The sequence below is a fragment of the Schistosoma haematobium genome, chromosome 5, assembly GCF_000699445.3.
Source record: "Schistosoma haematobium chromosome 5, whole genome shotgun sequence".
NCBI lineage: Eukaryota > Metazoa > Platyhelminthes > Trematoda > Strigeidida > Schistosomatidae > Schistosoma > Schistosoma haematobium.
This window is the reverse complement of record NC_067200.1, coordinates 21644666-21788844: the sequence shown is the minus strand read 5'-3', so window position 1 is coordinate 21788844 and position 144179 is coordinate 21644666. Positions and strand designations below refer to the sequence as shown.

The following is a 144179-nucleotide window of genomic DNA, read 5'->3' as shown; positions in this document are numbered from 1 at the left end:
GCCAAATGTGTGTTTGTGATTTGAGGTGGTGGTGTATGGAGGAGGTGGAGTTTGAGGAAGAGAGGAGTTTATGAGTGAGTAGTTGATTTTGAAGGAATCATGATGAAGCTTGATTGGTGCATCAGTTGGGTGATCTGTCGTAGTGGGTAGACGAACGTGTGTTTATGCTGTGATACGAGTCGGCCACACTGGTGTGTCGTGGCGTTTCGGACAGTCGATGTTGAGGTGTGGAGACAATGATAAACGAGTTGTTTGTCTGTCCGGACTACGTGGGAGCAGAGTGTGTTGTCTTGAGTGTGGTCGGGTGTGTGTTGTGTGTGCGTTTGTATGGCGGAACTCACTCTGTGATGTCTGTATGTGAATGATGGGGTTGTTGTTGGTGATTTCAGAATCGCCTGCGACCGCCGGGAGTCGAACCCGGATCGACTGCTTGGAAGGCAGCCATGATAGCCACTACACCACGGTCGCGACTATTCCTACACCTCACACTGAATCCGCAACTACAACTACAACTAACACCCACTCGCAAACAAATCATGCATGCATTCACGCACACACACTATATCATTCACTCCGAAAACGATCACCAACCCTACCTCCAACTCTGTCCGATCATCTCCGACTGTCTCGAACTAACTGTCCAACAGCACCGACAGACACCACCACCTACAACGTGCCAACATCAGCAATATCGTCAACACTATGCACTATGTGTCCAGCTGAAATACACCACATCACAACTTTGCCTGACCAAACTGCACAAAGCACAATTTTTCATGTGCACTCTCTCCATCGACACCAACACGTGAATTATCCAGTCAGACGCATTCTATTGGACGAGCAATCGAGGTGAAAATATCTACAGATGAATGTCACAATAATCGGCAAGACATGTGAGTTGGTGATCGGACGGAAACTCGCTGTTCATCTACCGCATCGTCAACAAAGCACAGTATCGAATTGAGAAGCACACTGACTATGGTTGTGAGCAATCACACAATCAGTCGGTTCTATCCTCACCTGTGTTACACACTGGTTCTAGTGTACCGCTTCACATGTGTCCCGGTGTGGCTTTGTGTGTAGTGCACATGTAGTCCCCCAATCCACACACAATCGCCTCATCATTGTGTGTGTGCATACATGCTTGCAAACATGATTGTGCACATGATCGACCCATTCACTGAACGTCATTCAGAATCCTGTCTGTTCACTCGAGTCAGTGGCGATCCACACTTCAGTCTGTTCGTCTCTTGAAATATCGTTTCAATTGTCGTCAACTTGTCAATCCGAGAGAAGATATCTGAGTCGCAAGCACTTTCAACGTGCTTGTGTGATTGGATGGGAGAGGATGAGAGAATGCACATGCGAGTGCGAGGTGGAGAGAATGAATGAAGCGATTTGTGTTTGTTTCCATCTGAGATTGTGATGTGACATGTGGTAGTTTCTGAGTGAGTACACGGTGTTCGGCCAAATGTGTGTTTGTGATTTGAGGTGGTGGTGTATGGAGGAGGTGGAGTTTGAGGAAGAGAGGAGTTTATGAGTGAGTAGTTGATTTTGAAGGAATCATGATGAAGCTTGATTGGTGCATCAGTTGGGTGATCTGTCGTAGTGGGTAGACGAACGTGTGTTTATGCTGTGATACGAGTCGGCCACACTGGTGTGTCGTGGCGTTTCGGACAGTCGATGTTGAGGTGTGGAGACAATGATAAACGAGTTGTTTGTCTGTCCGGACTACGTGGGAGCAGAGTGTGTTGTCTTGAGTGTGGTCGGGTGTGTGTTGTGTGTGCGTTTGTATGGCGGAACTCACTCTGTGATGTCTGTATGTGAATGATGGGGTTGTTGTTGGTGATTTCAGAGATCGCCTGCGACCGCCGGGAGTCGAACCCGGATCGACTGCTTGGAAGGCAGCCATGATAGCCACTACACCACGGTCGCGACTATTCCTACACCTCACACTGAATCCGCAACTACAACTACAACTAACACCCACTCGCAAACAAATCATGCATGCATTCACGCACACACACTATATCATTCACTCCGAAAACGATCACCAACCCTACCTCCAACTCTGTCCGATCATCTCCGACTGTCTCGAACTAACTGTCCAACAGCACCGACAGACACCACCACCTACAACGTGCCAACATCAGCAATATCGTCAACACTATGCACTATGTGTCCAGCTGAAATACACCACATCACAACTTTGCCTGACCAAACTGCACAAAGCACAATTTTTCATGTGCACTCTCTCCATCGACACCAACACGTGAATTATCCAGTCAGACGCATTCTATTGGACGAGCAATCGAGGTGAAAATATCTACAGATGAATGTCACAATAATCGGCAAGACATGTGAGTTGGTGATCGGACGGAAACTCGCTGTTCATCTACCGCATCGTCAACAAAGCACAGTATCGAATTGAGAAGCACACTGACTATGGTTGTGAGCAATCACACAATCAGTCGGTTCTATCCTCACCTGTGTTACACACTGGTTCTAGTGTACCGCTTCACATGTGTCCCGGTGTGGCTTTGTGTGTAGTGCACATGTAGTCCCCCAATCCACACACAATCGCCTCATCATTGTGTGTGTGCATACATGCTTGCAAACATGATTGTGCACATGATCGACCCATTCACTGAACGTCATTCAGAATCCTGTCTGTTCACTCGAGTCAGTGGCGATCCACACTTCAGTCTGTTCGTCTCTTGAAATATCGTTTCAATTGTCGTCAACTTGTCAATCCGAGAGAAGATATCTGAGTCGCAAGCACTTTCAACGTGCTTGTGTGATTGGATGGGAGAGGATGAGAGAATGCACATGCGAGTGCGAGGTGGAGAGAATGAATGAAGCGATTTGTGTTTGTTTCCATCTGAGATTGTGATGTGACATGTGGTAGTTTCTGAGTGAGTACACGGTGTTCGGCCAAATGTGTGTTTGTGATTTGAGGTGGTGGTGTATGGAGGAGGTGGAGTTTGAGGAAGAGAGGAGTTTATGAGTGAGTAGTTGATTTTGAAGGAATCATGATGAAGCTTGATTGGTGCATCAGTTGGGTGATCTGTCGTAGTGGGTAGACGAACGTGTGTTTATGCTGTGATACGAGTCGGCCACACTGGTGTGTCGTGGCGTTTCGGACAGTCGATGTTGAGGTGTGGAGACAATGATAAACGAGTTGTTTGTCTGTCCGGACTACGTGGGAGCAGAGTGTGTTGTCTTGAGTGTGGTCGGGTGTGTGTTGTGTGTGCGTTTGTATGGCGGAACTCACTCTGTGATGTCTGTATGTGAATGATGGGGTTGTTGTTGGTGATTTCAGAATCGCCTGCGACCGCCGGGAGTCGAACCCGGATCGACTGCTTGGAAGGCAGCCATGATAGCCACTACACCACGGTCGCGACTATTCCTACACCTCACACTGAATCCGCAACTACAACTACAACTAACACCCACTCGCAAACAAATCATGCATGCATTCACGCACACACACTATATCATTCACTCCGAAAACGATCACCAACCCTACCTCTCCAACTCTGTCCGATCATCTCCGACTGTCTCGAACTAACTGTCCAACAGCACCGACAGACACCACCACCTACAACGTGCCAACATCAGCAATATCGTCAACACTATGCACTATGTGTCCAGCTGAAATACACCACATCACAACTTTGCCTGACCAAACTGCACAAAGCACAATTTTTCATGTGCACTCTCTCCATCGACACCAACACGTGAATTATCCAGTCAGACGCATTCTATTGGACGAGCAATCGAGGTGAAAATATCTACAGATGAATGTCACAATAATCGGCAAGACATGTGAGTTGGTGATCGGACGGAAACTCGCTGTTCATCTACCGCATCGTCAACAAAGCACAGTATCGAATTGAGAAGCACACTGACTATGGTTGTGAGCAATCACACAATCAGTCGGTTCTATCCTCACCTGTGTTACACACTGGTTCTAGTGTACCGCTTCACATGTGTCCCGGTGTGGCTTTGTGTGTAGTGCACATGTAGTCCCCCAATCCACACACAATCGCCTCATCATTGTGTGTGTGCATACATGCTTGCAAACATGATTGTGCACATGATCGACCCATTCACTGAACGTCATTCAGAATCCTGTCTGTTCACTCGAGTCAGTGGCGATCCACACTTCAGTCTGTTCGTCTCTTGAAATATCGTTTCAATTGTCGTCAACTTGTCAATCCGAGAGAAGATATCTGAGTCGCAAGCACTTTCAACGTGCTTGTGTGATTGGATGGGAGAGGATGAGAGAATGCACATGCGAGTGCGAGGTGGAGAGAATGAATGAAGCGATTTGTGTTTGTTTCCATCTGAGATTGTGATGTGACATGTGGTAGTTTCTGAGTGAGTACACGGTGTTCGGCCAAATGTGTGTTTGTGATTTGAGGTGGTGGTGTATGGAGGAGGTGGAGTTTGAGGAAGAGAGGAGTTTATGAGTGAGTAGTTGATTTTGAAGGAATCATGATGAAGCTTGATTGGTGCATCAGTTGGGTGATCTGTCGTAGTGGGTAGACGAACGTGTGTTTATGCTGTGATACGAGTCGGCCACACTGGTGTGTCGTGGCGTTTCGGACAGTCGATGTTGAGGTGTGGAGACAATGATAAACGAGTTGTTTGTCTGTCCGGACTACGTGGGAGCAGAGTGTGTTGTCTTGAGTGTGGTCGGGTGTGTGTTGTGTGTGCGTTTGTATGGCGGAACTCACTCTGTGATGTCTGTATGTGAATGATGGGGTTGTTGTTGGTGATTTCAGAATCGCCTGCGACCGCCGGGAGTCGAACCCGGATCGACTGCTTGGAAGGCAGCCATGATAGCCACTACACCACGGTCGCGACTATTCCTACACCTCACACTGAATCCGCAACTACAACTACAACTAACACCCACTCGCAAACAAATCATGCATGCATTCACGCACACACACTATATCATTCACTCCGAAAACGATCACCAACCCTACCTCTCCAACTCTGTCCGATCATCTCCGACTGTCTCGAACTAACTGTCCAACAGCACCGACAGACACCACCACCTACAACGTGCCAACATCAGCAATATCGTCAACACTATGCACTATGTGTCCAGCTGAAATACACCACATCACAACTTTGCCTGACCAAACTGCACAAAGCACAATTTTTCATGTGCACTCTCTCCATCGACACCAACACGTGAATTATCCAGTCAGACGCATTCTATTGGACGAGCAATCGAGGTGAAAATATCTACAGATGAATGTCACAATAATCGGCAAGACATGTGAGTTGGTGATCGGACGGAAACTCGCTGTTCATCTACCGCATCGTCAACAAAGCACAGTATCGAATTGAGAAGCACACTGACTATGGTTGTGAGCAATCACACAATCAGTCGGTTCTATCCTCACCTGTGTTACACACTGGTTCTAGTGTACCGCTTCACATGTGTCCCGGTGTGGCTTTGTGTGTAGTGCACATGTAGTCCCCAATCCACACACAATCGCCTCATCATTGTGTGTGTGCATACATGCTTGCAAACATGATTGTGCACATGATCGACCCATTCACTGAACGTCATTCAGAATCCTGTCTGTTCACTCGAGTCAGTGGCGATCCACACTTCAGTCTGTTCGTCTCTTGAAATATCGTTTCAATTGTCGTCAACTTGTCAATCCGAGAGAAGATATCTGAGTCGCAAGCACTTTCAACGTGCTTGTGTGATTGGATGGGAGAGGATGAGAGAATGCACATGCGAGTGCGAGGTGGAGAGAATGAATGAAGCGATTTGTGTTTGTTTCCATCTGAGATTGTGATGTGACATGTGGTAGTTTCTGAGTGAGTACACGGTGTTCGGCCAAATGTGTGTTTGTGATTTGAGGTGGTGGTGTATGGAGGAGGTGGAGTTTGAGGAAGAGAGGAGTTTATGAGTGAGTAGTTGATTTTGAAGGAATCATGATGAAGCTTGATTGGTGCATCAGTTGGGTGATCTGTCGTAGTGGGTAGACGAACGTGTGTTTATGCTGTGATACGAGTCGGCCACACTGGTGTGTCGTGGCGTTTCGGACAGTCGATGTTGAGGTGTGGAGACAATGATAAACGAGTTGTTTGTCTGTCCGGACTACGTGGGAGCAGAGTGTGTTGTCTTGAGTGTGGTCGGGTGTGTGTTGTGTGTGCGTTTGTATGGCGGAACTCACTCTGTGATGTCTGTATGTGAATGATGGGGTTGTTGTTGGTGATTTCAAGATCGCCTGCGACCGCCGGGAGTCGAACCCGGATCGACTGCTTGGAAGGCAGCCATGATAGCCACTACACCACGGTCGCGACTATTCCTACACCTCACACTGAATCCGCAACTACAACTACAACTAACACCCACTCGCAAACAAATCATGCATGCATTCACGCACACACACTATATCATTCACTCCGAAAACGATCACCAACCCTACCTCTCCAACTCTGTCCGATCATCTCCGACTGTCTCGAACTAACTGTCCAACAGCACCGACAGACACCACCACCTACAACGTGCCAACATCAGCAATATCGTCAACACTATGCACTATGTGTCCAGCTGAAATACACCACATCACAACTTTGCCTGACCAAACTGCACAAAGCACAATTTTTCATGTGCACTCTCTCCATCGACACCAACACGTGAATTATCCAGTCAGACGCATTCTATTGGACGAGCAATCGAGGTGAAAATATCTACAGATGAATGTCACAATAATCGGCAAGACATGTGAGTTGGTGATCGGACGGAAACTCGCTGTTCATCTACCGCATCGTCAACAAAGCACAGTATCGAATTGAGAAGCACACTGACTATGGTTGTGAGCAATCACACAATCAGTCGGTTCTATCCTCACCTGTGTTACACACTGGTTCTAGTGTACCGCTTCACATGTGTCCCGGTGTGGCTTTGTGTGTAGTGCACATGTAGTCCCCCAATCCACACACAATCGCCTCATCATTGTGTGTGTGCATACATGCTTGCAAACATGATTGTGCACATGATCGACCCATTCACTGAACGTCATTCAGAATCCTGTCTGTTCACTCGAGTCAGTGGCGATCCACACTTCAGTCTGTTCGTCTCTTGAAATATCGTTTCAATTGTCGTCAACTTGTCAATCCGAGAGAAGATATCTGAGTCGCAAGCACTTTCAACGTGCTTGTGTGATTGGATGGGAGAGGATGAGAGAATGCACATGCGAGTGCGAGGTGGAGAGAATGAATGAAGCGATTTGTGTTTGTTTCCATCTGAGATTGTGATGTGACATGTGGTAGTTTCTGAGTGAGTACACGGTGTTCGGCCAAATGTGTGTTTGTGATTTGAGGTGGTGGTGTATGGAGGAGGTGGAGTTTGAGGAAGAGAGGAGTTTATGAGTGAGTAGTTGATTTTGAAGGAATCATGATGAAGCTTGATTGGTGCATCAGTTGGGTGATCTGTCGTAGTGGGTAGACGAACGTGTGTTTATGCTGTGATACGAGTCGGCCACACTGGTGTGTCGTGGCGTTTCGGACAGTCGATGTTGAGGTGTGGAGACAATGATAAACGAGTTGTTTGTCTGTCCGGACTACGTGGGAGCAGAGTGTGTTGTCTTGAGTGTGGTCGGGTGTGTGTTGTGTGTGCGTTTGTATGGCGGAACTCACTCTGTGATGTCTGTATGTGAATGATGGGGTTGTTGTTGGTGATTTCAAAATCGCCTGCGACCGCCGGGAGTCGAACCCGGATCGACTGCTTGGAAGGCAGCCATGATAGCCACTACACCACGGTCGCGACTATTCCTACACCTCACACTGAATCCGCAACTACAACTACAACTAACACCCACTCGCAAACAAATCATGCATGCATTCACGCACACACACTATATCATTCACTCCGAAAACGATCACCAACCCTACCTCTCCAACTCTGTCCGATCATCTCCGACTGTCTCGAACTAACTGTCCAACAGCACCGACAGACACCACCACCTACAACGTGCCAACATCAGCAATATCGTCAACACTATGCACTATGTGTCCAGCTGAAATACACCACATCACAACTTTGCCTGACCAAACTGCACAAAGCACAATTTTTCATGTGCACTCTCTCCATCGACACCAACACGTGAATTATCCAGTCAGACGCATTCTATTGGACGAGCAATCGAGGTGAAAATATCTACAGATGAATGTCACAATAATCGGCAAGACATGTGAGTTGGTGATCGGACGGAAACTCGCTGTTCATCTACCGCATCGTCAACAAAGCACAGTATCGAATTGAGAAGCACACTGACTATGGTTGTGAGCAATCACACAATCAGTCGGTTCTATCCTCACCTGTGTTACACACTGGTTCTAGTGTACCGCTTCACATGTGTCCCGGTGTGGCTTTGTGTGTAGTGCACATGTAGTCCCCCAATCCACACACAATCGCCTCATCATTGTGTGTGTGCATACATGCTTGCAAACATGATTGTGCACATGATCGACCCATTCACTGAACGTCATTCAGAATCCTGTCTGTTCACTCGAGTCAGTGGCGATCCACACTTCAGTCTGTTCGTCTCTTGAAATATCGTTTCAATTGTCGTCAACTTGTCAATCCGAGAGAAGATATCTGAGTCGCAAGCACTTTCAACGTGCTTGTGTGATTGGATGGGAGAGGATGAGAGAATGCACATGCGAGTGCGAGGTGGAGAGAATGAATGAAGCGATTTGTGTTTGTTTCCATCTGAGATTGTGATGTGACATGTGGTAGTTTCTGAGTGAGTACACGGTGTTCGGCCAAATGTGTGTTTGTGATTTGAGGTGGTGGTGTATGGAGGAGGTGGAGTTTGAGGAAGAGAGGAGTTTATGAGTGAGTAGTTGATTTTGAAGGAATCATGATGAAGCTTGATTGGTGCATCAGTTGGGTGATCTGTCGTAGTGGGTAGACGAACGTGTGTTTATGCTGTGATACGAGTCGGCCACACTGGTGTGTCGTGGCGTTTCGGACAGTCGATGTTGAGGTGTGGAGACAATGATAAACGAGTTGTTTGTCTGTCCGGACTACGTGGGAGCAGAGTGTGTTGTCTTGAGTGTGGTCGGGTGTGTGTTGTGTGTGCGTTTGTATGGCGGAACTCACTCTGTGATGTCTGTATGTGAATGATGGGGTTGTTGTTGGTGATTTCAAGATCGCCTGCGACCGCCGGGAGTCGAACCCGGATCGACTGCTTGGAAGGCAGCCATGATAGCCACTACACCACGGTCGCGACTATTCCTACACCTCACACTGAATCCGCAACTACAACTACAACTAACACCCACTCGCAAACAAATCATGCATGCATTCACGCACACACACTATATCATTCACTCCGAAAACAATCACCAACCCTACCTCTCCAACTCTGTCCGATCATCTCCGACTGTCTCGAACTAACTGTCCAACAGCACCGACAGACACCACCACCTACAACGTGCCAACATCAGCAATATCGTCAACACTATGCACTATGTGTCCAGCTGAAATACACCACATCACAACTTTGCCTGACCAAACTGCACAAAGCACAATTTTTCATGTGCACTCTCTCCATCGACACCAACACGTGAATTATCCAGTCAGACGCATTCTATTGGACGAGCAATCGAGGTGAAAATATCTACAGATGAATGTCACAATAATCGGCAAGACATGTGAGTTGGTGATCGGACGGAAACTCGCTGTTCATCTACCGCATCGTCAACAAAGCACAGTATCGAATTGAGAAGCACACTGACTATGGTTGTGAGCAATCACACAATCAGTCGGTTCTATCCTCACCTGTGTTACACACTGGTTCTAGTGTACCGCTTCACATGTGTCCCGGTGTGGCTTTGTGTGTAGTGCACATGTAGTCCCCCAATCCACACACAATCGCCTCATCATTGTGTGTGTGCATACATGCTTGCAAACATGATTGTGCACATGATCGACCCATTCACTGAACGTCATTCAGAATCCTGTCTGTTCACTCGAGTCAGTGGCGATCCACACTTCAGTCTGTTCGTCTCTTGAAATATCGTTTCAATTGTCGTCAACTTGTCAATCCGAGAGAAGATATCTGAGTCGCAAGCACTTTCAACGTGCTTGTGTGATTGGATGGGAGAGGATGAGAGAATGCACATGCGAGTGCGAGGTGGAGAGAATGAATGAAGCGATTTGTGTTTGTTTCCATCTGAGATTGTGATGTGACATGTGGTAGTTTCTGAGTGAGTACACGGTGTTCGGCCAAATGTGTGTTTGTGATTTGAGGTGGTGGTGTATGGAGGAGGTGGAGTTTGAGGAAGAGAGGAGTTTATGAGTGAGTAGTTGATTTTGAAGGAATCATGATGAAGCTTGATTGGTGCATCAGTTGGGTGATCTGTCGTAGTGGGTAGACGAACGTGTGTTTATGCTGTGATACGAGTCGGCCACACTGGTGTGTCGTGGCGTTTCGGACAGTCGATGTTGAGGTGTGGAGACAATGATAAACGAGTTGTTTGTCTGTCCGGACTACGTGGGAGCAGAGTGTGTTGTCTTGAGTGTGGTCGGGTGTGTGTTGTGTGTGCGTTTGTATGGCGGAACTCACTCTGTGATGTCTGTATGTGAATGATGGGGTTGTTGTTGGTGATTTCAAGATCGCCTGCGACCGCCGGGAGTCGAACCCGGATCGACTGCTTGGAAGGCAGCCATGATAGCCACTACACCACGGTCGCGACTATTCCTACACCTCACACTGAATCCGCAACTACAACTACAACTAACACCCACTCGCAAACAAATCATGCATGCATTCACGCACACACACTATATCATTCACTCCGAAAACAATCACCAACCCTACCTCTCCAACTCTGTCCGATCATCTCCGACTGTCTCGAACTAACTGTCCAACAGCACCGACAGACACCACCACCTACAACGTGCCAACATCAGCAATATCGTCAACACTATGCACTATGTGTCCAGCTGAAATACACCACATCACAACTTTGCCTGACCAAACTGCACAAAGCACAATTTTTCATGTGCACTCTCTCCATCGACACCAACACGTGAATTATCCAGTCAGACGCATTCTATTGGACGAGCAATCGAGGTGAAAATATCTACAGATGAATGTCACAATAATCGGCAAGACATGTGAGTTGGTGATCGGACGGAAACTCGCTGTTCATCTACCGCATCGTCAACAAAGCACAGTATCGAATTGAGAAGCACACTGACTATGGTTGTGAGCAATCACACAATCAGTCGGTTCTATCCTCACCTGTGTTACACACTGGTTCTAGTGTACCGCTTCACATGTGTCCCGGTGTGGCTTTGTGTGTAGTGCACATGTAGTCCCCAATCCACACACAATCGCCTCATCATTGTGTGTGTGCATACATGCTTGCAAACATGATTGTGCACATGATCGACCCATTCACTGAACGTCATTCAGAATCCTGTCTGTTCACTCGAGTCAGTGGCGATCCACACTTCAGTCTGTTCGTCTCTTGAAATATCGTTTCAATTGTCGTCAACTTGTCAATCCGAGAGAAGATATCTGAGTCGCAAGCACTTTCAACGTGCTTGTGTGATTGGATGGGAGAGGATGAGAGAATGCACATGCGAGTGCGAGGTGGAGAGAATGAATGAAGCGATTTGTGTTTGTTTCCATCTGAGATTGTGATGTGACATGTGGTAGTTTCTGAGTGAGTACACGGTGTTCGGCCAAATGTGTGTTTGTGATTTGAGGTGGTGGTGTATGGAGGAGGTGGAGTTTGAGGAAGAGAGGAGTTTATGAGTGAGTAGTTGATTTTGAAGGAATCATGATGAAGCTTGATTGGTGCATCAGTTGGGTGATCTGTCGTAGTGGGTAGACGAACGTGTGTTTATGCTGTGATACGAGTCGGCCACACTGGTGTGTCGTGGCGTTTCGGACAGTCGATGTTGAGGTGTGGAGACAATGATAAACGAGTTGTTTGTCTGTCCGGACTACGTGGGAGCAGAGTGTGTTGTCTTGAGTGTGGTCGGGTGTGTGTTGTGTGTGCGTTTGTATGGCGGAACTCACTCTGTGATGTCTGTATGTGAATGATGGGGTTGTTGTTGGTGATTTCAAGATCGCCTGCGACCGCCGGGAGTCGAACCCGGATCGACTGCTTGGAAGGCAGCCATGATAGCCACTACACCACGGTCGCGACTATTCCTACACCTCACACTGAATCCGCAACTACAACTACAACTAACACCCACTCGCAAACAAATCATGCATGCATTCACGCACACACACTATATCATTCACTCCGAAAACAATCACCAACCCTACCTCTCCAACTCTGTCCGATCATCTCCGACTGTCTCGAACTAACTGTCCAACAGCACCGACAGACACCACCACCTACAACGTGCCAACATCAGCAATATCGTCAACACTATGCACTATGTGTCCAGCTGAAATACACCACATCACAACTTTGCCTGACCAAACTGCACAAAGCACAATTTTTCATGTGCACTCTCTCCATCGACACCAACACGTGAATTATCCAGTCAGACGCATTCTATTGGACGAGCAATCGAGGTGAAAATATCTACAGATGAATGTCACAATAATCGGCAAGACATGTGAGTTGGTGATCGGACGGAAACTCGCTGTTCATCTACCGCATCGTCAACAAAGCACAGTATCGAATTGAGAAGCACACTGACTATGGTTGTGAGCAATCACACAATCAGTCGGTTCTATCCTCACCTGTGTTACACACTGGTTCTAGTGTACCGCTTCACATGTGTCCCGGTGTGGCTTTGTGTGTAGTGCACATGTAGTCCCCCAATCCACACACAATCGCCTCATCATTGTGTGTGTGCATACATGCTTGCAAACATGATTGTGCACATGATCGACCCATTCACTGAACGTCATTCAGAATCCTGTCTGTTCACTCGAGTCAGTGGCGATCCACACTTCAGTCTGTTCGTCTCTTGAAATATCGTTTCAATTGTCGTCAACTTGTCAATCCGAGAGAAGATATCTGAGTCGCAAGCACTTTCAACGTGCTTGTGTGATTGGATGGGAGAGGATGAGAGAATGCACATGCGAGTGCGAGGTGGAGAGAATGAATGAAGCGATTTGTGTTTGTTTCCATCTGAGATTGTGATGTGACATGTGGTAGTTTCTGAGTGAGTACACGGTGTTCGGCCAAATGTGTGTTTGTGATTTGAGGTGGTGGTGTATGGAGGAGGTGGAGTTTGAGGAAGAGAGGAGTTTATGAGTGAGTAGTTGATTTTGAAGGAATCATGATGAAGCTTGATTGGTGCATCAGTTGGGTGATCTGTCGTAGTGGGTAGACGAACGTGTGTTTATGCTGTGATACGAGTCGGCCACACTGGTGTGTCGTGGCGTTTCGGACAGTCGATGTTGAGGTGTGGAGACAATGATAAACGAGTTGTTTGTCTGTCCGGACTACGTGGGAGCAGAGTGTGTTGTCTTGAGTGTGGTCGGGTGTGTGTTGTGTGTGCGTTTGTATGGCGGAACTCACTCTGTGATGTCTGTATGTGAATGATGGGGTTGTTGTTGGTGATTTCAAGATCGCCTGCGACCGCCGGGAGTCGAACCCGGATCGACTGCTTGGAAGGCAGCCATGATAGCCACTACACCACGGTCGCGACTATTCCTACACCTCACACTGAATCCGCAACTACAACTACAACTAACACCCACTCGCAAACAAATCATGCATGCATTCACGCACACACACTATATCATTCACTCCGAAAACAATCACCAACCCTACCTCTCCAACTCTGTCCGATCATCTCCGACTGTCTCGAACTAACTGTCCCACAGCACCGACAGACACCACCACCTACAACGTGCCAACATCAGCAATATTGTCAACACTATGCACTATGTGTCCAGCTGAAATACACCACATCACAACTTTGCCTGACCAAACTGCACAAAGCACAATTTTTCATGTGCACTCTCTCCATCGACACCAACACGTGAATTATCCAGTCAGACGCATTCTATTGGACGAGCAATCGAGGTGAAAATATCTACAGATGAATGTCACAATAATCGGCAAGACATGTGAGTTGGTGATCGGACGGAAACTCGCTGTTCATCTACCGCATCGTCAACAAAGCACAGTATCGAATTGAGAAGCACACTGACTATGGTTGTGAGCAATCACACAATCAGTCGGTTCTATCCTCACCTGTGTTACACACTGGTTCTAGTGTACCGCTTCACATGTGTCCCGGTGTGGCTTTGTGTGTAGTGCACATGTAGTCCCCAATCCACACACAATCGCCTCATCATTGTGTGTGTGCATACATGCTTGCAAACATGATTGTGCACATGATCGACCCATTCACTGAACGTCATTCAGAATCCTGTCTGTTCACTCGAGTCAGTGGCGATCCACACTTCAGTCTGTTCGTCTCTTGAAATATCGTTTCAATTGTCGTCAACTTGTCAATCCGAGAGAAGATATCTGAGTCGCAAGCACTTTCAACGTGCTTGTGTGATTGGATGGGAGAGGATGAGAGAATGCACATGCGAGTGCGAGGTGGAGAGAATGAATGAAGCGATTTGTGTTTGTTTCCATCTGAGATTGTGATGTGACATGTGGTAGTTTCTGAGTGAGTACACGGTGTTCGGCCAAATGTGTGTTTGTGATTTGAGGTGGTGGTGTATGGAGGAGGTGGAGTTTGAGGAAGAGAGGAGTTTATGAGTGAGTAGTTGATTTTGAAGGAATCATGATGAAGCTTGATTGGTGCATCAGTTGGGTGATCTGTCGTAGTGGGTAGACGAACGTGTGTTTATGCTGTGATACGAGTCGGCCACACTGGTGTGTCGTGGCGTTTCGGACAGTCGATGTTGAGGTGTGGAGACAATGATAAACGAGTTGTTTGTCTGTCCGGACTACGTGGGAGCAGAGTGTGTTGTCTTGAGTGTGGTCGGGTGTGTGTTGTGTGTGCGTTTGTATGGCGGAACTCACTCTGTGATGTCTGTATGTGAATGATGGGGTTGTTGTTGGTGATTTCAAGATCGCCTGCGACCGCCGGGAGTCGAACCCGGATCGACTGCTTGGAAGGCAGCCATGATAGCCACTACACCACGGTCGCGACTATTCCTACACCTCACACTGAATCCGCAACTACAACTACAACTAACACCCACTCGCAAACAAATCATGCATGCATTCACGCACACACACTATATCATTCACTCCGAAAACAATCACCAACCCTACCTCTCCAACTCTGTCCGATCATCTCCGACTGTCTCGAACTAACTGTCCAACAGCACCGACAGACACCACCACCTACAACGTGCCAACATCAGCAATATTGTCAACACTATGCACTATGTGTCCAGCTGAAATACACCACATCACAACTTTGCCTGACCAAACTGCACAAAGCACAATTTTTCATGTGCACTCTCTCCATCGACACCAACACGTGAATTATCCAGTCAGACGCATTCTATTGGACGAGCAATCGAGGTGAAAATATCTACAGATGAATGTCACAATAATCGGCAAGACATGTGAGTTGGTGATCGGACGGAAACTCGCTGTTCATCTACCGCATCGTCAACAAAGCACAGTATCGAATTGAGAAGCACACTGACTATGGTTGTGAGCAATCACACAATCAGTCGGTTCTATCCTCACCTGTGTTACACACTGGTTCTAGTGTACCGCTTCACATGTGTCCCGGTGTGGCTTTGTGTGTAGTGCACATGTAGTCCCCCAATCCACACACAATCGCCTCATCATTGTGTGTGTGCATACATGCTTGCAAACATGATTGTGCACATGATCGACCCATTCACTGAACGTCATTCAGAATCCTGTCTGTTCACTCGAGTCAGTGGCGATCCACACTTCAGTCTGTTCGTCTCTTGAAATATCGTTTCAATTGTCGTCAACTTGTCAATCCGAGAGAAGATATCTGAGTCGCAAGCACTTTCAACGTGCTTGTGTGATTGGATGGGAGAGGATGAGAGAATGCACATGCGAGTGCGAGGTGGAGAGAATGAATGAAGCGATTTGTGTTTGTTTCCATCTGAGATTGTGATGTGACATGTGGTAGTTTCTGAGTGAGTACACGGTGTTCGGCCAAATGTGTGTTTGTGATTTGAGGTGGTGGTGTATGGAGGAGGTGGAGTTTGAGGAAGAGAGGAGTTTATGAGTGAGTAGTTGATTTTGAAGGAATCATGATGAAGCTTGATTGGTGCATCAGTTGGGTGATCTGTCGTAGTGGGTAGACGAACGTGTGTTTATGCTGTGATACGAGTCGGCCACACTGGTGTGTCGTGGCGTTTCGGACAGTCGATGTTGAGGTGTGGAGACAATGATAAACGAGTTGTTTGTCTGTCCGGACTACGTGGGAGCAGAGTGTGTTGTCTTGAGTGTGGTCGGGTGTGTGTTGTGTGTGCGTTTGTATGGCGGAACTCACTCTGTGATGTCTGTATGTGAATGATGGGGTTGTTGTTGGTGATTTCAAGATCGCCTGCGACCGCCGGGAGTCGAACCCGGATCGACTGCTTGGAAGGCAGCCATGATAGCCACTACACCACGGTCGCGACTATTCCTACACCTCACACTGAATCCGCAACTACAACTACAACAACAAATACAACAACAAACACCCACTCGCAAACAAATCATGCATGCATTCACACTCACACACATACACACACACTATATCATTGACTCCGATAACAATCACCAACACTACCTCTCCAACTCTGTCCGATCATCTCCGACTGTCTCGAACTAACTGTCCCACAGCACCAACAGACACCACCACCTACAACGTGCCAACATCAGCAATATCGTCAACACTATGCACTATGTGTCCAGCTGAAATACACCACAACACAACTTTGCCTGACCAAACTACACAAAGCACAATTTTTCACGTGCACTCTCTCCATCGACACCAACACGTGAATTATCCGGTCAGACGCATTCTATTGGACGAGCAATCGAGGTGAAAATATCTACAGATGAATGTCACAATAATCGGCAAGACATGTGAGTTGGTGATCGGACGGAAACTCGCTGTTCATCTACCGCATCGTCAACAAAGCACAGTATCGAATTGAGAAGCACACTGACTATGGTTGTGAGCAATCACACAATCAGTCGGTTCTATCCTCACCTGTGTTACACACTGGTTCTAGTGTACCGCTTCACATGTGTCCCGGTGTGGCTTTGTGTGTAGTGCACATGTAGTGCCCCAATCCACACACAATCGCCTCATCATTGTGTGTGTGCATACATGCTTGCAAACATGATTGTGCACATGATCGACCCATTGTGTGTGCGTTTGTATGGCGGAACTCACTCTGTGATGTCTGTATGTGAATGATGGGTTTGTTGTTGGTGATTTCCAAACCGCCCGCGACCGCCGGGAGTCGAACCCGGGTCGACTGCCTCGCAAGGCAGCCATGATAGCCGTTACACCACGGTCGTGACTCATTCTACACCTCACACTGAATCCGCAACTACAACAACAACTACAACTACAACTACAACAACAAATACAACAACAAACACCCACTCGCAAACAAATCATGCATGCATTCACACTCACACACACACACACACACTATATCATACACTCCGAAAACAATCACCAACACTACCTCTCCAACTCTGTCCGATCATCTCCGACTGTCTCGAACTAACTCTCCCACAGCACCGACAGACACCACCACCTACAACGTGCCAACATCAGCAATATCGTCAACACTATGCACTATGTGTCCAGCTGAAATACACCACAACACAACTTTGCCTGACCAAACTACACAAAGCACAATTTTTCACGTGCACTCTCTCCATCGACACCAACACGTGAATTATCCGGTCAGACGCATTCTATTGGACGAGCAATCGAGGTGAAAATATCTACAGATGAATGTCACAATAATCGGCAAGACATGTGAGTTGGTGATCGGACGGAAACTCGCTGTTCATCTACCGCATCGTCAACAAAGCACAGTATCGAATTGAGAAGCACACTGACTATGGTTGTGAGCAATCACACAATCAGTCGGTTCTATCCTCACCTGTGTTACACACTGGTTCTAGTGTACCGCTTCACATGTGTCCCGGTGTGGCTTTGTGTGTAGTGCACATGTAGTGCCCCAATCCACACACAATCGCCTCATCATTGTGTGTGTGCATACATGCTTGCAAACATGATTGTGCACATGATCGACCCATTGTGTGTGCGTTTGTATGGCGGAACTCACTCTGTGATGTCTGTATGTGAATGATGGGTTTGTTGTTGGTGATTTCAAACCGCCCGCGACCGCCGGGAGTCGAACCCGGGTCGACTGCCTCGCAAGGCAGCCATGATAGCCGTTACACCACGGTCGTGACTCATTCTACACCTCACACTGAATCCGCAACTACAACTACAACTACAACTACAACTACAACAACAAATACAACAACAAACACCCACTCGCAAACAAATCATGCATGCATTCACACTCACACACACACACACACACACACTATATCATACACTCCGAAAACAATCACCAACACTACCTCTCCAACTCTGTCCGATCATCTCCGACTGTCTCGAACTAACTCTCCCACAGCACCAACAGACACCACCACCTACAACGTGCCAACATCAGCAATATCGTCAACACTATGCACTATGTGTCCAGCTGAAATACACCACATCACAACTTTGCCTGACCAAACTACACAAAGCACAATTTTTCACGTGCACTCTCTCCATCGACACCAACACGTGAATTATCCGGTCAGACGCATTCTATTGGACGAGCAATCGAGGTGAAAATATCTACAGATGAATGTCACAATAATCGGCAAGACATGTGAGTTGGTGATCGGACGGAAACTCGCTGTTCATCTACCGCATCGTCAACAAAGCACAGTATCGAATTGAGAAGCACACTGACTATGGTTGTGAGCAATCACACAATCAGTCGGTTCTATCCTCACCTGTGTTACACACTGGTTCTAGTGTACCGCTTCACATGTGTCCCGGTGTGGCTTTGTGTGTAGTGCACATGTAGTGCCCCAATCCACACACAATCGCCTCATCATTGTGTGTGTGCATACATGCTTGCAAACATGATTGTGCACATGATCGACCCATTGTGTGTGCGTTTGTATGGCGGAACTCACTCTGTGATGTCTGTATGTGAATGATGGGTTTGTTGTTGGTGATTTCAAACCGCCCGCGACCGCCGGGAGTCGAACCCGGTCGACTGCCTCGCAAGGCAGCCATGATAGCCGTTAAACCACGGTCGTGACTCATTCTACACCTCACACTGAATCCGCAAATACTCCTACTAGAATTACAACTACAACTACAACTACAACTACAACAACAAATACAACAACAAACACCCACTCGCAAACAAATCATGCATGCATTCACACTCACACACACACACACACACTATATCATTCACTCCGAAAACAATCACCAACACTACCTCTCCAACTCTGTCCGATCATCTCCGACTGTCTCGAACTAACTGTCCCACAGCACCAACAGACACCACCACCTACAACGTGCCAACATCAGCAATATCGTCAACACTATGCACTATGTGTCCATCTGTATTACACCACATCACAACTTTGCCTGACCAAACTACACAAAGCACAATTTTTCACGTGCACTCTCTCCATCGACACCAACACGTGAATTATCCGGTCAGACGCATTCTATTGGACGAGCAATCGAGGTGAAAATATCTACAGATGAATGTCACAATAATCGGCAAGACATGTGAGTTGGTGATCGGACGGAAACTCGCTGTTCATCTACCGCATCGTCAACAAAGCACAGTATCGAATTGAGAAGCACACTGACTATGGTTGTGAGCAATCACACAATCAGTCGGTTCTATCCTCACCTGTGTTACACACTGGTTCTAGTGTACCGCTTCACATGTGTCCCGGTGTGGCTTTGTGTGTAGTGCACATGTAGTGCCCCAATCCACACACAATCGCCTCATCATTGTGTGTGTGCATACATGCTTGCAAACATGATTGTGCACATGATCGACCCATTGTGTGTGCGTTTGTATGGCGGAACTCACTCTGTGATGTCTGTATGTGAATGATGGGTTTGTTGTTGGTGATTTCAAACCGCCCGCGACCGCCGGGAGTCGAACCCGGGTCGACTGCCTCGCAAGGCAGCCATGATAGCCGTTACACCACGGTCGTGACTCATTCTACACCTCACACTGAATCCGCAACTACAACTACAACTACAACTACAACAACAAATACAACAACAAACACCCACTCGCAAACAAATCATGCAGGCATTCACACTCACACACACACACACACACACACACTATATCATACACTCCGAAAACAATCACCAACACTACCTCTCCAACTCTGTCCGATCATCTCCGACTGTCTCGAACTAACTCTCCCACAGCACCAACAGACACCACCACCTACAACGTGCCAACATCAGCAATATCGTCAACACTATGCACTATGTGTCCAGCTGAAATACACCACATCACAACTTTGCCTGACCAAACTACACAAAGCACAATTTTTCACGTGCACTCTCTCCATCGACACCAACACGTGAATTATCCGGTCAGACGCATTCTATTGGACGAGCAATCGAGGTGAAAATATCTACAGATGAATGTCACAATAATCGGCAAGACATGTGAGTTGGTGATCGGACGGAAACTCGCTGTTCATCTACCGCATCGTCAACAAAGCACAGTATCGAATTGAGAAGCACACTGACTATGGTTGTGAGCAATCACACAATCAGTCGGTTCTATCCTCACCTGTGTTACACACTGGTTCTAGTGTACCGCTTCACATGTGTCCCGGTGTGGCTTTGTGTGTAGTGCACATGTAGTGCCCCAATCCACACACAATCGCCTCATCATTGTGTGTGTGCATACATGCTTGCAAACATGATTGTGCACATGATCGACCCATTGTGTGTGCGTTTGTATGGCGGAACTCACTCTGTGATGTCTGTATGTGAATGATGGGTTTGTTGTTGGTGATTTCCAAACCGCCCGCGACCGCCGGGAGTCGAACCCGGGTCGACTGCCTCGCAAGGCAGCCATGATAGCCGTTAAACCACGGTCGTGACTCATTCTACACCTCACACTGAATCCGCAAATACAACTCCTACTAGAATTACAACTACAACTACAACTACAACTACAACAACAAATACAACAACAAACACCCACTCGCAAACAAATCATGCATGCATTCACACTCACACACACACACACACACTATATCATTGACTCCGAAAACAATCACCAACACTACCTCTCCAACTCTGTCCGATCATCTCCGACTGTCTCGAACTAACTGTCCCACAGCACCGACAGACACCACCACCTACAACGTGCCAACATCAGCAATATCGTCAACACTATGCACTATGTGTCCAGCTGAAATACACCACATCACAACTTTGCCTGACCAAACTACACAAAGCACAATTTTTCACGTGCACTCTCTCCATCGACACCAACACGTGAATTATCCGGTCAGACGCATTCTATTGGACGAGCAATCGAGGTGAAAATATCTACAGATGAATGTCACAATAATCGGCAAGACATGTGAGTTGGTGATCGGACGGAAACTCGCTGTTCATCTACCGCATCGTCAACAAAGCACAGTATCGAATTGAGAAGCACACTGACTATGGTTGTGAGCAATCACACAATCAGTCGGTTCTATCCTCACCTGTGTTACACACTGGTTCTAGTGTACCGCTTCACATGTGTCCCGGTGTGGCTTTGTGTGTAGTGCACATGTAGTGCCCCAATCCACACACAATCGCCTCATCATTGTGTGTGTGTGCATACATGCTTGCAAACATGATTGTGCACATGATCGACACATTGTGTGTGCGTTTGTATGGCGGAACTCACTCTGTGATGTCTGTATGTGAATGATGGGTTTGTTGTTGGTGATTTCAAACCGCCCGCGACCGCCGGGAGTCGAACCCGGTCGACTGCCTCGCAAGGCAGCCATGATAGCCGTTACACCACGGTCGTGACTCATTCTACACCTCACACTGAATCCGCAACTACAACTACAACTACAACTACAACTACAACAACAAATACAACAACAAACACCCACTCGCAAACAAATCATGCATGCATTCACACTCACACACACACACACACACTATATCATTCACTCCGAAAACAATCACCAACACTACCTCTCCAACTCTGTCCGATCATCTCCGACTGTCTCGAACTAACTGTCCCACAGCACCGACAGACACCACCACCTACAACGTGCCAACATCAGCAATATCGTCAACACTATGCACTATGTGTCCAGCTGAAATACACCACATCACAACTTTGCCTGACCAAACTACACAAAGCACAATTTTTCACGTGCACTCTCTCCATCGACACCAACACGTGAATTATCCGGTCAGACGCATTCTATTGGACGAGCAATCGAGGTGAAAATATCTACAGATGAATGTCACAATAATCGGCAAGACATGTGAGTTGGTGATCGGACGGAAACTCGCTGTTCATCTACCGCATCGTCAACAAAGCACAGTATCGAATTGAGAAGCACACTGACTATGGTTGTGAGCAATCACACAATCAGTCGGTTCTATCCTCACCTGTGTTACACACTGGTTCTAGTGTACCGCTTCACATGTGTCCCGGTGTGGCTTTGTGTGTAGTGCACATGTAGTGCCCCAATCCACACACAATCGCCTCATCATTGTGTGTGTGCATACATGCTTGCAAACATGATTGTGCACATGATCGACCCATTGTGTGTGCGTTTGTATGGCGGAACTCACTCTGTGATGTCTGTATGTGAATGATGGGTTTGTTGTTGGTGATTTCAAAACCGCACGCGACCGCCGGGAGTCGAACCCGGGTCGACTGCCTCGCAAGGCAGCCATGATAGCCGTTACACCACGGTCGTGACTCATTCTACACCTCACACTGAATCCGCAACTACAACTACAACTACAACTACAACTACAACAAATACAACAACAAACACCCACTCGCAAACAAATCATGCATGCATTCACACTCACACACACACACACACTATATCATTCACTCCGAAAACAATCACCAACACTACCTCTCCAACTCTGTCCGATCATCTCCGACTGTCTCGAACTAACTGTCCCACAGCACCGACAGACACCACCACCTACAACGTGCCAACATCAGCAATATCGTCAACACTATGCACTATGTGTCCAGCTGAAATACACCACATCACAACTTTGTCTGGCCAAACTACACAAAGCACAATTTTTCACGTGCACTCTCTCCATCGACACCAACACGTGAATTATCCGGTCACACGCATTCTATTGGACGAGCAATCGAGGTGAAAATATCTACAGATGAATGTCACAATAATCGGCAAGACATGTGAGTTGGTGATCGGACGGAAACTCGCTGTTCATCTACCGCATCGTCAACAAAGCACAGTATCGAATTGAGAAGCACACTGACTATGGTTGTGAGCAATCACACAATCAGTCGGTTCTATCCTCACCTGTGTTACACACTGGTTCTAGTGTACCGCTTCACATGTGTCCCGGTGTGGCTTTGTGTGTAGTGCACATGTAGTGCCCCAATCCACACACAATCGCCTCATCATTGTGTGTGTGCATACATGCTTGCAAACATGATTGTGCACATGATCGACCCATTGTGTGTGCGTTTGTATGGCGGAACTCACTCTGTGATGTCTGTATGTGAATGATGGGTTTGTTGTTGGTGATTTCCAAACCGCCCGCGACCGCCGGGAGTCGAACCCGGGTCGACTGCCTCGCAAGGCAGCCATGATAGCCGTTACACCACGGTCGTGACTCATTCTACACCTCACACTGAATCCGCAACTACAACTACAACTACAACTACAACAACAAATACAACAACAAACACCCACTCGCAAACAAATCATGCAGGCATTCACACTCACACACACACACACACACTATATCATTGACTCTGAAAACAATCACCAACACTACCTCTCCAACTCTGTCCGATCATCTCCGACTGTCTCGAACTAACTGTCCCACAGCACCGACAGACACCATCACCTACAACGTGCCAACATCAGCAATATCGTCAACACTATGCACTATGTGTCCAGCTGAAATACACCACATCACAACTTTGCCTGACCAAACTACACAAAGCACAATTTTTCACGTGCACTCTCTCCATCGACACCAACACGTGAATTATCCGGTCAGACGCATTCTATTGGACGAGCAATCGAGGTGAAAATATCTACAGATGAATGTCACAATAATCGGCAAGACATGTGAGTTGGTGATCGGACGGAAACTCGCTGTTCATCTACCGCATCGTCAACAAAGCACAGTATCGAATTGAGAAGCACACTGACTATGGTTGTGAGCAATCACACAATCAGTCGGTTCTATCCTCACCTGTGTTACACACTGGTTCTAGTGTACCGCTTCACATGTGTCCCGGTGTGGCTTTGTGTGTAGTGCACATGTAGTGCCCCAATCCACACACAATCGCCTCATCATTGTGTGTGTGCATACATGCTTGCAAACATGATTGTGCACATGATCGACCCATTGTGTGTGCGTTTGTATGGCGGAACTCACTCTGTGATGTCTGTATGTGAATGATGGGTTTGTTGTTGGTGATTTCAAAACCGCCCGCGACCGCCGGGAGTCGAACCCTGGTCGACTGCCTCGCAAGGCAGCCATGATAGCCGTTACACCACGGTCGTGACTCATTCTACACCTCACACTGAATCCGCAACTACAACTACAACTACAACTACAACTACAACAACAAATACAACAACAAACACCCACTCGCAAACAAATCATGCATGCATTCACACTCACACACACACACACTATATCATTCACTCTGAAAACAATCACCAACACTACCTCTCCAACTCTGTCCGATCATCTCCGACTGTCTCGAACTAACTGTCCCACAGCACCGACAGACACCATCACCTACAACGTGCCAACATCAGCAATATCGTCAACACTATGCACTATGTGTCCAGCTGAAATACACCACATCACAACTTTGCCTGACCAAACTACACAAAGCACAATTTTTCACATGCACTCTCTCCATCGACACCAACACGTGAATTATCCGGTCAGACGCATTCTATTGGACGAGCAATCGAGGTGAAAATATCTACAGATGAATGTCACAATAATCGGCAAGACATGTGAGTTGGTGATCGGACGGAAACTCGCTGTTCATCTACCGCATCGTCAACAAAGCACAGTATCGAATTGAGAAGCACACTGACTATGGTTGTGAGCAATCACACAATCAGTCGGTTCTATCCTCACCTGTGTTACACACTGGTTCTAGTGTACCGCTTCACATGTGTCCCGGTGTGGCTTTGTGTGTAGTGCACATGTAGTGCCCCAATCCACACACAATCGCCTCATCATTGTGTGTGTGCATACATGCTTGCAAACATGATTGTGCACATGATCGACACATTGTGTGTGCGTTTGTATGGCGGAACTCACTCTGTGATGTCTGTATGTGAATGATGGGTTTGTTGTTGGTGATTTCAAACCGCCCGCGACCGCCGGGAGTCCAACCCTGGTCGACTGCCTCGCAAGGCAGCCATGATAGCCGTTACACCACGGTCGTGACTCATTCTACACCTCACACTGAATCCGCAACTACAACTACAACTACAACTACAACTACAACAACAAATACAACAACAAACACCCACTCGCAAACAAATCATGCATGCATTCACACTCACACACATACACACACACACTATATCATTCACTCCGAAAACAATCGCCAACACTACCTCTCCAACTCTGTCCGATCATCTCCGACTGTCTCGAACTAACTGTCCCACAGCACCGACAGACACCACCACCTACAACGTGCCAACATCAGCAATATCGTCAACACTATGCACTATGTGTCCAGCTGAAATACACCACATCACAACTTTGCCTGACCAAACTACACAAAGCACAATTTTTCACGTGCACTCTCTCCATCGACACCAACACGTGAATTATCCGGTCAGACGCATTCTATTGGACGAGCAATCGAGGTGAAAATATCTACAGATGAATGTCACAATAATCGGCAAGACATGTGAGTTGGTGATCGGACGGAAACTCGCTGTTCATCTACCGCATCGTCAACAAAGCACAGTATCGAATTGAGAAGCACACTGACTATGGTTGTGAGCAATCACACAATCAGTCGGTTCTATCCTCACCTGTGTTACACACTGGTTCTAGTGTACCGCTTCACATGTGTCCCGGTGTGGCTTTGTGTGTAGTGCACATGTAGTGCCCCAATCCACACACAATCGCCTCATCATTGTGTGTGTGCATACATGCTTGCAAACATGATTGTGCACATGATCGACCCATTGTGTGTGCGTTTGTATGGCGGAACTCACTCTGTGATGTCTGTATGTGAATGATGGGTTTGTTGTTGGTGATTTCCAAACCGCCCGCGACCGCCGGGAGTCCAACCCTGGTCGACTGCCTCGCAAGGCAGCCATGATAGCCGTTACACCACGGTCGTGACTCATTCTACACCTCACACTGAATCCGCAACTACAACTACAACTACAACTACAACTACAACAACAAATACAACAACAAACACCCACTCGCAAACAAATCATGCATGCATTCACACTCACACACGCACACACACACACACCATATCATTCTCTCCGAAAACAATCACCAACACTACCTCTCCAACTCTGTCCGATCATCTCCGACTGTCTCGAACTAACTGTCCCACAGCACCGACAGACACCATCACCTACAACGTGCCAACATCAGCAATATCGTCAACACTATGCACTATGTGTCCAGCTGAAATACACCACATCACAACTTTGCCTGACCAAACTACACAAAGCACAATTTTTCACGTGCACTCTCTCCATCGACACCAACACGTGAATTATCCGGTCAGACGCATCCTATTGGACGAGCAATCGAGGTGAAAATATCTACAGATGAATGTCACAATAATCAGCAAGACATGTGAGTTGGTGATCGGACGGAAACTCGCTGTTCATCTACCGCATCGTCAACAAAGCACAGTATCGAATTGAGAAGCACACTGACTATGGTTGTGAGCAATCACACAATCAGTCGGTTCTATCCTCACCTGTGTTACACACTGGTTCTAGTGTACCGCTTCACATGTGTCCCGGTGTGGCTTTGTGTGTAGTGCACATGTAGTGCCCCAATCCACACACAATCGCCTCATCATTGTGTGTGTGCATACATGCTTGCAAACATGATTGTGCACATGATCGACCCATTGTGTGTGCGTTTGTATGGCGGAACTCACTCTGTGATGTCTGTATGTGAATGATGGGTTTGTTGTTGGTGATTTCAAACCGCCCGCGACCGCCGGGAGTCGAACCCTGGTCGACTGCCTCGCAAGGCAGCCATGATAGCCGTTACACCACGGTCGTGACTCATTCTACACCTCACACTGAATCCGCAACTACAACTACAACTACAACTACAACTACAACAACAAATACAACAACAAACACCCACTCGCAAACAAATCATGCATGCATTCACACTCACACACACACACACACACACTATATCATTCTCTCCGAAAACAATCGCCAACACTACCTCTCCAACTCTGTCCGATCATCTCCGACTGTCTCGAACTAACTGTCCCACAGCACCGACAGACACCACCACCATACAACGTGCCAACATCAGCAATATCGTCAACACTATGCACTATGTGTCCAGCTGAAATACACCACATCACAACTTTGCCTGACCAAACTACACAAAGCACAATTTTTCACGTGCACTCTCTCCATCGACACCAACACGTGAATTATCCGGTCAGACGCATTCTATTGGACGAGCAATCGAGGTGAAAATATCTACAGATGAATGTCACAATAATCGGCAAGACATGTGAGTTGGTGATCGGACGGAAACTCGCTGTTCATCTACCGCATCGTCAACAAAGCACAGTATCGAATTGAGAAGCACACTGACTATGGTTGTGAGCAATCACACAATCAGTCGGTTCTATCCTCACCTGTGTTACACACTGGTTCTAGTGTACCGCTTCACATGTGTCCCGGTGTGGCTTTGTGTGTAGTGCACATGTAGTGCCCCAATCCACACACAATCGCCTCATCATTGTGTGTGTGCATACATGCTTGCAAACATGATTGTGCACATGATCGACCCATTGTGTGTGCGTTTGTATGGCGGAACTCACTCTGTGATGTCTGTATGTGAATGATGGGTTTGTTGTTGGTGATTTCAAACCGCCCGCGACCGCCGGGAGTCGAACCCTGGTCGACTGCCTCGCAAGGCAGCCATGATAGCCGTTACACCACGGTCGTGACTCATTCTACACCTCACACGGAATCCGCAAATACAACTCCTACTAGAATTACAACTACAACTACAACTACAACTACAACAACAAATACAACAACAAACACCCACTCGCAAACAAATCATGCATGCATTCACACTCACACACACACACACACTATATCATTCACTCCGAAAACAATCACCAACACTACCTCTCCAACTCTGTCCGATCATCTCCGACTGTCTCGAACTAACTGTCCCACAGCACCGACAGACACCACCACCACCTACAACGTGCCAACATCAGCAATATCGTCAACACTATGCACTATGTGTCCATCTGTAATACACCACATCACAACTTTGCCTGACCAAACTACACAAAGCACAATTTTTCACGTGCACTCTCTCCATCGACACCAACACGTGAATTATCCGGTCAGACGCATCCTATTGGACGAGCAATCGAGGTGAAAATATCTACAGATGAATGTCACAATAATCGGCAAGACATGTGAGTTGGTGATCGGACGGAAACTCGCTGTTCATCTACCGCATCGTCAACAAAGCACAGTATCGAATTGAGAAGCACACTGACTATGGTTGTGAGCAATCACACAATCAGTCGGTTCTATCCTCACCTGTGTTACACACTGGTTCTAGTGTACCGCTTCACATGTGTCCCGGTGTGGCTTTGTGTGTAGTGCACATGTAGTCCCCCAATCCACACACAATCGCCTCATCATTGTGTGTGTGCATACATGCTTGCAAACATGATTGTGCACATGATCGACCCATTGTGTGTGCGTTTGTATGGCGGAACTCACTCTGTGATGTCTGTATGTGAATGATGGGTTTGTTGTTGGTGATTTCAAACCGCCCGCGACCGCCGGGAGTCCAACCCTGGTCGACTGCCTCGCAAGGCAGCCATGATAGCCGTTACACCACGGTCGTGACTCATTCTACACCTCACACTGAATCCGCAAATACAACTCCTATACAACTACAACTACAACTACAACTACAACAACAAATACAACAACAAACACCCACTCGCAAACAAATCATGCATGCATTCACACTCACACACACACACATACTATATCATTCTCTCCGAAAACAATCACCAACACTACCTCTCCAACTCTGTCCGATCATCTACGTTTGTCTCGAACTAACTCTCCCACAGCACCGACAGACACCACCACCTACAACGTGCCAACATCAGCAATATCGTCAACACTATGCACTATGTGTCCAGCTGAAATACACCACATCACAACTTTGCCTGACCAAACTGCACAAAGCACAATTTTTCATGTGCACTCTCTCCATCGACACCAACACGTGAATTATCCAGTCAGACGCATTCTATTGGACGAGCAATCGAGGTGAAAATATCTACAGATGAATGTCACAATAATCGGCAAGACATGTGAGTTGGTGATCGGACGGAAACTCGCTGTTCATCTACCGCATCGTCAACAAAGCACAGTATCGAATTGAGAAGCACACTGACTATGGTTGTGAGCAATCACACAATCAGTCGGTTCTATCCTCACCTGTGTTACACACTGGTTCTAGTGTACCGCTTCACATGTGTCCCGGTGTGGCTTTGTGTGTAGTGCACATGTAGTGCCCCAATCCACACACAATCGCCTCATCATTGTGTGTGTGCATACATGCTTGCAAACATGATTGTGCACATGATCGACCCATTGTGTGTGCGTTTGTATGGCGGAACTCACTCTGTGATGTCTGTATGTGAATGATGGGTTTGTTGTTGGTGATTTCAAAACCGCCCGCGACCGCCGGGAGTCCAACCCTGGTCGACTGCCTCGCAAGGCAGCCATGATAGCCGTTACACCACGGTCGTGACTCATTCTACACCTCACACTGAATCCGCAACTACAACTACAACTACAACTACAACTACAACATCAATTACAACAACATACACCCAATCGCAAACAAATCATGCATGCATTCACACTCACACACACACACACCATATCATTCACTCTGAAAACAATCACCAACACTACCTCTCCAACTCTGTCCGATCATCTCCGACTGTCTCGAACTAACTGTCCCACAGCACCGACAGACACCACCACCACCTACAACGTGCCAACATCAGCAATATCGTCAACACTATGCACTATGTGTCCAGCTGAAATACACCACATCACAACTTTGCCTGACCAAACTACACAAAGCACAATTTTTCACGTGCACTCTCTCCATCGACACCAACACGTGAATTATCCGGTCAGACGCATTCTATTGGACGAGCAATCGAGGTGAAAATATCTACAGATGAATGTCACAATAATCGGCAAGACATGTGAGTTGGTGATCGGACGGAAACTCGCTGTTCATCTACCGCATCGTCAACAAAGCACAGTATCGAATTGAGAAGCACACTGACTATGGTTGTGAGCAATCACACAATCAGTCGGTTCTATCCTCACCTGTGTTACACACTGGTTCTAGTGTACCGCTTCACATGTGTCCCGGTGTGGCTTTGTGTGTAGTGCACATGTAGTCCCCCAATCCACACACAATCGCCTCATCATTGTGTGTGTGCATACATGCTTGCAAACATGATTGTGCACATGATCGACCCATTGTGTGTGCGTTTGTATGGCGGAACTCACTCTGTGATGTCTGTATGTGAATGATGGGTTTGTTGTTGGTGATTTCAAAACCGCCCGCGACCGCCGGGAGTCGAACCCTGGTCGACTGCCTCGCAAGGCAGCCATGATAGCCGTTACACCACGGTCGTGACTCATTCTACACCTCACACTGAATCCGCAACTACAACTACAACTACAACATCAATTACAACAACATACACCCAATCGCAAACAAATCATGCATGCATTCACACTCACACACACACACACACACTATATCATTCACTCCGAAAACAATCACCAACACTACCTCTCCAACTCTGTCCGATCATCTCCGACTGTCTCGAACTAACTCTCCCACAGCACCGACAGACACCATCACCTACAACGTGCCAACATCAGCAATATCGTCAACACTATGCACTATGTGTCCAGCTGAAATACACCACATCACAACTTTGCCTGACCAAACTACACAAAGCACAATTTTTCACGTGCACTCTCTCCATCGACACCAACACGTGAATTATCCGGTCAGACGCATTCTATTGGACGAGCAATCGAGGTGAAAATATCTACAGATGAATGTCACAATAATCGGCAAGACATGTGAGTTGGTGATCGGACGGAAACTCGCTGTTCATCTACCGCATCGTCAACAAAGCACAGTATCGAATTGAGAAGCACACTGACTATGGTTGTGAGCAATCACACAATCAGTCGGTTCTATCCTCACCTGTGTTACACACTGGTTCTAGTGTACCGCTTCACATGTGTCCCGGTGTGGCTTTGTGTGTAGTGCACATGTAGTGCCCCAATCCACACACAATCGCCTCATCATTGTGTGTGTGCATACATGCTTGCAAACATGATTGTGCACATGATCGACCCATTGTGTGTGCGTTTGTATGGCGGAACTCACTCTGTGATGTCTGTATGTGAATGATGGGTTTGTTGTTGGTGATTTCAAACCGCCCGCGACCGCCGGGAGTCGAACCCTGGTCGACTGCCTCGCAAGGCAGCCATGATAGCCGTTACACCACGGTCGTGACTCATTCTACACCTCACACTGAATCCGCAACTACAACTACAACTACAACTACAACTACAACATCAATTACAACAACATACACCCAATCGCAAACAAATCATGCATGCATTCACACTCACACACACACACACACTATATCATTCACTCTGAAAACAATCACCAACACTACCTCTCCAACTCTGTCCGATCATCTCCGACTGTCTCGAACTAACTCTCCCACAGCACCGACAGACACCATCACCTACAACGTGCCAACATCAGCAATATCGTCAACACTATGCACTATGTGTCCAGCTGAAATACACCACATCACAACTTTGCCTGACCAAACTACACAAAGCACAATTTTTCACGTGCACTCTCTCCATCGACACCAACACGTGAATTATCCGGTCAGACGCATTCTATTGGACGAGCAATCGAGGTGAAAATATCTACAGATGAATGTCACAATAATCGGCAAGACATGTGAGTTGGTGATCGGACGGAAACTCGCTGTTCATCTACCGCATCGTCAACAAAGCACAGTATCGAATTGAGAAGCACACTGACTATGGTTGTGAGCAATCACACAATCAGTCGGTTCTATCCTCACCTGTGTTACACACTGGTTCTAGTGTACCGCTTCACATGTGTCCCGGTGTGGCTTTGTGTGTAGTGCACATGTAGTGCCCCAATCCACACACAATCGCCTCATCATTGTGTGTGTGCATACATGCTTGCAAACATGATTGTGCACATGATCGACCCATTGTGTGTGCGTTTGTATGGCGGAACTCACTCTGTGATGTCTGTATGTGAATGATGGGTTTGTTGTTGGTGATTTCAAACCGCCCGCGACCGCCGGGAGTCGAACCCTGGTCGACTGCCTCGCAAGGCAGCCATGATAGCCGTTACACCACGGTCGTGACTCATTCTACACCTCACACTGAATCCGCAACTACAACTACAACTACAACTACAACTACAACATCAATTACAACAACATACACCCAATCGCAAACAAATCATGCATGCATTCACACTCACACACACACACACTATATCATTCACTCTGAAAACAATCACCAACACTACCTCTCCAACTCTGTCCGATCATCTCCGACTGTCTCGAACTAACTCTCCCACAGCACCGACAGACACCATCACCTACAACGTGCCAACATCAGCAATATCGTCAACACTATGCACTATGTGTCCAGCTGAAATACACCACATCACAACTTTGCCTGACCAAACTACACAAAGCACAATTTTTCACGTGCACTCTCTCCATCGACACCAACACGTGAATTATCCGGTCAGACGCATTCTATTGGACGAGCAATCGAGGTGAAAATATCTACAGATGAATGTCACAATAATCGGCAAGACATGTGAGTTGGTGATCGGACGGAAACTCGCTGTTCATCTACCGCATCGTCAACAAAGCACAGTATCGAATTGAGAAGCACACTGACTATGGTTGTGAGCAATCACACAATCAGTCGGTTCTATCCTCACCTGTGTTACACACTGGTTCTAGTGTACCGCTTCACATGTGTCCCGGTGTGGCTTTGTGTGTAGTGCACATGTAGTGCCCCAATCCACACACAATCGCCTCATCATTGTGTGTGTGCATACATGCTTGCAAACATGATTGTGCACATGATCGACCCATTGTGTGTGCGTTTGTATGGCGGAACTCACTCTGTGATGTCTGTATGTGAATGATGGGTTTGTTGTTGGTGATTTCAAACCGCCCGCGACCGCCGGGAGTCGAACCCTGGTCGACTGCCTCGCAAGGCAGCCATGATAGCCGTTACACCACGGTCGTGACTCATTCTACACCTCACACTGAATCCGCAACTACAACTACAACTACAACTACAACTACAACATCAATACAACAACATACACCCAATCGCAAACAAATCATGCATGCATTCACACTCACACACACACACACTATATCATTCACTCTGAAAACAATCACCAACACTACCTCTCCAACTCTGTCCGATCATCTCCGACTGTCTCGAACTAACTCTCCCACAGCACCGACAGACACCATCACCTACAACGTGCCAACATCAGCAATATCGTCAACACTATGCACTATGTGTCCAGCTGAAATACACCACATCACAACTTTGCCTGACCAAACTACACAAAGCACAATTTTTCACGTGCACTCTCTCCATCGACACCAACACGTGAATTATCCGGTCAGACGCATTCTATTGGACGAGCAATCGAGGTGAAAATATCTACAGATGAATGTCACAATAATCGGCAAGACATGTGAGTTGGTGATCGGACGGAAACTCGCTGTTCATCTACCGCATCGTCAACAAAGCACAGTATCGAATTGAGAAGCACACTGACTATGGTTGTGAGCAATCACACAATCAGTCGGTTCTATCCTCACCTGTGTTACACACTGGTTCTAGTGTACCGCTTCACATGTGTCCCGGTGTGGCTTTGTGTGTAGTGCACATGTAGTGCCCCAATCCACACACAATCGCCTCATCATTGTGTGTGTGCATACATGCTTGCAAACATGATTGTGCACATGATCGACCCATTGTGTGTGCGTTTGTATGGCGGAACTCACTCTGTGATGTCTGTATGTGAATGATGGGTTTGTTGTTGGTGATTTCAAAACCGCCCGCGACCGCCGGGAGTCGAACCCTGGTCGACTGCCTCGCAAGGCAGCCATGATAGCCGTTACACCACGGTCGTGACTCATTCTACACCTCACACTGAATCCGCAACTACAACTACAACTACAACTACAACTACAACATCAATTACAACAACATACACCCAATCGCAAACAAATCATGCATGCATTCACACTCACACACACACACACTATATCATTCACTCTGAAAACAATCACCAACACTACCTCTCCAACTCTGTCCGATCATCTCCGACTGTCTCGAACTAACTCTCCCACAGCACCGACAGACACCATCACCTACAACGTGCCAACATCAGCAATATCGTCAACACTATGCACTATGTGTCCAGCTGAAATACACCACATCACAACTTTGCCTGACCAAACTACACAAAGCACAATTTTTCACGTGCACTCTCTCCATCGACACCAACACGTGAATTATCCGGTCAGACGCATTCTATTGGACGAGCAATCGAGGTGAAAATATCTACAGATGAATGTCACAATAATCGGCAAGACATGTGAGTTGGTGATCGGACGGAAACTCGCTGTTCATCTACCGCATCGTCAACAAAGCACAGTATCGAATTGAGAAGCACACTGACTATGGTTGTGAGCAATCACACAATCAGTCGGTTCTATCCTCACCTGTGTTACACACTGGTTCTAGTGTACCGCTTCACATGTGTCCCGGTGTGGCTTTGTGTGTAGTGCACATGTAGTGCCCCAATCCACACACAATCGCCTCATCATTGTGTGTGTGCATACATGCTTGCAAACATGATTGTGCACATGATCGACCCATTGTGTGTGCGTTTGTATGGCGGAACTCACTCTGTGATGTCTGTATGTGAATGATGGGTTTGTTGTTGGTGATTTCAAACCGCCCGCGACCGCCGGGAGTCGAACCCTGGTCGACTGCCTCGCAAGGCAGCCATGATAGCCGTTACACCACGGTCGTGACTCATTCTACACCTCACACTGAATCCGCAACTACAACTACAACTACAACTACAACTACAACATCAATACAACAACATACACCCAATCGCAAACAAATCATGCATGCATTCACACTCACACACACACACACTATATCATTCACTCTGAAAACAATCACCAACACTACCTCTCCAACTCTGTCCGATCATCTCCGACTGTCTCGAACTAACTCTCCCACAGCACCGACAGACACCATCACCTACAACGTGCCAACATCAGCAATATCGTCAACACTATGCACTATGTGTCCAGCTGAAATACACCACATCACAACTTTGCCTGACCAAACTACACAAAGCACAATTTTTCACGTGCACTCTCTCCATCGACACCAACACGTGAATTATCCGGTCAGACGCATTCTATTGGACGAGCAATCGAGGTGAAAATATCTACAGATGAATGTCACAATAATCGGCAAGACATGTGAGTTGGTGATCGGACGGAAACTCGCTGTTCATCTACCGCATCGTCAACAAAGCACAGTATCGAATTGAGAAGCACACTGACTATGGTTGTGAGCAATCACACAATCAGTCGGTTCTATCCTCACCTGTGTTACACACTGGTTCTAGTGTACCGCTTCACATGTGTCCCGGTGTGGCTTTGTGTGTAGTGCACATGTAGTGCCCCAATCCACACACAATCGCCTCATCATTGTGTGTGTGCATACATGCTTGCAAACATGATTGTGCACATGATCGACCCATTGTGTGTGCGTTTGTATGGCGGAACTCACTCTGTGATGTCTGTATGTGAATGATGGGTTTGTTGTTGGTGATTTCAAAACCGCCCGCGACCGCCGGGAGTCGAACCCTGGTCGACTGCCTCGCAAGGCAGCCATGATAGCCGTTACACCACGGTCGTGACTCATTCTACACCTCACACTGAATCCGCAACTACAACTACAACTACAACTACAACTACAACATCAATTACAACAACATACACCCAATCGCAAACAAATCATGCATGCATTCACACTCACACACACACACACTATATCATTCACTCTGAAAACAATCACCAACACTACCTCTCCAACTCTGTCCGATCATCTCCGACTGTCTCGAACTAACTCTCCCACAGCACCGACAGACACCATCACCTACAACGTGCCAACATCAGCAATATCGTCAACACTATGCACTATGTGTCCAGCTGAAATACACCACATCACAACTTTGCCTGACCAAACTACACAAAGCACAATTTTTCACGTGCACTCTCTCCATCGACACCAACACGTGAATTATCCGGTCAGACGCATTCTATTGGACGAGCAATCGAGGTGAAAATATCTACAGATGAATGTCACAATAATCGGCAAGACATGTGAGTTGGTGATCGGACGGAAACTCGCTGTTCATCTACCGCATCGTCAACAAAGCACAGTATCGAATTGAGAAGCACACTGACTATGGTTGTGAGCAATCACACAATCAGTCGGTTCTATCCTCACCTGTGTTACACACTGGTTCTAGTGTACCGCTTCACATGTGTCCCGGTGTGGCTTTGTGTGTAGTGCACATGTAGTGCCCCAATCCACACACAATCGCCTCATCATTGTGTGTGTGCATACATGCTTGCAAACATGATTGTGCACATGATCGACCCATTGTGTGTGCGTTTGTATGGCGGAACTCACTCTGTGATGTCTGTATGTGAATGATGGGTTTGTTGTTGGTGATTTCAAAACCGCCCGCGACCGCCGGGAGTCGAACCCTGGTCGACTGCCTCGCAAGGCAGCCATGATAGCCGTTACACCACGGTCGTGACTCATTCTACACCTCACACTGAATCCGCAACTACAACTACAACTACAACTACAACTACAACATCAATTACAACAACATACACCCAATCGCAAACAAATCATGCATGCATTCACACTCACACACACACACACTATATCATTCACTCTGAAAACAATCACCAACACTACCTCTCCAACTCTGTCCGATCATCTCCGACTGTCTCGAACTAACTCTCCCACAGCACCGACAGACACCACCACCACCTACAACGTGCCAACATCAGCAATATCGTCAACACTATGCACTATGTGTCCAGCTGAAATACACCACATCACAACTTTGCCTGACCAAACTACACAAAGCACAATTTTTCACGTGCACTCTCTCCATCGACACCAACACGTGAATTATCCGGTCAGACGCATTCTATTGGACGAGCAATCGAGGTGAAAATATCTACAGATGAATGTCACAATAATCGGCAAGACATGTGAGTTGGTGATCGGACGGAAACTCGCTGTTCATCTACCGCATCGTCAACAAAGCACAGTATCGAATTGAGAAGCACACTGACTATGGTTGTGAGCAATCACACAATCAGTCGGTTCTATCCTCACCTGTGTTACACACTGGTTCTAGTGTACCGCTTCACATGTGTCCCGGTGTGGCTTTGTGTGTAGTGCACATGTAGTGCCCCAATCCACACACAATCGCCTCATCATTGTGTGTGTGCATACATGCTTGCAAACATGATTGTGCACATGATCGACCCATTGTGTGTGCGTTTGTATGGCGGAACTCACTCTGTGATGTCTGTATGTGAATGATGGGTTTGTTGTTGGTGATTTCAAACCGCCCGCGACCGCCGGGAGTCGAACCCTGGTCGACTGCCTCGCAAGGCAGCCATGATAGCCGTTACACCACGGTCGTGACTCATTCTACACCTCACACTGAATCCGCAACTACAACTACAACTACAACTACAACAACAACATACAACAACAACACACCCACTCGCAAACAAATCATGCATGCATTCACACTCACACACACACACACTATATCATTCACTCTGAAAACAATCACCAACACTACCTCTCCAACTCTGTCCGATCATCTCCGACTGTCTCGAACTAACTCTCCCACAGCACCGACAGACACCATCACCTACAACGTGCCAACATCAGCAATATCGTCAACACTATGCACTATGTGTCCAGCTGAAATACACCACATCACAACTTTGCCTGACCAAACTACACAAAGCACAATTTTTCACGTGCACTCTCTCCATCGACACCAACACGTGAATTATCCGGTCAGACGCATTCTATTGGACGAGCAATCGAGGTGAAAATATCTACAGATGAATGTCACAATAATCGGCAAGACATGTGAGTTGGTGATCGGACGGAAACTCGCTGTTCATCTACCGCATCGTCAACAAAGCACAGTATCGAATTGAGAAGCACACTGACTATGGTTGTGAGCAATCACACAATCAGTCGGTTCTATCCTCACCTGTGTTACACACTGGTTCTAGTGTACCGCTTCACATGTGTCCCGGTGTGGCTTTGTGTGTAGTGCACATGTAGTGCCCCAATCCACACACAATCGCCTCATCATTGTGTGTGTGCATACATGCTTGCAAACATGATTGTGCACATGATCGACCCATTGTGTGTGCGTTTGTATGGCGGAACTCACTCTGTGATGTCTGTATGTGAATGATGGGTTTGTTGTTGGTGATTTCAAAACCGCCCGCGACCGCCGGGAGTCCAACCCTGGTCGACTGCCTCGCAAGGCAGCCATGATAGCCGTTACACCACGGTCGTGACTCATTCTACACCTCACACTGAATCCGCAACTACAACTACAACTACAACTACAACTACAACACAATTACAACAACATACACCCACTCGCAAACAAATCATGCATGCATTCACACTCACACACACACACACTATATCATTCACTCTGAAAACAATCACCAACACTACCTCTCCAACTCTGTCCGATCATCTCCGACTGTCTCGAACTAACTGTCCCACAGCACCGACAGACACCATCACCTACAACGTGCCAACATCAGCAATATCGTCAACACTATGCACTATGTGTCCAGCTGAAATACACCACATCACAACTTTGCCTGACCAAACTACACAAAGCACAATTTTTCACGTGCACTCTCTCCATCGACACCAACACGTGAATTATCCGGTCAGACGCATTCTATTGGACGAGCAATCGAGGTGAAAATATCTACAGATGAATGTCACAATAATCGGCAAGACATGTGAGTTGGTGATCGGACGGAAACTCGCTGTTCATCTACCGCATCGTCAACAAAGCACAGTATCGAATTGAGAAGCACACTGACTATGGTTGTGAGCAATCACACAATCAGTCGGTTCTATCCTCACCTGTGTTACACACTGGTTCTAGTGTACCGCTTCACATGTGTCCCGGTGTGGCTTTGTGTGTAGTGCACATGTAGTGCCCCAATCCACACACAATCGCCTCATCATTGTGTGTGTGCATACATGCTTGCAAACATGATTGTGCACATGATCGACCCATTGTGTGTGCGTTTGTATGGCGGAACTCACTCTGTGATGTCTGTATGTGAATGATGGGTTTGTTGTTGGTGATTTCAAACCGCCCGCGACCGCCGGGAGTCGAACCCGGGTCGACTGCCTCGCAAGGCAGCCATGATAGCCGTTACACCACGGTCGTGACTCATTCTACACCTCACACTGAATCCGCAACTACAACTACAACTACAACTACAACACAACAAATACAACAACAAACACCCACTCGCAAACAAATCATGCATGCATTCACACTCACACACACACACACTATATCATTCACTCTGAAAACAATCACCAACACTACCTCTCCAACTCTGTCCGATCATCTCCGACTGTCTCGAACTAACTGTCCCACAGCACCGACAGACACCATCACCTACAACGTGCCAACATCAGCAATATCGTCAACACTATGCACTATGTGTCCAGCTGAAATACACCACATCACAACTTTGCCTGACCAAACTACACAAAGCACAATTTTTCACGTGCACTCTCTCCATCGACACCAACACGTGAATTATCCGGTCAGACGCATTCTATTGGACGAGCAATCGAGGTGAAAATATCTACAGATGAATGTCACAATAATCGGCAAGACATGTGAGTTGGTGATCGGACGGAAACTCGCTGTTCATCTACCGCATCGTCAACAAAGCACAGTATCGAATTGAGAAGCACACTGACTATGGTTGTGAGCAATCACACAATCAGTCGGTTCTATCCTCACCTGTGTTACACACTGGTTCTAGTGTACCGCTTCACATGTGTCCCGGTGTGGCTTTGTGTGTAGTGCACATGTAGTGCCCCAATCCACACACAATCGCCTCATCATTGTGTGTGTGCATACATGCTTGCAAACATGATTGTGCACATGATCGACCCATTGTGTGTGCGTTTGTATGGCGGAACTCACTCTGTGATGTCTGTATGTGAATGATGGGTTTGTTGTTGGTGATTTCAAACCGCCCGCGACCGCCGGGAGTCGAACCCTGGTCGACTGCCTCGCAAGGCAGCCATGATAGCCGTTACACCACGGTCGTGACTCATTCTACACCTCACACTGAATCCGCAACTACAACTACAACTACAACTACAACTACAACATCAATTACAACAACAAACACCCACTCGCAAACAAATCATGCATGCATTCACACTCACACACACACACACTATATCATTCACTCTGAAAACAATCACCAACACTACCTCTCCAACTCTGTCCGATCATCTCCGACTGTCTCGAACTAACTGTCCCACAGCACCGACAGACACCATCACCTACAACGTGCCAACATCAGCAATATCGTCAACACTATGCACTATGTGTCCAGCTGAAATACACCACATCACAACTTTGCCTGACCAAACTACACAAAGCACAATTTTTCACGTGCAATCTCTCCATCGACACCAACACGTGAATTATCCGGTCAGACGCATTCTATTGGACGAGCAATCGAGGTGAAAATATCTACAGATGAATGTCACAATAATCGGCAAGACATGTGAGTTGGTGATCGGACGGAAACTCGCTGTTCATCTACCGCATCGTCAACAAAGCACAGTATCGAATTGAGAAGCACACTGACTATGGTTGTGAGCAATCACACAATCAGTCGGTTCTATCCTCACCTGTGTTACACACTGGTTCTAGTGTACCGCTTCACATGTGTCCCGGTGTGGCTTTGTGTGTAGTGCACATGTAGTGCCCCAATCCACACACAATCGCCTCATCATTGTGTGTGTGCATACATGCTTGCAAACATGATTGTGCACATGATCGACCCATTGTGTGTGCGTTTGTATGGCGGAACTCACTCTGTGATGTCTGTATGTGAATGATGGGTTTGTTGTTGGTGATTTCAAACCGCCCGCGACCGCCGGGAGTCGAACCCGGGTCGACTGCCTCGCAAGGCAGCCATGATAGCCGTTACACCACGGTCGTGACTCATTCTACACCTCACACTGAATCCGCAACTACAACTACAACTACAACTACAACAACAAGTACAACAACAAACACCCACTCGCAAACAAATCATGCATGCATTCACACTCACACACACACACACTATATCATTCACTCCGAAAACAATCGCCAACACTACCTCTCCAACTCTGTCCGATCATCTCCGACTGTCTCGAACTAACTCTCCCACAGCACCGACAGACACCATCACCTACAACGTGCCAACATCAGCAATATCGTCAACACTATGCACTATGTGTCCAGCTGAAATACACCACATCACAACTTTGCCTGACCAAACTACACAAAGCACAATTTTTCACGTGCACTCTCTCCATCGACACCAACACGTGAATTATCCGGTCAGACGCATTCTATTGGACGAGCAATCGAGGTGAAAATATCTACAGATGAATGTCACAATAATCGGCAAGACATGTGAGTTGGTGATCGGACGGAAACTCGCTGTTCATCTACCGCATCGTCAACAAAGCACAGTATCGAATTGAGAAGCACACTGACTATGGTTGTGAGCAATCACACAATCAGTCGGTTCTATCCTCACCTGTGTTACACACTGGTTCTAGTGTACCGCTTCACATGTGTCCCGGTGTGGCTTTGTGTGTAGTGCACATGTAGTGCCCCAATCCACACACAATCGCCTCATCATTGTGTGTGTGCATACATGCTTGCAAACATGATTGTGCACATGATCGACCCATTGTGTGTGCGTTTGTATGGCGGAACTCACTCTGTGATGTCTGTATGTGAATGATGGGTTTGTTGTTGGTGATTTCAAACCGCCCGCGACCGCCGGGAGTCGAACCCGGGTCGACTGCCTCGCAAGGCAGCCATGATAGCCGTTACACCACGGTCGTGACTCATTCTACACCTCACACTGAATCCGCAACTACAACTACAACTACAACTACAACTACAACAACAAATACAACAACAAACACCCACTCGCAAACAAATCATGCATGCATTCACACTCACACACACACACACTATATCATTCACTCCGAAAACAATCGCCAACACTACCTCTCCAACTCTGTCCGATCATCTCCGACTGTCTCGAACTAACTCTCCCACAGCACCGACAGACACCATCACCTACAACGTGCCAACATCAGCAATATCGTCAACACTATGCACTATGTGTCCAGCTGAAATACACCACATCACAACTTTGCCTGACCAAACTACACAAAGCACAATTTTTCACGTGCACTCTCTCCATCGACACCAACACGTGAATTATCCGGTCAGACGCATTCTATTGGACGAGCAATCGAGGTGAAAATATCTACAGATGAATGTCACAATAATCGGCAAGACATGTGAGTTGGTGATCGGACGGAAACTCGCTGTTCATCTACCGCATCGTCAACAAAGCACAGTATCGAATTGAGAAGCACACTGACTATGGTTGTGAGCAATCACACAATCAGTCGGTTCTATCCTCACCTGTGTTACACACTGGTTCTAGTGTACCGCTTCACATGTGTCCCGGTGTGGCTTTGTGTGTAGTGCACATGTAGTCCCCCAATCCACACACAATCGCCTCATCATTGTGTGTGTGCATACATGCTTGCAAACATGATTGTGCACATGATCGACCCATTGTGTGTGCGTTTGTATGGCGGAACTCACTCTGTGATGTCTGTATGTGAATGATGGGTTTGTTGTTGGTGATTTCAAACCGCCCGCGACCGCCGGGAGTCGAACCCGGGTCGACTGCCTCGCAAGGCAGCCATGATAGCCGTTACACCACGGTCGTGACTCATTCTACACCTCACACTGAATCCGCAACTACAACTACAACTACAACTACAACAACAAATACAACAACAAACACCCACTCGCAAACAAATCATGCATGCATTCACACTCACACACACACACACTATATCATTCACTCTGAAAACAATCACCAACACTACCTCTCCAACTCTGTCCGATCATCTCCGACTGTCTCGAACTAACTCTCCCACAGCACCGACAGACACCATCACCTACAACGTGCCAACATCAGCAATATCGTCAACACTATGCACTATGTGTCCAGCTGAAATACACCACATCACAACTTTGCCTGACCAAACTACACAAAGCACAATTTTTCACGTGCACTCTCTCCATCGACACCAACACGTGAATTATCCGGTCAGACGCATTCTATTGGACGAGCAATCGAGGTGAAAATATCTACAGATGAATGTCACAATAATCGGCAAGACATGTGAGTTGGTGATCGGACGGAAACTCGCTGTTCATCTACCGCATCGTCAACAAAGCACAGTATCGAATTGAGAAGCACACTGACTATGGTTGTGAGCAATCACACAATCAGTCGGTTCTATCCTCACCTGTGTTACACACTGGTTCTAGTGTACCGCTTCACATGTGTCCCGGTGTGGCTTTGTGTGTAGTGCACATGTAGTGCCCCAATCCACACACAATCGCCTCATCATTGTGTGTGTGCATACATGCTTGCAAACATGATTGTGCACATGATCGACCCATTGTGTGTGCGTTTGTATGGCGGAACTCACTCTGTGATGTCTGTATGTGAATGATGGGTTTGTTGTTGGTGATTTCAAACCGCCCGCGACCGCCGGGAGTCGAACCCGGGTCGACTGCCTCGCAAGGCAGCCATGATAGCCGTTACACCACGGTCGTGACTCATTCTACACCTCACACTGAATCCGCAACTACAACTACAACTACAACTACAACAACAAATACAACAACAAACACCCACTCGCAAACAAATCATGCATGCATTCACACTCACACACACACACACTATATCATTCACTCTGAAAACAATCACCAACACTACCTCTCCATTTCTGTCCGATCATCTCCGACTGTCTCGAACTAACTCTCCCACAGCACCGACAGACACCATCACCTACAACGTGCCAACATCAGCAATATCGTCAACACTATGCACTATGTGTCCAGCTGAAATACACCACATCACAACTTTGCCTGACCAAACTACACAAAGCACAATTTTTCACGTGCACTCTCTCCATCGACACCAACACGTGAATTATCCGGTCAGACGCATTCTATTGGACGAGCAATCGAGGTGAAAATATCTACAGATGAATGTCACAATAATCGGCAAGACATGTGAGTTGGTGATCGGACGGAAACTCGCTGTTCATCTACCGCATCGTCAACAAAGCACAGTATCGAATTGAGAAGCACACTGACTATGGTTGTGAGCAATCACACAATCAGTCGGTTCTATCCTCACCTGTGTTACACACTGGTTCTAGTGTACCGCTTCACATGTGTCCCGGTGTGGCTTTGTGTGTAGTGCACATGTAGTGCCCCAATCCACACACAATCGCCTCATCATTGTGTGTGTGCATACATGCTTGCAAACATGATTGTGCACATGATCGACCCATTGTGTGTGCGTTTGTATGGCGGAACTCACTCTGTGATGTCTGTATGTGAATGATGGGTTTGTTGTTGGTGATTTCAAAGCCGCCTGTGACCGCCGGGAGTCGAACCCGGGTCGACTGCCTCGCAAGGCAGCCATGATAGCCGTTACACCACGGTCGTGACTCATTCTACACCTCACACTGAATCCGCAACTACAACTACAACTACAACTACAACAACAAGTACAACAACAAACACCCACTCGCAAACAAATCATGCAGGCATTCACACTCACACACACACTATATCATTCACTCCGAAAACAATCGCCAACACCACCTCTCCATTTCTGTCCGATCATCTCCGACTGTCTCGAACTAACTCTCCCACAGCACCGACAGACACCATCACCTACAACGTGCCAACATCAGCAATATCGTCAACACTATGCACTATGTGTCCAGCTGAAATACACCACATCACAACTTTGCCTGACCAAACTACACAAAGCACAATTTTTCACGTGCACTCTCTCCATCGACACCAACACGTGAATTATCCGGTCAGACGCATTCTATTGGACGAGCAATCGAGGTGAAAATATCTACAGATGAATGTCACAATAATCGGCAAGACATGTGAGTTGGTGATCGGACGGAAACTCGCTGTTCATCTACCGCATCGTCAACAAAGCACAGTATCGAATTGAGAAGCACACTGACTATGGTTGTGAGCAATCACACAATCAGTCGGTTCTATCCTCACCTGTGTTACACACTGGTTCTAGTGTACCGCTTCACATGTGTCCCGGTGTGGCTTTGTGTGTAGTGCACATGTAGTGCCCCAATCCACACACAATCGCCTCATCATTGTGTGTGTGCATACATGCTTGCAAACATGATTGTGCACATGATCGACCCATTGTGTGTGCGTTTGTATGGCGGAACTCACTCTGTGATGTCTGTATGTGAATGATGGGTTTGTTGTTGGTGATTTCAAAACCGCCCGCGACCGCCGGGAGTCGAACCCGGGTCGACTGCCTCGCAAGGCAGCCATGATAGCCGTTACACCACGGTCGTGACTCATTCTACACCTCACACTGAATCCGCAACTACAACTACAACTACAACTACAACGACAAATACAACAACAAACACCCACTCGCAAATCAATCATGCATGCATTCACACTCACACACACACACACTATATCATTCACTCTGAAAACAATCACCAACACTACCTCTCCAACTCTGTCCGATCATCTCCGACTGTCTCGAACTAACTCTCCCACAGCACCGACAGACACCATCACCTACAACGTGCCAACATCAGCAATATCGTCAACACTATGCACTATGTGTCCAGCTGAAATACACCACATCACAACTTTGCCTGACCAAACTACACAAAGCACAATTTTTCACGTGCACTCTCTCCATCGACACCAACACGTGAATTATCCGGTCAGACGCATTCTATTGGACGAGCAATCGAGGTGAAAATATCTACAGATGAATGTCACAATAATCGGCAAGACATGTGAGTTGGTGATCGGACGGAAACTCGCTGTTCATCTACCGCATCGTCAACAAAGCACAGTATCGAATTGAGAAGCACACTGACTATGGTTGTGAGCAATCACACAATCAGTCGGTTCTATCCTCACCTGTGTTACACACTGGTTCTAGTGTACCGCTTCACATGTGTCCCGGTGTGGCTTTGTGTGTAGTGCACATGTAGTGCCCCAATCCACACACAATCGCCTCATCATTGTGTGTGTGCATACATGCTTGCAAACATGATTGTGCACATGATCGACCCATTGTGTGTGCGTTTGTATGGCGGAACTCACTCTGTGATGTCTGTATGTGAATGATGGGTTTGTTGTTGGTGATTTCAAAACCGCCCGCGACCGCCGGGAGTCGAACCCGGGTCGACTGCCTCGCAAGGCAGCCATGATAGCCGTTACACCACGGTCGTGACTCATTCTACACCTCACACTGAATCCGCAACTACAACTACAACTACAACCACAACTACAACTACAACTACAACAACAAATACAACAACAAACACCCACTCGCAAACAAATCATGCATGCATTCACACTCACACACACACACACACTATATCATTCACTCCGAAAACAATCGCCAACACTACCTCTCCAACTCTGTCCGATCATCTCCGACTGTCTCGAACTAACTGTCCCACAGCACCGACAGACACCACCACCTACAACGTGCCAACATCAGCAATATCGTCAACACTATGCACTATGTGTCCAGCTGAAATACACCACATCACAACTTTGCCTGACCAAACTACACAAAGCACAATTTTTCACGTGCACTCTCTCCATCGACACCAACACGTGAATTATCCGGTCAGACGCATTCTATTGGACGAGCAATCGAGGTGAAAATATCTACAGATGAATGTCACAATAATCGGCAAGACATGTGAGTTGGTGATCGGACGGAAACTCGCTGTTCATCTACCGCATCGTCAACAAAGCACAGTATCGAATTGAGAAGCACACTGACTATGGTTGTGAGCAATCACACAATCAGTCGGTTCTATCCTCACCTGTGTTACACACTGGTTCTAGTGTACCGCTTCACATGTGTCCCGGTGTGGCTTTGTGTGTAGTGCACATGTAGTCCCCCAATCCACACACAATCGCCTCATCATTGTGTGTGTGCATACATGCTTGCAAACATGATTGTGCACATGATCGACCCATTGTGTGTGCGTTTGTATGGCGGAACTCACTCTGTGATGTCTGTATGTGAATGATGGGTTTGTTGTTGGTGATTTCAAAACCGCCCGCGACCGCCGGGAGTCGAACCCGGGTCGACTGCCTCGCAAGGCAGCCATGATAGCCGTTACACCACGGTCGTGACTCATTCTACACCTCACACTGAATCCGCAACTACAACTACAACTACAACCACAACTACAACTACAACTACAACAACAAATACAACAACAAACACCCACTCGCAAACAAATCATGCATGCATTCACACTCACACACACACACACACTATATCATTCACTCCGAAAACAATCGCCAACACTACCTCTCCAACTCTGTCCGATCATCTCCGACTGTCTCGAACTAACTGTCCAACAGCACCGACAGACACCACCACCTACAACGTGCCAACATCAGCAATATCGTCAACACTATGCACTATGTGTCCAGCTGAAATACACCACATCACAACTTTGCCTGACCAAACTACACAAAGCACAATTTTTCACGTGCACTCTCTCCATCGACACCAACACGTGAATTATCCGGTCAGACGCATTCTATTGGACGAGCAATCGAGGTGAAAATATCTACAGATGAATGTCACAATAATCGGCAAGACATGTGAGTTGGTGATCGGACGGAAACTCGCTGTTCATCTACCGCATCGTCAACAAAGCACAGTATCGAATTGAGAAGCACACTGACTATGGTTGTGAGCAATCACACAATCAGTCGGTTCTATCCTCACCTGTGTTACACACTGGTTCTAGTGTACCGCTTCACATGTGTCCCGGTGTGGCTTTGTGTGTAGTGCACATGTGGTGCCCCAATCCACACACAATCGCCTCATCATTGTGTGTGTGCATACATGCTTGCAAACATGATTGTGCACATGATCGACCCATTGTGTGTGCGTTTGTATGGCGGAACTCACTCTGTGATGTCTGTATGTGAATGATGGGTTTGTTGTTGGTGATTTCGAAACCGCCCGCGACCGCCGGGAGTCGAACCCGGGTCGACTGCCTCGCAAGGCAGCCATGATAGCCGTTACACCACGGTCGTGACTCATTCTACACCTCACACTGAATCCGCAACTACAACTACAACTACAACCACAACTACAATTACAAGAACATATACAACAATAAACACCCACTCGCAAACAAATCATGCATGCATTCACACTCACACACACACACACACTATATCATTCACTCCGAAAACAATCGCCAACACTACCTCTCCAACTCTGTCCGATCATCTCCGACTGTCTCGAACTAACTGTCCCACAGCACCGACAGACACCACCACCTACAACGTGCCAACATCAGCAATATCGTCAACACTATGCACTATGTGTCCATCTGTATTACACCACATCACAACTTTGCCTGACCAAACTACACAAAGCACAATTTTTCACATGCACTCTCTCCATCGACACCAACACGTGAATTATCCGGTCAGACGCATTCTATTGGACGAGCAATCGAGGTGAAAATATCTACAGATGAATGTCACAATAATCGGCAAGACATGTGAGTTGGTGATCGGACGGAAACTCGCTGTTCATCTACCGCATCGTCAACAAAGCACAGTATCGAATTGAGAAGCACATTGACTATGGTTGTGAGCAATCACACAATCAGTCGGTTCTATCCTCACCTGTGTTACACACTGGTTCTAGTGTACCGCTTCACATGTGTCCCGGTGTGGCTTTGTGTGTAGTGCACATGTAGTCCCCCAATCCACACACAATCGCCTCATCATTGTGTGTGTGCATACATGCTTGCAAACATGATTGTGCACATGATCGACCCATTGTGTGTGTGTTTGTATGGCGGAACTCACTCTGTGATGTCTGTATGTGAATGATGGGTTTGTTGTTGGTGATTTCCAAACCGCCCGCGACCGCCGGGAGTCGAACCCGGGTCGACTGCCTCGCAAGGCAGCCATGATAGCCGTTACACCACGGTCGTGACTCATTCTACACCTCACACTGAATCCGCAACTACAACTACAACTACAACCACAACTAAAACTAAAACCACAACAACAAATACAACAACAAACACCCACTCGCAAACAAATCATGCATGCATTCACACTAACACACACACACACACTATATCATTCACTCCGAAAACAATCACCAACACTACCTCTCCAACTCTGTCCGATCATCTCCGACTGTCTCGAACTAACTCTCCCACAGCACCGACAGACACCACCACCTACAACGTGCCAACATCAGCAATATCGTCAACACTATGCACTATGTGTCCAGCTGAAATACACCACATCACAACTTTGCCTGACCAAACTACACAAAGCACAATTTTTCACGTGCACTCTCTCCATCGACACCAACACGTGAATTATCCGGTCAGACGCATTCTATTGGACGAGCAATCGAGGTGAAAATATCTACAGATGAATGTCACAATAATCGGCAAGACATGTGAGTTGGTGATCGGACGGAAACTCGCTGTTCATCTACCGCATCGTCAACAAAGCACAGTATCGAATTGAGAAGCACACTGACTATGGTTGTGAGCAATCACACAATCAGTCGGTTCTATCCTCACCTGTGTTACACACTGGTTCTAGTGTACCGCTTCACATGTGTCCCGGTGTGGCTTTGTGTGTAGTGCACATGTAGTCCCCCAATCCACACACAATCGCCTCATCATTGTGTGTGTGCATACATGCTTGCAAACATGATTGTGCACATGATCGACCCATTGTGTGTGCGTTTGTATGGCGGAACTCACTCTGTGATGTCTGTATGTGAATGATGGGTTTGTTGTTGGTGATTTCGAAACCGCCCGCGACCGCCGGGAGTCGAACCCGGGTCGACTGCCTCGCAAGGCAGCCATGATAGCCGTTACACCACGGTCGTGATTCATTCTACACCTCACACTGAATCCGCAACTACAACTACAACTACAACTACAACAACAAATACAACAACAAACACCCACTCGCAAACAAATCATGCATGCATTCCCACTAACACACACACACACACACTATATCATTCACTCCGAAAACAATCGCCAACACTACCTCTCCAACTCTGTCCGATCATCTCCGACTGTCTCGAACTAACTCTCCCACAGCACCGACAGACACCACCACCTACAACGTGCCAACATCAGCAATATCGTCAACACTATGCACTATGTGTCCAGCTGAAATACACCACATCACAACTTTGCCTGACCAAACTACACAAAGCACAATTTTTCACGTGCACTCTCTCCATCGACACCAACACGTGAATTATCCGGTCAGACGCATTCTATTGGACGAGCAATCGAGGTGAAAATATCTACAGATGAATGTCACAATAATCGGCAAGACATGTGAGTTGGTGATCGGACGGAAACTCGCTGTTCATCTACCGCATCGTCAACAAAGCACAGTATCGAATTGAGAAGCACACTGACTATGGTTGTGAGCAATCACACAATCAGTCGGTTCTATCCTCACCTGTGTTACACACTGGTTCTAGTGTACCGCTTCACATGTGTCCCGGTGTGGCTTTGTGTGTAGTGCACATGTAGTCCCCCAATCCACACACAATCGCCTCATCATTGTGTGTGTGCATACATGCTTGCAAACATGATTGTGCACATTATCGACCCATTCACCGAACTTCACTCAGAATCCTGTCTGTTCCCTCCATTCAATGTCGATCCACACGTCGTTCTGTTCGCCTTTTTTAATGTCGCTTTAATTGTCCGAAATTCATTTTGCCGCTTAGGTCTTATGCTACCGTAGAACGCTGTCAGAAAATTGGCCATATAGGGTCTTTTGCAAATCCAACCGATCCAATAACCGTCGAAATGGCCGAACGCAGCGTCGTTTTCACATAAAGCCGATTACCTCATCGAGGAATTTAGCAGCAGTCTTCCATACTCATGCCGCGACTCGACGCAAATTTCTGACCCTCTCAATCGATGGTCAGCCAGTTCGTTTGCAGTTGGACACTGCATCAGATATCACCATTCTGTCGAAAAAGACTTGGCGAACCTTGGGCCAACCTCCCATCAAACCATCCATTCAGGCAGCCGTCAGTGCCTGTTGTGGGTCATCTTCGTCTTCATGGTGAACTCTGTCGCTGCATTTCATTCAGAGGTACAACCTTTAATGGGACGTGCTACATCACCAATTCTCCGCTCAACCTTTTAGGTTTAGATTGGTTCGAAGAACTTTGTCTCGCTGATCTTCCTATTAGCGCTATCTGCAATCAAGTCCAAACTACTGCCTCTACACAAAAGCATGCTGAAGACCTTCGAAAACGATTTATTAAACTATCTCAGCCTGATCTCGGACTTTTTTCCACAACTGAAGCTTTTTTAAGACTACAGCCAAAAGCTAAGCCAGTTTTCCGCCCAAAGCGTCCAGTCCCATACGCATCTTTACCTCTGGTTTACGCTGAACTTCAACGTTTGGAAACTGAGGGTGTCCTAGTACCTGTTTCTTATTCATCATGGGCTGCACCAATTGTGGTTGTAAAAAAGTCTAATGGTTCCATACGCATCTGTGAAGACTTTTCCACAGGACTCAACGTGGCTCTACAACAGCATCACTATCCGCTGCCGATCCCAGATGACTTATTTACTATTTTAAATGGTGGTACCTATTTTGCTAAGCTGGATCTGGCAGATGCTTACCTTCAAATTCCAGTCGCTCTCGAATCGAGAGAGTTGTTAGCAATCAACACTCACCGAGGACTTTTTCTCTATGCCCGGTTACCCTTTGGTATCAAAACTGCTCCAGCGACCTTCTAGCAGATCATGGACACTATTCCTGCAGATGTTCCTGGTGTTGCTACATAAATTGACGATGTCCTCATCGTCGGCTCAACTGCTGATGAATTGCATACCAGAACCCACTTGATTCTGCAACGCCTCCAGGATAATGGTTTTCGCCTTCGCCCAGAAAATGCCAGTTCTTTTTACGTTTCGTTAAATACCTGGGGTTTATCTTTGATGCTTCCGGACGACACCCTGATCCTCAAAACACTTACGCAATTTAACAAATGCCTGCTCTCACTGATGTCTCCTCACTGCGATCATTTTTGGGAATGATTAGTTACTATTCAGCATTTCTTCCATCACTGCATGACGTACGATATCCCCTGAATCGTCTGCTAGAAAAGAATGCTACTTAGATTTGGTCAACGCAATGTGAGTAAGCCTTTTCAAAACTTAAAGCCATGCTAAGTTCCAATCTTCTGCTAACCCACTACAATCCGAAACTACCCATTGTGGTTGCTGCTGACGCTTCAACACATGGACTGGGTGCCGTACTCTCGTATGTCTTTCCCGACGAGTCAGAGAAAGCGGTGATGAACGCTTCGATAACACTAACACCTGCTGAGAAACGCTACGGCCACATAGAGAAGGAAGCGTTAGCCCTAATTTTTGCTGTCGAGCGATTCCACAAATTCATTTATGGGCGCCGTTTCACCCTTCTCACAGACCACGAGCCGTTGTTATCAATCCTTGGATCAAAAAAAGGCATTCCTGCCCATTCTGCTAATCGTCTTCAACGTTGGGCGTTGGCGTTATTGGGGTACGACTTCGACATCCAGTATCGACGTTCCGAAGATCTCGGTCAAGCAGATGCACTGTCCAGACTTATCAGTAGCCATTCTACCACTGATGAGGACACACTCATAGCCATAATATCAACCGAAGAGCGTTCCTGTGCTACACTATTAGCGAATGCCATTCGAGCAATGCCTGTTACCGCTGAAGATGTTCGGGAAGCTACCAGAGAAGACCCGATTATCCAAGAAGCGATCACCTATGTTCAGAGCAGATGGCCAGTTAAGCAGCTGAGTGGCGATATGCAACAACTAGCGAATCGTCAAAGCGCTCTTTGTATTGTTAACGATTGTCTGATGTTCGGTGATCGCGTAGTAATTCCAACAACCCTACGTTCCAAAGTCCTACGCCAATTCCACTCTGGACACCCAGGGATAAACCGTATAAAATCCATCGCTTGCAGCTATGCATATTGGCCGAATATGGACAAGCAGATTGTCGACTTCGTCAAAAGATGTTCACATTGTCAAAAAGCTGCGAAAAATCCTCCTAAGTTGCCTCCAGTACCCTGGCCAATGCCAGAAAAACACTGGTCGCGAGTGCGTATTGACTTCACCGGACCCCTAGATGGTACCACATATCTGATACTGGTTGACTCCTACTCCAAATGGCCGGAGATATTGCCAATTGCGCCACCCTCTACAACTCGGACCATCAAACTCGTTAATCGGATCTTCGCTCAGCATGGTCCTCCAGAAGCAATAGTAACAGACAATGGTTCACGATTCACATCTAGCCAATTCCGAGATTTTTGCCTACAAACTTCGATCAACCATGCCCATTCTCCGTCATATCACCCGCAATCTAATGGACAAGCTGGAAGTTTCGTTGATACATTTAAACGAGCCATGCTTGAAGCACGAGGGGAGGGGACCACAGAAGATATCATAGAGCGATTTCTAGTTGTGTACCGGACGACTCCGCATGACTTATTGTCAAACTCCAAATCCTCTGCTGAGATGATTATAGAGTGAAAGCTACGGACAGCTCATAGCGCGTTGACACCCAACGAAGGGGCCCAGCAAAGCCCACAAATGAGAAATACTCGAATTCCCTACGAAATTGGTACGAAAGTGTATGCGCGAGATTATAGACACGGATGCGATAGATGGGTAGAGGGTGAAGTCACAAAGAAACATGGGGACGTCATGTATGATGTCGAGGTGAGTCAAGAAATCTGGACCAGGCACCACAATCAACTAAGGCCAAGGGAAACTAAGGAGAAAGAAGCAATTACGAAACGCATCCTACTCGACTTGCTGTTGGATACTTTTCAACTTCGGCCAATACCTCTAACAGAGACGACTAAGTCATCTAGTCAAGTAGAACATCCTTCTGGTTCTATGTGGTTGCCTCGGAGGTCGGATCGCAAAAGAAGACACCAAAAGAAACTTCAAGTAAACTCTCGGTCACGTCGCTATTAACTTTTCCAAAGGGGAGGTGCTGGGATACTCAGAAAAATATCCCAAAATCAATTATCCGCTTACGTCTAATGCTACCCTTGAACGCTAAATTATGTGGTTTCCCTATTGGTCGTTTCCCTACTGATCAATATTTATTTGGCGTGTCATTTTCCTATTGGTCAATATTATCCGTGTCATCTTCCTGTTGGTCAATGTTTATAGTAATCCTAACTGTATAAATATGCATTTGTTTGTAAAACATTATTCGGCTCCTGACCCCATAGACAATTTTTCATCTACGGTTCGTGTTCTGATATATTGGAGATTGGGTAACATTATTGGGGTTGGACTGGGATATCTGAAGCTGGTCAATCGGTAGAAATTAGAGTAGCCACCTCGTGATTCACAATAGAATGAATGAAACAATTTGTGTTTGTTTCCATCTGAGATTGTGATGTGACATGTGGTTGTTTCTGAGTGAGTACACGATGTTAGGCTAAGTGTGTAATTTTGTATTTTTTTTGTATTGATTCATTTGGTTGTTTTATTTATGTAATTTCTTTTATCCTGTTTTTGGCAAATTTCTTTCTTTGTGTTTTATTGTTTTTTCGAAACATTTTTTGTTGTTGTTTTTTGACGTGGATCATCTAATTTTTTATTGTATTGATTTTTTAAATAATTTTTTATTATCATTTCTTTTCTGTAACTCAATTCTCTCGTTATTTAATCAATTTTGTTAACCGGTTTATACTACTTACTAATATTTAGTAAACAGTTGTTATCCTCACAAAATGTTCAACGCAAGTTTGTTTGTAGTAAATATATGAATATATTTTTGTGTACTGAAATGATTTACTGTATTTAATAACAATAATTACTTTCTCTTCGCCTCTGTCACAGTTTTTCCCAGTTTGCTGTAACCATTAAATGTTTGTTTAAACACTACGGTTACCATATTTGTTTACTCTTGTTTACTTTTATAGCTTGTTAATTTACTATTGTCCAGTTTAGATAGATCAATCAGCTCTCATTGAAACTATTATAAATTGTGATTATTTTTCATGTTATACATGTCGGAAACCTTTTTTTTTTCTTTCAAATTTACAGGTATGCTTAACACTATAGTTACTTCATGAATTGATGTTAATCACTTATTTATGTTCATTCCTCAATAAATCATCATTCTTTAGACAAAGATTTCTTTGATGAACTTCAATTTCAAGTGTATTACAATGATGTGATTAAACTTTCTATAGATTTAACATATACACATTATGCTGTCAAACAAAATATCGATCATGATACTAGTTCTTTTTGTTGTTGTTTCGTATTGAATGTTCTTTAGAATTGATTGATCACTAGGAAGTGATCATGTCAAGTCGTTGTTAAATGTTCTTTGATAAATCTTAATATTATCAAATTAATAACATTTTGTAAATGAATTATTTACTGTATAGTTATTACAATTGGCTGTTTCAAACTTGATTTCCTTATGTAAAAGTACCATGCATAAACATTCATTATATGATGACTCTTAAAACTTCTAAGTATATTTACGCTATAAATTTGATCTTAATCTAGTGAACAAAAGTGCAAGTAGGAATAACCAAATGTATTTTATCATAAAATTACAGAATATCTTGCTAAAATTTGAAAACCATACAGTAAATACTTCATTTACTAAATGTCAATCAATTGTTTCAAACTTGATTGCTCCTTCATTTCCACACCAATCAGTCTTTGTTCTCGTTCTCTTCTCTTCAGTTTTTCAACCTCGAAGCATTCCATTTTCCATTAGTGATACATACTGTTTATGTCTGTCGACATCAGTAGCACACACCACAAGTGTACTGGTAATCTTGAGAGGACCGATGACTCCTGATGGGTTTCATCTCACGTCATTCAGCTTCATAATCACAGACGTTAACAATGAGCTATCCGAGTCACGATTCACCTGCTGTATTCCCAGAATAATATTTGCTATCACCCGATTGCTTGTCATTTTTAGTCTATTAACTTCATAAGGCACTCCAAGTTAATAACATGGTACCATAGAATAGAGTAAAAATTTTTTCAGTTTTTGACTTCTGTAAGGAATATAAAGTTATCCTGAAAATCTCACCTTCTCTATTACTATGTGTGGATGTTTAACGTTAAAGTCCTGTTGTGTGACAGACATTCAGTCTATCTGAATCCTTATTCATGGCGTCTCAGTAGAAACCTCAATCATTCGTAAATAGAACTTACTCTACACTAACCGGAAACTAAGATACCTCAGTCGTTCTTGTCGAAATTTAGCATAAGATATGTGGTGATTTAGGTTTATGAAGCTCATAAATACTAACCGGTTAACTGAACACAAATGAATGAGTAAAGGATTAGCACAGTTAATTGTCCGAAAATAAGCAATTGTGATTAGATAAATGAGTGAAGGATATAAACTTTGTGTTTAATTTGACGTTTCCTGTCAATGTAGATCAACAGTCTCATGGGGAATGGAACTCAGTATTCTTAATATTTTGTATAAATGGTCATTATAACATAAACATTTATTTTAAGCAGAAACGGATAGTTTCTAGCAGTGGAATTCAGAACACTCGTTTCATATTTGACTGATTGTTCTTTTCTACATCAATCATTCTTTGTTCATGTTCACGTTCGATCTTCATAACCTACTGCCATCAGGCATTCTATATACAATACTACTTATATCTATTGACATCAGTAGCATATAACACATTAATATTTCCTTTTAATATTTTATAATTATTTATCAATATCACCTTCAGTTACTTAAATGATTCTTCACGTTTTTTGAACTTGTCATATATCCTCTTTGATACAAAACTCTACAAGAAAGCTTCATTACGTAATCATTGTTGGTTACCTTTATTACCGTGTAATATCTGTAACAGTATTATATGAATATTCATATTCTTTTCCATTATAAGCTTCCATTTAATCTATTGACTAAGATGACATGATTTACTATTCTTAAGTTATTCTCAACCTATTCGTTTCAATCTCTCACATTCACAATCATCTTTTGGCTTGATCTTGTATAATTGTTATTTTCTATTCTATGATATGATGTAGTCTAAATTGCTTGTATATAAACTCCAGTATGTTTGAAATAAGTGATTCATGCAATGAAAGGTGAGATTGTATTCTAGACTTAATGGGTACAATTAGAAGAGAAGGATTCAGAGTTAACTTTGGACTGGTGGTACTGGTTAACGCATCATTCACTTGGCACAATGCCAAAGTCATATAAGCCGATGCTTATAATTGATGATCTTATCATGTAGTTTATTATCAAGATATAAGAACAAAACAGTAATAATATCAGTTGGAATATGAACGATTTGGTATAGAACGAGGAAGAAATGAGATTTTGAGACTCAAGAATCTAACCTATGCTAAGTCATTGGCTACCATCACAGATTGATTGTAGTAACTTTTATCCTGTTTTACCTCCTGTATTTCTTTAATAGAATAAATTTAATTGTATGGCTACAAAATATTTTTACAATATAGCTGATATAAATTCCTAATTAAAATCGTAATTGTAATTAAGAACAACGTAGTTGAAGTCATGAGTCAATTGAAGTTAGGTTACCATGAAAAATCTGGAAGCATTGGACGGCGGTTTCATCCTATTGTGGGACTCTTCATCAGTGCGCATCTACGATCATCCACGTTTCCCATGATGGTCTAGCTCCAATTGACTCATGAATTCAACTATACAATTACTAAAATCTCCACCAAACCCCCTTTTGACACTAAAAGATTGTTTGGATTCTTTTAAGAGTTCTCATAGATGGACAAATTATATTGTTTTTACAATTTACTGTGGTGTGTGATACTGATGTCAATAGATATAAGTAGTATTTATCATCAATGGAAAGTTAAATGTCTAGCGGCAGAAGGTTAAGAAGATCGAAGAAAGCAGAACAAGAATAATGGATGATTGGTGTGGAAACGAAGGAACAATGAAGTCTGAGACGATTGATTGACATTTTGCAAATGAAGAATTTACTGTAAAACTTACTTACTAACGCATGTAACTCCTCATTGGAGGAGCATAGGCCAACCACAAGCACTCTTCATCCAACCCTGTCCTGGGCAATCCTTTCTAGCTCCTTCCAGTTGTTATTCATCCTCTTCATATCTGCTTCTATTTCCCGACGTAATGTGCTCAATGGCCTTCCTCTTTTCCTCTTCCCTTCGGGATTCCAAGTTAGCACATGTCTCATGATGTAGTTTGGTGATTCCCATAATGTATGTCCTATCCATTTTCATCGTATTTTTCTAATTGTTTCTTCAACTGGAAGCTGGTTTGTTCTCTTCCATAGTAGGTTGTTGCTGATGGTATCCGGCCAATGGATGTTGAATATCTTACGTAGACAGCTATTGATAAATACTTGTACCTTCTTGATGATAGTTGTAGTAGTTTCAGCTCCGCACAGTAGAACTGTCTTGACGTTCGTATTGAAGTTTGTGGCTTTGATACTAGTTGAGAGTTGTTTTGAATTTCATATGTTCTTCAATTGTAGGAATGCGGCCCTCGCTTTGCCAATCCTCGCCTTTACGTCTGCATCTGAACCTCCTTGTTCGTCGATGACGCTTCACAGGTACGTGAAGGATTCCACATCTTCCAGAGAATCGCCATCAAGTGTGATTTGGTTGGTGTTCTCCGTGCTGTGTTTGAGGATCTTAGTTTTCCCCTTGAGTATGTTGAGGCCTAATGATGCAAAGACTGCTGCTATACTGGCTGTCTTTATCTGCATTTGTTCGTGTGTATGCGATAGGAGGGCTCGGTCATCTGCGAAGTCCAAATCCACCAGAAGAAAGATGAAGGGAGAGAGTAGACAGCTTTGTCTGACTTCGGTTCTTACTTGAAATGTATCTGTCAGCTGTTCTCCATGAACGCTAATGCTAACCAGAAGAAATAATTCACTATATGGTTCTCAGATTTTACTAAGGCATTATTTAATTTTGTATTTAATGACATTCCATTAGTCTCCAGTTATATGTTCTCGTTCACTTCATATTGATAAAGTAACCTATAGGAACTATTAATAGTTTTATTAAGTTGAATGAAATCTGTTTATACTTTGTTATTTCTTCTGTCTTATTCTCTATAACTTATTCATTTATTTGTCCTTGGTAACTGTTTACCATTATTATGTCCCGATGAGAATAATGAATGGTAACTTTTGGGATCCATTTATGGACCAATACTAAAGGTATATTTCTATTGTATAATTTTTAAATAACTAAACTATTCATATTCATGTTCCTTTTTTTATGAGGTTCATTTTGACCTATGAACTATTATTGTACGATCTACCATTCTTGAATTATGCTCTGTCTATTAATTACTAGCTCCCTCATTCACAGCCACATTTGGCTAAGTCTTGTACAAATGTTGTTTCCCATTTTACGGTACGTTGTGGTCTGTTTGATTGGTACATAAACCCTGTATGCTTGAGATAAATGATTCATATTGCAGAGACTGAGATTGGTGTTCTGAATTAACTGGCTGGGCTAGGCGGAAAGCAGGACCGATAAGGACTCTAGACTGCTCGTACGGGTTTTATGCATCATTGGTCCGACCGATAATTCACTGCTCTCTAATTGGCGGTATTGTTACATTATACATTAACAGGACACTCAAACCACAAGTTATAACAACCATCATATGTATTCATGGTTTATTTGTATGTACCTATCTATTTACATGTATTTCATACATTGTTGTATTATCTATCACTGCACTACATCTCTTATCACCTGTCTATGTAAATAAATGTCTCAAATGAATCATTTCGACATAGTTTACACCTTATAATCATCATTGTACAATATAGTTCATGATATAGTGAGCCAATCAGAAGTAGCCTAATGAGGTCATTCGATAGTAATCAAAAGTAACTTGATAGATAAATGCATTTCAGTGGATAAGAAATGGATTGATTTCCTAAAAGGGTTGAGTTGTACATATCTGAATAAGTAATTGTATATTTTATTCGGTAATTTAATATACTTTCGTGTCCACTCTTGTATTCTTGCTTATGATGTCAAATGGGGGGGGTAGGGTAGGCACAACAGTTAGCTTAAGTATAATATATGAAATTAATTTAGTAATTACGCTTCATTATTGTTACCATTCAACTGGAATCAATTTAAGGCTACAAAAGGGTTACTTTAGTTATTTTTAAACGATTATTATTATTGATAGTTTTAAATGTACTCAGATTTCATATTTGAAGGGGTTTTGTGTGGATATTATAGTAATTTTAAGAGTTGAGATCATGAGTCAATTGAAGCTAGATCACCATGGAAAACCTAAAAGCACTGGACAGCTGTTTCCTCTTAGTATGGGACTCTTCGGCAGTGCGTATCCACGATCCTGCCTCGTGAGATTCGAACATAGGACCTATCGGTCTCGCGAGTGGACGTTTAACCTCTAGACCACTGAACTGGCCAGCATCCAACGACGTTAGAAACAATTTTTGTTGATCAATAACTGTATTCAATATGAATAAGTGATTAAGAAGATAGAATCAATGAAATCAGGTCTCCTTAAACTACATCAATTATCTATCAACAATCTATCATGAGAATAATAAAAGCTTCGATTACTAGTCAACAGATATCAACTTATTACTTAATTGATACTTCTTTTCTTATCTTATGTATGCTTTAAAAGTTTACAATAATTTGTCAAATGACACCGATTCAATAATGAAATGCACCTTCACATCTATACAGTACATATATAAACATCAAATGTAACAATTTGATCAATTCACCCCCCCTCTTATATCAAGAAAATGAAATGATAATTTTCCCAATTAAAACTGGTGGTAAATCATTTTGTAAATGTATTATTATATTTTTATAGAACAATGATAATCAATGAAAATCAACAAAATCCATGTGTATATTTCTTAGGTGTGAATAATGTCTTAGCAACTAAACACACACACACACGCACACGCAAAAAACGAGATGAGTGAAACAATTGAAAAGCACCGTAATATAAAGATACATAAATGAATAGGAAGTCATATTATTTTTTCTTTCTTTTCTATGTTCTCTCCAGCACTACTGAAATAAGTAGTGCCATAAATATTATAGTAATCATTATCATCATCATAATAATAATAACAAGCATCTAAAAAGATTAAATCAATAAAATAGTTCATGAATGTGAAAATAAAAAGAACCAAATCATGATGCCTATCATTTTGTATACTACACAATCAAATATATTAAATAACCTTTTTGATATTTTCCCGCCCCCCCCACCGCTACCGCCATCATCATCATCATCATCACAACTTGTACTACCGAAATGAATATAAGTAATAGATGAAGAAGTAAAGCAAAGAAAAGAAAAGAAAACAATATGATCTCATTATTAATATAATTCAATGAATCAATGTATAGATTAGATTTGTTTAGGCATAGTTACAATTTCTTAAAAATAACTCTCCTTGAGATAATTCAAGTGAATTATTATAAAGGATATAGTTAGTTGTCATAGGAAATAGGATCATTGATAATGATAAAGAAAATTAGTTTATATATTAATCAATAAAAGATATTATGAACAATAATAATAATAATAACTCGGTAAAATATATACGGGAAGATGTATGCATGTAGTATCCATGTGTATATACTTCTATCTATGTAGTATGTATATTGTATGTATATAAACTGAACCACTGACCAAGAGTTATATGGATGTATATATATATATATATATATATATATATCAGTAAGTGGGAGAGATACAAATAGACAAGATAAGTTTTACGGCATGCCATTCAAACAAACAAACAAACAAATATTCAATAAAATAATCGATCATTGAAAGACATCAGCATTCAAAGGTTTCATTTAATCATCATCATCATCATCATTCAAGCTCATGTAATCATCCATTATATTTGATTAGATTGATGGTTGTGATATACCAGTAGTTAATTTATAAAACATATCTTCAGCAAGATATTGATTTTTCTCTGGTGATCTTAAATTTAAAAATGTATAACCGCCTAAAAATTCAGCTATCATTCGTACAGATACATCTATTGGTCTTATAATAACTCGACCAGTAAATTCATTGAATTTACCAATGGATTGATGAAGTTGATGATCCATTTTACTATTACTACTATTACTACTATTATTAATGTTATGAGTAGTATTCTTAATGTTAGATTGAATTTTTGTTTGATTCATTAAATTTAATATAAGTTCATTTAATTCCCAATTAATATGCCAACTTTGTATTGATGACATTTTCCAACTTGCTATAATATCACCATTTGTTAAATCACAACGATAGATTCGTTTAGATCCAATACCAATCGATTCTATTTTACGACTTATTGATATAGTTACATAATTATTATGATGAATGATTGATTGATTTATATTAGATAACCAATTGATTTGACCATTACTATCATTACATAATGCATCATTTTCATTATGAATTAATGTATTCAATGGTACAATGACTTCAATACGTCCAGTAAAAAATGCAATACCATGTAAATGTAATTGTTCCCATACATTAATATATTTTAATTTACATTGTAAACTAGTTAAATTATTAATTTGACTATATATAGGTGTAATACGTTGAATAAAATTTGTTCGTGTCTAATGAGAACAACAAAGTAAGAGAAAAACATACCATATATGAGTATAATTGTAACTATTAGATTAATAATGATTGTTGATGTATATCCTGGAGTTCTAGTGAAGAAGCAGTGACCAGTGTAATTCAACCGGGTCACTTGTGAGATAGTAAATCACTGATGACAGATGTGGATGTGTCGGTCAATTTCATGGATTAGTTGAAGTTAGACATTAACACCGTTGGATGCCAGCTGGTTCGGTGGTATAGTGGTTAAATGCTCGCGCACGAGACCAGTAGATCCTGAGTTCGAATCTTGCAGCACGGAATCATGGATGCGCACTGCTGAGGAGTCCCACAATAAGACGAAGTGGCCGTCCACTGCTTCCAGGTTTTCCATAGTGGTCTAGCTTCAATTGACTCATGATTTCAACAATTGAAAATAAATATAAGTATTAGGTCAATAATGATTGTTGAATTTTGTTTGAGATCATGAATCGATTAATGTTAGGTCACGATTGAAAATGTGGATGTAATAGACAGCTGTTTTGTCCTAGTATGAGACTCTTCAGCAGTGAGTATGTATGATTCAATGTATGGGATTTGAATACAGGACCGTCAGTCCCGTGCATGAACTTTTAACCTTTACATGAAACAATCGTTCAGTACTTCTAGGTATTCAATGGTAGTTTAATATTGATCGATTTATGATCATAATGATAACTTTAAAATAGTTGGAATGATATAAACGGAAGCTGTTTAATAAACTTACTAAAAGAATGAGAGATTGAGTTTTGATTGAAATCATGAAACGATTGATGTTAGACTACTATTGAAAACCTGGAAGCAATGAATGGCTGTTACGTCCTAGTATGAGACTCCTCAGCAGTGGGCATACATGATACAATGCATGGGATTTGAATATAGGACTGTCGGTCCCATGCATGAACCTGACCTATATACAAACATTATGATTGTAACTCAAGTGTGTAAGTTTTGCCAGATGATTTAAAACGCCACTTAAACCTGAGATTTAATGATTTCATGTCAAATGTTTTAGATCATTCAGTCAAGAAACAATGTAATTTATAAAGAATAGATAGCCATGGAATCCATGACACGCGTTTTGTTCTATCTGAGACTCGTCAGCTGGATTTACTTGAATCCTAAAGTCGATGTTTGCTGAAGGACTTAAATCTAGTATCTTTCGCTTCAAACACCACCTATTTATTCACTTAGCTACTGAGTCCAGACAGTTATTCGCCTGGATTCTACCGTCAGCCACATTCTATCTATTCGATATCAACTTGTATCATAAAGGCTATATCGAGTCAATCTGTGAAGGATGTACATATACCTAAAATGGCTTTTAAGTTGACGTCATTTGCATCAAAAAAGATCTATTCAGACAATTCGGTTGACATTCGATTTTACATGATTTGACGTAAAATCAATTCAATATACCATACGAGCACTACTGAGAAGTCTAAGAATGAAATAATTGTTCATTTTTCATCGATTTTTTACTAAATTATCAGTATGGGGTTGTGGAGATTATTATGATTTTCATTGAGATCATGAACCGATTGATGTTAGACAACCGTTGAAGACGTAGAGGTACTGGATGGTCGTTTCGTCCTATTGTGGAACTCCTCAACAGTGGGCATTCATAATACCACTTGCGGGATTCGAACCCAGGGCCTTCGGCCTCTAAATTGTTAGATATGGACGATTATTCGGGAAAGATGGAACAATTAGAACTATGCACATCATTCGCTTATTACTCAGTTTTTTTATTGGTGGTTGTATACATATTTTGATTTCTTATTTATGATGCATTGTTGTTGCGTGATTTATGTATGTAATCCTATACATTTTTGAGTTATAATGATAGATGACAAATTGGGTTGGTATTCTCTCATTCGGACTGATCATTAGAGATAGAAGGAGTTGTGCTAACCACTATAGAACAGTATTTTCAGTCACTGTTGTTGATTATTTGTGTCACTGATTAAAAGAGTAAAGTGAACTAGTTGTTAGCGGACTGTAGAATCGAATTATCCTAGCTAATAGACACAATAGTTTCATTCAGTGTGTATATGCTGATCTACTGGATCGATTTGCTTGAATGAATCAGTGATCAGTAGACGACAGTGGGAAACGTGTGAATCGTTAATGGGGAATATATTTGCGGACGAAGAATACAATTAATGCTATGCTGAACACCACCAATCGGTACTTCACTCACATCCCGTAACACTCACATTCTTCCAGTGCTGACTTCCTCTGATTTCTGCCCATGTTGCTAACCTCTCGGAAGACCGATTCCCCTCATTTCTCGTGCTTTACTCAAACTTCTTCCATCCTATCCACGACTAATCATATGTGTACAATCCACTCATTCTCACACTTTACAACTATTCAATCTGCATTGCTACCACTCCGGTTGAATTTTTCTGAGACCAGCGATTTCCTGTGAACCATTACACCAACACAAACAACTCTTTTCAAACAGTCTTACCAGCGATATGAAATAGTTGTTCAATTTTCCTCGACTAAATTATCAAAATGGGATTTTGCAGATTATTTATGTTACCGATTAAAAGATTAAAGCCGTGATCAGTGGAGCTAATCTGTGCCGGGTAGAGACAGTTATCTACCTCACTACAATGGAAGATGGTCGGACACTTTCGTGGATTGGTTGAGGTTAGACATTAACATCGTTTGATACCGGCTCAGTGGTCTAGTAGGTTGAGCTTTCGTGCACTAGACTGAAGGCCCTGTGTTCCAATCCTGTGAGCGGGATCGTGGATGCACACTGTTGAGGAGTCCCACAATAGAACGAAACGACCATCCATTACTTCCAGATTCCCAAAGGTGGTCTAACATCAATCGGTTCATGATCTCAATCAATAACTTAATAATCTCTGCAATCCTATACTGATAAAGTGAACTAATTATTGGCGGACTATAGAATCGAATTATCGTAGCTAATAGACACATAAATCTTGGTTTATATGCGCTGGTACGGCTGAGAGTGGGGAGAGTCAGGTTGACATCTTGAAATGCTCTCACATGGCTACGTGCATACAACTACTGACATGACGTGGGTGTTGTTTACAAGATTGATAGGACTAAAAGTGAATGTCCAGTGCTTAAAACGGGATGGTGGACACAGAGAGTTCATCTAGGGATGTTAGAAAACTCTTATCCCAAACCAATAGTATACATGCATTCCAGTATCCTAAAAGAACAAATAGCATATGAATCAATCATTGGTTACCACTTACCATAGGACTATATCTCCTTACGTTGTTCCACTACCTTGTGGAATCAAACCGCTTTCACGATCAAATAACAATGAACATTCATATCAATTCAAAATAAAATTTCAATATAAACTTACTTGTATAGTTTGTGAATGAATCGGAGGTTTATCTTGATTTGTTAAAGTATTTGAACGTTTTAATAAACTATCATATTGATTATAATAATGATCTCGTCTATAATCCCATGTTCTTTGTGATACTTTTAAATAGCCTAATCTTAATGGTAATAGATCAATGAAACGTTTCTCTAAATGATTATATAATCGAGTTAAATTGATCATTTCATTATTTGTTTGTTTAAGATTTAAACAATTTGGTGATAATAAATTGATAAGATTTCTAATTGCTTTATGTTCTATATTGAATGTGGAACGATTTAATAAAGAAGAAAGAATAGTCTGTTGTTTCTTAGATGATTTCTTAGATGATGTATTAGGGATATCTGTATAAGAATGAAGTATGATTGTTGATTGTATAGCTGTTGTCATACGTAATATTGTTAACCAATCTATGTAATCATTTAAATTAAAAAATCGTAACCATAATTCATTGATAAGACCAGTCATAGTAGCAGATGAACCAGTTAATGCACCAATACCACTTATATTAATGAGTCCATTCTGTGTATGATGATGTGATGATGCGGATGATGATGATGATATACCAAGAGCATTACTTAAATGGGATAATGAAGTTAATGATAATAATGATGCCCTACGTTTTAATTTACTACTTATAGTTGGATCTTCATCATTTGTTTCTATCTTATTTGATTGATATGAAGCAAATGCAGATGATAATGGTAAATTAGTACGTGTTATTGGAACAAATAAACGTATATTAAATTTTTCATTAGTAATATATAAATCTGATTGTATTTCACATCCTGGTAAATAGATTACTTCAACAGTATCACTATTTGATAAATAATCATCTTTGTTCTAGGAGAAATAAAAAAATGAAGAACAAGAAAAAGGAAGAAATTAGTTTCACCGATGAATACTGTAATCATATAGTCAGTCAGTCAGTCAGTAACAACATAGAACTTCGTACGTACGTACATCAGTTCGAGTTGCCGTACCACATTATAACAGAGATGCAGTTGCCAATTCAAATCCCGTAGAGGTAGAGGTGGCAAGAGTATAAGCAGTAATCGGAAACATTAGGGTTTGGAGATGTTATTCAATGAGTATAATGATATAAGTTAGATAGTTATTAAAAACAAAGAAAATCTGGACCATTATTTGATTCAAGTATAAGGATTAAACAGTGAATACCCATAAACACATTCTAGATAGAACTGATGAATGTTAGAATCATATTGTAAACTTACAAACTTAATGTAAACTAATGAATTGTCTACATTTTGGCTGTTTACCGTTAAGGCACAAAGTCTCGTGTTTAGTACCGGATGGAGTATGTGTATAAATGATTGAGATATTTTTTACTAGAACGAAAAATTTCTTCAGTTCTTCGTGGGTTTTTACTAGTTATCTAACTAATATATTCCTGATGAATAATAAAACTTCAATGTCAAACATCTACACCAATGCTCTATATGCTTAAAGAATGATGCCAGAGTCCATGAAATGACAACATGTATATGACTCATTTGAATTTGACAACCTCATTTGTTTATAAATTGTAACATTTGATATAAGTTATGTATAAGTGTCATTCTATGCTAGAAATCCAGTAATACATAGAGCTGTTTACTTCTAAACCATGGTCTGTTAGTATCAGAAGGGATTTTGTGGATATTATAGTAATCTTAACATTCGAGATCATGAGTCAATTGAAGCTAGATCACTATGGAAAACCTAGAAGAACTGGATAGCTGTTTCATCCAATTGTGCGAATTCTCAACAGTGCGTATCTACGGTCCTGCATCGCAGGATCCGAACTCAGGACCTATCGGTCTCGCGAGCGAACGTTAACCGGCCGGCATCCAACGGTGTTAATGTCTAACTTCAACTAATCCACGAAATTGAGCGACATATCCACTATTGTCTTCAGTGAGTCACTATCTCACAAAAGATCCAGTTGAGCTGCACAAAAACCTTTCTGATACTAATCAACATATGCTCACTAGTAACTGGCTTCAACAGGTATTTCCTGGAGTTCTAGTGACAAGCAGTGACTTATAGTCTATTAGTCAAAAAGTTGAGTTACTGTTAATCGACTATATTACTTATAAGTAGTTATTACACAAATTAAATAGAAATCTGAAACGATCTCACCGGAGTCAGATCCTCGACCACTAAAATTTCAGTTTCGATGTTTACATTAAGTTTCTAACCCAGTAATTTTTTCATTAGACTAAATAAATCTACTAAAGTTATGTATATAGCAATATAGAGTGATCAATCAGAGTAATGAATTTTAATAAGTAGAAACCATATACTTACTAACCAAATTATCTAGAATGAGTGAGTACACTTGACTTTATACTACTAGTGTTACAATCTAGCCATAGTGATTACGTAACTTTAAACGTTGCAAGTTAAGGATTTACTTACTTGCTTACTTACATACATACGTCTTTTACTCTTCATGGAGGAGCATAAGCCAATTACAAGCATTCTCTATCTGACTCTATTCTAGACAATTCTTTCTAGTTGCTATTCATCCTACTCATGTAGTGTGTTCTTCGACCTTCCTGTTTTCAGTTTCCTTTCACGATTCCAAGCTAGCGCTTGCTTTGTGATTTCCTCAATATATATCCTATCCACTTCTAACATCATTTTCTTAATTACCTCTTCAACTACAAGCTGATTTGTTCTCTCCCATAATAGGCTGTTGTTGATGGTAACCGGTCAACCGACATCCAGTATCTTGAGTAAACAGTTGATGATATCCAACCAAATGGATATTGAATATCTTACGTAAACAACTGTTTATAAATACTTATATTCTTTTGATGATAATGCCCCCAAATGCCCTGGTATGGCCGAGAGTGAGGAGAGTCCGCTCTCCCTCTCGAAATGCTCTCATATGGCCACGCGTATGTAGCCTCTGACAGGGAAGTCCTACTCACTGCCTTCTCGTGGCTGCGGTGTTGTTTACGAAAATGAGAGGACGAAAAGCGAATGTTCGGCGCTTTAACCGGATTCCAAACCAATGGTGCACATGGGCTCCAGTATCGTGAAGGAACAAATGGCGTATGAACCAATTGTTGATCACCGGCTTCCATGAGACTGCATCTCCTTACGTCGCTCCACTGCCTTGTGGATCAAACTTTCAGGTCGAAGGCTCGGGGAGTGGCCCCTTAAGAAAACCACCTGCTTCGGTTTGGGTACCCAGACAGTATCACAGCCCTTACACATATCGAATGAGATTTGTTTGGCGCATATGTATTTGGTGTCTCCTTGTACCAATATCTGTGTGTTAAGATAATACTACTAATAATAATAATTGATGATAATAAGACAAGGGATCAATCATTAACAAATATGAAACACAGACATACACACACACACACAATAAACAATACTTACCTTATAAACATATAATTCAATTCCTTTAATAGATATATAGTAACGATGAAATACTTTTAATCCAAATTTTCTTGGTTTACATATTTTGACATAAGTATTCAATTCAGGTAAATTATATTGATTATCATTATCATATTGTTCATGATTCATTAAACTATCTATATCATCTTCATTATGATTTGAAGTATTCAATAAACTTAATGGACGTATTGAATGTTCTTTAAGTTTAGAATGTTGAATATCATTAGATAATCGATTAGAATCTTTATTTTGTAAACAATCAATGGATAATTCATCAAGCATAATATCAATCTCATGATCTAATTCAATAGTACTTAATGGTCTTGAAGGTGTTGTTGTTGTTGTTGTGGATGATTTCATAGAATAATAACCTGTTGTATGTAAATACCCACCTAATGGTGAAATATCACGATTATGTTTCATCAATGTAGATTTCATTTTTTTCATATTTTTATTACAATTATCAATAATACTTTTATCAAGTGAACAATTAACTAATTGTTGTTTATCATTTGTATCTATGGTATCATTTATTCCTTTATGTTCTTCATTATCATTATCATTATTCAATAAATTTTCATCATTCATTAATGTTTCTTGTTCAGTAGCTAGTTCAACCTAAAGTTGAGTAGTTTGTCGAAAAAGAAAAAGAAAGTCAGAGTAAATGGGATTGAACTATTGATTGAACGATATGAATATGAATTCAAAACCTGGAAGCACTGGACGACTGTTTCATCCTAGTATTAGACTCCTCAGCATTGTATATCCACGATCCTGCCTGGCGAGTTTCGAACCCAGAACTAATCAATCTTGCGTACGAACGCTTAACGTCTAAACCAGTGGGTCGGCATCCAAGTTAGATAATCATTAAAAATCAAGAAAAACTGGATAACTGATTTGTTTTAGTACAAGAACTCAATAGTGCACATTCACAATTTCAGTAAGTGTTAAGTCATGGGTTATTCAGATTTCACAGAGTGTTTAATTCCCAGTTCGTGAAAATGCGCAACTATTATGAGACTTCATTGATAGGTAAACTGTCTCGACCATGATACAGCTGAACTCCACTGGTAATGGTCTCTTACTAAAACTCCAAGAATTACTTCACGGAATCAGTTATTAGTGAGTATATTATTATTATTAGTGCAAGGAGTTTGGAAAGATTATTGGATTTTTCGGTGTTCATCACGGAACGTCAGTAGACATTTATGATCATTGAATAGTGTTAACTCCTATACTATACAGTTGAATTAGTTCAGTAGAAAGCAGAACATTCCCATGATTTGCTCTTAACATCGTATGAAATCCATATTAGGGCAGGCTTATATGTGAGTTGCCAAATATTGACTGATGAAGTATTCTGCTTATATGAAATTAAATTCTTATAACTACAATGCGAAAAGTGACAACGGAGCTAAGCAAAACAATTCCCAGTATGGAGTTATGAAAATTATTGTTTTTTGATTGAGACTATGAATCGATTGATATGAGACCACTATTGAAAACCCGGACACAATGGACAGTGGTTTCGTTTTATTATGAGAATCCTCAACATTACACATTCAGGATCCCGCCCGCAGGATTCGAACATAGGATCTTCGGTCTCGCGAGCGAACACTTAATCTTTAGACCACTGAGCCGGCATCCAACTGTGTTAATGTCTAACCTCAACCAAATCACGAAATTGCGCGACCATCTTTCATTCTGTTCAACGTACATTTCAGAACTATGTGTTGTGAATTGTCATTAATTTTTTAATTTAGGCCTTTTAATAATTTAAATAAGTTTTGTCTTGTTCGTATCACACTCATGTCTTAATGGCAATTGCTATTGCACACACACACACAGAGAGAAACATTTTGTCAGTATCATGTAAACATTCGCAAGTATTCTCTTTAAACTGTTTACAAATGTTTTATGAATATGACCTGTTAATAGGAGGTTAGGCATATATCATTATAAGTGTGTAACCTTATTAAATGTTTCTTTATGTTTCAGTGATCTGTACATTGTTCAGTGATTCAGTGAACACTCTCTTTTTGTCCCCCATCCGATTCCTGTCAAGAATGATAAATAAGTTCAGACCTGTAAACATGGGCTAAGGTAATAATAATAAGTGAGAGAAAATAATTCATATGACTTTCATCAGTTCAACTGTTTCTTTTTTAAAGGAAAAACAAATATTACCCATAGTTTTTAGTGGTCAATGATGGAACTTCATCAACATTAAAGGGCTAGAAGGACATGACATAAGTTATTTGTCAGTGACCAAGCAATGTTACTATCTCAGTCTATAGAGTGCCGGTTACAGGTCGACTAACTCAGTGATAAAGTCTGATACTGTAAATTTGGTTGATGTAGATTTGAATTCATCAAAAAAGATGAGCTCTCTCATGATTGAAAGTACAGCGCGCTAACAAGCATCAACTAGCAAGAAACTTAAGTCTAGCGAAGTTTCCTAAAACCTATGTTCAACAACCTAACATTATCCATTGTGAAATGCTTTCAAATAACTAGAAAACATTCAACTGAATTTCTATTTATGACTTAAATAAATGATTGATTGGAATTAAACATTTACACCATTGGATTCCTACTCAGCTGTCTAAACATTGAATGGTCGCGCGAGCGATCTAATTTCTTCGGTTCAACATGTGATGGTGAGGTTGTAGACGCACACTATTGAGGAGTCCCATACCCAAACTTTTCAGTGATTCCAGGTTGCAATGATTGTATATAAAACTTAACAGTAGTGGAATGCCTGGCAACAATAGGATGAAAAGATCGAGTTGAAGAGAACAGAAATACAGACAGAGAGTAATCGTAATAACAACAGAAATGAAGGAACAATTGATGAATGATGTGTTAATAAAGACAGTTTGTAATTTTGTATTAAACAAAAATTTGATCTTTCCCACCTTATTACTGATAAATATTTTGTTTATACATTGTAATAATGGGAAAGAGAAAGATGGCTATTTGTGTTTGTTTGTGTGTGTGTGTTGGTTTGTGAGTTATTACATTGAAGTGATTAGAAAATTTATTTAGTGAATGACTTATTAAGTAATTTCATAACTAGATTGTAAATATGGAATCAGATTATCTGGTTTTTTTCACTATTACATGTTATGTGTGTTAGAACTTTTTTAGTGCAGTTCGGGTCTTATTGACCAAGTTGCAAGTTGACCACTAATCTAGATGACTCAGCATCAAGTGCACTATATTGAGATCTAAGGTTGTCGATAGGAAACCTTGGACATGGATTTCATGTCATTGGTTCTCGTCAGCAAGGTTTGCAGTGAACGAGAACATCAGTGGAGACAACCAAATGTATTCCAATACACCATTACAGAATCGCTTAGTAAAATCTAAGAACCGTACAGTAAATACTTTGTTTGCTAAATGTCAATCGATTGTTTCAAACTTAATTGCTCCTTCGTTTCCACATCAATCAGTCTTTGTTCTCGTTCTCTTCTCTTCGGTTTTCTCAGCCATCTACCTCGAAGCACTCTATTTTCCATTAGTGATACATACTGTTTATGTCTGTCGACATCAGTAGCACACACCACAAGTGTACTGGTAATCTTGAGAGGACCGATGACTCCTGATGGGTTTCATCTCACGTCATTCAGCTTCATAATCAGAGACGTTACCAATGAGCTATCCGAGTCACGACTCACCTGCTGTATTCCCAGAATAATATTTTTTATCACCTGATTGCTTGTCATTTTTAGTCTATTAACTTCATAAGGCACTCCAAGTTAATAACATGGTACTATAGAATAGAGTAAAAATTTTTTCAGTTTTTGACTTCTGTAAGGAATATAAAGTTATCCTGAAAATCTCACCTTCTCTATTACTATGTGTGGATGTTTAACGTTAAAGTCCTGTTGTGTGACAGACATTCAGTCTATCTGAATCCTTATTCATGGCGTCTCAGTAGAAACCTCAATCATTCGTAAATAGAACTTACTCTACACTAACCGGAAACTAAGATACCTCAGTCGTTCTTGTCGAAATTTAGCATAAGATATGTGGTGATTTAGGTTTATGAAGCTCATAAATACTAACCGGTTAACTGAACACAAATGAATGAGTAAAGGATTAGCACAGTTAATTGTCCGAAAATAAGCAATTGTGATTAGATAAATGAGTGAAGGATATAAACTTTGTGTTTAACTTGACGTTTCCTGTCAATGCAGATCAACAGTCTCATGGTGAATCGAACTCGGAAAACGGATAGTTTCTAACAGTGGAATCTAGAACATGCGTTTCTTCCTATCTGAGATTGGCTGGTTGAATTTCTCAATATTCCAGAGTTGATGTTCACTCCGCAACACGAACCTAGGACCGTTCATTTTAAACACCATCTCGTCATAAACTTGGATACTGATAGCCACCAACTTGTTCAATGGAGTTAACTAACTCCGTTATCACCTATTGTTTTATTAGTGTAAAGATTTAACTGCTCTATTTGACTATAAACTTCAGTTATTACATTAAATCTAGTATAATCTTTTAAAACGATACAATCAATTGCGTTCTATTTATATTCTATATCAATTTATTAAAAATCAATTTAAGTAGTATATAGATTGTGAGTTAAATGTGACAATCAGCAACCACTTAACACGGGCAATATCTTCCAACTAACTTATTGATTCCTTTATTGTTCATAATTCCTTTGATAATGGAATTGGATTGAAATAGTGAACAAAAGTAGACAGTTTACGGTGTAACACTATAGAATAAAAGGTATATCCTTAAAAATGATATATGGTTAGTTCACTATGATCGTAAAATCATACAATTTCCATAGTTTGAGAAGTTATCTAATCATACATTAGTATGAAAATCTGTACTTATCCTACTGGAATGTTTTTCTTTGAATAAATAAATATTCATACAACGGGGCACCAAATACATATGCGCCAAACAAGTCACTTGATATATGTGTGGGCTATGATACTGTCCGAATGCTCAAACTGAAGCAGTTGGTTTTCTTAGGGGGTGGACACAACCCGAGCCTTTGACCCAAAGGTTTAATCCACAAAGCAGTGAAACAACGTCAGGAGATGCAGTCACATAGTAGCCGGTGAATCAAGGTTTTCCAACTCCCTTCGCTGGACTCTTCGTGTCCACCAACCGGGTTAAAGCACCGGACGTTCGCTTTTCGTCTTCTCAGTCACGTAAACAACACCCCAGTGGTGAGAAGGCAGTGATTAGGACTTCCCTGGCAGTGGCTGTATACTCGTGGTCATGTGAGAGCATTTCGAGAAAGAGGGCTGACTCTCCCAACCTTCGGCCGCACCAGGGCATTTGAGATTCAGAAGTTTTTATTAAATCCAATTCAGAATAACAGAATCTACTGTCTGATTGAAGTCAGAAGAAAGTCAAAGTTTCTTCTAAATATGATAAGGTTTTCTTTTAATCATGTAATTTAGCAAATAAGCTGATTTAGTGATTTCACAATTTGTACTGAATTATTTGGATATTTATAAAAATAAGGAAGAAGTGAATAGTTATTTTTCCTTGTGGAAGATTTCTTAGTAGTTCATATACACGATATTATCACAGATTGAAATCAGAATCTTCAGATGTTATATCGAAAGTATATATTTCATATCACTGAATGGAAATTCAATGATTTATATTTCTAACTTCAGTCAGTTATTGATTGATATCATGAACCGATTGATGTTAGACTACCAATTAAAAACTAGAAGCACTGGAAGGCCGTTCCGTTCTATTGTGGGACTCCTCAACAGTGCGTATCCATCATCCCGCTTGCGGTATTTGAACCCAGGGCCTTCAGCCTCGCGCACGAACGCTTAATCTCTAGACCACTGAGCCGGCCGGCATCCAAATGTGGTAATGTCTAACTTCAACTTATCCAACGGGTCCACGGCTCAGTGGTCTGGAAGTTAAGCGCTCACGTACGAGACTGCTAGGTTCTGATCTCCCGAGGCGTGAATGCGAACCACTGAGGAGCCTAATGGTAGGACGAAACGGTCATCCAGTGCTTCCAGGGTTTTCATGGTGATCTAGCTTCAAATGAATGATGATCTCAACTATTAAATTATATTTATCAAGTAATCTATGTAACCAATAGTCTACTTAATTAAGTATATCAGTACGTTTCGCTTAGGTATGTGTGGTTGAAGTCAACTGACAATAAGAACTCGTGAATGAACACTGCTAAGAAGTTCTATGTTAAGATAAGACAGTTGTCTGGTGTTAACTGTTTTCCAATAATTATCTAACTAAGATAAGCTTGCGATGTAAACTATGGATTAAAAGCTTATCTGATCTAGAATTCAATACTAATTTTCATCTGTCAGCAACATGTATTTACAATCTTGCAGGAATAGTTGTCTCTGTATGATTGAAATTCATGTATTGCGTCATAGTGACAGTTGTTACTAAGATGGAATTTGTTTTCCAATTCGTATTCTTCACAACCATTATGTTATTTAACACATAATGGTACTGAAAAAAAAAACTATTGATTACCAATGTGAAATATTGGTAATTGTTTTTGACCATTCGATGCAACACCAAAAAGAATGTTGTAAACTATCTTGTTATTTCCTAGATGAAGATGTCCGATATGATGTTCCATGTTCTTTACTACATGTCAATGTATGTGTTTACAGCAATTTCAATACTATTACTACTATTAATGCTATTACTACTACTACTACTACCAATAATAGAAATAATAATCTCATGTTTATATTGTTTATCTCTCCCTAATATAAGTATGAATTTGATTTGTATGTGAAAATGAATTATTTATCTGAGATTTATGTTCGTTAGTAGGTCTATTGATGTTTATAAATTATTATCGGATTTATTGATTCAGGCTATATATAAAGAAGTCAATATAAAATTTCATTATACAAAGGTTTCATACTAGTTGGTACTTATCATCAAGGCATATCTCTTATCTTGAGGGTAGTGATGTTTCTAGTAGAGTTCAAAATCCTTCCATTTAACTTTATAGTACAAGATTTTAAAATAAAGTTATTTGGCCCATAACTGATGTTTTTATGGATTGAATAGAGTAGTCCTTAGTACAAAGAGGTGAGAAAAGATAAAAGATTGGTTCTATAACAAATTGTAGTCATAAGCAAAGATGGATATTGGCTAGTAGTGGAACCCAGTTTAACGCGCGTTTCGTCCTATTTGGGACTCGTCGGCTGGATGTACTCGCATCTGAGTTGATGTTCACGCGGGGACTCGAACCCAGTATTGTTCGCGAGCGGTATCCCGGATGTGCACTGCTGAGTAGTTCCACAATAGGACGAAATGGCCGTCTAGTGCTTCCAGATTTGCAACGGGGTCCAACATCAATCGGTTCATGATCTCAATCAAAAACATAATAATCTCCACAACTGAATACTGAACATTCAAATTTACGAAAGAAGTATATTTTCATTGGCTAATAAGTTTGTTCATAGTGTCGAATAACTTTAAAAACTGAATAGTTTCTTATATCTTCTTTTAGTTTAGAATTATGCGCTCATTAATCGATTTCAGATAGTCGCGACTGATGAAATATATTCACATTCAATATGAGACAGTCAACATTGATGACGGCCTTCTAGTGCTTCCAGGTTTTTCATGGTGGTCTAGCTTCAATTGACTCATGATTTCAACCATTGAAATCACTACAATCTCCACAAAAACCTGATATGGTTTGAGTTATTACCAAATTATGTCATGAAGTGACTAAATTTTAAATGTAGACCTTAGAGTCATCTAATGTTGAATACAATCTATATGATGTGTTAAATGCAATTTCCCAAGGAATTCCATATTATAATTCCTTTGTAGTTAATATCAATCCATAATGAATATTTAGTTATACTCTCAAGATATTCGACATTAAGTTTCAGTTCATCAAAATTTCTATCCGAATCGACCAATTCATAGGCCGTCATTATAACCACTACTCTATTTAAAGTATGAGAAAATAAGACTGTGGAATTATAATTCTTCATCGTTGCGGATGGCTAACTGTAAATGTCATAGAATGATACGAGTTTTCTTGTTACCACGAGCAGCATTACCAGCCAACTCTAAAACTTCCGCAGCTAGATATTCGGGAACTGCAGCTAGGTAGACTGGAGCACCAGGACCAACTCGCTCAGCATAATTGCCCTTGCGTAGAAGACGATGTGCACAACCAACAGGGAATTGAAGACCAGCGCGTGCTGACCTTGTTTTAGCCTTATTACGAACTTTACCAACTTTACCGCGTCCACTCATTATTTTAAGAAGTAGAGAAACGTGTACTTACTAGAGTTAAATAAGGGTAACAGAATGAGTTCAAGGAATTAGAATTTTTAATTGAACATCAGACTTAAGAATGTTAAAATTGTATTTAACCAAATGAATAGTGGATAAATTTCGCGCCAAAATCCAAGATCTTCTATCTTAAATCTGATTGGTTCATTTATAAATTATAGTCTCGTCGTTAAGGCTTTATTTATAGTAGACTAAAATTGAATACAAAATATTGATCGCAATTTAATAAACATTACCATTATCATTACATATCGATTTCTTCTTCAAATTTACAAAAAAGAAAGTTTGACAAAAGCAAATACAATTAGTAGTATATAGATACCCCATTACTATACACATACAAGCACACATACATCCACATTGTACCGTTAAAAGAAATGATAACAATCACATTTTCTTTCATATTAATCTGTCTTAACAACTCATATACATAATCAATAAATGATAAGACAACATGTTGAAACTTGTTAAGTCTGATTTTAAGAAAGAATATATTTGAGTATTGTGACGTTTGAATTGAACATTGAAAAGTAGTATTTTTTCTTTAAAGTAGAAAATCACTAAGATTATATTAAATATAGACAGTATTAGTCAAACTTTATTAGCGAGAATCGTGTTTGTCGCTAGTAAGACTGACATCGTAATTTACTGTCTATGTGTTTGATAACGGTTGAGAGGATAACTCAGAAAAAAACGTTTCACATTATGATATGTCCCGGGTTCGAATGTTGCGAGGTGGGATCGTGGATGTACACTGCTGAGAAGTCCAATATTGGGGCAAAACGGCCGTACAATGTTCCCAGGTTTTCTATTGTGGTTTAGCTTCAATTGACTAATGATCTCAACCATTAAAAAAATTACCAAAACATCCACAAAAACCATTCTCTGATTATAATCATCATATCCTCACAAGTGACGGTCTCGAAGAGGTACGTCTTGGAGTTCTAGTGAGAAGTAGTGACCAGTGTAGTTCAACTGTGTCTGTTGTCAGATAGTAACTGATTGATAACAGCGGTGGACGGTGCCAAAACATCGGGGATCAGTTGAAGTTAGACATTAATACCGTTTGATGCCGGCCGGTTCAGTGGTCTACAGATTAAGAGCTCGAGCGAGAGACTGATGGGTCTTGGGTTCGAATCTCGCGATGCGGGATCGTGGATGCACACTACTCAGGAGTCTCTTACTAGGACAAAACGGCCGCCCAATGCTCCCTGGTTTTCCATGGTGATCTAGATTCAACTAGCTCATATATTGAACTATTAAATTACATTAGTTAGAGCTTTTCAAGAAAAAAAATCATCATCTGAATATCCCAGTGGTATTGCCTTGGTCTGTAAGACTATATGATGTAAGTTTGATTTTTACAGAAAGTTCATTCTATCTCAAAACTCCAAAAATATACTTTACTGATGAATCTCAGTCAATGTGAAACGTAGGGATAATGATCACTATCAGTACATTACTATGGAACAATCCGTGAAATTCTCGACTTGCTTATATACTAACTATTTAATTGGAACAATGCAATGAATTGTCAAGAATACTTGAAAGTATTATTATTATTTTTTACTTCGTAATCTAAACTCTATCAACTTTGCTCTTTTAAATCTCCTGGGATAATTAAACTCATAACTACCTGAACCACATATTAGTTAAGTTGCCTTGAAAAATTATGCCATGTATTATATTGTTCAAATCCGTCTATTGTTTTTCAATACAGACATATTTTAACCCAATATTTGCCATACATTTAGACAATAAAATCAGTCAGTCAGCATCAAAATAGAACCAGTCACATATATGTATCTGTCCAACTTGTCATACCTCATTAGCACAACAAGATGAACACCAGATTCAGTGGTGGCAATGTATAAAAGAAAGATTGCATATAAGGATATAGTACTGGAAGAAAGATTTAGTACGTAGGAGGAAAGATATGAAGTGATTTTAATCTCATAGTTGAAAGGAAGACAGGGAGTGTATACACCGACGCCATTGTGATCGATTCTGAGCCATGTCACCCAGAATCTTCAACCGTTGGTTACGAAAGTCACGTAGACCCCAACCAAGTAGTCTGCATCTACCAACATGGTTCAGACTAGTAGTGACTTCAAGCACTGATGCCAACTTTCTTCCAACCATCCCCAACACTAGTCAGCAATGCGAATCGTGGTAAACGATGTGAAATGAAATGAAATATTTCATTGGAAATCACTAATTTTTCTCTTGTTCTTAAAAAACAATATGTTTGAAATGTTATTGCTGGTCCTTCATAGTAGTACATTAAAAGCAATTGGAAAACAAAGCATTTAATAATTATTCAATCATATTTTAACTACATGATATTCATAAAGAAGAAGCACTGGAATAATATAGGACACACATTGAGTAAAGCATTAAACTGCGTCACAAGGCAATCCTTTACTTGGGATCCTCAAAGTCAAAGGAGAAGAGGAAGACGAAAGACCACATTACACAGAGAAATGGAGATAGACAGGAAGAATAATAAACATGAATTGGATAAAACTAGAAACGAAGACCCAGGACAGATTAAGTTGAAGTATGTTGTTAGGCGCCTCATGGTCCATTGCGAGTAACAGGTGTAAGTGATTCATAAAGAACAAGGCATACTTCACAGACAATATCGATATTTCCGGGATAAAAACGAATCACTGAAGAGGAATTTTACTGTAGTTTACGAAGCAACATGGAACGTGACATAGACCAGTGATAGATATATGAGTAAATCCTAATTCCAGTGAGACGATACTTCTTCTTGTATTAACCGATAAAGAAACTCAGTTATTTTAAAGCGTGACCCTACTGTTTAAAAGACAACTACTTGAAGTCAGTCACATATACCCTTTTAATGAATAATACTTGATGTATAAGCCACGTTATTATAATGCCTTATTTTCTGTGATAGAAACCTGTAGGGTACAGTAAGACATGGTATTTTTTTTTAGAGTCATCCACTATTAGTCTTCTTATTCTTCTATAAGGAAAATTTATTTATTTATTTATTTATTTTAACACATAGATATTGGTACAAGGAGGCAGCAAATACATATGCTCCAAACAAATCTCATTTGATTTGTGTGAGAGCTGTGATACTGCCTGGGTGCCCAAACCGAAGCAGGTGGTTTTCTTAGGGGGCCACTCCCCAAGCCTTCGACCTGAAGGTCTGATCCATAAGGCAGTAGAGCATTGTAAGGAGATGCATTCCCATGGTAGCCGGTGACCAACAATTTGCTCATACACCATTTGTTTCTTCAGGATCATTGAGCCCATGTGCTCCATTGGTTTGGAATCCGGTTAAAGCGCCGGACATTCGCTTTTCGTCCTCTCATTTTCGTAAACAACACCGCAGCCACGAGAAGGCAGTGAGTTGGACTTCCTTGGCAGAGGCTACATACGCGTGGCCATGTGAGAGCATTCCGAGAGGGAGAGCGGACTCTCCTCACTCTCGGCCGTACTAGGGCATTTGGGGGCAGGATAAGTCTAAAGAAAATACCTTACTATAGTCCCATTACAATACTAGTTGACAGTACAACTTCATATTTAAATTACAAACTATTTTTCCTTGCTAATAAATCTATCCATTTATTTTTTTTTAGAAAATAATTCCAAAAATCAATTTTCCATGTTTTCTTTTATTCTTTGCTTTACTTTTGTTTGTTTTTTCTCCCTTCCCCCTCTCCCTCTCTCTCTTTTTTATTAGTTCCTATGATCTAATTTTTGGACAGAATCTAAATAGGGCAGATACATACATACAGAAGAACAAGACAAATGTTTTTTTTTCCTATTTGTCAAAACTATAATATCATTCGATCAATAGAAAAGATGTTGAAAATTACATTGATTTTAATAATGGGAAATGTATTGATGATCCCTTTTGAAAAAAAAGCAAAAGAAACACTTGGAAAATGGGCATAGTTACTAGTATATAAACCTTGTAGATAAATACCTATTCGTGATATTTATCATTAGTGAAGAAAATAAATGTAGTTAAAGGGAACAAAATCTCATATAGTTTTTAATATATAAATGTTATTGTATCAATTGTCTTGTGTTTCTTATTTTGAATATGCATCACGAGGCAAGCCGCAACTTGGAATCCTGAAGGGATGCCGATAAGATGAACATCAAAGAACACATGACATAGGCAAATAGAAGCAGATATGAAAAGAATGAATAACAACTGGAAAGGAATACCCAGGACAGGGTTGGATAGAGAGTGCTGGTGGTTGGCCTATGCTTCTTCACGAGGAGTAACAGGCGTAAGTAAGTGTTTATCTTTTGAGTAAAATTGGTTTATTCAATAAAAACCCTGAGATGATAAGAAAGATTTATAGTTCAGATGGATGATTTTAATAGTTTTGTTCTTTGAGCTGAATATTGTTTGGTCATGAAGCTTTTATCATTCTTCTGAACAATATCATCAGCACAAACTACAGGTAGACAGGTTTAAAGTCAACAAGAACCAATCAATATCGAGGTCTACAGGACAAACCTTGAACCATATGTAAAGAAATCTGAACATTTTACTTCCACTTGAAGTTTGTGCTGATGTTGTCGTTCTGAAGACTGATGAAAGCTCCTTGACCAAACCATCCAGCTCAGAAAACAAAACTCCATCAAAATCAATGCAAGTTCATTTGTACATTGTTAGGCCAGCATGAATATATTTAAATATAGCAAAGAATATGCATAGACTTGATTGAGGTAATATTTCAGATTGATAGATATATAGTGATTTCAACTTAGAAACATTGATTGTAGAAAGTACAGTAACTACTATACACAGTTCCTTGGTCGGTAGACGCTCGTTATAATCCCATTTTAGTAATCAATAAGTTCGCGTAATGTGATCCTACTGGAGAACATGGTCACATTTCGTGCTACACACTAGATAGATCAAATTCATTTCGACATGATTTATTATAATTTATTCATTAAATCTAAGTTCACATACTTGACTTTGAACCACACTTTTGTTAAGTGATATTGTGGTGTATGCTACTTATGTGAACAGACATAAGTAGTATGTAACACTAATCAAAAGTGGAATGTCTGGCAGGGAAAGGTTGAAAAGATCGAATTGAAGAAAACAGCGATGTAAACAGACTAACTGTAATAGCAATGAAGAAACGATCAAGTTTGAGACAATTGATAAAAGATTTGCAAATGATGTATTTAATGTATGGTCTTTCACATTTTACGAAAGAACTCTGTAGTCTTGTATTAAACAATAAATTTGTCTTCCCCATTTGAGCGCTCGTTCGCTTCAACATTACATTTTGTATTGTTTGTTTGAATAATCCTATTGTTGTTTAAGACTGCAACTGATCAGTCTCTTATTAGCATATGTGCATCCTGTGCGGATTGTTCCAATATTGCCTTAAGTCACAAGCATTATAAGCAAAGATGGATAGTGGCTAGCAGTGGAATTCAAGACGCACGTTTTGTCCTATTTGGGACTCGTCATCTGGACGCACGTACATGTCAGGGGTGACGTTCACTCCCGGACTCAGAGTGGATAAAGCTATGGCCTTCGAAGCGGATGGTACTGGGTTCGAGTCCCGGAGCGAACATCAACTCTGACATGCAGGTATGTCCAGCTGACGAGTCCCAAGTAGGATTGAATGTGAGTCGAGGATTCCACTGCTAACCACTATCCATTTTCGCTTTTTATGAATTGTAGCTCAAATTTTGTTATAAAATACAAAATCTCAGAGTATATAAAAATTCAGTCAATCAATCGTAATAAAATAGTTTTTAGTTATTAAGATAAATAAATATTCCCAATCTAAAAAGTTATTACAATTTGATTTAATAAAATGATTTCCAGTAGAGTGTTGTTTACAGTTTGAAAATTATTCAATATTGTTTCTACCTATTTTTGGCTTTTTTTTGTTAGTATCCACGCGTCCGCGTCGTGCCTCCTGGATAGTGGGACGGATGACCCATGAACTAGCGTGAGCGGTAACCTGAGTGGTAGAGATCGGGCTAATCACTCTCTCGATCGATGCCCTGAAACCGATAACGAACTCTACAAAAAACGCAGCACAATTACTCTTGAATGGAAAAACGACAAAAAAATTGACAAAAGTGGTGCATGTAATGTACGGAGTTGCTCCTTACAAGGTAAACTCCAACTGGTTGCAAAAACAGCTATTCTAGCCCCGGTAGTCGTGCTGTGCTTCGATATGGCCTGTTTCTTTCCAGAAGGGCCCACAAGGCTTCACCAACTTGGAAGGGCGGGGCAAGGGGCAGTTAGTATCCAGCCATTGGTCACTTAGGATTAGATTCTAGTATATTTCAGTTACCATAGTCGACTAAGTATCAGCGACAAAATTACATTTCAGTCAACAATGATAAAACATGAATTACGGTAAAATATTGGCCAGTTCAAATTGTTCTGTTACATCAATACAACGGAATAAAATTAACAATATCAATGATAAAAAGTTTTGGAATAATAACGAGAACGCTAAAGCTTCAAGAATGTTATTTAAGCAGACTGGATGAAAAAGCACTTATAACATCTGTTGAAAATCAAGATTTTAAAAACGAGGTAAGGTGTAAATGTAACTATCCCAGTGACTAATTTCGATTTATGTCATCGAACTTCTTTAACCACTGATTAGGGTCGTCATATGAACTACAATCTGGTAGTCTGTATCTACTGATATGGCTAAAGCCAACAGTTAATAACATAATGAACAGATATCATGTTTCGATTTGACTATTCCTAGTTCCCTTCTAACCTACTTCTATACTAAAATACATTGCCCATCGAGGATAATGTTGGTTCGGATTACGTAATAAATGTCCTAGTCACCTCAGTCAGTGACGACCATCAATCTTTACTGATTTATCTGACATCGACAGTGTTCACCTAATAATCCCAATATCAACCAAAAATGCTTCGATAACACCTATAATCAAAAACTATAGTCTACAAATACCATCTACACGTATGTCTTCAATCTTCAGAGCAATAACCTTCTCCATTGGTTTAAACCTGTGTAATTCAACGTTATAGTCAGAGACGTTACCATTGATCGACTTGGATTGTGATTAAATTATTGTCGGATTGAGATATTTTTACCCTACATCAATTAATAACTGAGTCATTATCAATCACATATCGCTCAGACTAGTAACCATACATTTACACGATTGACAGACCTATCAAATTACTAAAGACTCGTACTAATAACATGTTTCTTATTAAGTTTACTGTATCGTTTTCATGTATTCAGATTTTCATCAATCAAGTAAATATTGTATTTAATACAGATAAATATATTATCGGACTGAAAAACAATGAAACGACTTTTTTCTAGTGATAAGACACCGCTTCATTTACGAACGAACAAAACAGCACACACACACACAGAGATTATTACATACACAAGTCTCAATCAATCCTAACGCCCTTAACTTCCTCGCTGATTACATGCATATATAAACTAATTAATTAAAATGATAATATGTATTTGGTTATAGTATCGATGTTTAGGTATTTGTCATAAATCTTTATATGATACGCATAGTTAAGGTGGATTAGTAACTAGGTGACTTTCAAATGTATATAAATCACTATTGGATCAACGAAACTAAGAATGAACTAATTTTCTTGTTATTTTAACAGCTGAATTCATGAGTCAATCTAAACTGAACCATCATTGGAAACCTGGAAGCACTGGACGGCCGTTCCGTCCTTCTATGGGACTCTTCAGCACACGGGACTCGAACCTAAACCTCCAGACCACTAAGCCAGAATCAAACGGCGTTAATGTCTAACTTCAGTGGATCTTTGATCTTGAGTAACACTGTTATGTTTAAATATATATGAGTGTCTATTTTCAAACCATCAATAAAGAGTTCTAAAATAGAAGATTCAGGAATTTCTCTATTTTGCATTATGGAGTAACAATTAGTAAGGCAACTAATCGGAATCTGAAAACACTAGACAATCGTTATATCCTAGCAGGAGACTCTTTAGAAATATGCATCTATTATACTATCAGAGATGTAACTTAGAATACTCAAGCCACTTGGAGAGCACTGAACTTACAGATCGCTGAGTTGACACTCAGCAGTTTACATTTTTGAATTCAGTCAACTCGCATTATCACAGGGTTAGCAGTCATTGTCATTAGAGATATTTTTTCGCATTTGATATAATTGGACTAAATTTGTTATCGGTTCTCACTAGAATCAAGGAACTTACTTCATGAATTTGATTTCTTATTATATTTCTTTAAGTAAGATGTTACATAGATTGTTGAATTCTGTCATCTTACGTTACGGACTGACTTCGGTCAGGGAAACACGACATGAAACTCTAGAACAAAACATTTCAGTTGTTTTTTAAGCAGAGTTATGTCATGGCTAGCAGTAGAACCCGATAGGTGGGACTGTTCATTTGAATGTACCTGTATGATGACAATCGAAGCCAGCACTTATTGCCTCAAATATCTATGTTATCCATTTAGCTAGTGAGTCCAGATAGGCTCTAACTTACGCAGCCGGAAAGAATTATAGTTCCTTTATCACGGTTCGAATCCCCTCGTTATTGATGTTGAGGATCGCAATTAATCAGTCTTTTTCTAACATATATGCAACCTAAATGGATTGTCTTGATAGTCCTATAAAGTCACAACCATCCAACTCTACTTTAAAAGATCATAGGATACTATGAGTCTAATACAGTGTGGTTAGTTCAGAATACCTTACAAAACATTAAAAACTAAAGAAAAAAATGTATGGCAAACTAATTACACTTCCAAACATTTAAATAATAAACAACCAATACCCACCAGTGAGTAAGAAAAGAGAACGAAAGATGAACAATTCACTAAGATCAATATGATGAGTAGAGCATTGGAGAAAACTAGAATAACTGATGAACTTTTAAATCAATGTCCACACAATAAGAAATTAAAACAACTGACATTATTGACCTATGGAATATTCTAGAAAACACTCATCATTCTAAATATATTTATAAAGTACAGTGTTTAAATAATTTAATCAGTGGATAATTGACTCATCTTCAACTTTATTGATAGTTCATAGTTTCTAACTTAGTCGGATACTGACAGGCGTTTGTAGGAGGTCGTCACTTAGCGACTGCTCACATTGAGAAATATTACTTCTTTAGGTACTTAAAAAAATGGAACGCGATTAGAAGTGGTCTTGACTACTTGTAAGTAAGACAGCAGTGGCTAGTGGACAACTACTAGAGATCAGTTACATGAGGTCTTTTTATCAGAAGTTCTTGATGTTTTTAGCTCCGTACTTGCATAGATTGACTTAGGTAATTGAAATTAGTGAAGAAGGATGAATGTCGAATTTATATAAATCATATTTATGATCCCTTTCTTTCGTTTTGTGAAGGCGGAATTGTCTCAGATTCTGGTTCTATGGAAGAAGCATCTTACTACTGACAAACCACAATAGAATTAAAAGTACGAATTTCCTCTCAGATATCTTAACTGGAATTTTATATAATTCTATTTTAGAAGTGAATTATTAGCAAATCTACAGTTATTCACAAATTTTGTGTATGAGTAACACAAGGAGAAAATAACCGTCAAGCTAATTAATCTTAACCATTAAAGTGTACATGATACTTTCCTTACTAATGTAAAGCAATGTCAGAATTAGAATTATTGAATTGCTGTGATCATTCACTTTCACTTATTGGAACCTTACCACCGGAGACGGAAATCTGTGAGATAACGCAAGATGTGCACTTTTAGGGTTGACTTTTTTTAACTCCATCCCTCCTTGTGGGAAGGCAGCATCGATGTTATAGTGCTTATCTAAAGGAAATACCTTACTGCCGTTACACCTCTGTATAGTCAGCAGTAAAACTTCGCCTTCGAACTGTTGGTTTGTTGCTTTTAGTCTTACTGATGCTTAACCGACATGTCTGGCATGGTAGGACCTTAAGGAACGATTGTTCCAGGCAGTATAGCTCGACTGGTTCATCACGATAGGCTAGTCCGACCACCACGTCAAGGTGACAGCAACGGTCGGGCTTTTTTTACGAGGACTCATATTAATTTTATTTCTACATTTTTGAGAATAAATGAACTTTCACTGTAAAAATAATCAACTAAGATTATGAGTAAATCATTAAATACTTTTTATTAACTTCAATGCAGTTAAAATTAATATCATTTATGAATAACTTAATGACACAATAAACTCTGGTCGCAAATAAGGTAAATTACTAAAATGGTTGGTCAGTGATTAGTACATAATTTGTGACAAGAAATGGAAAATTTGTGTGTGTGTGTGTGTGTGAACATCAGTCATCGATTGTAATTACGCAACCACTTGAAATCAAGAAGTATTAGATATTTGTATGTTCCTCGTAAGGAACCATCGGATACCAAACTAATGGTTTACAATGTAAATACTAACCTCTAGGTGTGAAGATCGTGAGTTTGAAATATAATGAATTATTAGGCATAGACTGTTGATGATTGTTTTACTTGAAACGAGCAACTTTCCAGTGTTTCTTGGTTTTCGCTGCTCAAGTCAATGTAGACAACAAATCCAATAATATCTCCAAAACCACCTATTATTGTTTATTTAAACACATAAACGTTAGTACAAAGAGACACTAAATAGATATGCGCCACACAAATCATTCGCTTTGCATGAGGGCTGGGATACTGTCCGGGTGCTCAAACCTAGACAGGTGGTTTTCTTGGAGGGACACACCCCGAGCCTTCGACCTAAAGGTCGAATCCACAATGCAGTAGAAAAACGTTAGGAGGTGTAGTCACATAGTAGCCGGTGACCAACAATAAGATCAAAAGCCATCTGTTCCTTCAGAATCCTGCAGCTCATATACACAATTAATTAAGAATCAGGGTTTTCCAACTCTCCTAGGTGGATCTTCTGTCTCCGCCAACCTAGTTAAAGCACCGGATATTCGTCTTTCGTCTTCTCACTTTCGTAAATAACACCCCAACCGCAAGAAGCCATTTAGTAGGGATTCCCTGGCAGTGGCTGTTTGCACGTGGCCATGTGATCTGGCTCTCTCCACCCTCGACCGTCATTTGGGGGCAATTATTAACAAAGGAAAAATTGTATATGTACAGATGAATGAGGAACAATTACCTTTGGATTCATATAAACAACACAGTCTCTTGAAAATTATACATAAAAACTAAATTATTGACAAACTAACATCCCCCCCCAAAGAAAATGCATAATGAAATGTAACAACATGATATTTAAAATGCTTAATTTTGCATAGTTTCTAAGTGATAAGTTCGACTCTATCTGCTACCATCTATATGTATGTTATTAATTAACTGATTGCATGATTATGTAATATAAATAAATTATTTGTTCTAAAATTAAGTGATATTTAACTATCTTATAATTATTTTGATCATTGTCCATTTTTTAGGATCAAATTGTTATATACTTTAGTATTACATATACACATATACATCAACACACATATTTTACGAATGTAAATCCTATTTAGATGTATATAATATTTATCTAGGGGTAACATACAGAAATTTAGAAGTTTCTTAATAGTTATGTATATATCAGAAGGGGTTTCTGTGGATACTATAGTAATTCTTTTTTTTTATTAGTTGAAATCATGAGTCAAACAGCTGTCCAGTGCTTTTAAGTTTTCCATGGTAGTCTAGTATCAATTGAATCATGATCTCAACCATTGAAATTACTATAATATCCACAAAACCCCTCCTGATATTCATCAACATATTCTCACTAGTGAATGGCTTTAAGAGGAAATTTCTTGAAATTATAGTGAGAAGCAGTGACCAGTGGAGTTCAACTGGGTCTGTTGTGAGATAGTAACTCACTGAAAACAATGGTGGATGTGTCGCTCAATTTCGTGGACTAGTTAAAGTTAGACATTAACACCGTTGGATGCCAGCCGACTTAGTGATCTAGAGTTTAAACGTTCGCGTGCGAGACCGATAGGTCATGGATTCAAATGTCGCGAGGTGGGATCGTGGATGCGCACTGCTGAGGAGTCCCACTATAGGACGAAACGGTCATCCAGTGCTTCCAGGTTTGCAATGGTGATCAACCATCGATCGGTTCATGATCTCAACCAAAAAATGAAATTCTTGATTTTTTTTATAAAAATACAAAAATGTCTGATAATATTACTGAAAAAATCAGTTAAAATAATGAATGCTAATTATCAAATAAGTGGTAATACATTGTATGAAGTTATATTTACATAACTAAGCAATTATATATTACGTTTCTTAGAAATACTTAAACTAAAAAGCTAGTCCATGTATGTGAGCGCCCCCAAATGCCCTGGTACGGACGAGGGTGGGGAGAGTTAGCTCTCTCTTTCGAAATACCCTCAAATGGCCACGTGCATACAACCATTGTCAGGGAAGTCCTACTAACTACCTTCTCGTGACAGGGGTGTTGTTTACGAAATTAAGAGGACGAAAAGCGAATCTCCGGCACTCTAACCAGATTGGTGAATATGGAGGATCCACCTAGAAGAGTTGGACAACCCTGATTCCAAACCAATGGTGTACATGAGCTCCAGGATCCTGAAAGAACAAATGGCCTGTGATTTTATTGTTGGTCACCGGCTACTATGAGACTACATATCGTAACATTCCCCGACTGCCTTGTGGATTAGACCTCTAGGCCAAAGGCTCGGTGTCTGAACCTCTAAGAAAACCACCTGTTTTGGTTTGGTCTCTCGGGTAGTATCATTGCCCACACACAAATCGAGTGACTTATGTGACGTATAGGTATTCGGTGCCCCTTTGTATGAATATTTATATGTTCAAATAAACAAATAAATAAATAAGTGTATGTGTACGGCCAGTTTACGTGACTATATTCTTTTATAAGCGCATGAATATATGCACATATGTATACACTAGAAGGCACAAACTAATTATCGTTTATCATATAAATCATAAGCAAATACCTGAAAGAAATTCACAATAGAACTACAGAATAGTTTCGTCAATACCTTCTAATTAATACAAATACATTTATAGACTATCTGTAATTCTACTGACATGAGAATGCATGGTTTATTCTAAGTGAATGTGTAATTGTGATTAGTGGGACATTTGGTGTAATGAATAAAAAAAGGTAACTGAAATCGTAATGTGCAAAAAAAGACCCGAAAATTTGATAATAATATTCATTTAAAGCCAGATAGATATGAGAAAATTTGATTTGTGATGTCAGTCGGTTGGTCGGCTACAACGTAGAACCAGGTACACATATGCATCGATCCAAATTGCCACATCTCATTAGCACAAGATGAATATCAAATTCATAGAACTAGTTACTTCAATGGAAGTAATATATAAAAGAAAGGTTGTCTGTAAGGATATAGTACAGGAAGAAAGAATTAGTTCGTAGAAAGAAAGATATGAAGTGATTTTAATCTCTTAGTTTAAGGGAAGACAGAGAGAGTATACTCCTATGTCATTGTTATCGATTCTAAGCCAACCACTGGTTATGATAGTCACGCGGATCCCTACCAGGTAGTCTGCATCTACCAACATGGTTCAGACTAGAAGTTAGTGACTTCAATGACTGATGCCACGTTTTGGTTTGACCGTCCCTAACTTTCTTCCAACCACCCCCAACGCTATTCAGCATTGCTCGTCGTGGTAATTGGTGTTCAGTCATACGTATTTTATTTATTTATTTATTTATTTGAACACATAAATATTGGTACAAGAGAGCGCCAATATATATGCGCCACACAAAACAATGGGAATTCGAAGAGAAGTGGAAAGAGAGAAAAAAAACTAAGAAACGTAAAAGAAAAAGAGAGTAATGACGAAGAGGTACAATCAGAAGAAATCTTTCAGGTAAGGGAGACACAACCACTTTTTATGAAGAAAGTAAAAGAAGGTTACAGCAGGATCGCCACTGGCTTCTATTCTGAGCCATATCTGATAACGTCTCTAGCCACTGTGTAGCACCATCTCTCGGACCCCAACAAGGGAGTCGTGAAGGACCAACACAAGCCAGTCCTTTGCAGCTTTCTTTCATGCCACGACACCATGTCATGCACTGACCACCTCTCCGCTTCTTCCAACCAGTCCCAGAGTCGGCAAATAATGCACGACGTGGAATTCTCTGGGACGACATTCGGAGAACATGTCCAAGCCACCGAAGTCGGTGTTTCAAGATGGTGACACCAATTGAGTTATCATCTCTGTGCCCGAACACACGATGCCGAACCTCTGCATTACTGACATGGTGTTGCCACTGAATGTGAGCAATCCTTCGGAGACAGCGATGATCGAACACCGAGAGTCGTCTAACGTCCTCAACCCGGAGAGGCCAGGTTTCACAAGCATAGAGCAAAACTGCTCTCACCGACGCGTTGTAGATCCGACCTTTTACAGCCAGACTAACATCACGAAGGCGCCAAAGGTGGCCCAGATTGGCATAAGCCGCTCTGGCTTTCACTATTCGTGCATTGATCTCATCACTCACACCCCCACCAGCACTTATGCAGCTACCCAGATACACGAACTTCTCAACTACGTCTATCTGCTCACCGTCCAGGGTGAGTACAGGATTAGAATCCTGCCAGTCTTGTAGAAGTACCTTGCACTTCGAAGGTGCAAAGCACATACCATACCTACGGACACTGATTGCCAACTGATTAAGTGCGGATTGCATGGCTTGGGCATTATCGCACGGTAAAACAATATCGTCCGCATACTCAAGGTCGAGAAGTCTTTCTCCAGGCAACAGATCCACACCACCATTACTTACATTCATCAGAGCTGTTTCCAGAATGTCATCGATGGCAAAGTTGAAGAGGAATGGTGAGATTGGGCAACCCTGCCTAACCCCACTGCTCGAATGGAACAATGGAGAGAGGTGGTTGTATGCCCTCACTCTGCCTGAGGTGTTTTTATACAGGGCTTTTAGGATGTTAATAAACTTCTCAGGCACACCCTTCTTCAATAGACAATCCCAGAGAACAGTCCTATCCAACGAATCGAAGGCAGCCCTGATGTCAAGAAACACTACGATTGTTGGCCTTTGAAAAGTATGGCGGTGTTCTAACATTTGGCGGAGGGTGAAGATATGATCAATACATCCTCGACCAGAACGAAACCCAGCCTGCTCCTCGCGAGTCAATCTTTCTCGGGTTTTGAACAACCTACGAAGAATGACGAAAGCCAATAGCTTGGACGCAATCGGAAGTAAACTTATCCCCCGATAGTTGTTACAAGAACGACGTGAACCCTTTTTAAAGATAGGGACAACTATCGACTCATTCCATGACGTTGGTACACTCTCTAGTTCCCAAACCTTTGTAAACAACGTCGTTAATTCCTTAGTCAAAAAGTCACCACCATCTTTAAAAAGAGCCGGAGGTAAGTCATCTGGGCCAGGTGATTTGTAACGCTTCAAGAGTTGGAGTTCCTTGCGGACTTCCGCCTCATTTGGTGGATCAGTCGTCACCGGCCATGGAGGGCAGGACAGTCTGACCGATGTTGCCGGAGCAGCAGGCCAGTTGAACTGCCCTTCGAAAAATTCTGCCCATCGTCCAAGACGTCGATGGATGTTAGTGATTGGCATCCCATCATCCTCGCAGATTGTCTCACTCACACCAGACTTCTTGCTGCCAGTGGCTCGGATGAGTTGGAAGAGCTTCCGGTAGTTACCAGATGCAGCTGCTGCTTCCAGCTCATTAGCACGCATCGACCACCAGGCTTCTCGGTCCTTACGCAAGCTTTGCTCGATTTCCTTACGTAACATCCTTCGTTTATGGTCAAACTCACGGTCACCCAGAGTAGACCGACAGGCTTCAATGAGTTGTAAGGAACCAGAAGAAACCCAGTGCTTAAAAGCGGGACGTTTCGCAAACCCACAACTGACTGTTCCCGCCATTTTCATGGCGTCATGCAATTGCAACCAATGCTCATCTATACTTTTCGGTAGAGTGGTAGCTAGCCTAGAGGCTAGCTCGGTTCGATACTTACTTGCAACAGAGGTTGCAACCAGCTTGCTAACATCAATCCGTTGATGGCGTTCACTTCGTTGTCCACTGAAAAGTAAGGCAAGATTGGCGCAGACCAAGGCATGGTCAGAGTCTAGATAGATACTCCAAAAGGAGCGGCAGTCTTGTACACAACCACGCCAGCGGTAGCTGATCGCAATGTGATCAATCTGAGTCCAGGTTTGAGATGCAGAGGGAGGATGCCAGGTGGCACATCGGCGATGACTGTGCCGAAAGTTAGTGCTAGCCAGAAACAGGTTGTGGTCTGTGCACAGTTGCAGTAGACGGTCCCCGTTATCTGACCTGCGACCAACGAGTCCCCATTGGCCACCTAAACGACTCTCTTCTGTGTCTAGACGCCCGACCTGAGCATTCAAGTCTCCGGCTAGTACTACAATATCTGTCGAACGCACTTTCTGTAGAAGAACAGATAACTGGTGGTAGAACTCATCCTTGATTGCATCCGGGCTGCAATCTGTCGGGGCATAGGCGGAGATGACGAAAAGACATCGTTTCTCACGCCGATTTCTTCTCACTTTGATGGAACTTTCTAATCTAACAGCACATAACCGACTGTTAATGGGGATCCAATCGACTAGTGCTGCCTCAGCTCTAGCGCTTAGTGCGACACCAACGCCAGCAAGACCAGACGAAGATGCCACAGGGTCCCCGGATAAGCGCACGTAAAACAAGCTTTTCGAAGCGACAGACGGAGATCGAATTTGTAGTACTTCGCCAGAGTCTTGAATACGGGTCTCGGATAGACAACACACGTCGATATTAAGACTTTCCAAAGACATAGCCAGCCCTATCTGTTGTCCGACCTGCACAAATGTGCGAACGTTGAAGGCAGCCAGTTTGAATGGTGCACGTGGTTTCAGAAAATCTGCTTCAGTCCTCGTATTCGGTGGTAACATACAATTTTCAACCGGACAGTGACTCGAGAACGTTTGGATACAGTCGGAATTCCACCAAAGACGAGCCGCTGTATAAGTATAAAAGAGGGTGAATAATGTGGAAAATAATAATAATTATGATAATAATAACAATAATGACAATAATAGTAGTAATAATAATATTAGTATTAATAATGACAATAATTGTAATGATAATAATCTGAATCAACTGTTTGTTTTTCAAAGCGACAAAAGTAATTTCCATAGACATAAAGAGTTCATCATTTGTGTGTGGGCTGTGATACTGCCCGGGTGCCCAAACCGAAGCAGGTGGTTATCTTAGGGGGCCACTCCCTGAGCCTTTGACCTAAAGGTCTAACCCACAAGGCAGTGGAGCATCGTAAGGAGATGCAGTCCCATGGAAGCCGGTGACCAACGATTGGTTCATACGCCATTCGTTCCCGCAGGATACTGGAGCCCATGTGCACCATTGATTTGGAATCCGGTTAAAGCGCCGGACATTCGCTTTTCGTCCTCTCATTTTCGTAAACAACACCCCCGCCACGAGAAGGCAGTGAGTAGGACTTCCCTGGCAGAGGCTGTATACGCGTGGCCGTGTGAGAGTATTTCGAGAGGGAGAGCGGACTCTCCCCACTCTCGGCCGTACCAGGGCATTCAGGGGGCTGTCATACGTAACACGTGGCTCAACCATCTCAGTCGGTGAAAACTTACGTTCACATTTTTCAATGTACAAACTGTTACAAATAGATGCTTAACCTTAAAGAATCTCTAGTTTTGAGTTAAGTCTAGTGTATTTTAGATGGCTAAAAGCAAATTCTCATTACTTTAAACCATTTCTGAAGAAACTGAATTCATTGGATCTAATGCGATTATTAAATCAAAATGGTTTAAAAATAAATCTAATCATAACCATAGGTTGTGATGCTAAGATTTCATATTTTTGATCCCTAACAGAATCGTAGATGTACACTGTTAAATAGTCCTGTACTATTGTCTCACGGAACCCAACCAGATAGTATACACATACCAACATGCCTCAGACCACTTGTCAGTGAATTCATGGATTTGTGCCATGTTTTGGTCTGGCCACCCCTACCATTCTTCCATCCTACTCTTACACTATGAAATATCGCACGTCGGGGCAGTCGGTGGTTGGGCATACGTAACACATGTCCCAGACATCTTCATCAATTGATTTGTCATCCTTACTTAGTACCCATTCCCTAACAACCTCGTTCCTTACTCGGTGGTACCCCGATATACGAGCAATTCTTCAAAGACACTTACGGTTGAATAATAGTAACCTATAAATATCCTCTACTCTTACCGGCCATGTTTCACAGCCAGAAAGTAGGACGGAACGCATTGCTGAGCAGTAAACACGTCCTTTGATTGGTAGACGGATATCTCTTCTACGCCATAAATGACGCAAGTTGGCAAAAGCTAGTCGAGCCTTCTGTATCCGTGATGAGATTTCGTCACACACCAGACCACAAGGGCTGATGAGACTCCCAAGATAAGTGAAGCGGTCGACACGCTCAACTACGTCACTCATTATCATTAGTTTAGGTGTCGGTGCAACCCAATCCTGAAGTAACATTTTGCATTTCGAAGGAGAGAATCGCATCCCGAACATGCTTGCTTTGTTGCTTATAGTGGTCAGAAGACTCTGTATTTTGTCAGTGTCTTCACCAAACAGAACTATGTCATCGGCATATTCTAAGTCAACAAATGAATCTCCCAGTAAAAGTCCTACTCCTATACTATATACTATGTACGACTAGACAATTCACATTGTGTATTGTGTAAATACATTGAAATGTTTTCAGACTAATCTTATGGGATTTTTTTTTCGTACTACACCTATAAACTGAATAATACGAATAAAAATATTTATCTAGAGAAGTTTACCTACTATGCATATAGATTGGGAAGCTGACTAATTTTTCTGAAGATATATGGAAGTAACAGTTTCATCACTCTGCACAACTATAAAGTACACTTAAATCTAATTGTATAAATTATGCATATTAATTAATTAAAAGAGGGCAATGATACATCGGTTATTAACTTCTACTGATCAATCCAAACTATTGTCGATTTGAATGAGTCGAAATGAACAATTTCTGTTGTGATAACTTTATTATGAAATTGCTAAGACAATGTAACTGTTATTGTATTATGATCTTAATAAGGAAAGTTTTTGATGGAGTTTTGTTCTATAAGCTGGATGATTTAGTTATGGAGCTTTCATCAGTCTTCTGAACAACATCATCGGCAAAAACTCCAGACTTCAGACTTCTATCTGAAGTTTTTGCTGATGATGTTATTCAGAAGAACGATGAAAGCTTCACAATCAAACAATCCAGCTCAGAAAGAAAAACTACCAAAATCATCCATCTGAGCTACAAATCTTCTCCACCATCTCAAGGAAAGTCTGTAATTTAGTTATTGATTTAATTAGTAGTAATAAGAAAGCAAACTCTATTTAAAGATATATGCTTAGTTACTATCAACAATTCTTAACACAAATTATATAAAGTTCTCTGTTCTACAGTCATCTAACTTATGTAAAATGTTTTTTAAACAGTAATTATTCAACGATTATATTTACTTATAAGTGCCTACTATCAGTGTTACCATTATGGTATCATTCTTCATTCAAAGCATTCAGCTTTTAACAAGTAGGTTTCAATCTCAAACATCACTTTACAAATTTCAGTTTGAGAAGTTGAGTAATATCAGTAGTCTCTATTACTCCAAATCATATACACAGATTTGTACTTAGTAAGTGAGTACATAAACAACAATGTTTATTTTAAAAAAATTATTGCAACAAAATCTATGGATAATGAATAATAAAATAAGAATGAACAGATGTCTAATTAACATTTAGAGGTTTCCAATCAAATGTATCCTTATAGAACAGTCTACTTTCCATTAACATATGATCGTATTTCACGTGACTCATTTTCATTGCCTTCTTGTGACGGGGGTGCTGTTTACGAAATTCAGAGGACGAAAAGCGAATATCCAATGATTTAACAGGGTTGATGGATATGGAGGATCCACTAATGAGAGGTGAAAAACCCTCATTCTAAACCAATCACGTACACGGGCTCTAGGATCCTGAAGGAAAAAATGGCGTATGAAACAATTATTGATCATCAGCTAACATGTGATTGTATTTCCTGACGTTGCTCCACTGGAACAGTCCTTTATATCGAAGTCTTTGGGCGTGGAGCCCTTTAAAAAAACCACCTGTTTCGCTTTAAGCAACTAGGCAACCCCTCCTCCTTCTCAATATGTTCACATTTCTATGATTTTATAAAAAGTATTTTGAATATTTCATTGAATCCCTCTTTAAGATAAATAAATCAATACTATGAAAAGATAGTAATCATTACATATTTGACATTGTAATACAGTACAGTCTACTTCAATTAACATATGATTATATTTAACGAAACTAATCTTCACTGAATTTTTATGGCGAGCATATTGTTTACGAAATCGAAAAGACAAGAAGCGAATGTCTGGTACTTTAACTGGATGAGTAGATATAGAGGATACACCTAGGGGAGTTGAAAAAACCCTCATTCTAAACCAATCATATACATGGGCTCTAAGATCTTGAAGGAACAAATGGAGTATGAACCAATTATTGATCACTGGCTACCATGTGACTGTATCTCCTGACGTTACTCTACTAATTTTTTGATTAGATGTTTATATCGAAATCTCCAGGTGTATGAACCCCTTCACCACCATTGCACATGAAAAAATCACCTATTTTAATTTGAGTAACCTAGTAGTATCATAGTATCCATAAATAAATCAATATTATAAAATAGTATTCATGATCACATACTTGACATTGTAATGCAGCAAATAAACATGCTTCTTCATCTGTTACATCATAAATTTCTGATAGAATTGACCATTTCGCTTGTTCATATAATTGATTAATACGTATTAAATCATATTTTATATTTAAATCATAATAGATACCATATTTATAACGTAGAATTAATGTTGGTATTGTATTATTATCTTTGTCACTATTTGATAACTTTGTATATTCATCATTTTGTACTTGTCCTGATGAATTAGGTCGATTCATAGAAGATGAAGAAAAAGTAGAGGAAGGATTATACCCTAACATAGTTATACCTTGTTCTAATAATGATTTAGATGAATCTAACCATATTGTATTTAACCGTATACGTTGTATATAATTATTTGGTCTTACAATTAAATGATTTTGTATAGCTTCATCTATATGAATAATCGGACTATAAATTAATGATGGATCATCTAGAATACGTAAATTAAATGGAATTGATGATAAGGTTGTTTGATGATTTGAATTTCTTGAATTATGTCTTATAGAATAATAATGATAACGTTTATCACGTATTATTGGTGGACCATATAATTGAATTGAATGTTTTGATAATATAGAACTTTTCATAGATCTTTCATCATCTTGTTGTTGTGATTGATTTGTATTCATTTCATTATTCATTTGAAATAATGATTCTTTATGTAATGTTTTATATTGTGAATGTGTTGTATTTATAGTAGCACTACGTTGAAATGTTGAATATTTCTTTGTATTCGATAATGTTTGATCATGTTTATTTATAGAATTTGGTATAAAACGTGAATGTTTTAAATCATTCTGTTGAATAGGATAACCTAATGATAATTCTTCTGAATGTCTTATATTTAAATAATGACATATAGATAATGTAACACGATAAACTGGTTCAGCAAAATTGATATCAATAAATTTACGTATTTGTAAATCGGGTAATTGTATATTTAATTGTCCATATATGGATAAAAAATGTAATTTAGCATCTGCTTGTAAACCATATTGATTTAAACTTAATTTAGTTTTTAATAACCATTTGGATTTTATTGGCCACCATAAACCATAATCTTCCCAATTCATTTTAATATGATTAGAATGTAAACTTATTTCATTGGATTGTAATAATTTTCTTTGGGGACATATTAAACCATCAATTAATTGTGTAATTAATTCATTAATAGACCATTCACCATGTACACGTATATCACGTTGAATATTTAAATCATCTATATAGATTGATAATAACCATGAACCATCTACATATTCACCATTGACAAGCATAATTTCCAAATTTAAATGATTGAATTTGTATTATAATAATATGGATAATGTTCATTTATGAAATTTATGATGATGACGATAACAATAATAATAATAATCCATAAAATACAAATGAATGATATACATATTCATTTTATGAAGTCAAATACCGTACCAACATCAACGACGAATTTGCTGTTTAAATCTTATTTGTATCATAGTTGTTACTAGTCACGTTGCTATATACTTCATCTTTATTTTTAAAAAAAATAATAATCCATGATTAGCCAATCAGAATCAGGGGAATAATTTAGCCTTGTAAATAACCAATCAAATCAAAGTTTAAATCAATTTTTTTATTTTATAGTAATCTATGATCAGCCAATCAGAATGAGGGAAATAATTTAGCCTTGTAAATAACCAATCAAATCAAAGTTTTGTTTGTTTTTATTGGTTATTATTGATTATTATAAAATGATAGATTTTAATAGAAGATTAGAATAAACATTTTGATTGGAGAAAATTATTTGGGATAGTTGTGTTGCCTTAAAGGTAAGGGTTAGCTAAGTAATGACAGTATTTTTAGAATCACAAGGAGTTTTGTAGAGATTTTAGTAATTTCTATAGTTGAAATCATGAGTCAATTGAAGGCTAGACGACCATGGAAAACCTGGAAGCACTGAACGGCCGATTCGTCCTAGTATGGGACTCGTCAACAGTGTGCACCCACGATCCCGCATTCCCTGTGGGATTCAAATCCATGACCTATCAGTCTCGCGCGCGAACGCTTAACCATTAAACGGCCGTCAAGTGCTTTCAGGTTTTCCATGGTGGTCTAGCATCAATTGACTAATGATTTCAACTATTGAAAGTATTTTTATAGTTAATGAACAGATGGAACACAAAATAACTGTCTGTCAACCAATACCCAAGTCACAATCTTCAATACGAACATCCAGACAGTGAGTTATATTGCACGGAGCTGAAATTTGGAGAACTACTATAACCATTATCAAAAGAGTACAAGTATTTGTAGACAATTATCTACGTAAGATACTCATGTCTGTTAGTTGTATACCATCAGCATTAACCTACTGTTAGAAAAAACCAAACAAATTTCCATCTGAAGAAGAAATTACGAAGAGTCGTTGAAATTGGATAGGAAACACATCGGAGAAATCATCAAACTGTACCATGAAGCAAGCACTAACTTGGAATCCTGAAACGAAACTGAAAAGAGGAAAGTTAAGTGACGCACTTCATAAAGAATTGGAAGCAGATATGAGTAGAAAGAATCACAACGGGTAAAGATTGTCCAGGAAAAAGTTGAATGGAGAATGCTAGGGATTAGCTTATGCTACTTCGTGAGAAGCAGCAGGTATAATTAAGTATGTTTGTTATATAATACTGGTTATAATGAAAATGCCTTTAAGATACTTTCAGAAAAACTTGAAGATTTTCACATTAATTTATTTAATTTAATTTCAAAAGATGATAACTAGAATAACAAACGAATGTAAATAACAGAATCAGTCAGTCATTAACAACGTAGGACTTCATATGTACGTACATCAGTTCGAGTTGCCATACCACATTAGCACACAGATACAATTGTCGACTCAAATCCCATAGTGGTAGAGTTAGTAAGAGTATAAGCAGTAATCGGAAAGATTAGGGTTTGAAGATGTTATTCAAGGAGTATAATCCAGTGAAATAAATTTGGAAAGAGGAAGAAGAAAGGGACATGAAGAATTCAGAAGATTAGAATTCGAGAGAACACAAAGAGTGGATGGACGTGCGCCATTGCAAACGATTTTGAGCCATATCATTCAGGGTCTCTAACCATCGGTTTTTATCATCTCTCAGATCCCAACCAGATAGTATACACATACCAACATGCCTCAGACCACTTGTGAGTGACTTCATGGATTTGTGCCATGATTTGATCTGGCCACCCCTACCTTTCTTCCATTCTACTCCTACGCCAAAAAATATCGCATGTCGTGGCAGTCGGTGGTTGGGCATACGTAACACATGTCCCAGACATCTCAACTGATGAAGTTTTATTACTTCCTCAATTGATTCGTCATCCTTACCTAACAACCTTATTACTTACTCGGTAGTACCATGATATACGAGCAATTTTTCAAGGACACTTACGGTCGAATAATAGTAATCTTCGAACATCTCCTACTATTACAGGGCATGTTTCACAGCCTTAAAGTAGGATGGAGCAAACTGCTACACAGTAAACCCGTCCATTAGAAAAAGAAAAGAAAGGTACATGAAGAATTCAGAAGATTAGAATTCGGGAGAACGGAAAGAGTGGATGCACCGGCGCCAGTGCAAACGATTTTCAGTCATGTCACATTCATGGTCTTTAACAATCAGCTGCTATCGGTACTTTGTTTAAGATATCTTCAAAAAAATAGAAAACCAAAATCAATTTATAATCATTTACGTAATTCCTTGATTAGTTAACTACTGGTCATTATCATAAATCTATCACGGATCTATATCGGTCTAGATACTTAGAATGAACACCAGGAATATAATGAAGATATGGTGAAGAGATAAGACAGGGATTTGAGATATTAATAATAATAATATTAATCAAATGAAAGTCTAAAAAATTCCCATATTGTAATTTAGAACATCATAGATATAAGCGAACAATATTGTTTTCGACCAAATCCTCATCAGGCTTTACTCTAATGTACAGTAATGTATTTATATGCATATACAAAATTATTAAACCAATCAAGGTAGTTTATGAGTCAGTGATAACAATGGAAAAGATTATATAATAAGTGAAAAGTACAAATCGATAGTATGATGACAGGTGTACTAGTTGGGATAAGTAATATTAAAGTACTTAAGTAGATAACGCGATGGCGTCTGGAGCAAACACTAGTGGGTTCGAGTCCCAGGGTAAACATCAACTCTGAGATGCAGGTATATCCAGATGACGAGTCCCAAATAGGACGAAACGCGCGTAAAACTGGATTCCTTTGCTAGCCACTCTCCATCTTTGCTTAAAAAAGCTTGTGACTTAAGGCAGTATCGAGGCAATACGCACAGCATGCACATTTGCCAACATGAGGCTGATCAATTGCAGTCCTAAGTAATAATGGGAAGATTCAAGTAAACATTACCAAGCGAATTAATATCTACACTTGGATATTTGTATGGAACTGATGTATTTTCAAAACAAACTATCTGTAAATTCATAAAGCTATGAATCACTGGAGCTCTTGACTAATCAAAAAAGGCCTCCATAATGATTGATTCTTTTTATTTCAACATGTTTTCAGTTTGATCTATTTCATATTCTGAATTACAGTTGATCAATAAAAATATTCATTGTTTGTTAGTACTGTAGTAAACGAGTACAGAAGTGGTGAAAAGAACCATACAGTAAATACTTCATTTACAAAATGTCAATCAATCGTCTCAGACTTCATTGTTCTTGTATTACTATACCGATTGCTTTCCGTTTCTGTTCTTTCCTTCTTGAACTTCTGATGCTACATATTTTATTCCTGATTAGCGTTATATACTACTTATGTCGATATAAGTAGCACACATTACAGTGCATGGGTAGATACTGAATAGGATGTCCTTAAAGTTTAGTTAATTACATAAATTGATGAAAAGTTTGTGAGAAAAAACGTGATTAATAAAAATGTATGTGAAATTTTTCATCAATTTCTGTTTGATAAACGTTCTCATCTTATAACCTAACGTGTGACCGCTGGTTTATCTTAAATCATAATGATTTTACTCATATTTGCTGATTATTTGTACGATAAGCTTACAGATAAATTGCTTGAAGTTCTGTTGCAAGGCCATAATACGCTTAGTTCAATAAGTATGAAACAAAGTAGATATTAGTGTTAATTCTTGAGTTTCCAAGTAATTAAATTAGTTATTAATTGAGAGCTTGAACCGATTGATGTTAGACCACCATTGAAAACCTGGGAGCGCTGGACGGCCATTTCGTCCTATTATGAGACTCCTCAACAGTGCGCATCCACTATCCTGTTTGCGGGATTCGAACACAGGGCCTTCATTCTTGCGCGCGAATGGTTCAGCTACTTGATCACTGGGCCGGTATCCAACGGTGTTAATGTCTAACCTCAGCCAATCCACAAATTGCGCAACCATCTTCTATTGTACTGAAGTAGATATCTGTCTCTACCCGGCACGAAATAACTTCACTGGTCACGGATTCTCAATAGAACTCCGAGAATTCCTTCACGAAGTTAATCACTAGTAATCACATGGTAATTATCAGTAACGGGTTGTGGAGATTATTAAGCTAATGATTGAGATCTTGGACCAATTGATGTTAGACCACCGTAGAAAACCTGAAGCCACTGGAAGACCGTTTCGTCCTATTGTAAGACTCTTCCACAACTCCATACTGAAGTCAATCCTATCGAGAAACAGTAGCTAACTGACGAGAACAGGTAATGGGTACATTGTATCACAAATAAACGAAGCTTTAAAAATAAAGAAAAGCAAATAGAAACATCTTAGTTGAATAGTACTCCATATAATATTAGATTTGAGGCTTTTAGTTCTATCCTGCGTAAAGCCGTAAATGGATACTGTGGTAGTACTTGACACTCATTCAAAAATTGACTATTGTTTCCAGATTTTCAATGCTTCTTATTTAACTAATTTCCTTAAAAGTAGAAAGGTTGTTGTTTATGTAAATAGTTTTAATGGTTCAGTTCATATCCATAGTTATCCGTTTTAAGTATTCTGTTAGTTGAGATGTCTGGGACATGTGTTACGTATGCCCAACCACCGACTGCCACGACATGCGATATTTTTTGGCGTAGGAGTAGAATGGAAGAAAGGTAGGGGTGGCCAGATCAAATCATGGCACAAATCCATGAAGTCACTCACAAGTGGTCTGAGGCATGTTGGTATGTGTATACTATCTGGTTGGGATCTGAGAGATGATAAAAACCGATGGTTAGAGACCCTGAATGATATGGCTCAAAATCGTTTGCAATGGCGCACGTCCATCCACTCTTTGTGTTCTCTCGAATTCTAATCTTCTGAATTCTTCATGTCCCTTTCTTCTTCCTCTTTCCAAATTTATTTCACTGGATTATACTCCTTGAATAACATCTTCAAACCCTAATCTTTCCGATTACTGCTTATACTCTTACTAACTCTACCACTATGGGATTTGAGTCGACAATTGTATCTGTGTGCTAATGTGGTATGTCAACTCGAACTGATGTACGTACATATGAAGTTCTACGTTGTTGCTGACTAACTGACCAAAATGATTCACATCAGGTAGGTACTTAATACTTTGAAAAATCAATAAAATTATTCAGTTAATGTAGTTTTTTCAAGAATTAAATAGAAAAAAATTATGAAGAATACGGGTTTAACGGTTAGTTAAATTTTAGATAACTTTTACCGCACATTAGATTAATCTTCTGTTTCGACTTGGAGTTCAATGTTACAGTACTTAGCATAAACGTCACGTTAACAATTGATACAATGCATTGGTAAATTTTATGAGTTCAACTGTTAAACTTAATACAATTTCCATAAATCTCTATTCTGATAATAATCATGTGCTCATTAATGATTGGCTTCAAGATGGCTTTCCTGGAGTTCTAGTCAGAAGCCGTGAATAGTGGAGTTAATCCATGTCCAGTAGAAAAAGTTATCTGCTTCAGATAATGGATGAATGTTTGCGCAATATTATGGTTAGGTTGAAGCTAGACATTAACACTGTTGGATGCCGGGTCAATGATCTACAGTTTGAGCATTCGTATGCGAGAACGAAGGTTCTGGGTTCGAATCTCACATGTTGAATCGTGGATACGCACTATTAAAGAATCGCATACCAGGATGAAACGGACTTAAACACAGTGCTTCCAGGTTTTTAATAATGGTTTATCTTAAATTGACTCCGTTTCTTTTGGATTTCGAATAATGAAAATAGGAAATAGATGTGTACATACATAATAATTGTTAATTGATCTTGGATAATTTGATTTTAATGAATGAGACCTTAATTTATACCACCTTATCAGAATATTGAATTATTTTAAATATGTAACTAATTATATAGCCAACGATTGTATTTACTGAATAAACAACAATAAAAGATCAACTAATTACCTTTGTGTGTATTTGATCAGCTGTCATGCACTATGTTTTTGGTCTCGAATAGATTTTGAGTTAAGGAGTCTCATTACCCATTACTGTTTCTTCTTAACATGGGACTCCTCAGTGGTGTATGTATACATGATTACGTCTGATATCAAACACAAAATCTACATGTCTAATAGCGGTTACTTAACCATTACATAACTGATTTGGTATACAGAAGAACATAATTCGGATATCACTCAATTCGTGATATAGTAAAGTGGTTGTGTAATGTGATAAATGACGATTGTTTTACTCCCTACGTTTCAAAATTCTCACAAGAATATCAGGAATTCATCTCGGGTTCAATAATCCGTGAACACGGTTAAAGTATTGATATGGTTAACTAATCATAATTAGCCTAATATGAAGGTTGATTGATAGCTCTACTGCCTCGTGGATCAGGTCTTTGTGTCAAAGGCTACGGGTGTGGCCCCCTAAGAAAACCACATGTTTCGCTTTGGGCACCCGGACAGGATCCTAGTCCTCACACAAATCTAATGATTTTTATGGAGCAAATCTATTTGGTACCTTCTTGTACCATTGTTTATGTGTTTAAGTAAAATAAATGTCAGTTACAAGTCTGAACTAGGACGAAACAACTATCCAATGCTCCAACATTTTTAATACTACCCTAATTGAGTTTAATCCGGAACGAATCTTATTTACAAATTAAATCGATCACCATAGAACTCTTTCATTGAATCAACATATGTTGATTCACAATCACGTAAATACATCATTACGAAATCATTAAAATTATTGGGGTGTTACTAAGATAATTAGAAGTATTCGAACTACACTACAAACTAGGAATTCCAGAAATAACTCAATTTAATGAAGAAGTACTAGATAGGCACGAACGAATGTACTGTATTTGGAACTTCAAATCAAGCATTAGACAAGTACAAAAGAATCATTAGTTCATACAAACACCATATCCGCTACAGCTTTAATGAGAATCCAAATTTCTGCAATCAATTGTGCCTCTTTTCCTAAGGTTTATCTTATCTGTCCGACCGTGTATTGGATGTAGGCTTTGTATGATCTAGAATATGCTCATTAATATCAGAACTAACAACTGAAATTGAAACGAACTTATCTTGATTTAACACAGTATAGTTTTGATTGTGAAAAAGTTATATATTTCTTTGATGATTTTGATTATTACCCTGAAGAAGTCCAGACAAGTTAGCTGGACGAAACGTTGAAGTTATTTAAATTTCAATCGCTGAGATCATTTCAAATATAATTTTCACATATAAGGACTTATCTGGGTCCTGGAATTGTATACAATCACTATGTTGGTTGTGTACTGAAACCACTGATATCTAGGATTTGAAGCATAGATTTTCTAACACTATTCTCTCCATATCCCCAAGTTATGAATAATGTGGCTTCATGTAAAATATACTTCTCACAACAACTAGAGTATTCATAAGAAATGACTTCATGATAAGGATAAACAACAGCTGATATGAAACCATCTGTAACGTAATCCAAATCGATCTCATTTAATACTCGTGCTTTGTATTGGAAAAGTTTACGAAAAAAAAAACAAACGTAGTATGAAGACAAATAATATTTGGAATGAATTCATCAAGATTTGATTTTTCTGAAGTTAGACATTAACACCGTTGGATGCCGGCTCAGTGATCTAGTTGGTTAAGCCCTTGGCATGAGACTGATAGGTTCTGGGTTCGAGTCATGCGGGGTGCGGGATCTTGAATGCTCACTGCTGAGGAGTCCCATACTGGGACGAAACGGCTGTCCAGTGCTTCCAGGTCTTCCATGGTGGTCTAGCTTCAATTGACTCATGATTTCAATCAGTGAAATTTATTAAAAATGTCATTGAAGAGTAATGAATCATTAAATAAATCAGGATCTATCAAAACTACATCAGGCTTTTGATCACGACTAGGTTCATTCAACATATTTTCCTCAGATTTGTAAGGAATTTCATCAGAAATATGTGAATCAATAGGACAAGCTATATCTGGTACAATAACATAAGAAATCCGATAAGAAGTTGATTGATTAGAAACTTTTGTCTCACAAAGATTCTGAGTTTCATTTAACTGTAATCTGCTATGAGACTCTATACCGCTTTTCGATGTCGTTGATACAGACAAATGATCGTTAGAAACACCCAACTTAATCGGATCAGAATTACAAATTTTATTATTAATTACAGAGGAATGAAGCTTAGTATGACAAACTGACTGAATGTGTCCAATCTCATCACATTTAAAGCAATTAAAATTACGAAATACACATGAGTTAAGTGAGTGCAACCTGCCATAGGACAGACATTAACTAAACTTATGCCCATCTTTGTGAAATGAATCGTAAATCTTCAATAAATTATCCGCATAACCATAAGTACGCATTGGATTGGGATGATGTAGTAATGTAGTGGAATTTTTGATGTTCTAATGAATCATTTTACAAAAATTTCCTCCTTTACTTCATTCGAAATTTGTACACTAAACATAGTCTAACAGTAGTTCCTTGAGAGTTGTATAAGGAAGTAAAATAGGCTTTTCTAGATATGCCAAAGGTTTTAATAAACTGTAGACTTCATTTCCGATGAATGTACGGAGGTGTGCTATAAGTTTATCATCTTTCACATCTTTCTTAGTTATGCTCCAGATTTCAAACCTTTCCAAATAATTCTCGAAAGTTTCAGAAGTTGAATGAATGACCAACTGTTACATTAGAGGCTTCATCGCGACACCGATATGGTAGTTTGAAGTATTTGAAATATAATACAAACTGAGAATCTCAGTAATAACTCAATCGGATCAAGAAGTACTAGATAAGCACAAACGAATATACTGTATTTGGAATTCAAAATCAAGCAGTAAACAAGTACAAAAGAATCATCAGTTCATTCATACACCACAGTCTATTCATGATGAGTTTATTTATACACACTCATGAACTTAATTCCCATTATTGTTTATTAAAACTGACTATATCCTTTCTATTCATTATTTGCTTAATTAGAACATATTTAAACTAACTGATTAACTTTATATTGTTATGACTAGAAATCATATTACTAGACCATTAGATCACTTAAGTAAAATCCAGGGATTAACATCATTATTAATTTGTATCGTCGGTATTTTGATTGCCAAGTGAACAGATAGTTTTATTGTATTGTACATACTTAACCTGAAATATGATAATTATATGGTTATATCTCTTAAAGATTAGTAAGGATATCAGAATAGGTTTTTGGTGGATATTATAGTAATTTTAAAAGATCTGATCATTGCGATCATGGATGTTCACTGCTGAGGAGTCCCACAATAAGACGAAACGGCCATCCAGTGTTTCCAGGTTTTCTATGATGATCTAGCTTCAATTGACTTATGATGATCTCAACTATTAGAATTAGTAAGGATACACAATTATAGGATCTTTTAAAACAAAAACAAAAAATTAATCTAATATCTCTTTAAATTGATCAAATCCAAATAAACTACTTAAATCGATAAAGATGGTTATATCAATAATATTGAAAATAAATGCCTTGTTTCATAAAGGAAGCTTTTGAAGAATAGGAAATATTAAAAGTATAAGATCATCTGTCTATGTAAGCTGAAGTTCCTTTTATCGAGCAGTAGCGAACTTCTAATCTATTTTGTCCATTGTACAGATAACTTAATTCTAACAACAAAGTTTTAGTATGGACATTAGCTTTAATGATTCGACTTTGAGTGTAATGTTTTGAATTGATGAGTTGTTGAGAGCAGTCCGTATGACACCACGTTTCTAGGATCGATTCTAGTTATTACTCTTTGCTGAGATGAATCTGTGGACTTCAAAGAATTATGTCCTCCTGTGAAATTAACACCAACGTTACCCAGCTTCACAATCAAATGTGTTTCAGATGAGCTATCCAAATAGCAAATAATCTCTTGTAAGAGTGAGACACGGACAATAATTGATCATCGACTGATGACCATTGATATGTTCGTACTGATCTTAATGTTATTCTTTAGACCAAGTTGCAGTTCAAACACTAGTGTATGTGATTCGATGTTATTTCCTTTATATCTTGATTTTAGACGATTGAAAACTATAAGCAGTAATCTTTAAACTTAGGTCTGAATTCAGTCAAGTCGCGTTGGCTAAGTGTAACTTCAGTTATGAGGGAACTAACACGTCTTATGTGCACCACTACTGATTTGTCTACTCTGGTTAGTGTTTTTCTTAGAAAGGTTATTTTCTACGGGATGGGGTTGCCGATCCCGTACCCAACCATCCTCCTTTACCCAGGCTTTGAACCGACAGTAACTCTAGCGAAGCTACAAGCGGAGTTGCGTTACTAATAACCTTTACATAAATCTACAATGAAGATGATCATACCCTTGTTTATCACTTCAGTATGTCGATAGTATTTTTTATATCCATTTTCTATGTGTACGCCATAAGGTAGTTTACAGCATGAAAAGTAAGATGAAGCTACATACAATTGATAAGTCCAAATATAGGACAAAATGTACGTTCTGCATTCTTTCTCCCTTCATTAGCTAAAATTCTAATATACCGAAAACTTGTATTTCAAGACATGATAATACTTCGCTCAAAGTGTATAAAGACTAACAGTAACTGTTTAATTTAATCTTAAAATATGAAAAACCGGAAAATTCAAATCTTCACATACGTTTAATCATTAGTAATATCATCAGTAACTACAAATTATATTTATCTCTATGGTGAATCTATATTTATACATACTTATTGTAACTTACATAAGATCATTCGAATGTCGGGTACATTAATGTATCTATGTGTTTGTGTATATTTGTAATTTGGCAATAAAGAGGTAAAGAGAGAGAGAGCGAGTGAGTGAGTGAGTGAGTGAAAGAATAAAGTCGAAAGTATTAAGGCATCCCAAGTAGTTTAAAAATTACTTACTTACTTACATACTTATTTACTCCTGTTACTTACAACGGAGCATTGGCCGCCGATCAGTATTCTCAAACCCACTCTGTCCTAGGACTTCCTTTCTAGTTCTATCTGATTGTTGTTCATTCTTCTCATGCCTGTCTCCATTTCTCAGTGTAATGTGTTCTCCGGTATTCCTCTTCTCCTTCGGCCTTGAGGATCCCATGCAAGGCTTGAACTGTGACGCAGTTGGATGCTTTCTTCAATGTGTATTCTATCCACTTCCAGCACTTCCTCCTGGTTTCTAACTCCACTGGATTCTGGTTTGTTCCCTCCTACAGTAGGTTGTTGCTGATAATGTCTAGCCAACGGATCCGAAGTATTTTGTGTAGACCACTGATAACAAACACTTGTGTCTTCTGGATGATGGCTTTCACAGTTCTCCAAGTTCCCGATCTATACAGTAGAACTGTTTCGGAAATTCTCACTCTTGTACTGGTTCACAGTTGCTTGACCATCAAGTGTGATTTAACTGGTGCATGTTGTGTTGTGTCGATGAATCTTGCTTTTTCCTATGTGTATGTTGAGACTTATCACTGCTGAGACTGCTGCTACACTGGTCGTCTTCTCCTGCATTTATTGTTGCGTGTGCGACAGAAGAGCCAGATCATCTGCGAAGTCTAGATAGTCCAGCTGCATGCTAGTTATCCATCGTAACCCTTGTTTCCTCCCATGTGTTGACGTCTTCGTAATTCAGTCAATCAGTAGAAAGAGAAAGGGTGAGAGTAAGCAAACTTGCTTGACACCAGTCTTTACTTCGAACAAGTCTGTCAGCTGTCCTACATGCACCATTCTGCAGTTTAATCCATCACAGCAATTCCGTATGATATTGACTATCTTCTCAGGCACTCCGTAGTGTCGAAGAAGCGTGCATAGTGTTTTCCTGTCCAGATATATTCACCTAGAAAGACAACAACATCTTTAGTTGAAAATAAACTCATTCATATAGTGATTGTATATTCATTCTGTTTATTACTTACCTACATACCTACGCCTGTTACGCGTCATGGGGGGCATAGGCCAATCACCAGCATTCTCCATCCAATTCTGTCGTCGAAAATCCTTTCCAGTCCTTTACAGTTGTTATTCATCATTTTCATGTCTGCTTCCAATTGTCGGCGAAGTGTGTCCTTTGACCTTCTTCTTTCCCGTTTCCATTCACGATTTCAAGTTAGCGCTTGACTCGTGATGCAGTTTGATGATTTCCGTAATGTGTGTCCCATCCACTTTCAAAGTCTTTTCCTAATTCCCTCTTGAAATGGAAACTGGTTTGTTATCCCACAGTACGCTGTTGTTGATGGCATCCGGCCAATGGATGTTGAGTATCTTGCGTAGACAACTACTGATAAATACTTGTACTTTTTGATGGTGTTTGTTGTAGTTCTCCACGTTTGACGTTCGTATAGAAGATTGTGACTTTGACATCGGTTGAAAGACAGTTGTTTTAAGTTCCATATATTCTTCAATTGCAGGAATTAAGATTTTACTTTGCCAATCCTTGAACGGGTAGATATAAAGCTTGTTTTAATTAATGTATCCTAACTTAAGTGATATTTGTTTTGAATTCAAAAAAATATCTATAACATACATTCACTTGGTATTGTTTACTTGAATCTCCTCATTGTTATTTGGGACTGCAATTGATCAGATTCATGTTGACATATGTGCATCCTGTGCGGATTGCCTCGATATAACCTTAAGTCATAAACTATTGAAGCAAAGATGGATAGTGGCTAGTAGTGTAATCCAGGATACATGTTTCGTTCTATTCGGGACTCGTCAACTGGATGCGCCTGCCATCCCAGAGTTGATGTTCATTCCGGGACTCGAACCCAGTAACGTCCGCTTCAAACACTACGATGGGAAGATTCAAGTAAACAATACCGAGTGAATTTAAACTTCGCTCCATTGCATATACAAGTGGCTATCACGACTCAGTACGTTTTTAGAAAGTTAGTGCCCAACCCTTCTCCTTTACCCAAGCTTGGGATCGGCAGTAACTCTGGAAGAGCTATAGGTGGAGTTATCAAGACTCAGTAGCTAAGTGGATAACGCGATGACGTTTGAAGTAAACGGTACTGAGCTCGAGTCATCGAGTGAACATCAATTCTAAGATACAAGTACATTCGGCTGACTAGTCTCAAATAGAACAAAAACACGTGTAATGGATTCCACTACTAGCCACTATCCATCTTTGCTTATCTATAACGTAGAATAGATCATAGATTAGAATGAATTGTTTTGACTATACATTGTATATATTAATGAAAATGGAATTGTTCATTAAATAATGGTAAATCATTGAATTCTTATCAGTTAGATTCTATGTTAAACAATTCTTATTTCAAACAGACAAACATCAAAGGTCTAGAAACTAAAGTTTATATACAAGTCAGTTTTTTTTAATATTTAAATTATAATCATTCGTCTGTATAGGTGAATCGACATTTATGATCATTAAAGTTGAATCAACTCCTCTAAATCATTATATGTTATGCAATTGATTGATCAATGTCATATTTGTCTAGATTATTTTTTGTGGTGGTGATAAGATTCTGTCGATCAAATTGCACTGTAACCATTAGTGTAAGGAGGGTCCAGCTTAAGGAGTTGGAGAACCCTGATTACAAACCAATGGTACACATGGGCACGAGGAACCTGAAAGGAATAAATGGCATATGAACCAATCGTTGGTCACCGGCTACCATGGGACTGCATCTCCTAACGTTGCTATACTGCCTTGTGAATAGACCTTTAGGTCGAAGGCTCTGGATGTGGTCCCCTAAGAAAACCACCTGCTTCGGTTTGAGCACACGAACAGTATCTCAGCCCTCACACAAATCGAATGATTTATGTGGAGCATATATACTTGGTGCCTCCTTGTACCAATGTTTATGTGTTTAAACAAATAGACTAGTGTAAGCGATCCAGTGTCGTATGTATTATGATGATATATTGTGGTATGTGCTACTGATATCGAAAGATATAAGTAGTATGTATCATCAATCGAAACTGAAATGCCTAAAGGCAGAAAATCGAAGGAAAGAGAACGAGAACAGAGAATGATTAGTGTGGAAACGTAGGAACAGTCAAATCTGAGACGATTGATTGACGTCTTGCAAATGAAGTATTTACTATATGACTTTTTTGCAATTTTCTGTTCAAATTACATTCGAATGTCCCCACTTGTGTTCCCGTTCATTACAATGTGAAATGATTAGAAGAAGTGTATAGGAAACTTTATTAGGTATACGTTCAGTAACCAAGATCTACAATCTTGAGGGAATCTATGCACCCTAGTAGATTCTATACAATTGAGCTATTCGGGTCTCAACAAAGATGGAATATTCTTATTAGACGGTTTGTTCTGTTATTGAACCAAATGATTTAACCATTATGTTTTGCATAATGTTCAAAACTTTGTAAACATTAAGTCAAAGTTTAGAGATCTAATATCAAATAGGAGTTTTTATTACCTGATAAAGTATCAAAAATAAGGTATCAGAAAAATCTGAGAGCACTGGATAGGTCTTTAACCCTTGTGTTATACTGTTAATCATATTGGCTTATATTAATAATCTCAAAGAAGACTAAACTTAGAACTTTCAGCCCCCCATGGTGAGTACGATACATTCAGGTTATTTAATCTTTTAATCTCATTGTCACAGTTTTCAACAGATCAATAAGGTTCAACATTTTTGGTCATTTTTATTCTTTTATTTATTGGTTGAATGAGGTATATTTAGGGCCAATGAAATTCACGGAGTTCCAGCCAGATCATACGGTAGTTGAGTCATTGAATATCGAACAGTTCTTCAATCCTCGTCAACCTCAAGGACAGTCAACTCGTATCAGGTAATCGTATACCATGGACTGGACCATGTGGTGGTGGTGGTCTCACTATCTTCTCTGTACTCATTCTTACTAATATATTTCCATAATAACCTCCTTTGTTTTATACGGTCTTCAAAGTGACAATAGTATTTTGATACATCGAATGGGTAATCTACGTTAGATACTGATGGCGATATATGACTTCGAAGTTATCTGGTTCGTCACATCATTCCCATCTAATTTGAGCATACCTCCAATCATTCGACAGAGATTATCCACGTTGGTATGGATCTCAAAAGAGATCTTGGGCAAATATTTTCTATCACTGATGATTAAACCCTTGGAATTCATCTTAAATAAAGACATATTATTAATTATGAAATATTTTCAATATTATTGTGAACGACTATACATTATGCAATAGATTTTCGTGCTATTTAGAATGGTTAGAATTCGGCCAGTACTGGAACCCAAGACGAGTGTTTTCTTTTATATGGGGCTCGTTAGCTGAATGTACCTGGATCTTAGAGTTGACTCTCACTTCTAAACGTGAACCCAATATATTCAGCTTGAAATGCTAGAGCATTACCCACTCAGTTACTTAGTCCAAACTGTCACCTATGTGTGTGACAGAAATGAATTTTAATTTAATTTGTATTGGTTAGGATTATCTCACCACTGATATTCTGAATGAAATTTGATCAGTCTGAATTGGCACATGAGCATCCTGAGCGGATTAAGGTAATATAGCCATTACGAAAAACATTTATGTACAAAAGATGGGGTGTGGTTAACTATCATAAGTAAGATTGACTGAATTTCACTCGAAATATCAACAATGATATAATCCAAAACATTACAAATAACATTAACGTGTTCATGAATTGTAATTGGCCAAACATTAAGTGATTGGAGTGCACAAATGGTCTTAATAGATACATTTTTTGCCAATAAGAGATTATCAGATTGATCAACTTCATGAAACGATCTCATTTAAACAACTATTAATAACTGAAAGCATTAGATGACAGGTTCCTCTTAGTATGAGACTTCTCACTAGTGCATATCCACGACCCCGCAGGCCAATAAATGTTTAATATCAGAAGGGGTTTTGTGGATCATGATTCAATTAAAGCTAGGTGACCATGGAAAACATGGAAGCACTGGACGGCCGTGTCGCCCCACTGTGGGACTCGTCAGCAGCGCGCATCCACAATCCCAGAACCCAGAACCTATCGGTCTAGCGCGCGAACGCTTAACCTCTAGACCACTGAGCCGGCATCTGACGGTGTCAATGTCTAACTTCAACTAATCCACGAAATTGAGCAACACATGTTTGTAAATAAGGACGACTCAAAATTTTCACAGCATTCTTATAAGGTTTGTAATCGACTATTTTCCGCCAAAGGAACTTTATCCAAGTAAGATTATTTTCTTTTAAATGGCTTTGTATACCACTACACATTCATTAGTTATTGATCTCAGGAGATAATCAGTAGTCAGTTAGCTAACAGTTGACTCTGAGTTTTCGGACACTTCTGTATCTTGTTAGTATGAAAGTTAAGAAAAATGCCAGAATATCAGATGAGCATGTATTACATAGTGATATGAAGGATATGACAAACATACTCTGAATTCCTTTTGAAAAGAAGATTAAGTTTAGTTCAGTAAGTTATGTGCCACTCTAAAAGCTAAAGAAATTTCTGGTTCTTGTCTGTTACAGTTCATAGATGCTTTTCCCATCAGATCACAATCATTCCTCTCTCAGATAATATTTCAGTCAGATAAATCCGCTATATAGACCGATAGCTACTTAGAGATCCACACTGAATAACAGCTTACTAATGATCAACAGGAACTTGAATGATTCAAGATGCTTCACTGAGCATACTTGAAAGAATTTGTGTTTAAATAGTCAAATTGATACTGAAATTGAAAGTCTGAAAGGAGTTAAAGAATAAATGGGCTCTCACTACTCTGAGCCATCATACGGCTTCTATAACCATTGATTATGATGATCCAGTGAACCCTAACCAAAGATTTTGCATCTAACTATATGGCTCAGATCAATGGTTGGTGGTTTCATGGACTGATGTCACTTCTTAGTTTGGCCACCACTAACATTCTTCCAATTTAATTCTATACTAATTAATATAATTCGTCGTGCTAGCCAGTTGTTATGCAAACGTAATACATATTGTAACACCTCTGTTGATATAGGTTCAAAATCACAGTAACCAATTTGTTATCTTTACTTAGTAGCCTGCGTCTAACCTCAACACTGTTCACTCAGTTGTTTTTATGATATATGAAGTATACTGGAAAGACACCTGTGATTGAAACATGTAGCCCATGCATGTGTTCAACTCTTATAGACCATGTTTCACAGAAAAAAACTGTCATATGCGGAGAACTGCTGTACATCATACTCTCTTCTCAGACGAAAGACAGAAATCTGGCTTACATCACATATTTAGCAATTCGGTTAAAGTCAAAAGAAATTTTTCAGTTTGTATAAAGATCTTATCATAAAACATTAACCCATCAGAACTGATGAGACTTCTTATATACGTATAACATGCCGACCAATAATAGTAATTTTAGTCATAGTTATTATGGTCAGATAACTGTGAAAGACTATGATTCAACTTTTATCATCCATAGTAATTCATTTGTAATTCAAATTGTATTACAAAAGTATCACAGTGCTGACTGATCATACAGTATCTATTTGTGTGGTACGAATTACAAATCAACTTCAGTTAGTCACTTTGTAAACATGGCTACATGTTTACTTACTTACTTACTTACTTACTTACGCCTGTTACTCCTAATGGAGCATAGGCCGCCGATCAGCATTCTCCAACCCACTCTGTCCTGGGCCTTCTTTCCTAGTTCCATCCAATTCTTGTTCACTTTTCTCATGTCTATTTCCATTTCCTGGCGTAATGTGTTCTTTGGTCTTCCACTCCTCCTCTTTTGGCCTTGAGGATTCCATGTGACGGCTTGTCTTGTGACGCAGTTGGGTGCTTTCCTCAATGTGTGTCCTATTCACTTCCAACACTTCTTCCTGATTTCTTCCTCCGCTGGGATCTGGTTTGTTCTCTCCCACAGTAAGTTGTTGCTAATTGTGTCCAGTCAACGGATCCGAAGTATTTTGCATAGACAACTGTTAATAAACACCTGTATCCTCTGGGTGACGGCTTTCGTTGTTCTGCAAGTTTCCACCCCATACAGTAGAACCGTCTTGACATTTGTATTGAAAATCCTGACGTTGGTGTTGGTTGACAATTGCTTCGAGTTCCAGATGTTCCTCAGTTGTAAATATGCTGCTCTTGCTTTGCCGATCCGCGCGTTCACATCTGCATCAGATCCACCCTGTTCATCAATGATGCTGCCTAGATATGTAAAGGTTTTTACATCTTCCAAATGTTCTCCGTCAATTGTGACTGGATTGGTGCATGCTGTGTTGTATCGAAGAATTTTGCTTTTCCTTTTGTGTATATTGAGACCTACTGCTGCTGAGGCTGCTGCCACACTGGTGGTCTTCTCCTGCATCTGTTGTTGCGTTTGGGATAGAAAGGCCAGATCATCTGCGAAGTCTAGATCGTCTAACTGCATCCTAGATGTCCATTGTATCCCGTGTTTCCCTTCAGATGTTGACGTCGGCTACATGTTTACATGACATGAAATCATGGTTCATAATGTTTAAGCAATTAGTCCTTTCTATAAATTTCGATAAAGCAATGAGAAGGTAGAATTGATCTGAAAGAATGTAATGTATTTGCATTATACATTTTAAACAATCTGATCACACAGATACTTGTCAAGATTGAATAATTTTTAGCGTTTTTTTAGCGAGTTAGTTTTCTACGGGATAGGGTCGCTAACCACACGCCTAACCCTCCTCGTTTATCCGGGCATGGGACTGGCAGTAGCCTCCGAAGGGACTTCAGGCGGAGTTACTTGTCAAGTATTGTATATGAAAATGAATAAAGGCTAACTATATCTCTTTATCATTTAGAAGTGAATCTAACAGTGTAGTTTTAAAACAGAGATTAAAAGCAGCCATTGAGAAAACATATTACCATGCTAAACTAGTTGTGATTGAAAGGAATAAGCTCATGACTTCAAATAGACCTAGACAGTACACGAATGATTACATCACATCCCATTGCACTTACCAATCTACAAATTTATACGGACATACAAACATAGGCGGTAGTATTTAGACATTGTAATCAAGAGTTATGGAATATGTGCCTAGATGTCTTCAAAACCAGTTAATATCAAATGTTCCAATCAACGTGTCAAGTAGAAAACCATGTTCATCTATAACAAAACACACAATTGACATCAATACAGCTTTTGAAAAGTTGTACAGAAATTGTCATGGACGAATTCTCAGATTCATAGAAGCTTTGACTATTCATAAGTTTATTCCCCCCTTTTTTTATGTGTACAAAAAACAACTTGTTATAGCCTTGAATTTACCCTGGTAATCTCTATGTCATTTTTATGGCCTAGAGTAATTCGACAATTTCCTAAGCTTTCTATGCAATGTTAATTTTCTCTCTCCTTCATTAATTTGTTTACCTGAACCTTTATTTAATTGACTGTGATCGGTTTTCATATAAAAATGCCTTGACAAGTATATATAGGTCCTAGGTTCGAATCTCGCGAGACGGGATCGTGGATGCACATTGTTGATGAGTCCCAGAATAGGACGAAACGGTTGTCCAGTGCTTCCAGGTTTTCAATGGTCATCTAGCTTCAACTGACTCATGATCTCAATTATTGAGAAGTATATATGTGACTAGATTGTTCGAAATGTATGGCGGAAGTACATTACATTTTTTTAGATCAACTCCATCTTTGGCGACCTGCATAAACATTTGAGTTAACTGTTCCAGCCATCTAGATATTTCAACAAGTTATCTATTTCCTTGTTTGTTCTTTTACATCATTATATCTGTTAATCGCATAACTTATGGAGGTTCGCTTTTGAAAATTATACCTTTCATTGTACAAATTACAAAAATATCCAATCAGAGATTTTGTGATTACTAGCAGGCAATATGTATCGAAAAAAATGTACATTATTTGGATGTCGATTGACTGAACTGCTAACTTCTAACTGACGACCACTCAAAATGTTACCGTCAGGATCGACCAAGATGTAAAAAGTGGAAACTTGTTGGAATACTTTGTGTCAAGAATTCTATATTGCACCAAAAATAATGCTAATAATAAATAAATGTTTTTGATTGAGATCATGGACCGATTGATGTTAGACCACCATTGTAAACCTGGAAGCACTGGACGGCCATTTTGTCCTATTTTGGGGCTCCTCAGCAGTGCTCATCCACGATCCCACCCTGTGGGAGATTCGAACCCAGGGCCTTTAATCTCACGTGCGAACGCTTGACCTACTGAACCACTGAGCCGGCATTCAGTGGTGTTAATGTATAACCTCAACCAATCCACGAAGTTGCGCGACCATCTTCCATTGTACTGAGGTAGATACCTGTTTCTACCCGACACGGATTAGCATGAAACGGCAGTCCAGTGCTTCCAGGTTTTCAATGGTGTTCTAACATCAATCGGTTCATGATCTCAATCAAAAACTTAACAATCTCCACAACCCCTAAACTGATAATAAATAAATCTTATTGTTCTGTTTAACTAATCTGTTATTTCCCGATGAGAATAACGAATGGTAACTGTTGGGATCTGTTTCTTGACTATTACTGTACATACTTTTTTTGTATAATTGTTAAGTAGCTAAACTATTCATATTCGTGTCCCTCTTATTATGAGCTTTATTTGACCTACGATTTACCGTTCTTGTGATATGTCCAGTCTATCAATCGCTATCTCCCTTATTCATAGCCACATTTGGTTTAATCTTGTACAAATGTTGTTAACTATTTTATGGTATGATGTGGTCCTATTTGGTTTGTATATAAACACAGTATGTTTGAAATATATGATTCATATCGCACAGGCTGAGATTGGTGTTCTGGACTCTAAGAGGCAGGGCTAGACAGGAAGAAGAACTGTTAAGGACTGTAGACAGCTCGTAGGTGTTTTATGTGTCATTGGTCCGGTCGATAATCCACTGTTATCTAATTGGCGGTATCGTTACGTTATACATTAATAGGACACAGGGCACAAATTATAACATAATCACTTAAATAATTATCTCTGCTTTCAGTCTAGTTATCAATCCCATGTAGGTATCGATATTTTATTAATTAGTCTTTTGAACTGCTAGTCAAGACAGTTCTACTGTATGGAGCTGAAACTTAAAGAACTACTACAACCATCATCAAGAAGGCACATGTACTTATAAACAGTTGTCTACGAAAGATACTCAATATCCGTTTACCGGATACCATCAAAAACAACCTGCTGTTGAAGAGAACAAACCAATTTCCATCTGATGAGGAAATTAGGAAAAGACGTTGGGAGTGGATAGGACACATATTGGGGAAATAATCAAAACTGCATCACGAGGCAAGCACTAAATTGGAATTCTTAAAGGAAACCGAAAAGAGGAAGACTAAAGGACAAACTTTGTCGAGAATTGGAAGCAGATATGAAAAGGATGAATAGCAACTGGATAGGATTGTCGAAGACAGAGCTGGATGGAGAGTGCTGATGAGTAGCCTATGCTTCTCCATGAGGAGTAAAAGGCGTAAGTAAGTATTGAACTGCTGCATGTATTTTACACTATTTACAGAGATTTATACTGCAAACCATATGTTTATAGGTATTTCAATTATTCTAACTATATTGTATTAGTATCAGAAGGGATTTTGTGGAGATTGTAGTAATTTCAACAGTTGAGATCATAAGTCAATTGAAGCCAGACCACCATCAACATATGCTCACTAGTGAACTGTTTTCAAGAGGTATTTCCTGGAGTTCTAGTGAGAAGAAGTGACCAGTGGAGTTCAACCGGGTAAGTTGTGAGATAGTTACTCACTGAAGACAATGATGGATGTGTCACTCAATTTCGTGGATTAATTGAAGTTATACATTAACACTGTTGGATGCCAGCTCATTGATCTACAGGTTAAGCGTTCGCGTGTGAGACTGATAAGTCGTGGGTGCGCACTGCCACAGAGGAGTCCCACAATAGGACGAAACGGCCGTCCAGTGCTTTCAGGTTTTCCATGCTGGTCTAGCTTCAATTGACTCATGATCTCAACTGTTGAAATATATTGTATTAGTTTATCAATAAGTTCTAACATAAAAGAACCATACGAAAACTTGTTAATTATCTCATTGATAGAATGTAATATCATTCAGATAAATAGTCAATTCATATATTTTCAATTGTACTCAATTTTTCGACATTGAATAAATCTTTATTTAATGTCATTGGTCAATAATTAGATTCTGGGCACCTAACTTTGTAGATTTGCTCTACTAAAGTCATCTTGAATCTACAGATTAGCTATAAGGATATTGTAGTGAACAATAACACGGATGGAGATAATCAAATGTAATGGAACACAGAACATATCAATGAAATCTGAGAACCATACAGTGAATACTTAACTTGCAAAATATCAATCCATTGTCTCAAACTTGACTGTTCCTTTTGTAAATATCAGCCCATCGTCTTAAATTTCATTGTTCCTGTATTTTCATATCAATTACTTCCTGTTCCCGTTCTTTCCTTCTTCATCTTCTACTGAAATACATTCTATTCTTGATTATCGTTATATACTACATATGTGAATATAAGTAGCTCATACCACAATATTAGTTCGTTCAGAATGTAGTTTTGTAGGTTTGTCCAAATGAAATTAAACATAATACATTCACATAAGTTATACAACCTTCTGAACTCAAATATTGTTAGATCAAGAATGTTAAAATGCTAGAAAATAAACTTTATTGTTTCAAGAGGACGGAACTTGTGAAACAAGGATGTTGTTACGTTTAATTAAATCGCTAAATTACTGGAGATTTTAATACGACGCCCTGATACGGTCGAGAGTAGGGAGAGTCAGCTTTCCCTCTCAAAATGCTCTCACATGATAACACGTATACAGTCACTTTTAGAGAAGTCCTAATCACTACCTTCTCGCCACTGGGGTGTTGTTTACGAAATTGAGAGAACAAAAAGTGAACATTCGGCACTTTAACAGGGTCGGTGGACATGAAGAGCCCACCTGGGAGAGCTGGAAAACCCTGGTTCCAAACAAATGGTGCACATGGGCCCGAGGATCCTGAAGGGACAAATGTCGTATGAACCAATTGTCGGTCACCGGCTACCATGGGACTGCGTCTCCTATGGATTGGACCTTTAGGTCGAAGGCTCCGAGTGTGGCCTCTTAAGGAAACCCACTGCTTCGGCTTGGGCACCCGGACAGTATCTCAGCCCTCACACAAATCGAATGATTTATGTGGCGCATATGTATTTGGTGCCTCCGTGTACCAATATTTATGCGTTCATATAAATGAAATTAAAGGTGTACCTTAAGTTCATTACCATATTTACCCTTGAAATTAGGTTACCGTCTGTAAGTTAAATACTTTTAGTTTACATTCCATCAATAACTAAGCCTTCTAATCATAAACACATATCATGAAAATGTACTGAATACATTCGATACTACTTAAATATTTGTAAGTTATAAACTTAATCGATTAAATAATTTTCAATGTTAAAATGTGGAAAACAGTTGTATTTACATAATCGTTCTTTATATTAGTGATTTCAGTAATATATTTTCGGTACAAAGAGTTATGGATACTGAATTATGCAATTTTCCTAATAAAAAAAAACATTTAGATCATCAACGTTGATGATCTCTGTCGAATGATTGGAGGTATGCTCAAATTAGATGGGAATGATGTGACGAACCAGATAACTTCGAAGTCATATATCGCCATCAGTATCTAACGTAGATTACCCATTCGATGTATCAAAATACTATTGTCACTTTGAAGACCGTATAAAACAAAGGAGGTTATTATGGAAATATATTAGTAAGAATGAGTACAGAGAAGATAGTGAGACCACCACCACCACATGGTCCAGTCCATGGTATACGATTACCTGATGCTAGTTGACTGTCCTTTACCTTGACGAGGATTGACGAACTGTTCGATATTCAATGACCCAACTACCGAATGATTTGTTTAGGACTTAGTGACATTTCGCTGGTCCTACAAACGCCTTAGCGATATATTATGGTACTTTGTGTCAGTGGTAGAGTTTCTATTGTTCCAATAGTAAATAGAGGGCTTAAATGGAAGAATATTTTTTAATTAGCTGGTTTGTAACTATTTCAATGTGCTGCAAATCGTCTTCATTTTGAACTGATATCTGCCGAAGTATCATTGTAGGTCAAGAAGCACCAGATATCTGTATCGTACTAGAAACTTTCATGTATATTTAGTGATATTTAATTCTCTTAAATAGGTCACTTTAATTTTAAATCTCACGTTATCGTTTTATAAACAAAGATGGATAGTGGCTAGCAGTGGAATACACGGTGCGCGTTTCATCCTATTTGAGACTCGTCAGCTGGATGTACTTGCATCTCAGAGTTGATGTTCACTCTGAGACTCTGAGTACCGTTTGCTTCAAACGCCACCGCGTTATCCACTCAGACTTATATTCTGTTTGTGTTGTACACAATTTAACGGTTATTTCTTGAAACAAAATACCTGTTTTAAAACCTCCTAAATTCTTACTACTTAACAATGCATTGTTTTTATTATGTTTTATTCAGACAACTAATCTAATCTCACAAAGATCATATTTCATATTGAAGATGTTTCCAATTCGTATTGTAATATTATAGCTTTGGTAAGTTTGTATTTAGCCTAAAGGTACCTTGTATGTTGGGGAAATATGAGGAGAAGTTTTTGAGAGAATCTGTAAGGGAAAAGACCTAGGGAAAAAAATAATCCGATCACAACAAGCCCACAGAATGCCCTTATACTTAAGAATGAAATCAATTAACAATAATCAGAAATGACACGAGTATAAGATTAAGAAAGTCTAATAATCAACACTAAAAGTTGATAGTGTAAGGTTTTGAATGGATCCCAGTACTTACATTGAAACTAATCCTATAAACAATAATATATAAATCATATCAATCAGTATGCCGATTGAAAGCTGATCGCATGACTGATGTACTTGTTTCTCAATAGATGACAGACTAGACCTTTACTGAATTATGTATAATTTTTATATTTACTTGAATATCAAGCTTGTAGAAATTTTTTTAGTACTCTTATGGTTTGCATGACCCAAAGATCTGGAAATTCACCAGTTGAATTCATGTCCCTCGACTATCAGACGATCTTCATGAACGCATAAGTAACAAGGGTATGGTATTAGTCACTGTTGATGCAATCATCCCACTACGTAAAGTTACAAATGAGAGTAACTGCACCTGAAGCAGTATAATTAACCAATGTAATTTAATCTTTACTCAATTTTTACAACTTTACTGTTGTTTTGCTAAGGTACTCATAATTAAAAAGATTTAAGACATGATAGATTTCCTTGAGAACATTGGGAAATTTCAAAACCACGAACTGATAGACAAATCAGACACCAAAACTTTTCTGTGATTTCAGTAGTTGAGATCATGAGTCAATTGAAGCTAGACCATCATGGAAAACCTGAAAGCACTGGACGGCCGTTTCGTCCTATTGTGGGACTACTCCGTGGAGGTGCGCATCCACGATCCCGCCTCACAAGATCGAACCCAGGACCTATCAGTCTCAGGCGCGAACACTTAACCTGTAGATCAATGAGCTGGCATCCAACAGTGTTAATGTATAACTTCAACTAATCCACGAAATTGAGTGACACATCCATCATTGTCTTCAGTGAGTTACTATCTCACAACAGACTAAGTTGAATTACACTGGTCACTTCTTCTCACTAGAACTCCAGGAAATACCTCTTGAAAACAGTTCACTAGTGAGCATATGTTGATTAATAGCAGTACGGGTTTTTTGTAGATATCATAGGGATTTCAATCGTTGAAATCATGAGTCCTGAGTTCGAATCTCGCGAGGCAGGATCATGGACGCGCACTGCTGAGGAGTCCCATACTAAGACGAAACAGCCATTCAATGCTTTCAAGTTTTCAGTGGTGATCTAGCTTAGACTGATTCATGAATTCAACCATTCAATTACTATCATCTCCACAAAAATCCCTCTTTGATTATACTTATTCAATAAAATATAAAAAATATATTTTTGTTGTTGTTGTTGTTGCTGTTTTTGTTATGATTATAGAATTATGTAAATAAATAATAAAGTGATATTTACCAATTCAAATAAACATTATTATAGACATAAACTATTAAGTAGTATAGTAAAACAAAGTAGTTTTTTTATTGTTTGCCAATCTATTTTTCACTTACTTTCAATAACTTAAGACTATAAACATACAAAATAAACTTACTTGTTTAATATTACAGTGGAAGAAATATGTGATAGATACCAATGAGGGGGTAGGGAGAGTCAACTCACCCTCTCCAAATGCTCTCACATGACTACGAGTATACAGTCACTGTCAGGGTACTCTTATTCACTGTTTTCTCGTGACAGGGGTGTCATTTATGAAATCGAGAGGACGAAAAATGAATGTCCAGCGCTTTAACCGGATTGGTGGACATGGAGAGCTCACCTATGGTGCACAAGGGCTCCAGGCTCCTGAAGGAACAAATGGCGTATAAACAAATTATTGGCCACCGGCTACCATGTGATTGCATTTCCTGACGTTGCTCCAAAGCCTTGTGGATCAGACCTATAGGTCGAAATCTCCGGGTGTGCCCCCTCCACCTGCTTCGGTTTGGGTACCCAGGCAGTATCACAGCCCACACACAAATCAAGTGACTTATATGACGCATATGTATTCGGTGCCCGTTTGTACCAATATTTATGTGTTCAAATAAATAAATAATGATATACAGGATATATAAAAAACTGATTAATGTCTATGCAGATATCCATTGTAACAGTTACGATGAAACACCAAAACACTACTATAAATATTATTATTAATACTACTAATAATCACACTACTATATATATATATATATATATATATATATATATATATATATATATATATATATATATAACGAGTAGATAAGAGAATCCTATGGAACTTCCTTTGACACTATCGTGTACTTGAGAAGATCGTTAACATCACACGGAATCCATACAATGGACTACGATGCAAAGCCATGCATGGAGGACAGATGCATTGTAAGTGAGGACCGAAATCAGACAAGGCTACATGCTCTCCCCCCTTCCTCTTTCTTCTGGTGGTCGACTGGATTATGAAAACCTCCACATCTGACGGGAAGCACGTAATAAAACGGACAGCTCAGAACCAAATAGACGATTTGAACTTTGTAGATGACCTAGCCCTTCTATTCCATACACAGAAACAAATGCAGATGAAAACAACTAGTGTAGCAGAAGCCTCTGCAGCAGTGAGCCCCAATATACACAAAGGAAAAAGCAAAATCCTCAAATACAACACGGAGAACACAAACCCAGTCACACATGATGGACAAGCTCTGGAAGATGTATTTATTTATTTCTTATTTGAACATATAAATATTGGTAAAAAAAGGGCACCAAATATATATGCGCCGCACAAAACAATGAGGATAGGAAGAGAAAAAAGAAGGTAAGGAGTGTAGAAGAAAAATGAAAAAAAGGAGCAATAACGACCAGATTAGTGTAAGGTAGTGTAATAATAATAGTTACTTACTTACTTACTTACGCCTGTTACTCCTAATGGAGCATAGGCCGCAGACCAGCATTCTCCAACTCACTCTGTCCTGGGCCTTCTTTCCTAGTTCCATCCAATTCTTGTTCACTTTTCTCATGTCTATTTCCATTTCCTGGCGTAATGTGTTCTTTGGTCTTCCACTCCTCCTCTTTTGGCCTTAAGGATTCCATGTGAGGGCTTGTCTTGTGACGCAGTTGGGTGCCTTCCTCAATGTGTCTAGATCATCTAACTGCATCCTAGATGTCCACTGTATCCCGTGCCTCCCTTCAGATGTTGATATCTTCATGATCCAGTCGATAACCAGGAGCAAGAGAAAGGGTGAGAGTAAGCAACCTTGCCTGACACCGGTCTTTACTTCGAATGACTTTGTCAACTGTCCTCCATGCACGATTTTGCAGTTTAATCCATCATATTAATTCTGTATGATATTGACTATCTTCTGAGGCACGCCGTAGTGTCAAAGAAGCTTCCACCAGCACTTAAGCAGCTACCTAGATACACGAACATCTCGACTACTTCTATCTGCTCACCATCTAGGGTGAGTACATGATTACAATCCTGCCAGTCTTGTAGAAGAACTTTGCACTTAGAGGGTGAAAAGCTCATACCGTACCTACGGACACTGATTGCCAACTGATTAAGTGCGGACTGTATGCCTTGGGCATTATCGCACGGTAAAACAAAATCGTCCGCATACTCAAGGTCGAGAAGTCTTTTTCCAGGCAACAGATCCACACCACCATTACTTACATCCATCAGAGCTGTTTCCAGAATGTCATCGATGGCAAAGTTGAAGAGGAATGGTGAGATTGGGCAACCCTGCCTAACCCCACTACTCGAATGGAACAATGGAGAAAGGTGGTTGTATGCCTTAACTCTACCTGAGGTGTCTGTATATAGGGCCTTTAAGATGTTAATAAACTTCTCAGGCACAGCCATCTTCAATAAACAATCAGAGAGAACAGTCCTATCCAACGAATCGAAGGCAGCCCTGATGTCAAGAAACACTACGATCGTTGGCCTTTGATAAGAATGGCGATGTTCTAACATTTGGCGGAGGGTGAAGATATGATCAATACATCCTCAACCAGAACTAAAACCAGCCTGCTCCTCGCGAGTCAATCTTTCTCGGGTTTCGAACAACCTACGAAGTATGACGGAAGTCAATAGCTTGGACGCAATCGGAAGTAGACTTATCCCCTGATAGTTGTTACAGGAACGACGTGAACCCCTTTTAAAGATAGGGACAACTATCGACTCATCCCATGACGTTGGTACGCTCTCTAGTTCCCAGACCTTTGTAAACAGCAGTCAGTTCCTTAGCCAGAAAGTCACCACCATCTTTAAAAAGAGCCGGAGGTAAGTCATCTGGGCCAGGTGATTTGTAACGCTTCAAGAGTCGGAGTTCCTTGCGGACTTCCTCCTCATTTGGTGGATCAGTCGTCACCGGCCATGGAAGGCAGGACAGTTTGACTGATGTTGCCCGAGCAGCAGGCCAGTTGAACTGCTCTTCGAAAAATTCTGCCCATCGTCCAAGACGTTGATGGACGTTGGTGATTGGCATCCCGTCATCCTCGCAGATTGTTTCACTCACACCAGACTTCTTGCTGCCAATGACTCGGATGAGTTGGAAGAGCTTCCGGTAATTACCAGATGCAGCTGATGTTTCCAGCTTATTAGCACGCTCCGACCACCAGGCTTCTCGGTACTTACGCAAACTTTGTTTAATTTCATTACGTAGCAGTCGTCGTTTGTGGTCAAACTCACGGTCACCCGGAGTAGAGCGACGGACTTCAATGAGTTGTAAGGAGCCTGAAGAAACCCAGTGCTTATAAGCAGGACGTTTCGCGAAGCCGCAAGCGGCTTTACTCGCCATTTTCATGGTGTCATGCAATTGCAACCAATGCTCATCTATACTTTTCGGTGGAATAGTAGCTAGCCTAGAAGATAGCTCAATTCGATACTTACTTGCAACAGAAGTTGCAACCAACTTTCTGACATCAATCCGTTGGTGGCGGTCACTTCGTTGGCCACTGAAAAGTAAGGCAAGATTGGCGCAGACCAAGGCATGGTCAGTGTCTAGATAGATACTCCAAAAGGAGCGGCAGTCTTGTACACAACCACGCCAGCGGTAGCTAATCGCAATGTGATCAATCTGAGTCCAGGTTTGAGATGCAGAAGGAGGATGCCAGGTGGCACATCGGCGATGACTGTGCCGAAAGTTAGTGCTAGCCAGAAACAGGTTGTGGTCTGTGCACAGTTGCAGTAGACGGTCCCCGTTATCTGACCTGCGACCAACGAGTCCCCATCGGCCACCTAAACGACTCTCTTCTGTGTCTAGACGCCCGACCTGAGCATTCAAGTCTCCGGCTAGTACTACAATATCTGTCGAACGCACTTTCTGGAGAAGAACAGATAACTGGTGGTAAAACTCATCCTTGATTGCATCCGGGCTGCAATCTGTCGGGGCATAGGCGGAGATGACGAAAAGAAATCGTTTCTCACGCCGATTTCTTCTCACTTTGATGGAACTCTCTAATCTAACAGCACATAACCGACTGTTAATGGGGATCCAATCGATTAGTGCTGCCTCAGCTCTAGCGCTTAGTGCGAAACCAACGCCAGCAAGACCTGACGAAGGTGCCACAGGCTCCCCGGATAAGCGCACGTAAAATAAGCTTTTCGAAGCGACAGATGGAGAGCGAATTTGTAGTACTTCACCAGAGTCTTGAATATAGGTCTCGGATAGACAACAAACGTCGATATTACAACTTTCCAAAAACATAGCCAGCCCTATCTGTTGTCCGACCTGTATAATTGTGCGAACATTGAAAGCAGCCAGTTTGAATGGTGCATGTAGTTTCAGAAAAACTGCTTCAGTATTCGTATTTGGTGATAGCATACAATTTTCAACCAAGCAGTGACTCGAGAACGTTTACATAGAACCGAGTTTCCGCCATAGGCGAGCTGCTGTATAAGTCGAAAAATAAGGATACATAAAGTGAGGATACAAGAGAGTGAATAAACGACGTAGTAAATAATAATAATAATAATGTGAATTGTTTGACTGTTAATAGAAGCGTGAATAGAACTTTCAGTCTCGAAATGCCTTCACATGGCCATGCGTATACAGCCTCTGCCAGGAAGTCCTAACCCCTGCCTTCTCGTGGTGGGGTTGTTGTTTACGAAATCGAGAGGACGAAAAGCGAATGTCCGGCACTTTAACCGGACCCTAAAACCAATGGTGCACATGGGCTCCAGTATCCTGCGGGAACAAATGGCGTGTGAACCAATCGTTGATCACCGGATACCATGGGACTGCATCTCCTCACGATGCTCCATTGCCTTGTAGATTAAACCTTTAGGTCAAAGGCTCTTGGTGTGGTCCCCTAAGAAAACTACTTGCTTTGGTCTGGGCACCCGGGCAGTATCACAGCCCACTTAAAATAAAAATGACGATATTTACTGAAAATTCTATTCTGGAAGATGTGGAATCTTTCAAGTACCTGGGAAGCATCATCGATGAACAAGGAGGTTCAGATGCAGAAGTAAAGGCGAGGATTAGCAAAGCATGGGCGGCATCCCTTCAATTGAAGAACATATGGAACTCAAAATAACTTTCAACCAATATAAAAGTCAGAATGTTCAATACCAACGTCAAGATAGTCTTACTGTACGGAGCTGAAACTTGGAGAACTACAACAACCACCATCAAGAAGGTACAAGTATTTATAAATAGCTGTCTACGCGAGACACTCAACATCCACTGTCCGGATACCATCAGTAACAGCCTACTGTGGGAGCGAAGAAACCAGCTTCCAGCTTAACAAGAAATTAGGAAAAGATGTTGAAAGTGGATAGGACATACACTGGAGAAATCACCACACTGCATCATGAGGCAAACGCTAACTTGGAATCGTGAATGGGAACGGAAAAGAGGAAGGCCAAAAACACGCTACGTCAAGAATTGGAAGCAGACATGAAAAGGATAATTAGCAATTGGGAAGGATTGTCGAGGACAGAGTTGGATGGAGAATTGCGGTGGTTGGCCTATGCTCCTTGACGAGGGTTAACAGGCGTAAGTAATTAACTTATAGATATATATGCCAGAATTTTCGACTTTTGTCAATAATAGCCTTAGTTTGGAATATATCAAGGAATCCTAATACACCTTCCATTTATCTGTCGAAGAAAGTATACAAATTTATTAAGTCACACAACACTGATTATGAGAAGAAACATTTCATCCAGGCGTTTGTTTACCATATTAACTAATACTCATTCAGATTTATTTGTCGTAATCTTTAATGATTACAGTTTCCTTGAAAAGACATTCCAAGTAATGATGAAAGACGATCGTTCGTGAATTGTGTAACTGATTTTAATTATAATTTAGTTTCAAAACTGGTTGGAGTGAATAAAGACACATTTCACTGTGGTGCGCTACTGATGTAGACAGATATAAGTAGTATGTATCGTCAATCGAAAGTTAAATGACTGGAGACAGAAGGTTAAGAGGATCGAAGAAAATAGAACGAGAACAGAGGATGATTAGTGTGGAAACGAAGGAACAATCAAATCTAAGACGATTGGTTGACACTTTGAAATGAAGTATTTATTGTATAGTTCTTAGATTTTACTAATTCTGTATTCAAATACATTCAGTTATCCTTACTGTTGTTCTCATTCACTACATTCCCAACAAACAGCATTTAATGAAAACTCCTCAAAAGCTCCAGAAACACAACAGCATGTTCCAAGAAGCTAACAGAATGACAAGGTCACTCACGAACCTATAAAAATTCTTGCCTACGAGACTACAATCTGTAGACGAACCAATCAGACTTAGGATAACATGTCTTGGATTTCAGTACGAAATTCATTCAGCTAACTATCATTTTAGATTATGTCAGTTCGTGATGAAAACCCCAAATCACACTGGTTTCTAAACTTCATTTGTTCCTAGGTAGTAGGTGGACACTTTCAAGATCACTTTAGAGTCACTCAAAGATCATCCATAAATTATAGTCACCCTGAGAAATTTGACAGTGGTTAGAAAGTCATTATCAAGCGTTCGAGTACCAGACTTATCAGTTAAAAAGTTTTGATTGATATATTTGAAACGACAGGACATGTAGACGAATATACAGCTTAATGTTTATGGCTTACTCATCCCTGTTCGTATTTGGCCTATATTTTCTTCTGTGAGGAGAGTCTAAATCGACAATATGGACGATATTCATTCAGTAAATATAATGTAATAATAACGTTTTTAAGAACGCTTAGAACCCCTTCAATTTATTCGGAACTTCATGTACTTAACCAACCGGATCTATTCTGTTGAGGAAGCTATTGTTACCTGCTAATCGTATGTTAGCCATAGTATTATCCACTTAGCTATTGAGTCCAGATAACCACTAGCTTGTCCAATAGAGTAGTAACTAATTAGATAAAGAGATGATGTTTAAAACGAGCGATACTGGTTACGAGTTCTTGAGTGAACACCAACTTTGAAATGCAGACGCATTTAGCTGAAGAGTTCAAAGTAAGATGAAACGCGCATCTTAGATTCCACTGATAACCATCACCCATCTATGCTTAGAATAATTTGACATTTTCAGGCTATTATACTATACAGATAAGATAAATTTATTCTGTTTGGAATTTCTTATTATTACACACAAGATATTGTACAAATCTATGATATATATATACATATACTGAAGTGTATTATTTTTCAGCATCAAATTTATCATTCATTTCATCTGTTAAAATCTCTTCGTCTTCTTCAACTTTTTCAGCTTGTATATCATCATTGGTATCAACTGATGATAATCCAATAAGTGGACTCACTATTTCAGCTGTAACACTAGAACGCCAATAACCATTAGGATTAGAATAAGAGTTCAATTGACCAATAACACATAATCGATCACCTTTAGTTAAATGTTTAACTTTATCCACAAAGGATTGCTTGAAAACAAACACACTGTATTAAGTGGTGATTTTTGTTATTTAATAAAAGAAACAAAAAGAAAATAAATGGATGAAACTTGAATAGATTTCAGATGGGATATTAACATTTATTTTAGCAAAAAAGTAGTAATTAGAATGATTCTACCATTGCTTATCTCCATGTTAAGGTGTAAAATTAAGCTAACATGGAAGAACTCTATGTTAAAAATTAAGGACAGTGAAAGAAACCCTAACAGTTCTTTAAGAAGCACGATATTCATGTCACATAGTTAACAACAGATTCATTAGAACAGTCAGCTAATTAGTTATGCGCACCTAAGAACCTGTTGTAGACAGGTTCAAGTATCAACGACATGTTAGTAATGCGGAGGATAGGCAACATAAATTCAGACATCGGAACGATAATTGGATTGGTATCACCAAATTTGATGGCTTGGACGTGTACCACAAATGTCATTCTGGCGAATTCCACAACGTGGGTTACTTGTGCATCGCGGAAGTGATTGGCAAAAGTGGAGAGGTGGTCATTTTATGTTAAAATGTTGTGGCATGAAGAAAAACTGTACAAGACTAGCATATGCCGGTCCTTCACAACAGCCTAATTGAGGCCTTAGAGATAGTGTAACACAGTTGCTTGAAACATTATAAGATATGACTCAGGATAAAAGTGAGTGGCGGTCCTTTTTTAATTTTCTCTTACTTGCCTTCAAAACAGTGAAACTTATTTGACTGAAAGTGTTTTCTGGTCGTATTTTTCTTAGCTGAACTGCTCCTCTTTTATTTTTCACTTTTATTCATTTATTTTCATCCTTCTTTTTGTTTTTTTACGATTATACTCACCTTCTTTTCTCTATTTCTTCACTCTCAATTTCTTATTGTGGCATACATATATTTTGGTGCCCGTTTGTGTCAGTATTTGTGTTTAAATAAATAAACAATTAGACTTACTTATGAAAAGCTAAGGTAGATGAATATCCATTCGTAGTCATATAATTATTTTTCGTTACTAATCCAATAGATGCATAAACATTTTTACCATTAGCGCTTTCGCCCAAATGTAAAAAGTCACTTTACCTAACAGAACTACCTGCATGGAAATAAACAATAATAATTAGAAAATTACCTGATTTATATCATCTGATAATGTGTTAACTTGACGATATGATAATTTTCCAAGTGTTTTAAATAGTCTTGAAAACTTTTGAGATATGTTCATAGTATTATTCCAAATCATCTATAAATCAAAATTTTCTTTTGAAATTATCAGTTCGGTTAGAATAGATTATTGCAAGAGAATATATGAGTCACAAGTTGAAAGCTTAAATATCAAAACCACTAAAGACAATATTACTGGACTTTAAAATGTATGATTAATAATACAATAAATTGTCCTCAAATGTCATGGCACGGCCGAGAGTTGGGAGAGTCAGCTCTCTCTCTCTCTGTGTGTGTCTGGAAATGTTCTCACATGGCCACGTACATATAACCACTTCCAGGGAAGTCCTAACCACTGCCTTCTCGCGGCATTACTGTTGTTTACGAAATTGAGAGGACGAAAAGCGAATGTCCGGCACTTTAACCGCGTTGGTGAATATGGAGGATTCATCTAGGGGAGTTGGAAAACCCTCATTTCAAACCAATGGTACACATGGGTTCCACGATCCTGAAGGAGTAAATGGCATATTAACCAATCGTTGATCACCGTCTATCATGAGACTGCATCTCCTGACGTTGCTCCACTGCCTTATGGATCAAACATTTAGGTCAAAGACTCGGGTGGTAGCCTCCCAAGAAAACCACCTGCTTCGGTCTGGGTAGCCGAGCAGTATTTCAGCCCTCATGCAAATCGAATAATTTATGTGGCGTATATCTATTTGGTACCTCATTGTACTAATGTTCATGTGTTTAAATAAATAATCACAATAAGTTCACTTGTGTAGAGTTATTATCATTCTATTTATTTTAGATTGTTTATTCAATCAGCAGACTGAATAGATTTATATTTTACGAACTAGTGTTTTACAGTGAAAAAGGGTTTTGAAATTCAGTTTACTTTTAAAATGTAGAAGTATCATGAATGACTGATAGATATTTAAAAAAACACTGCTAAAGCAATTGTGACTTAAAGTGAAGAACTGAAAATTGTCTCTGAACGACTATAAAATTAAACGCAGGGAGATTTGTTACTTAACTTTGAACTTATCTAAAACAGTAATATAGATAAAGAAAGAAAATTACTGTTGACTATCGTTGAAAATCATCTTGAACTCTGACTATTGTATGAGTTGAGTTGAGATACTCGTGACTATTGAGTACATACAAGAAATAGGTCAACAAGACTTCTCTTTACAACCTATCTCAAGATCACGACAATATTTGTATTCATAGGGAAACTGATTAAATAGATACTGAGGAGATTAAAATAACTTACATATTAAGATAGTCTGGCAACATATAAATTTTGCTATAAAAACAATATCAAAGATAATTCATTCGTGACCAGATGTAAGTAAAAGTCAGTAGATCTTTAACAGTTTACTCGAACTAAGGGGCTTGTGAATGTTCATATCTCATGAATAGAAATGCAAACAGGCAGAAACACCAATAAAAACAGTGTCTGCGGGATGACACAACACTTATTCTGTAAAGTTGCATTGGTGAGGCTGCTTCTCATGAGTTATATACATAAGAATAGTTTTAGCTTCATTTAGCTAATACATAACAAGTGCAATCTTGGTTCTGGATTTGTCAAGTGGCATGAACTGTGTTGAAGGTAAATAAGGGTAGATTATATTTTAATCGTGGAGTCCACATGTGTGTTCAAGTGTATTCAAATATTACTTCAAATAAATGAACCATAATAACCATGTTTTTAGATTATCCAGAATGTAAGGATATGTTTTAACCTTGTTTACTAATAAGGAATGCTTTAAAAATCTACCATTTAGTATACTCTCGTTCAAAAAACAGCTTCAGGTGGAAATGAGCGGAATAAAAGTGAGATTAACTACGGAACAAATTAGCTAAGTAGACAGAATGTGTATGACTTTCTAACAGTAAGGCGACAAACAATTTTTACGCTAAGAACCAATAGTTGACAACGTGTGTTGTAAAAATAATACATCTAATGGTGCAATTATAGTAGGGACGCTCGCAGCTTCACGACTTAAATGTTACAATCTGATCACATCCAGGGGAACCTACCATAACAACCAAGTGAGGGATTTCTGACAATACTATTGTCACAAAAAATATTAAAACTTGAAGAACGTCAAAAGCCTTCTAGTTGAACAATGGTTGAACTCTGAAGTTAGATTTACATATTATATGTACTATACATCCATACAAGATACTTTGTCCATTGGATTAATAATATCCGCAACAACCCACCGTAGCAACGAACAAACCAACTTTTAACTGAAGAGGAAATTAGGAAAATACGCTAGAGGTGAGTAGGAGATACACGGTGGGAATCATCAAACTGAATCACGAGGCAATCCCTAACCTGGAATCCTGAAGACAAAGGGTAAAAAGGGTACCCAGAAACATGTTACGTCGGGAATTTGAGGCAGACATCAAAGAAATAAGTAACAGCTGGAAATAACGGGAAAAGAACTCAGGACAGAGTTGGTTGGTGAGTCCTGGTCGGCAGCCTATGATCCACTAAGGGTTACAGGCGCAAGCAAACAAGTATATCACACATCGATATATCACCTGATTTTAATTTATAATGCTTTTAATTAAAGACAAATAACTCTAAAGGTATAATGTACAACAGAGTGTCAAGATATTTCGTGCTCGTCACTGACCAATATTTCTGTGAGTCAAGTTTGGATGGGTAATACAGCAAGAATACTACATTCCAAAGACTTTCTATCAGTGCCGAATGTGATCTGAAAGTAATACTAAGCTGGTTTAGATTGCAACTAATGCCTATCAACTGGTCATGATGTTTACATGCATAGTGGTTACGCTAATGTAAGGACATACAACACAGAAGCGTCAATGTCTTTAGTCATACTTAGTGACATTAGGTTTCGATCTAAGAACAGTAACACGCTGTTGTTTGATTGCAGTTAAAAAGTGTAGAACGCTAGGACATATATTGGCTAAGTGAAATACAAAAATTCACTGCAGTATTTCCATCCAGATTGATCTTGGACTGCAAGCCCAGATTTTAAAGGTATTTTCGCTATGTTGAACAAAATGGAGAAAACAGCTAACCAAGTGACTGAGAGAATCCAAGGTTTGCCGTACACACTAAGGTTTGATGTTTTTGACTTGCTTATTTTGTGTTACAGCAGATTGTTGTGATCTTGTTTTTACAAATTAGGTACGAAAGAATGGTATCGAACCTGACATTTTTTTACTTCTAAGTATGTTGAGAAGACTCCGAGGACACAGAAAGTGAGTTCGAAAGTCAAGAACCGATATTATCCCTATGATACACAGGTTTCCATATAGAATATTAACAGAGCCTATGCCAATCTACCAATTCCGAGATTACATTTTGGTGGACTTGGGTGAATCTTGTAATGAATTCTAGGTCTTGGAGAAATCTCGGAACTAAATCCTAAACCTATATATTACCGAACCCAAGCTGCCAATTTTGGGGAAAATTTGGCACATTTTGGGGAAGCCGCTATAGTAAATTTTGGGGAAATGGCACAAAAACCCCAAAATTTCCCCAAAAGTTGGGAGCTCGGGAACCTTCTGTTATTTCCAGGAAAATTACCGGAAGCTAAGCAATTCCATCTCAAGTTTTGAAGCTTGTAACTACACTGAGAGGTGTAAATATCTTCAAATAACCTAGTTAATGAACAATTAGGAACGCATGGAAGCTTACCAATAAAAAGTTAACAAAAGCCACCAGCCTCATACAGAAAGCTGGCAGCGTATCCTCAATACATAGATTTCAAACTGGAATACAAAACCTTATTCCCAGAAGTAGCTACTTACATCATTTATCTCAGACGACAACAGGAGGGTGACAATGGTAAGACAGTAACGTGATTATCAAATTCTCGCCCTGTTGTACATTGTTAACTTTCACTACCTACACAGTAGGTAGTCAACGTAGTCAACAAATGAGATTAGTCAGTATTTATATTTTCCGTAGTTTCACCTAATTTATACAATTATTACTGATGAGTTTGAAACGCTGTTTAGATCGTTATGTAAATTTTCTTGTATTGCAGTACTGCAGTCAAAGAAGTTTGATTATTCTATATTTCTGCAGGGTTCAGAGCGTTACGTGATCAAATACCGATCCTTATTGTCTTGAATTCACACATTTATTGCTGCAAACTGTTTTTGCATTTTGTTCGTTTGCTAAGTCATGGGCTCCCTAGTTCCATTATTCTACTCTCATCCAGACTACCTCACGCGCGCTTCTTTGCACTCTCCCTTAGCATCCTACGTAACGATATTGTTCTTTACGCACTTGCATTTCTGGTCTGTCGTAATCTAAAAATAGGTTATTTCAACTGATCGATAATATATCTCATCTTTCAGTATATTTTGATGTAGGTTATTTTCAGCCTCATGACCTCCGTAAAGCATAATGGATATTGTATCCATCTTCTACTGGTTTAGTGAGCTTGCTGCAGTTATTACTGTTTCAGTGAGTAATAATATCGCCATTCGTGTGGCGCTTTGCGTATTGACGCTGTCCACAACCAATCAATTATTTCCGCCTCGAAGCTAGTTATTCGCCATCCCCTATTCGGTTTATTACACGTCTTTCTCGGATCAACTCATGTTTTTTACGAGTAACTGCTAGCTATCTGTCCTAAATTCCCATAATTATCAGTATTTTCACGTATTATATGAATTTTTATAACGATCCGTATGTATTAGTCGTTTTTATAAGTCCTGTCAAGGCCAAACTATAATAAGATCCCGAAAACCTCCCCTCAACTTAACAAACCGTATTAAGCTTAACAAACTAACTGGACCACTAGTTGGAATTCTCTCCGCGTCTATGCTTTTGTTCGTTCAGTTAGCCTACTAATCCAGATGCAACTGGAAGTCAACCCATGCGGACAGCATACCAACACGAATAATTTGAACAGAAAATGATGTTAGCATCAACATTTCAACTAGTTCGATTGTTTGACTATCTCTGGGCACAAAAGAACCAAACTGAACATAAGTTAAGCTTCTAAGCAACGGTCAGTGCTTTGCATCTTACGAGTTTGAAACCCCAGATATTTGCCAGCTCATTGGTTTGTGTTTCGCACATGCGTCTTGTAGGAAGTAGTGTCCTACAATTCAATCTGTCATTCCCAAGTTAATCTCTGCCCTGGTCCTTGTTTCTTGAAATTGATCTCCAAATGTGATTTCTGCATTTGACAAGTTCACTGCATCTGTAGTACCGCACTGTCATGATATCGCCACGGGTATGTGTCGAATCACCCCTGTTCGTTATTGTACTTTTGCCCACAGCGAACAGGTCAACGGAACTAATAAAAGCGATGCTTAAGACCCCACTGGAAGTAATCATTTCAAACCTCACACAGACTCGACCAAACACACGGCTATGAGAGTAGCAACACGAACTCATACACTAGTGAAATTACCATCTGTTGCTAATACCACAATAATAGTTGATAGTGTAGAACATTAGGTGAATATCGGCAAGTGACTTGGCAAATGCATGACCCTCGAAGTGCTAGAAATAGGGGACAAACACTTGGAACGGCTTAATTTTATTCAACGTTCTAATGCCTGATAGTGGCTTAGTAAAAACTAGGGAAAGATTAATCCCGTACGGTAAGAGTAAGTATAGATTCAGCACACGTTGCGCAAAACGTACCACAGATACCCTGGAGGACATCGGTGAGACAATCCTCTAAAACTCGAGTTCGACACGTTAAACCATGGGCATAAGAGATGTTGTTATAAGATCAAAAATCACCCAAGAGCCAACCAGAATAGTGGTTTACGAAGTGCCCGAGCTAGTATGTGGTGGTCACAATGGAGAATACTGAAATGATAGGCGATAGTGGTTTCGGTTTTCACATGGCCTAGGATCTCACATCATCATAATATTAAGCATGTTCGGACTACCTTGTCCGTCACATCTTGCGACCATTTAGTCTACTCGTTTCGTAGCTGTTAACTTCAGAAAGCTGGAGGATTTAATTGAGGCCCTTCATGTGCACTATTGTGAGATAAGATGGTGATTGGAGGTAGTCGACAGGAAACCCTGGACCCGATCTGCACTAAGAAGGACTAGAAACGCATGACATTGATCAGCACCCAGTGATCAATCAATTGTGATTACATCTCAGTCCTAGAGGAGGTCGGTCGCGGCTCGAATAACTCACTGGTAACGTCTCTGACTGTGAAGCTGGGTGACACGAAATCGAATCCGCCAGGGAGCACCAGTTCCCTCAAGATTACAGGTACACCTTGCTGACGAGTGCCAAGTAGAGCGAAACCCAGGTACAGGGTTTCCTGTCGACTACTTCCAACCACCATCCAAACTTATCAGTCTCCTTTCTTATGTGAACCCTTAGTAGACTGCCTCAATACTGCAATTTGGTGACAAATATTTAGCAAAGTTGTGTGGTAGCTAACAGTGGAATCCAGAATGTGTGTCTCTTCCGACTTGAGAATCACAAGCTGGCGTGTTTACATCCCAGGTTTGATATTCACAACGGAACTCAAATCTGTGACTTGCGCTAAAAGCATACAATGCATTATCCATTGAGCTGTTCAATCCAAACCGCCAGTAGTGTGTTATTATCATCACCAATAACATTTGTACAAACAACTGCCTGTTATTTTCTTATGTTAATACTCTATCACTTAAAATAATGAGAGCTGTAAAGATTCTTGGATTTTTCAGGCAGGCTGTTAACTGATCAGTTTTAGATGACCAAAAAAGTTAGTTATTAGTTTTATGTTTAAGTGTTGCACTATGGATTCAGTTTTTATGACCGTTTATAATGATCACATCGCGTCCACGTTGCACACCAGGTTCAAGATCGGCATTGTTTTGGGAATGCTGGTCGTGCCAAGTATTTGTGCAATACAACTCTTCAGGGAGTTTATAATTATTGTTGAAAAAAGAGAAACGAAAGAGCAGCAGGGCATTTGGATATAAACCCTAAACAGTGATGGACATTTTATAGTGGAACAGATTAAGATATGATAAATTGGTAGGTTAAGTTCATACTAAAACCTAGAGTGAAATGTGGCTATGGTCTTTAGATAAGAGGATACACCAATAAATGACAGTGAACTGTGATATGTAACAAAGTGAAATGGGTTGAAATGGTTGAAGGGGAGCGTAGTGTCAGTCATTATTTTAAGCCCATAATATATCTTATTCTAGTTTTTGGGCAAACCAATCTATTCATTCTACTTGAGTCATATTTTACCTTGTCAATTATTCGCTTATCAGTCTTGACTGTTTTTATATGAGCGTATATCTGTGTACACTTCATATCCTATGTCTCATCACATGTCTGTAGTTTATTTTGTCTGCCTATAAATATTGAGTAACGCCTGGCTAAAAAGGAGTCGGCTTAGCAGCCACCTCTCCTGCGTCTCATTTTGCTTTGTTCTACTACATTCACTTTACATACAAAATTTATGTATTCAAAGGCCATTCTCGTTAGTTGAATTATCTAACTTCCGTTATTGACTAACGTGATTTAAGTCGATGGTTGTATACAAGAATAGGCGACATATATATTTCAACAACAATCATCATTACGATCTAATTGGAGTCAGATCCACGGGCCACTAAAAGAGTCGAAGTTAGACTAAGAAAAGCTGTCCATCATAATTGGAAATGCATCACAAGTGTAAAGTGTTAAGGAAAGCTGATAACTATGTCACTTATTGTTTGGTTTTTCTTTTCTTTTCCCTTCATCCGATGCCAGGCGATAGGTAGTAATGTAAGAATCTGGGTCAGGATGTTGTATATCATCTTAGCAGAATAGCGAATCCAAAATAACATTGAGGACATAAGTCTAGATTCTGAGCGTAGGACAATATCCTCAGTTTAAATGAACGTTGCCTAATCCTAAATCATAATGTGCGTGAAACAAACAAAATGTTCTGTCCCACACTCATGTGTAGATTGAAGTCATAGTTCTCAACATCAATGCTTGCTGGTCGG

The 144179-nt window shown here is 40.3% G+C and overlaps 1 protein-coding gene across 1 annotated transcript; it reads right to left on the bottom strand.

The window, feature by feature from the left end:
* Positions 1 to 56830: 56830 nt before the first annotated feature.
* FERMT2_2 (Fermitin 2) lies at positions 56831 to 108056 on the bottom strand. Its single transcript, XM_012943306.2, has 5 exons — positions 107442 to 108056; positions 100014 to 101534; positions 70850 to 71488; positions 67430 to 68293; positions 56831 to 64046 (listed from the first exon to the last, which is right to left on the bottom strand). Exons 2-5 carry the CDS (start codon positions 101301 to 101303, stop codon positions 63330 to 63332), a joined length of 3510 nt encoding a protein of 1169 aa, XP_012798760.2. The 5' UTR covers positions 101304 to 101534; positions 107442 to 108056; the 3' UTR covers positions 56831 to 63329.
* Between the last annotated feature and the right edge of the window lie 36123 nt (positions 108057 to 144179).

Bases quoted from the DNA above. Each gene is read 5' to 3' on its own strand.
- FERMT2_2 (XM_012943306.2), bottom strand. From the start codon at position 101,303: ATGCTTGTCAATGGTGAATATGTAGATGGTTCATGGTTATTATCAATC. The intron at 71,489-100,013 runs GTATGTGATCAT...ACTCAACTTTAG, and splicing joins TTGCTGCATTACAATGTCAA to GTTGAACTAGCTACTGAACA. The intron at 68,294-70,849 runs GTAAGTATTGTT...TATTTCTCCTAG, and splicing joins TTGAATTATATGTTTATAAG to AACAAAGATGATTATTTATC.